Below are 132,506 nucleotides of genomic sequence, written 5' to 3'. Positions count from 1 at the left end.
ATCGCCCCGCCCCTTTTAAAGAGGGTCGCTGCCTAGCCGTGCCAACCTCTGCAGTGTGTGCCTGCGGTTCCTCCTCATGGCAGACGCACTTCTAAATAGACATGAGGGTGGTGATGCATTAGGGCAGCTGAAGGCTGCGCAGGGACACTTTGGTGTGCGCTGTGGGGGGAGGGGGGGCGGTTGGGCAGCATGTAACCCAGGAGAAGTGTCAGTGGAGAGAGGCGCCGGAATAGTAGCCCCCGGGGATATATATGGAGGCAGCCCATGACAGGGTTAACGGGGAGGCCAGGGTTAATTGAAGGGTGAAGAGGGGGGGGGGTGTAGTATAGGGGGGAGTAGAGGGGGAAGTTAGAGAGAAAGTGCGGGAACAGCAGGGGGAGGAGCATCCCTAGACGGCATCGGAGGAAGAAGAAGCAGAAGGAGAAGACGGAGGCCACGAGGAAGAAGAGGGAAGAGGTAGAGAAGACCCAAGACCCCAGACCGAAGTCCCAAGACCCCAGACCGAAGTCCCAAGACCCCAGACCGAAGTCCCAATACCCCAGACCGAAGTCCCAAGACCCCAGACAGAAGTCCCAAGACCCCAGACCGAAGTCCCAAGACCGAAGTCCGCAGACCGAAGTCCCAAGACCTGTCCGTGAAGAGCCCGAAGGTGATCGTCAGGAAGCGCCCAGAAGAGGACTTACCGGACATGGAGGCCGCCATGGAGAAGATCCGGGGAGCGGTGGAGGAGCGGGGCATCGACTGGCTCATGAGGGTCCTGGACGTCGGGGCCCTGGGCCCATCGGAGGAGGAAGCGGCACCCGCACGGTCAGCAGCGTCGGGGGGAGAGGCGTCCGGAGCCCCTGCAGCAACAGCGGTGAGAGAAAGGGGGCGAAGGAGAGCTGCTGCGGAGAGCCGGAAACCGGAGGCAGCAGCGGGAGCGCTGTCGGGGACTGCTAGTGGCCGGAGGGAGGAGGCAGGAGGGAGCAGGCAGACACCTGCAGCATCGGCGAGAGGGCCGAGTACGAGGAGGGCCCGCGCTCCGGCGTGTCTGAGCCCTGATCAGACTCCACAGCGTCGGCGCCGCACAGAGAATCCCTCACGGGCCCCTCCGGGCCGGCTCCCTGCACCATCCATGCCATCGGGGGAGCGCAGGCCCGGGAGGAATCTCGCCGGGCGGCACGGCGCAGCGTCCGGCACTAGGTCCCGTGCTGCCAGGGGGGCGGGGCTTAGCACCGGGCTGTCGGCGGTGAACAGAGCTACAGCGTGGGGCCGCTCAACAGGAGAGCCAGTGGTAGCAGAGCAGCCCCACAATAACGTCCATGGACTAACTGAAGTGCGGCCCGTGAGAGCCAGGCCGAGCAGCAGGCAGGCGGCTGCGAATCCGGAGGTGCGTATGCAGCCAGAGGAGGACCCCGGTCGTCAGTTCGGACCACATTCTGACGAGGAATCGGATCCGCTGGAGGGAGGATCGGCGGCTGGTGGGACTACAGCCCCTACGCAGCCAGGTGAGCAAACACACGGGGACACTACACTACATGCAGTTAGCCGCGTTGCGCACGCGGGAGATAGCTTTGGGGGGTGGACAGGGGATGGGGGGGCGATGGCAGGCACACGTGGCGCAGCGAGTGATTTTGGGTTATTTCTGGGTGGATTATGGGAGTTGTGGCGCAAGCAAGACGCAAGAGCAGGGCCGTCGCCAGTAGCTGCTTGGACGCTACCGTCCAATGCGTCGATCGCCGACGATAGCGCTAGGGGTGGTAGCACGGCGGGGGCGTCTGTAGGGCAGCAGGTAGCGCCCGTTACGGTAGGGGTCCAGACGGAGAAAGATGGGGAAGGGATTCGCCTGGATGACAGAGCGAAGGGGAAAGTTTATGTGTGTTTCGAGGGCCCCTTAGGTTCACACTTAAAGAAGGAGGTTAGAGAAAAGATTTGGCGCGACGAATACGTCGAGATCTTTTCCCTTCTCCCTTTGGAAAAATTCAATTTAGATAAAGGGAAAAGGACAGAATATAAGAAGGAAGAGGAGGAGAAACGTCGGTGGAGACTGATTCCACAGACGTTCTCTAACTGGATGCAAGCCTTCGCCATTCTGGCCAGCGTTATATGTGAAAAGGCGCCGGAGAATTGCTCCGGCCTTTTTTGCTACCTCGATGCGATAGGTGAGGCGTATAGGGTATACGGGGGCCAAACGTGGCTTAGGTACGACGAACAATTTCGTCAGCGGAAAGCGATCCGACCGTCTATTCGGTGGGATCAGAAAGATATTGGCCTATGGTTGCGGGTAATGGCCCCAGTTAGGTTTGGTCAGCCCTTTCAGGGGGGGGCCGGGACTAGCAGCTCGGCCAGTGGTTCCCAAGGGGGGGGGCAGGGAGGACAGTCAGGGAGTCATAGGCTCGGATTGTGTTGGCAGTTTAACGACGGCCAATGCAAATTCGGGAACTCTTGCAGGTTCAAGCACGTCTGCTCCGTGTGTAACGGCACGTCACATGGAGCAGCAAAGTGCTTTAAAAAAGGAAAAGGAAAGGGTTTCGGGGCACCTGGAAAAAGGGATGACACCAGTGAAACTGGCAAAGATGGTGCCGTTTCTAAATAGGTACCCCGACCGAGATAAGGCGAGTTTATTGTTTGAGGGTTTTAGGGACGGTTTTAGAATTCCCCCCCCAGTTCATAGGGTTCCGGTCACAACCAAGAATTTGCCGTCAGCGATTCGGCAATCGGCTGTGGTGACCAAAAAATTGTTTAAGGAGGTTCAGTTAGGCCGCATGGCGGGACCGTTCCGTTCCCCGCCCGTGGCGGACCTGGTGGTCTCACCGCTGGGGGTTGTTCCTAAGAAGGAACCTAACAAGTTTCGACTCATACACCATCTGTCATACCCAAAGGGGGCGTCAGTAAATGACGGTATAGACCCGGAAATTTGTTCTGTAGTGTATACTTCATTTGACGCCGCAATAAAATGGGTCCGCAGGTATGGGCAGGGAGCGAAGCTGGCAAAGGTGGATATCGAGTCTGCGTTTAGGTTGCTCCCAGTTGCTCCAGAGAGCATTCGTTTGTTAGGGTGTTTTTGGGAGGGAAGTTATTTTGCGGATAGGTGCCTACCCATAGGCTGTTCCATTTCTTGCGCTTATTTTGAAGCGTTCAGTTCCTTTTTAGAATGGGTAGTTAGGGATTGCACGGGGATTAGGTCAGTGATCCATTATTTGGATGACTTCCTATGCATAGGGCCAGCAGGTTCGCCTATTTGTGCAACTTTGCTGGGGTCACTTCAATGGGTTTCCGGTCAATTCGGGGTGCCTTTGGCGCCTGGGAAGACAGAGGGGCCCACTACATGTTTAAAGTTCCTGGGCATTACCATTGACACGGTTGCAATGGAATGCAGATTGCCCGAGGAGAAGTTGACAGAGTTAAAGGCGGAGGTAAAAAGAGCAAGGGTTGTCACCAAGGTCACTTTGAGGGAGCTCCAATCGTTATTGGGCAAGCTTAATTTCGCTTGCCGAATAATGCCGATGGGGCGAATTTTCAGCAGAAGGTTAGCGTCAGCAACGGCGGGGGTTCGGTTACCCCACCATTTTATCCGGCTAGGCAAGCGACTGGTTCTCGTCAGGGTTGGTAAGGAATTTGGTGCTACTCGAGCTCTTCCCCATTATAGTGGCGGTGGAGATATGGGGCGAGCAATTTAGGAACAAGAGAGTACGCTTTCATTGCGACAACCTGGGGGTCGTGCAGGCGATAAATAAATTGTCTGCATCGTCCCCTCCAGTGGTGGCCTTACTGCGCCACCTGGTGCTGAAAGCGTTATCACTGAACGCTTGGATAGGTGCGGTACATGTGCCGGGGGTGAGCAACTCACTAGCGGATGCTCTTTCTCATTGCCAGTGGGAGCGATTCCGACGTTTGGCCCCGGCAGCGGAGAAGGAAGGGGTGTCTTGCCCGAGACACATCTGGAGCGTGGTCAGCGAGCAGTGAGGCACTTGATAGGTACCTCACTGGCTCGGAGTACGTGGACGTCTTATAGGGCAGCCTGGTCGGAATGGGAGGAGTGGCTGCAGCAGTGGGGAATCGTGCGTTCCGACGAGGACAGGGTAGGGGCGTTGTTGGGATGGTTGGGGAAAAGTTCTGAGACAGGGTTGTCAGTCGCGAGAGTTAACAAATTTATGGGAGGAGTGGCGTTTGGCGCTAAGTTGCGGGGTTTGACTGATGTTACAAAGAATTTTGTAGTGAGACAGGCACTAAAGGGGTTTAGAAGGGGGCGGGGGGGCCAGATATGCGTCGGCCAATCTCGTTCGACTTGTTGAAAAGATTGGGGGGCGCATTGAGGGAGATATGCGGGGACGGGTTTGAATACTCGCTTTTTAAGTTGGCTTTTTCATTAGCTTTCTTTGGGGCTCTTCGGCTGGGGGAACTGGTTTCCCCCAGCAAAAAGAAAGGGGGGGGTTTACAAAGCGAGGATACCAAGGTTATAAAAGGGCGGTTGGAATTAGTCATACGTCGTTCCAAGATGGATCAGGAGGGAAGAGGTCGGAGAGTGTCGCTAGGACAAGTGCGGGGAGAGTCCATGTGCCCAGTTAAATGTTGGGAGGAGTACAGTTTGGTAGCAGGAGTCAGGGTAGGGCCTCTTCTGCAGCACCGAGATGGTCGTTTTTTGTCAAGGTTCCAGTTCGAGGCGGTGTTAAGAAGAGCGATAGATACGCTGGGATTAGACAGCTCTAATTTCGGGACACATTCTTTTAGAATAGGCGCGGTAACGGAGGCAGCAGAGAGGGGACTGGATAGTCAGGCGGTGATGGGCATCGGTCGGTGGAAGTCGGGACGGTTTAAACGTTATATCAGGCCGCACTTGCTTTAAGTGGGGGGGGGGAGTTTTTTGCGGCGGGGTTCATTACGACTAGTTGTTTTTTCTTTTTGTTACAGATCATCGAGCCGCGTTGGTGTGGATAATGGGCCACTCTTTTGTGTATTGGGGGGGGAGAGGGCTAAGATCAGGCCTAACGGTAGACAGTTAAGGCTGAGTAAAGAGACGGCGGTAATTCGATGGATTGGAGTGCGGGGCATGGCCTGGTTCCGGGTGTTACAGGACGTTCAGCGCCTAGTCTCCCTAGACAGGCCGCCTAACATCCTCGTACTGCACGTCGGGGGTAACGATTTGGGGCGGAGACCCTTTAGGGACCTAGGTAGGGACATCCGGTACGATATGCTTCGTATGTTGCAGATGTACCGGGGCTTGATCTTGGTCTGGTCAGAGATGGGCCCTCGCAAGGTGTGGCGCGACGCGCGCTCAGTGCGGGGGATAGACAAGGCCAGGATCAAGGTTAACCGGGAGGTTTCATGCTTCGTTGCGCGTAATGGAGGAGTGGCCGTTCGGCACATAGATCTTGAGAAGGGAGTAGGAAACTATTGGAGGAGCGATGGCGTGCATCTCAACGAGATTGGGACGGATCTGTGGTTAGAGGGGGTTCAGGAGGGAATAGAACGCGCGTTAGTTCTGTGGGGTGCTGCGCAGGCATGAGGTGGTCATGCCATGCTGGCGGTGGCGTTCGGAAGAGGGGGGGGAGTTCTTGGAGCCAGATGATGTGCGGGGCGGGGGGGGGGGGAAACGGGGGGCTGAGGGCCGCCTCCCCCCCCCCTCCCCCTTTTTGGTATAGTGTGTGTGGTCAGCCTGTCGCCTCCCGGCTCTGTCAGGCCGTAGTCCCTGCAGAGAAACGTGGCTAGCCGAGGAACGGCTCGCGCCTCTCTGAGTCGGGAGGAGGAGGGCGACTAGGGGCAACCGGTTGTGTGTTGCCTCCCGAGTCGGCTGTCTTGCGACGGGAGGGTTTTAGCGGGAAGGATTTCAGTCTCCCGAGTCGGATAGAGGGAGAGAGCGGCGGGAGGCAGGACAGAAATCCTTTTCCCTGTTGGGGAGGCGACAGAGGGGGTTGGATGCTCCAGGGACTTCCCCTTTTTCAGTGGGTTGTTTTATTTGATGTTTTTTACCCAATTGTTAATAAGAATTTTAATAAACGGCCGCTGTGGCCAAAATTTATCCAAGCTAGAAGTTGCAGTGTTTTAATTGAAGAAAGGGGGAGGTTGGGTTAGGTCACAGAGGTCACATCCGATATACCCGCGTCAAGAGGCGCCGGAATAGTAGCCCCCGGGGATATATATGGAGGCAGCCCATGACAGGGTTAACGGGGAGGCCAGGGTTAATTGAAGGGTGAAGGGGGGGGGGTGTAGTATAGGGGGGAGTAGAGGGGGAAGTTAGAGAGAAAGTGCGGGAACAGCAGGGGGAGGAGCATCCCTAGACGGCATCGGAGGAAGAAGAAGCAGAAGGAGAAGACGGAGGCCACGAGGAACAGGGAAAACAAACATTCTTGGCAAATGCCTTTGCATTGGTTCGTCTGGTGGCAGTCCAAGAATTTCACCTTTACCGACACTACAAGAGAGACCCCCCACCATCCCCCCGCCACGGCCCACTTAATCCTGGCCACATTCCGAAAACCAACAAAATAAAACTGCGCTACTAGGTCCGCAGTCACCACCACATTACCACCAACGCGGTTACTGTTAAGGTACATATTACCAGTCTGACTGGGGCATGCAGAGACACCTTGACAGAATGAATAGTGTGTGACACATAGGTTCCCCATTGCTATGCCCACGTGTGCAGCTCCTGATGGCGGTGGCACAGGATTCTATTTCTCATTGCTTCTGTACAGCATTGTGGGCTATCGCCCCGCCCCTTTTAAAGAGGGTCGCTGCCTAGCCGTGCCAACCTCTGCAGTGTGTGCCTGCGGTTCCTCCTCATGGCAGACGCACTTCTAAATAGACATGAGGGTGGTGAGGCATTAGGGCAGCTGAAGGCTGCGCAGGGACACTTTGGTGTGCGCTGTGGGGGGAGGGGGGGCGGTTGGGCAGCATGTAACCCAGGAGAAGTGTCAGTGGAGTGTCATGCAGGCAGTGATTGTGCTTTGTTGGAGGTAGTGTGGTGCTTAGCAAAGGTATGCCATGCTAATGAGGGCTTTTCAGAAGTAAAAGTTGTTGGGAGGGGGGGGCCCCACTCTTGCCGCTATTGTGGCTTAATAGTGGGACCTGTGAACTTGAGATGCAGCCCAACATGTAGCCCCTCGCCTGCCCTATCCGTTGCTGTGTCGTTCCCATCACTTTCTTGAATTGCCCAGATTTTCACACAAGGAAACCTTAGTGAGCATTGGCGAAATACAAAAATGCTCGGGTCGCCCATTGACTTCAATGGGGTTCGTTACTCGAAACGAACCCTCGAGCATCGCGAAAAGTTCGTCCCGAGTAACGAGCACCCGAGCATTTTGGTGCTCGCTCATCTCTAATAATTTTGTATCATTTGCAAATATTGATATTTTCCTGCACTAGTAACTGACCCAATCAGTGTATGGTGGCGCTCACACAACCGTATGTTGACCGCGTAGTACGCCGGCTCTGTACACCCGTATGATGCACGGTAACTCACAGCCAATCAATTACATTGCCTTACGCAGTTCCGATCATATTAGCATGTTGGAATTTTGCCGCCATATGTGGCAGTGCGCAGGGTCACAGCTGTAATATGCTGCAAGACCCCCACAGTGATTTAACACTTACGGCCGTGTGAGCCCAGCCTTACTCGCAGGACACAAATATATATATAGAAATAACATACTTTGTAACATAGAAAAATATGCTTTAAAATGCGCCTCGCTAGCAATTTAAAAATGCTTTTATAGTTAAATAAAAGGTGGACTTACCCGGTGCCAGAAGGGTTAATCCGATGGTAAAGGAATCAACCCCTCTGCACCTGTTGTCCACGTATGCCTTCAGCAGGTTTCTTGCTTCTCCATGTTTCCTTTTTGGAGCGGCGTCCGGGGATATCCTTTCACCGTGTTTGTGAGCACGGTCTGGCTGGATAACGGAGTATAAAAATAGAAATAAAAACTATCCCGCGCCTTGGCAGAAAACCAATCTTTTTTATTCTTGTAAAACAACGCGTTTCGACACAATTTGTGTCTTTTTCAAGTTCATACAGACATTGTCATATATGCTGCCTTATATAGTGTGGGATAACATGTATGTGGGGCTCACTTCCCAATCAACCATGGGCGTGGGTTTTTTTTTGGGTTGATTGGGAAGTGAGCCCCACATACATGTTATCCCACACTATATAAGGCAGCATATATGACAATGTCTGTATGAACTTGAAAAAGACACAAATTGTGTCGAAACGCGTTGTTTTACAAGAATAAAAAAGATTGGTTTTCTGCCAAGGCGCGGGATAGTTTTTATTTCTATTTTTATACTCCGATACTTTGTAACATATAATTATAAAAAAACATACAGAAAAAAGAGAGACCGTGTCCATACCATTGGCTACACATGGGTAAAGGTATCTATAATCACAAGAGGTACATGGAAAGATATAACTACCATAAATAGCATAGACTACTACGGGTATATATACTGGGTAAACCATGTGTGCAGTGTCTATAGATTTCATTCTATACTATTTATGATAGGAACTGTGTAAGGCAATGGGATTGATTGCCTGCGACTTACCACATATCACACGGTGTATATAGCCCGCATTATATGCAATAACGTTACGGTTGTGTGAGCGCAGCCTTAGCGCAGTTTCAGATGAACATGCATTTCTCCCCTTACGTGGCAGTGATTATCATGGCTGCACAGGGGGACAAAACGAAATCATTGATTTCAATTGATTTCAGTGGTTTTGTTTTCACTATCGGGATTCCTGCCCCATTAACCCTTTCCAATCCACTGTCTGACGTCTAAAGACATTCTGATTGAAGACTGCACAGCTTCCGATGTCGGAAGACGTCCAGCAGGGTATTCTTACTGTATATTACTAGCGGCTCTGCTGTCGGGGGCCTCTCCAACATGTCCAATACCGCAGTACTGGCTCTAGCCAGCAGGTGCGCCATTGTATAATGGCAGGAAGAGAAAACTCCCTAGGACACCCTGAATCTAAAATTGGATTGCAAAGGGTTAATTGTAGCACGAGAAAAGATATGACTTACCCTGTCTTCCCGCGTTTTTTTTTCCAAACTCCTGCACTATGGCGCAGAGTTTGATCAGCTGGCAAAGTTAAAAAAAAACTTGTTCAGGTGCGAATACACTCCGTACCTCCTTGTGCCATTTGTGGTGCCATGCGGGGAAACATCGCTCATGTGTATGACCCCATTCAAAAGAATGCGGTTCATGTGTGATTTTTTGGCCCATGTGAAGGCAGCCTAAGGCCTCCTTCCCACGGATGGATTTCCGCCAAATCCGCCGCGTTGCCCGCAGCTATAAGGTCTATTGAACCTAATAGCTCAATGCTTACGGTGCGGAATTCTACCGCGGAATTCCGCACCGTAAAATCTCCCGTCCTCACCCGCGGCATGCTCTATTTGCTGTGGGTGTACACGCGGACGGCTTCTATTGCAGTCAATGGAAGCCGTCCGTTCACGCTATCTTCCGCTGTAGCGTCATGTGACGCTGTGGGCGTGTCATATGACGCGGCCGGTGTGTCATGCGCTCCGAAGCGTCATGCGGGACCTGGGACACCGGATCCGCAGGTAAGTATTGGGGTCTCTGGTGGGCGCCGTGACGGGCTCCGCCGAGGAATTCCGTGGCGGAGCCCGTCACGGCCATGTGCAGCTGGCCTAATTGTACGGTTTATAAGCCTCTGCTTACTCCAGCACCACAGTGGAATAGTTCTGGAGTGTATAGAGGCGGACGCTCTTCACTTCAGCTTCTTCTCCTTGTGGCTAACAGCTGTCGGTTCGCGGGGTGATGCAACACGGCAACAAATGTACAAAGAATGTGAAAAATGTTATACTCCAAAAATGTTGGCCGGCATATGTAGGGCCTGATTAGTCATACATGTACGGGTTTTCTAAGGCCGGCTTTACACAAGCAGAAGCACATTTGCATGCTCCTTAGTATAGCAGTTTTGCAGAGCGAACTATGCTTTTCTGCGCCTGCATTGGCGTATTTTACTGCAATTTTTCGGAAAATGAGTACCACACATGCGGTTGAACCGTTCCTGCGCACAAAAAGTACAGTAATAAGCACTGGCACACGCGCAACCCCCTGATTACCCGGCCCCTCAAACATTGTTCATGCACGAATATGCTGTGGTGAGCGTATTTGCGCTAACACTCATCTGAAGCCGCCCTCAATGCATTCAAGAATAATTATTTTTCCTGCGCAATTACGCAGTGTTTCACGCATCTCCTTACGTATTGCACGCCCTCCATTGACTTCTATGAGGATCCTTGGTGCGCAAATAAGCAGAATAATAAAACCTGTTCTATTTTTTTTTTTTTTGCACGCAAAACACGGAAATGTGAAAGAACCAAATGAAATCAATGGGTTCTGTTCTCTGCATATTGTGCACACAAATACGTACGTGAGAAGCCAGCCTTAAGGCCGCCTGCAGATGGCCGGGTTGGATCCGGCTGCGAGAATTCTCGCCCCGCACAGAAATAGAGCATGCCGCGATTTGTTTGCCGCGCGAGATTTTACGCGGACAAATCGCGGCTGTCTGCCTAGGATTGCGTTTGTTAACGCAATCCTATGGCAGCTTCCACGGGGGGAAATTCTGCGGGAAATCCCGCCGCGGAATTTCCGCCCGTCTGCAGGCGGCCTAAGGGTGATACGCGTGTTTTTAAGCACTAGTGTCATTTTGCCAACATAATAGTGCAATCTTTACACAATGTGCTCCAATTCATAAAATTAGATCAATTTCACGTGTAACTGTGCCATATTTGCTGGGGGAGAATTGTCAAATATAGACGTTTTTGAAATCCACAGTCATATAATAATCTTCATATATTGCCAATATATTCCGCAGCTCTTTACATCATACGCGTTTAATAATATGGATTATTATGAATTAATTTAAATGTATTATTGTAATTTTGAGATAAAACTGACTAGCGGACCAAACAAGCAGAGAGTTATGGGGGGGTCTAACAGGGGCGGATTTTAATTGCGGATTCCGTCATTGCTGTCCACGCAGAAGATTTGCGGTAAAATGCGGGCATTGAAAGGCACGTATTTTCACATTTTCCTTCACACTCGCAGGTACGAATTGCAGCATGCTCTATTTGAGCGCGGATTCCATGCAGACGGCCTTAATAGATGTCTATGGATGCGAGCGATCCGCAGCCCATACACAAATAACATTGCGGAAACGCGCAACTTTGTAGGAAAATACATAGAAAAGTCAGAATGCCGGCTAGAGGGAAGAGAGGGATCTTTCTTCGGCATGGCCGATACGCTGTGCATATACGTACATCCGCGCAGAAAAAATGATCGCATCCGCGATCTTCTGTGATTATCCACAATTACTTTCAGCGATGTATCGCAGGTCTTCCGCTTCGGAAATCTGCTTGCAGAATCCAACCCGCTTGTGTGAGCCCGGCCTGTATCACACAAATTTGCGTACGCAATACGCAGTGAATAGAACCATTGATTTCAATGAGTTCATTCACATAAGCGTATTTTATGCGCACATTTCGTTTGCGTAAAAAGAAAATGGAGTATGCTCTATTTTCCTGCGCAAAACACAATGGCTTTAAATAGCCATTCTATTCCATGGAAAGGAAGAAACACGTCTGCGTGTGAGCTGGCATATAGGGCGTACAAATGACATTACTATACGCTGGCACGCGCATATCTGCCTGTTTAGGACCATCTCCAGACCTAGTTCATGCACAAATATGCTCCATTGCGGCGAATGTATTTGGACATACGTTGGGCTGTAGAAGCCCTCAGAGACTTATTACAGCAGTAGACCCCTCTGTCCCCTCGGTATCGGTAGACCCCCGTATGGTATTGATTTGCAGGGTGTTTACTGCGCTCCGGATCACATGCCCAGAAGCAATCTGCAGATTAACCCGGAATTCTTGTTTCTTAAAACAAATATCATTTGGTTACAAGAGGCCCCATTGTTTTTGCTGAGACGATAGACTCAGGATCACCTCACCGCAGGGTAAACATTCATAATCTTGGAATAATCTAATTTTAGGAAGGATTTGAATGTAATGTTTTTTTCCAGATTTGCACCATCCAGCCTTAACATTAAAACCTAATAATTGTGTAGGTCCCCCTCGTGACGCCAAACCGCTCTGATCCAGCGAGGCATGGGCTACACAAGCCCTCTGATGGGGATCTGCGGTATGTGGCACAGAGACACTAGCAGCAGATCCTTTAAAGGGGTGGTCTCGCGAAAGCAAGTGGGTCTATACACTTCTGTATGGCCATATTAATGCACTTTGTAATATACATCGTGCATTAAATATGAGCCATACAGAAGTTATTCACTTACCTGCTCCGTTGCTAGCGTCCCCGTTGCCATGGTTCCGTCTAACTTCGGTGTCTTCTTGCTTTTTTAGACGCGCTTGCGCAGATGCATCTTCTCCCTTCGGCTGGTCTTGGAAGCATCGGAGTTTTGGCTCCGCCCCCTTTTCGCGTCATCGCGTAGCTCCGCCCCCGTCATGTGCCGATTCCAGCCAATCAGGAGGCTGGAACCGGCACACGTCATGGGGCGGAGCTACGCGATGATGCGTACAAGGGGGCGGAGCCAAAATGCCGATGCTGCCGAGCGGAGCCGAAGGGAGAAGAAGGGAGAAGACGGATCTGCGCAAGCGCGTCTAAAAAGGCAAGAAGACACCGAAGTTAGACGGAACCATGGCAACGGGGACGCTAGCAACGGAGCAGGTAAGTGAATAACTTCTGTATGGCTCATATTTAATGCACGATGTATATTACAAAGTGCATTAATATGGCCATACAGAAGTGTATAGACCCACTTGCTTTCGCGAGACCACCCCTTTAAGTCCTGTAAAGGCCCATTTAGACACAACGATAATCGTTTAAAAGATGTCGCTCAAGTGACTTTTGAGCGATAATCGTTGTGTCATTTACAGCGCAAGATGATCGCTCAAGATGAGTGATGATCACCTTGCGCTGCCAGCAGAGGATGCAGGTCAAGCTATAAGCTAAGCTTGGCTAAAATGTAATACATATACACTCAGTGCCATTCGCACCGTTATTGGGGTACAGTATACGGGGTGGATAAAGAATAATCCTAGTATTAATGGCAAATATATATACGTAATATTCATTAACAGAATATTGTTTAGAATCCACAAGGATTTTATAGATATTTCGGATGGACAAGTTTAGGCCAGACTACATATGAGAGATGGGTTTTATCTAGTAGGATGGAGATTGTGCGGCTGTGAGGAGTGTTCACATCCTGGAAACCCCATTTCCATGTAGTCTGGTACATACACAGGAAAATGCTGCAATCACAAAGTGTTGTTGTTGCCAGTCTGATAACAATCAGTGCTTAAAACAATAGACTTTAATTCACTAGTCAGCGACTAATGGTCACTGTTTACATTGCTGGTAACATGTTTTACGATAAGTGAAGACAAATCTATATAGCCTGTGTTCCCGATTAAAGGGATGCCAAAACTAGGATGGTGATCACCTCCATAATGGAATCAATACCAGTGACTGGATCAGGTCAGATGACAATATATGTCACACATCATTATGTCAGTGCAACCCAATGGCGGATTATAATAGGGGCAATAGGGTCGGCTCCCCCATGCCCAAGGCTTTAGGAGAGCCCACGGCTGCACAAATTGACCCTATTAATATAATTTGCCACTAATGAAATGTAAAAAAAAAAATTACTCTCACCTGTGCCATACCTCCCACTCCCGGCCTCTGAAGTCGATGCTGCCTGTACTGCTTACCCACTGAGTTTTTGGTAGAGCGATCATGTGACATGCACATGTGATTGCTGCAGCTGGGAATTGACCTCAGCGATCACATGATCACTTTACAATGAGCTTCCAGGAGCTGCTTGCAGAGAACAGCAGGTGGTCTGTTTTCTGCATACAGCTGCTTTGTTCTCGCAGAATGGAAGCACCTTGGCACTTCCACAAGCACTGGAGCAGATTTATGGTTTGCCCAGGTACAGCAGTTTGTCCATACGTTTGTTTGTGCCTAGCACTAGAGCTCATTTCACAGCATATATGTTAAAGGGGTTCTTCCAGGACTTAATCATTGATGGTCTATCACTATGTGTGATCAGTGGGATGCCAACCCCTTAAACCTCTGCTTATCGTCAGAATACTAAAGACCGGCTTTAGGATAGGTCAGCAGTATGTTAACAATAGTATGCTTGAAATCTGGGACCCCCATTACTCAACAAAAAAGAAGGGGCTGTGGCAAATCAATCTGTCCCATACAAGTGAATGGGATCAAGCTGCAATAACAGACGCCACGGCTACAAAATGTACATTGCTGTGTCTGGTATGCAATGAACAAGCCACAATGGTCACCTGAAAGCTGCGGCCTCTTCAAAAAGCTGATTAGATGTGAGAGCCCCAGCCAACCGGAAACTAATTACCTATCCTGAGGACAGGCCATCAATATTTTCGACTCAGAAGACCCTTTTAAGGCAAAATGCTATACAGGGTATAGTCAAAAAGACATATCTAGCTATGTATTTCAATACTGGTGTCCTATATTGAAATAACAATAGTGTACTTGTATAGGAAGGAATGGATGAGCTACACAATGCTATGGGGCATGGGTTCGTTGGGGCCCCGGAACGTGGATTTCAATTCTGTGTTGTGGCCCGTGTAAGAGATAGAGAGGAAAACACAATTACAAAGTAGCATATGAGAAGCAGAAATCCCGCTCTCAGCGTCTCTTAAGGATTTGCATTGTGGAATCCAGAGCGGGCGTCCGCCTCCGGGTTCCGCAGCAAATACTGCCCGTAGCATGCTATGGAAAAGGACTTTTTCCTGCACATGAGCGGAAAACAAAAATCGCAGAATGCTCTAGTTTTGAGCATTTTTCGTGCGGACGGCTTCCATTGAAGTCAATGGAAGCTGTCCTATCCGTGGCCCTTCCGCAACTGACATTACAGAAAAGCCGCAAGTTCAGGAAAAGTGGGAGTTCAAAAAAAATCTGTACTGCACATGCCCAACAACGAGCCGTCGGGTCCATCCGCAGTACAGAAGAAGAAACAAAATGACAGGAATGCGCAGCTAGGAACAGGGTCAGATTTCGTGGTGGGCTCCTGCATCTGGAATTCGTCCCATTTGTGTGTACTTGGCCTAAGTCCCATGGGACTGCTGCAAAGACTAATTAAGCGTACTTGAAGTGGCCTCCTGATTCGATACATGCATGGATCCGTTGTATCCATGTTCATTGCAAGGGGACTCAACGTGGTGAATGACATCTTGGATGGTCTGCCCCTACTGTAGTGGAAGGAAGCCACTTCAAGTACACTTTCTTTACCTCAGTCATAGCAGCGGTCCCACAGGACTTAGAGAGACGCAGAAAGCAGATTTCTACAACTCTACAACCTTGCAAATGGGGTTTGCTCTCTCACTTTCTTATAGGGTCACAACACAAAATTGAAATCCATGTTCCGGGACTCCGAAGAGCCCACGCACCATACCATCATGTAGCACATCTGCAGCGTCCGAGGAGCAAGCACTAGCCTAGGAGACAGCGGGGTAGAGTTTGGGAATTGTCACAGGGTTCTACCGTCTCCCACCCTGAGGGTAACCAGGGACACGTCCAAGCGGCAAAGGACAGGCTATTAAAAAGGGGTAACCCAACTGCAGTTTGCCTTAGTCTCTTGTCATGTGTGACGCCACCGTTTCATCCTCTGCGGTGAATTCCAGAAGATGTAATAGAGTCCACACAAGCAAAGTTGACTTTTAAAGGCTGAATCGGGAACGGTCGGTAAAGCCGTTTACTTAAAGAAGAAACTTGAACAAACTTGATAACAGTCCATAGCAATTTGCATCCACTAGTAGGACACTGGTGCAGGAGAACTCGTGGTGTGACAGGGAGGAATCACAGGGGGACAGAGGAGTTCCACAGGCCCAGTTATCTGTCGTTCTCTGTTCTGGCCACTCTTCATCTTGCACTCTCCAACTCTCTACCAGTACACACTCACGGACTAGGTTCTGCACGATGGGCTCTTGTGGCTTCTCTCTTGCTCCTTAACAAGGAGGCCTTGGTAGAAGTGACCCAGGACACACACATGCCATTCTCTTCGCTTCCTCCATCTTCCCTACTCACAGACTAAAGGTGTCTGTTTGCAGACAGGCTCCTGCCTTAAGTCTCCCAAGTAGAAGACTGCTCAAAAGACAGACAGGGAAGACTCACTCATGCACCTTGCAAACACATATATAAAATAAGGTCACATGACATAAAAAAGATACATTTCCAGACATAACCCAGACAGTAACCTTTTTAGTGCTGCAGCTATGCAATACACACCATATTCACTCACATAGAAGACACTGACAATACACGTAGATCATTCAGAAATGTCTAGAAAGTTCCGTCCATTAACTTCTGTACACTACACATCCATGTCTTCCTATACAAGTATGCTATTGTTATTTCAATATACAACACCAGTATTGAGATATAGCGCTGGATCCAGCTTTTTGACTACACCCTGATTAGACACACAGATATGTGCAGCAACTCTGTTCTTCCTTCTCTATATGACATTGGGGGAGGTGAACTATTGCTTGGCATATCACTATCACTGGCTGATAAAGGAGGCAGATAAAGGTCCAGAGGAGACTTTGCACTTAGCGCAGAGTGTAAGCTGAGAACACTTTTCTAGGAAACAACATGTGTACAATGTACAGAGTGTCCCAAGTAAGCTTCCTCTCCACTACATGGCGCTTTCAACAAGTGCCACTTAATACAAGGTAAACAGAAGGAAATGTGCTTCTACGCATCACAGATAAGTGTGTACCTGCTGCAGCAGGTATATACTATTAGATAACATTCATAGTCACTTTCTGAGAAATCACTCAAATGTAATAAATAACACCCTCTAAGTTTCAATAAATGGGAAGCTGGAAAATTCAGTTTTCTTTATGACTACAGAGAAACAATTTATACAATAGAAAGAAGTAAGAAGAGCTGATTGATGCAAAAATTAAGTCTAGAGCAGCACATTTTCTTGCAGCGCTGACAGATGTGACCTCACGCACAGGAAGACGGTGCCACCTCAATTTTTTCTTTAGCACTTTACTGCCACCTAGTGGAAACATCAGAAAGGTGCATCTAAAATAAAAAAAGATGTGCTCATCTGTAGCTTTTCATTTCTGTAAGCAAGCAAATCTGAAATGATATATAAGGAAACTACTATTTATTTAAGGGTGGATGCACAGGGCAACAGTAAGTTGCACCCAACGTTCTCAGGCATGACTGGCATCGCACAGCACACGGACACACAAATCTGCATGCTCTATTCTGAGTACAGCCCTTAGCAATCTCCAGCAGCCCCATAGTAATGAATAGAGTGGAGATGCTCATGGTTAACCAACGCTCTGTTAATGGTGGTGCTCCCAGGAGACAGACCCCCATCAGATACTGATCCCTTATCCTTTGGATGAGGAATAAAGGCCCATTTACATGCAACGATTATCGCTGAAAATTCATTCAAACAAGCGCAAATGAGCGATAAATGTTACATGTAAATGCAGCCCTTGTGCACTTTTCATCTAAACGATGATTTTAAGGTGAGCTTTAAATCCATCGTTCACCCATAGAGAGATACAGAAACTTTCGATAGACCGCATGCTGTGTTCTCAGCGGGAGTTGAGAGATTACATTGTATTCTTCCTGCAGAACCATGCAGCTGTGTACAGAGCCCAGCACAAAAGCTGGGCTTTGCGAACAGCTCCTGGAGGCCCTTTTACATGCAATTGAAGATGATAAAGTGTTAATGGACATTAACACTTTATGCAAAATGATTGCTTTCAGTCATTTGAAAGATTATCTTTGCGTGTAAATGGACCTTAAGTTTACATCTTGGGTCAATCCCTTTGAGGGTAATTCAAAGCTTTTCATGTTGGATATCTGAGGGTAACCTATCATTCAGTGCTTCTGATTATGTATCTAATTCTACTGTTGCTCTCTTTAGAGTTACGTTTGATTGTTTCACTCTTGTGTAGCTCAGTAGATGCTTGACCAGCTGTGTGAGACCGGAGACCACTCAGGCCCTGTAACGCAACAGCTCTGCAGTACATACCAGTCCATGCACCAGTGATTGGGAACCAGTGGTGTTTGTCCACCCATGCAGAGTGTATCAAGTGCTTGTGAGTGGTGGGTTTCTGGTTTGGGAGCAGAGGGCACAAGGTGCTCACTCGCCACACTGCTTTGCATTTCATTGCCAGAACTAGAAGTCATTTTGCAGTTCTTGGCATGACAGTCACCTGACAAAGTTTGTTCCAGCCGTTTGCCATCTCCTATGATATAACTTGGACCTAAACAAAGGCTATGTTCACATTATGCCTTGGGGCTACTTTCCACACATACATCAGGGAAATCTCCTGATGTATGCAAGGAATGCGATATCATCACACCGCACAATTTAAAGGGGTATTCTGGTTGAACAAAGTTTCTGTCAAATGAATAATAATTAACAGTTCTAAAAGTTTACAATGTGGTCCTGCTGTGGCTTTTGTGTCTGTAACTCTATAAACCATCAGCTTCTCCTGCCACTTCAGAAGTGTTTATTCCCAGGTCACCCTGGATACGTCCTGTAGGCACTCTAGCACTACAGGTTGGGCATGCTCAGTAGGAACAACTAGTGCTAGTTTTTTCTCTTTAGCTCACGGGATTGGAATGCTGACCAATAACAGAGCGGCACTTAGTGGGGATGTGCCAAAGAATTAAGTACAGAATGGGGAATTGTGCAAAATGTAGTTTCAAGCTGCATATCAGCAGGGATGTGGTGGCCATCTTGGAAAATAGTAATGTGGGTAATCATCAGAAATAAAGGACAGAATAAGAAGGCAATGGCTGCTCAATTTATACCCATAATCAGCTGTCCATAAACATGGCTCAAACTTCACAGCTGTAATATCCCTTTAAAATTATCGCTCTTCACCATAAAGCTCGACACATTGCTGAACCGTCCTAGATTTCTTCACTCCTCTCTGTCTACTATCCTTCCTCTACTACCCATTCTGCTACTGATCTCAGACTAACATCCTCCATCATCCAAAGCTCTTACTCCTATCTCAAAGACTTTTCATGAACTGCACCAGTTCTCTGGAATGAGCTTCTCCAGATGATTAGGTTAATAATCACTTTTAAGCGTCCCCTAAAAACACTTCTTGTTTAGACCTACCACATTCCCTAATGTAACTCTTCTACGTTAACCCTCTTTTATATTATTTCTCACAACATCGTCAATTCACTCAAATTGGTGTATGGATTTCTGGCTTGCTTTTCAATTCTCAATCATTGTTTTAAAGACTTGTATAAAGGGTCTGACATTGATTTGCAGGAATGCTGCCATCCAATAGGTGGTGCTGCAGAGGTATTGTTCCATCTTCCTTATTTGCAATTCACTCAAAGGCACCTTCTGTCTGTACATATACATTAACTGGCTGGTGAGCGGCTCATACAGCTTTAGGGCGGCTTCAGACAGCTGTAGGCACAACTACGCTCGTCGGTACGGAGGGTAGACACGCCTGAACGAGGGTTTTCTTTTTCCCTTGCCTGTGTTCAAACTCCGCACCATAGCGAAGGAGTTTGAAATTAACAGTGGGAAGATAGGTGCTGCCCTATCTTTGTGGCACTTAGTTAATACTATGTGCCATAGAGTTAACGGGTGAGAATCCAAATGGTGAAAATGAAACCATTGAAATCAGTGGTTTCGTTTTGTCCCATTATGCAGATGTGATTTGCAAAATGCAAGAAAATAGGGCCAGTCCTACTTTTTTCCGCGCGTGTGTAAAGCACACGCAAAACACGCTCCTGCGAGCAAATTCCATGAAATCAATGTATATTTTGCGCAAGCAAAAACATGCGCAAACAATTGTGAAGAATCCCTTATGTACCCTACATAGTATAAAAGGTGGCTGCACCATTGTACAGAACAAGTAATGATACCTTGTATATAATGTCTGATTTTGTCTGTACATGTATCCCTGAATTGTAAAGTGCTGTGAAATATGTTGGCGCTATATAAAAATTATTGTCGTTGAATGTAAAGTCCATACGCATTCCACTGTACTATATACTATACAGTGACATATGTCATCCATAGGCTCCATGGAAATAAAATATACACAGTATGCCTTTGGTGATGGCCAACCATATAGGAAAGCTTGGCAGGCTGCTCGATCCTATGACAAATCTCCAGTTAATGCCCAACGCACACAGGTGTATTTGCACTGCGGGATCCAGTGGAAGCGATCGCCTCCGGATCCAGCAGCAAATACTGCCCATAGGACATGCTAAGCGAAACGCTTTTGTATGCCCATGAGCAAAAATTAACTGTGGGGGAAAATCGCAGCATATCCTATTCTGGTGCCAGTCAATGGAAGCCGTCTGTCCAGCGACGAGCTGTGGCGGATCCGCGTCATTGCCGGCGTGACCCTCTACACTGTGCATGTGCAGCAGTGCACCAGCCGACACATCCGCAGAGCAGAGAGACAAGACAGGTACGCGGGGGTCAATGCCAGGGACAGGGTCTGATTCCGCTGCGAGATCTCTGTGTGCATTCGGCCTAACAAAGATGTTGTAAACTTTTTAACTTGATTTAAGTGTCCATGTTTTAACATTTGTGTGTTTTGTAGAAGTAGGACTATTGGGGGTATAGAAGGGGGGTTGCACATCTGCACTCAGGGTTCTACTTTCCTGCTTTGGACGGATCCAAACAGCACCAAATGCAGCCTATTGATCATAATGGGGTCAGTCTGCTTTCTGTCCAGGCTTTTGGACGCTATATGCAGCGTTTTTTCCCCGGTATTCTTAGCCGGATCTGAGACGGAACCTTTAACAATGCAGATGTGAAGCAGACCTAACACCCCATGCCCTATACATTTGTTTTCAGTTATGCCATCATAAAATTGGTCTCAGCAAACACGTTCGTCAGGCTTCTGTCACCATAAACACCTTGCTTCACCCCTATGTCAGTCCTGAGGAAAAACAAAGATATATCTCCAACTTGATCTCGTGGGGCAGCAATCTGTCCTCCTATTCTCCTTTCTTAACCCCTGAGTGACAAAGCCTGAACAACACATTCTTCATTTTTTTAATTGTTTTTTTTCATTGTTGTATTCCTAGAGCCTTTTTAATTTTTCAGTTGACATAGCCATATGATGGTTTGTTTTTTGCGGGACAAGTTGAATTTTTTACCCCTTTCCAATCCAATTTGTATCCTGGTTTTCCTATGGGGCTTACTCTTTTTCTGCCGTTATACAACGGCGCTATCTGCTGGCTAAAGCCAGTACTGCATGAGGTGACACATTAGATAGGCTCCGACAGCACAGGCTGGAAATATACAGTAAGGGAACCCTGACGGACGTCTTCCAACATCGGAGCTGTACAGCCTGAAATCATAATGTCCTCAGAGGTCAGACAGTGGATTGGAAAGGGTTAATAGCTAGAGATGAGCGAACGTACTCGGATAGGCACTACTCGTCCGAGTAATGTGCCTTATCCGAGTACCGCTGTGTTCGTGCTGAAAGATTCGGGCGCTCCGCTGCTGACAGGTGAGTCGCAGCAGGGAGCGGGGCAGAGCGGCCGGGAGAGAAGGAGAGAAAGATCTCCCCTCCGTTCCTCCCCGCTCTCCCCTGCAGCTCCCCGCTCCGCAGCGCGTGCCGAATCTTTCAGCACGAGTACAGCGGTACTCGGATAAGGCACATTACTCGGACGAGTAGTGCTTATCCGAGTACGTTCGCTCATCTCTATTAATAGCATCATTTTTTTTTGGTACAGGTAATGTATTGTATTACCTTTTTTACTCTTTTTTCTTAGGGAAATGGGAGGGAGAGGATACTGCCATTTGCTTTTTGGATTTAATTTTTTACAGCGTTCAGCATGCAGAATTAATAATGCGATAATACTATTCTCCTGGTCAACACTATTCCAGTAATACCAAGTTTATACCGCTTTTTTATGTTTTGCTATTTTTGTGCACAAAAAAGATTTGTTTAAAGATTTACTTTTGTGTCACAAGAACATTTTTATATTTCCATCGACGGAGTTCTATGAGGGCTTTTTTTTCGCTGGATGAACTCTATTCTTCATTTACCCAATTTTTTGGGAACATATAACATTTTAATCACTTTTTATTACATTTTTTCTTGAGGCAAGATTAGCAGAATCTACAATTCTGACAAGTTTTTTAAAATGTTTAATGGTATTCACCGTGCAGCATAAGGGCGCATTCAGACGACCGTATATCGGCCGGGTATCACACCGGCCGATATACGGCGTCTCTCTCTGCAAGGGGAGGAGGCTGGAAGAGTCGGGAGCAGTGCTCTGAGCTCCCGCCCCCTCTCTGCCTCCTCTCCGCCCCTCTGCACTATTTGCAATGAGAGGAGGCGGGACAGGGGTGGGACTAAGTTACAGGAATTAGTTCCACCCCCGTCCTGCCTCTCCTCATTGAAAATAGTGCAGGGGGGTGGAGAGGAGGCAGAGAGGGGGCGGGAGCTCAGAGCACTTCTCTCAGCCAGATGCGTAACTTAAAGCTTCCTGCCTCGGTGCAAAATCTGTAACAGGGCCCCCAACTATAGTGATTTTTTCATAGTACTGGGCTCCCAATATGGAGAAGAGAGGCCTTATGGGCCCCCTAAGGCTCCTGGGCCCAGGTGCAACCGCATCCCCTGCACCCCCTATAGTTACGCCCCTGCTCCCGTCTCTTCCAGCCTCCTCCCCCTGCAGAGAGGGACGCCGTATATCGGCCGGCGTGAATATGCGGCCGATATACGGTCGTCTGAATGCGCCCTTAGTAATATGTTACATTTATTTTGCAGGTCAGTACAATATGTCAATACCAAATTATTTTTTTTTTTTTACACTTTTTAAAAAAAAGTATTTTTCGTTTATCGCTACATTCAAAGACGCTTGACATTTTTCTTTTTTTTGTCAATAGTGCTGTGTAAGGGTATTTTTTCCAGGATGAGATGTACTTTTTAATTGTACCATTTGTTGATCCATGCAACATTATGATCACTTTCTATTGCGTTTTTTTGTAAGGCAAGATAGGCAAAATTAGCTATTTTCGCTATGGTTTTTTTGTATTTTTTTCAGGACGTGCACTGTGCAGGTTAAATAATGTGCTAACTTTTTTCTCTGGATCATTACGAATGCAGTGATACTGCATGTGTGATTTTTTTTTTACATAGTAATGGGAGGAAAAGTGGGGTTTTGACGTTTTTTTATTTTTATCATTTTTTTACTATTTTTTCTTTTATACTTTTTAACTTTTTATTTTTGTCCCACTAGGGGACTTGATTATCACCATATTTTATCATTCTTCTAATACACTACTACGAGTATACTTCATTATAGCTGTGTATTAGAAAGCCTATGAAGCTCAGCCAGAGGCAAAGCCTCATAGGCCATCGTAGCTGGCAGACCTGGAGGCCATATTCAATCCTCTGGGTGCCATAGAAACCCATTGGGAACCCACAATCACATCACGGGGAGTCCGATGATCCCTCTCTTACATGCTGTGGTCACACTGACCGCGTCATGTAAAGGGTTAAACAGCGGGGATCCATGGTTTCTTCTGCTCTCGCTGTCAGAGTATATCCCAGTCTGTCATCCAACAGCTGAGCACCAGCTCTCTCTGGCATGGGAGATCGTGCCAGACATCTGATGCAGTGCCGTCAAAAGGCGGCACATCAGAATAAAGCCTCTTAATGGCTGCATTGAAAAGACATAAGGGCGGGTTTTAAGTGGTTAGCTCGTTCAGGATCAGAGATTTTATTTCATTTTAGTTTTTTCGTCCCCGCCTGCCAAGAAGAATAACGTTTTAATTTTTTAATTGAGATAGCCACATGAGGTCTTGATTGTGCGGGACAAGTTGTATTATTTAATGGTACCATTTAATGTACTTTATAATGTACAGAAAAAGTTTTCAAAACTTTTAAGTCAGGAAAAATTTTTAAAAATGTAATTGCGCCATTTTTTTGTGTTATGGGGGTAGTAGAGATGAGCGAACGTGCTCGGCCACGCCCCTTTTTCACCCGAATACCGCGATTTTTGAGTACTTCCGTACTCGGGCGAAAAAATTCGGGGGTCGCCGTGGCGGCGCGGGGGGTTGCAGCGGGGAGTGGGGGGGAGAGGGAGAGAGAGAGGGCTCCCCCCTGTTCCCCGCTGCTACCCCCCACGCCGCCACACCTCTCCCCGACCCCGGCGCACCCGAGTACTTTTCACCCGAGTAGTGAAGTACTCGAAAATCGCGGTATTCGGGCGAAAAAGGGGCGGGGCCGAGCACGTTCGCTCATCTCTAGGGGGTAGTCATCTCCGTGCAGTAAAAATGACATATGAACTTTGTTCTATAGATCTGTAGGACTGAAGTGACACCAAATTTATAAAGTTTTATTCAATGATTTCTATTTTTAAAAACGTAAATAACATTTTTCCTTAAACAAAAATTGCTTTTCATCACCCTATTTTGAGACATGTAACCTTTATATTTTTCATCCATTGGGTTGTGTAAAGGCACTATGTGAGAGCAAATATGTTGTGTATTTTAATTAATTACATTTTTTATGGGAAAAATGAGAAAAGGTTTTTTTTTTAACTTTTAATTTTTTTTATTGTTGAAAAAAACTTTATTAAATCTTTTTTATACACTTTTATTTAGTCCCCAAAGGGGACTTGAACTTGTGATCATTTGATTGCTTGTACTATATATATTGCAATCTTCAGTATTACAGTATGTAGTAATTTTTAGTGTTGCCAATGAAGCCATGCCATGGGCAGGGCTTGATATGCATCTATACATGCCAGTCCTGGGAGTCTTCAGTAGGCTCTGGGTTGCCATGTGAACCCATCAGCAGCCCTCAATCATGTTGCAGGGACTGCCAAAGGGGCGTGAGAAGGGGTTCCCCTCCTCCTGCTGACTGTTCAGATGTGCAGGTAGCTTTGATCATGATTTAGCTAACTGTAATTCTGGCAGCTACCGGCGGCTCTCAGCTGTCAGTCGCTGGGTATGGAGCAGACTCGGCTCCCGAGCCTGCCCCATACACCCTTCACAATCACATGACGTAAATTTATGTTACTTTGGACTGTTTTTGCCTACTTCCAACACACTAAAGTCTGACTTATTCTCACTTCTGACGGTGCTATTCTGCGTCCCCTCCCAACCAACTGCCATCCACATACATGATAGCAGTTGGCGGGGAACCAACATCCAGGTATGCTTTTGAAATAAAAATTGTCCGGACAGTAACAACGCCAATTCCAAGTTTTGCCACTGAAGCTACTTTATAACATTTTCAACACCATGACTGTTATATGAGGAACATAAACGTGCCTATATTGGAGGAGGATTGATCTCTAATTGGTTATTTTGCAATAATTGAGTTCTATTGACAGATATATTATGTCTGCTGACACATTAGGACTTCTTCACATGTCTTTTAGTCCCGTTATGTGTCTGTGACAAAAATGGCCGAATAACGGGATGAAACGAAACCAATGATTTCAATGGTTTCGTTTTCATTGAGGGTATTTTCAGTTGTTAATAGTACAAGTGAGAAAAGACAGGTAAGGTGCCCTGGCACAAGCAATGAGTCATGACTGACTCCTAGGGTGACATCACATTACAACGTTTTTTTGGCAGACTGCTGGGCGGTTTGCCATTGCCTTGCCCGGTCATCTTTACCCCCCAGCTGGCTGGGTACTCATTTTACTGACCTCAGAAGGTTGGGAGGCTGAGTCAACCTTGAGCCGGCTACCTGAACCATGCAGGGATTGAACCCGCAACCTTCAGGTCGTGAGTGAGAGCTTAGAACTGCATTTCTGCTGCCCTAACACTCTGCAGCACACAAGAAAAGATAATACTATCTTTCTTAATACTACATTCGAGAAGGCAGGGCAGGAATATTCTTCCAACAGTTTTTTTCAAACTCATGCTCTATAGTGCCTGGTAATGCGCAAATACGCTCTGTAGCGGTAAGCATAGTTGTACATACGGCCATGTGAAGAAGCCCTTAGGTAAAGCCAAACACTGGTGTAAATAATGCCTTGAATTGGAAGTAGCCGCTGTATCTGGCATCTCTTTGTATATAAACTTTACTGCTAACTTTAGACTCCTGTTATTAGGGCTTGAAGTTGCTGACATTCTAACATCAATCACAACAACTTCATGTTAATTTGTCTTTGAGTGTCTGCCAGAGTACATCAGCATGTTTATGCTCTAGTGAAAGCCAATGTGTCTGCATGCAATGAACTCTCCTGACTCTCTCTAGCTGTTTTAATATTGAGAAGTAGACATGGCATACTAAATAGAAATATATGTATATATGCAATCATATAAATACAATTACTATTAGGGCTTAAGCAATTGGACGTGTGCGCAATTACGGTCGCCGCTACGGAGCGTAGTTGTATCAGGAACAAGGTAAAAATCTTTTTTTTTACCTTTCAAACTCCACACTATTCTGCACGAGTTTGGGGAAAAAAAAGTGGGACGATAACTCCTGGCCTGTAGTAGTAACTACGTTCGAGAAAGATAGGGTAGGTCTCCACTCTGTACAAATACGTCTTCATTGTGGGGAGGGGGCGAATGAGGAGGAGAGAGAACACAAGGCCCCTATCTTGGGATCAGATTTTTATCACCTATCCTGTACATCTATATATATATAAAGGCAAAAGCCCTCACTGACTCATTCATTCACTCACTCACTGACTTGCCACTAATTCTCTAGCTTCACGGTGTTGTACAAATGTGAAATTTGGCACAACCATTCTTTAGGTTGTAAATAGGAAAAGTAAAGGGGTCACAAGTTCATTATTCAATTCTAAGCACCAAAGTAAGTGACCCCCCTATGTAATGTAACTAATAACACACATCTGTGCTGCACAAACATGAAATTTGGCACAGACATTCTTTAGGTACTAAATAGGAAAAGTAAAAGGGTCACACTTTAATATTTAGTTCTAAGCATGAAAAACTGTGATATATAGCTCTTTTCTCAGAAACCATAAAGCCTAGGGAAATGATTTGTATACTGAGGAGAATCTACCTCACCTCTATGTGTATATGCTGGGGAGAATCTACCTCACCTCTATCTGTATATACTGAGGAGAATCTACCTCACCTCTATGTGTATATACTGAGGAGAATCTACCTCACCTCTATGTGTATATGCTGGGGAGAATCTACTTCACCTCTATGTGTATATACTGAGGAGAATCTACCTCACCTCTATGTGTATATACTGAGGAGAATATACCTCACCTCTCTGTGTATATACTGAGGAGAATCTAACTTACCTCTATATGTATATACTGAGGTAAACCTACCTAACGTCTGTGTATATACTGAGGGGAATCTACCTCCCCACTGTATATATACTGAGGAGAATTTACCTCCCCTTCTGTATATATACACTCAGGAGACTCTACCTCACCTCTATGTGTATTTACTGAGGAGAATATACCTCACCTCTATGTGTATATACTGAGGAGAATATAACTGACCTCTGTGTGCATATACTGAGGAGAATCTACCTTACCTCTATATGTATATACTGAGGTAAACGTACCTAACGTCTGTGTATATACTGAGGGGAATCTACCTCCCCACTGTATATATACTGAGGAGAATGTACCTCCCCTTCTGTATATATATACTCAGGAGACTCTACCTCACCTCTATGTGTATTTACTGAGGAGAATATATCTGACCTATAAGTGCATATTCTGAAAGTCTGAAAAAGTACATAAGGAAGTTGCCATGGACTACAGGGAGCATGCCTTTAAGGGCAAGAAAGGGCTGCAAGCTCCAGTCAGGGGGTAAATTTGAATAAAAAAGGGGTGTAACCCTTAAGGATAAAAAGTGAGGAGAGTGGGAGTGGTGGCACATTCTGCAGAGGGACATTGGTACATGCAATCTGAGGAGAATCTAACGCTCCTCTATGTGTATACATATTTTATTCCTCGGTTCCTCTGAAGTAACCATGACTTCATAAAAATTTGAGTGCGAACAACAGGTAAACATCTGTGACAATTTAACTCGGTCAACGTCGGGTATATCACCTACGGTAGTAGATGATAAAAGTTGATTGTTAAATAGCCCCTTTAAAGGGGTATTTCGGTTATGCAGAGTTGCTGTCAAATTAATGCTAATCAAATGATATTGAAGTTTACAATGTGGTTCTGCTTTGGATTTTGTGTCTGTAGCTCTATAAACCATCATCTTCTCCTGGCACTTCAGACGTGTTTATTCGGATGCTGCCCTGATACGACCTGTAGGCATTGCACACGGGAGTATTGGGGCTGCATATTAGGGCAGTTTCAGACGACTGTGCTTTTTCCCACAGGACAAAAGGAAACCATTGATTTCAATGGTTTCATTTGCACTATTGGAATTCTTGCCTGTTAATTGTAGGGCTGAGAAAAGATAGGACTTGCCCTATCTTTTCCACATTTAGTATAAACTATGTGCCAGAAAGATAGGGCAGCACGTTATTTTTTTCAAACTCCTATGCCATGGCGTTTACTCTCCCATTGAACTCTCTCCTCCCCCTCTGGCTGTTTTCAATGGGAGTGGACAGGACAGGGGCGGGGCTAAGATCCTTGTCCACAGCCAGCAATGGGAGTGGGTGGGACAGAGCGGAGCTTAGCTCCGCCCCCATACTGGCACCTCCCATTGCAAACAGCAGAGTGAAGGAGAGAGGCAGAGAGCCGGTGAGTGGGAGGGAAGGGGGGGAACTGCTCAGATGGAAGCGTATATCGGCTGGCCGTGAAAATGACGGCCGATATACGCTCATGTAAATAAGCCCTTATGCACATGAAAAAATACCTGTGTAACATGCAGCCCCATATGCTGTGTGAGTCCTAAGAACAACTAATAACAGCTTTTTTGGTATTCAGCTCTTGTGACTGGACTGCTGACCAATTACAGAGCAGCGCTAAATAGGGGTACACACAGGAAGGACGTACAGAGTGGGATGTTGGGAAAAATGTAGTTTGAAACTTCATGTCAGCAGCGGTGTGGTGGCCATCTTGGAAAATAGTGATATGGGGAAACATCAGGAATATGGGCCAGGTAAAGAAGGTAATGGCTGTGTGATTTATACCCATAACTAGCTGTACATAAAAATGGCGCAAACAACTTTTATATCTGGAATTTGTGAAAATTTGCTTCACAACCAGAATATACCCTTTAACTTAGGCTTTGGGAACTCTAGTAATCCATAGTTCGTGGAGTTTATAGTTTTTGTCCACTCTTTTTACATAATTTTTTCACCTTTGGCTCAGAAAATTAGGCATTGACTTCATATGGAGCCATGTAAATCTTTAGCGGGTGAGACACCCCAAGTGATGGCTGCAGACCGCCAGAGTTTATCATGTAACCCTATGAATGGCTGTGCGAAGGGAAAGAGGGGATTGGATGTAGATAAACTATCTATCTTAGGTACTCTGACTAGTTCGTTAGTGGGTTACAAAGTGTGCATCCGGGATCTTTGTTCCCTGCTCCCCTCACCTCTCCTCTTTGGTTCTGCAAGAGAAGGGACGAGGTGCTGCTGCAGGTGCACACACTTTCGCCTGCCGGCAGCAGCGCTCCGAAGAGCATTGGTGCTGTGAAGACCAGAAAGAGGTAAGTATGTGGATCTTAGGTTGAGCACTAATACTATTACAATACTCTAGAAATGCTGCGGAATTTGCTCCCTGTCTTTTTTTGAAACGGCCCTGTACTTTTTATAACAACGGAGGTAAAATCAAAGGTTGTGATAAGCCCCGCCCCTGACCACACCCTTTGTCCTGCTTTGACCCTGAGAAAATCTGGTCACCTTAGGTAAAGTCTGTGTTTTTTACAAGCTGCTAGATCTGAGCAGGATTTATCCAGACTGGCAGTAATGAACCCCTTCCCCTTGTTTCACTGTACACGTCCAAGGTGTGTCTCCAAAAGACTATAAAGAAGTGCACATAGAAATATAGAAAACTGATGGCAGAAAAACACCCACCGGTCCATCTAGTATGCCCTTATGTTATATCTTTTTATTTCTCTCTTAGGATAGATAGATGATATGAGATAGATAGATAGATAGATAGATAGATAGATAGATAGATAGATAGATAGATAGATAGATAGATAGATAGATAGATAGATATGAGAGAGAGATAGATGAGAGATAGATATGAGATAAATAGATAGATATGAGATAGATGATAGATAGATAGATATGAGAGAGAGAGAGATAGATAGATATGAGAGAGAGAGATAGATGAGAGATAGATATGAGATAAATAGATAGATATGAGATAGATGGATAGATAGATATGAGATAGATGGATAGATAGATATGAGAGAGAGAGAGATGGATAGATAGATAGATAGATATGAGAGAGAGATAGATGAGAGATAGATATGAGATAAATAGATAGATATGAGATAGATGGATGGATAGATAGATAGATAGATATGAGAGAGAGATAGATGAGAGATAGATAGATATGAGATAGATAGATAGATAGACACAAGAGAGATAGATGAGAGATAGATATGAGATAGATTTGAGACAGATAGATATAAGATAGACAGATGGATAGATACACGAGAGAGAGAGATATGAGATAGATATGAGACAGATAGATATAACATAGAGAGATAGATATGAGACAGACAGACAGACAGACAGACAGACAGGTAGATAGATAGATAGATAGATAGATAGATAGATAGATAGATAGATAGATAGATAGATATTCCAGGCAGCTTGAATTCATTCATTATTGATTTTCCAGCCAAGACTGATGTCAATTTGTTCCAAGCATATACTACTTTTTCAGTAAAATATATTCAGACATTGCTTCTGGCCTTTCACCCAACTAATCTCAGATTTGTCCCCTTATTCCAGTGTTTAGCTTCCTAAGTAAAAACACGTTCCTCCTGAATCTTAGGGTCCTTTCACAAAGGACAGTTATTGGACACTTATGTGCCCGACAGTCATTCCAGCGATTACCGCTCCAGTGCTTTCACGGAGTGAGGATCACTCAGTGAATAGAGGTGTGGTGGGCCAGAGATCTCTTCTGCCTGCGTCTATTCATAATGAACAGGCAGTCATTCATAGATGGTCACTGGTCAGACCACACATGGAATATGGACAGTTTTGGGCACCAGTAAGGACATATCAGAGCTTGAGCTGGTACAAAGGCAGCAACTAAAGTAATAAATGAAATGGGTCGACTACAATACCCAGAGAGGTTATCAAAATTGGGGTTATTTAGTTTAGAAAAAAATAAAAAAATATCTAGTTTAGAAAAAAAAGACGTATGAGGGGCAACCTAATAACTAGAGATGAGCGAACGTACTCGAACGTACAGTACCACTGTACTCGTGCTGAAAGATTCGGGACGCGCTGCGGAGCGGGGAGCTGCAGGGGAGAGCGGGGAGGAACGGAGGGGAGATCTTTCTCTCCTACTCTCCCGCCCGCTCTGCCCCGCTCCCCGCTGCGACTCACCTGTCAGCAGCGGAGCGCCCCGAATCTTTCAGCACGAGTACAGCGGTACTCGGATAAGGCACATTACTCGGACGAGTAGTGCTTATCCGAGTAGGTTCGCTCATCTCTACTAATAACTATGTATAGATATATCAGAGGACAATACAGAGATCTCTCCCATCATCCGTTTATACCCAGGACTGTGACTCTAACAAGGGGGATCAACATTGGGTGGTAATAGGCTGGACTAGATGGACATATGTCTTGTTTCGGCCTTATATACTAGGTTACCTGTTTACACAGGACAATCGTCATTTGATTTTTATGTCTGCACAAACTGAACAATGAACGATAAACCAACGAATTATGGTTCAACGATCAGTCACTGGCAGTGTTTTACTGCTTTGGAGCCGGCAGTGATCCGGCATATTATAACATATGGCAGCAAAATTGTACTGCGCATGGCAGTGTATCTCACGCATGCTGTCCTGCGCAGTCCACCTATTTCTTTTTTGTTTATATTTCCTGCGCTGTTGCTTCCCAATGTAATTGGACATGGGCATGCGTATATATATGCCCATAGAGAAGAAAGGGCTCTATGACCCATATACACGCAGTATTATTGTATCTTGTCACCACCAGAAGTGTGGGTGGTGACAAGATACAGGCTGCTTGACAGCCTGGCCACGGCCCCCAGTTTGTTATTGGCTACAAGGCTGCCTCCCCCTGCTTGCGCTCTCAGGTCCTGGCAGTAAGAGCGGCTTCTTCTTTTTAGCTGGCAGCAACATCAGCTTCCCTGCCGGCCTCCCTGCACTGCGAGCACACGTGGGACCAGACAGCAGCGGCGGACAGTGAGAAAGCGGCATCGGCTAGTCTTAGGAGTGTCCCGCCTCCCCTCCAGCCTGGCCCACAGTTTCCTGGTCCCCCTTCCTCACAATTACCCTGTGCTGTGGTGTACATTGGGCGATGTGGCTCCCTCACTGTCCGCCGCGACTTCCCCGCTGGCACCGCGACTTCGTATACGGTCATGACAGTGTGTTCCCTGCCGCCCTCCCTGCACTCGCAGCATACGTCAGAGCAGAAAGCCGTGGGGGACACTCTTACTTCAGTGTCCCCACTCCACTCCAGCGTTCCCCACAGCTTCCCTGTCCCCCTTCCTCACTGTCACGCAGTGGTGTGGTGTACAGTGCCCGATGCTGCGCCGCCGCTCCCTCAGTGTCTGCTGCTGCTTTCCCGCCGGCACCCCAGCTTCATATCCGGCCGTGACAGGGCCTTCCCTGCCAGTCTTTTAGTGACTGCCAGGACCTGAGAGCCCAAGCAGGGGGAGGCAGCCCTGCAGCCAATTACAAACTGGAGGTGTGGCCAGGCTGTCAAGCAGCCTGTATCTTGTCACCACCCAGACTTCTGGTGGTGACAAGATACCATAAGGCTGGGCTCACAAACGCCAAAATCCCAGCGAAAATCTCGCGGTTTGGCCGCAGCGAAAAACAGTGAGATTTCCACCAGGAAAAGCACTGCTTCAAATCCCGCGGCACTTAGCTGTGGGTTTTGAAGTGGCCTGGCCACATGCTCTTCTGCTCCGGCCAGCGCTTCCATAGAGGAGAGCGCGGCCGCAGCGGAAGAAGAAAAAAAATGAACATACTGCGGCCGGCGAATCCACGCCGCAGAGCCGTCTTCTGTGAAATCTCGTCCACATGGCTGGCTAATCCCAGGATTAACGGCCGCAGGCGGATTTGCTGCGTCGAAGTTCTGGACAGATTTTCCGTGGCAAATCCGCCCAGTGTGAACCCAGCCTAATACCCATACACGCATTCTTGTTTGCTCTTGCATATTACTCAATTCCAACACTAAAGGCTCTTTTACATGAGCTGACAGTCTGTGAAGCAACTGCATGAGCGTTGACGTCACCGCTTAGGTCGTCAGCGCTCGTGCAGAGCATTCAAGCAGAAAGTCCGGCTGGCGGATCTCTGGCCTTTCGTCCACTTCTCGCTCCTCGCTCAGCAAGCCAGCGAGCTAACAAGGTTAAGCTTAAACAACTGCGAACAGCAAGTGAGCGATATTTTCACTTCACACTGAACGATTATCGCTCACTTTCGCTCATTTGAATGAATTTTGAGTGATAATTGTTGCGTGTAAAAAGGCCTTAATGTGAAAGGAACTGTGTAAGGCGATGTAATTGATTGCTTGTGCATTTCTGTGTATCACATGGGCATGCAGCGCATGTGTAATACACTGTAATCATATGCCTACTGGCATAACGATAGGGGATGCGGTTGCACCCGGGCCCAGGAGCCTTGGGGGGCCCATAAGGCCTCTCTTCTCCATATAGGGAGCCCAGTACTATGAATAAAGCATTATAGTTGGGGACCCCGTTACAGGTTTTGCATAGGGGCCCAGAAGCTTCAAGTTATGCCTCTGCTTACGCCTGTGTGGGGCTTCTCAGACGAGCGTATTAGCGCTGAGTTCCTAACGCATGCTAAATCATACGCTGTATGTTCTATTTTTCGACGTTGCAGCCCTTTTTAACGCACCACATCACCCACTGCAATAATGATGTGTGTTAAAAACGTTGTTGGACACGTTTAAAAGCGCCGTTCAAAAACGCTGTAAAACGCCGCTTTTATGTTTAATAAATTTTATTGATTTTACAAAACTGTTAACATCATGTCCAGTTTCTTGACAGTATTAATGACAATATATCAATGGCAATACAATAACTTTAACTGAATAGCAATATGAGCCTGATGCCCGGGCTGAAAATATAAAGTCTGGTACCGTCCTGTATCCATCTGGAGAAAACATAGGTGTTCCGAATGTCTGCCCACACCGCCCACGTGCGGTAAAAGCCCTCGCCATCTGCCTCGGAGTCCTCAAGTCTGAGCCCTTCCAGGTGTTTGATCTCATCTATCGCCTCCACCTATGCACTCCTGGGAACCTCCATAGCCTGCTTCCAAATCTTGGGTATCACCTATCTCATGGCCATGATGAAAAATCTCAATAAGCCTGTTTTGAGTGATGGGGCGGTGCTAGAGGAGATGGACAGCAACGCCAATTCTGGGGTCAGGACCACCGTCTCTCTGCTCATCCTCCTAAATAGGTGCATCACATCCTGCCATAAGGATGTTACCAGGGGGCAGTCTCACCACATGTGGTGCATTGAGCCCACCCAATACCGGCACCGCCAGCAGACATCTGAGGTTGAAGGGAAAAGCCCATGCAGCCTCTCCGAGGTCATGTACCATTGTGAGATGATTTTGAAACTTTGCTCCTGGAGCTTGCTAGAAATTGACATTTTATGTGTTAACTGGAAGGCCCTGCCCCCTGTCCTCGGGCGATGCGAAGTTGGGAGCCGCCGCCGATTCTCTGCCGGTCAGCCCTATCTGTGAATTGCCCGCCGCGAGCGGAGAATCGCAAAGATTCTCCGCTCGTGGACAGGTGCAGGTGCTTTCACGCCCGTGGACAGGCACCCTTAGAACATTTGTTACTGCTTTTTTAAAGCAGTCTGCAGTGCAACATGTTGACCACTAGATGTCAGCAAAAGCAAACATAAGAACTATTCATAATTAATTTTTACATAAACAGACATTAAAAAAAACACTAAAATGAACAATTCTCCACATCTTTTTTAATGTCGTTTTCTAATTGTAGGGTTCCTTTACAGAACAAAGTCACCCAACAAGCATATTACGTATATGACGCAACATCTCAACTTAAATTGCATGATTTATTGCAACGCCTAGAACAAAATGACGACAAAAAGCATAAGATTATGTTAGTCTATCAAATGGCAGATTTCAACACAGCACTGCAGATTAGTGGCTGCTCAAAGGATCGTGCACCCATAGGTCAGGTACAGAGACAGCCAGGAACCCAGAGAGGTGAGCACTGTGCATACAATAGAAGCGGTTACTGCACCGCTGCCTCTATTAGTCCCTATTGGGAAATGTCACATCACCAGGGCTGTTTTTTCCTTGCAACTTTAGCTGCTTTGAGTCTTATGGGGAAATATGTAGTAATAAAAAATAAATAAATAAATAAGGAAACGTTTACATGGTGTTTTTTGTTTTTTTTTAAGGAACTTTTATTGGGCATTTTATACATTACAATACAAAAAGAGCATGAAGGAAGAGTCATCATCAGTAATATTTCAGTGTTGGATCGACAACCTTTCATCAACCCCTTAACATTTATGATACCCTCTTTTTTCATTAAAATAAATTACAAAACAAGAAGAGAAAAAACTAAAATAAGATACAAACATATTAGAACTCTAACTTTACCCACAGCATGATCCGCAGAACAGGGGACATTCAGTCTTTACGCAAGTCTTAAAAGTCAAGAAGAAGAGGGGAAAAAAAACTTAAATTCCCCTAGAGGAATCAGTGAGACATATTTGATGCAGTGTTAGGGCGTTCAATCCACCGGTCATATATCTTATGAAACTTGGCAGGGCAACCTCTAGCCATGTATGTCAGTTCATATAGAGGGGTGACAGTATTTATCTCACACAGCCAGGCAGCCCCAGTGTTTTTTTTAGGGTGCTTCCAGTTGAGCAATATTACTTTTTTAGAAAAGCACTAATTTGTACAGCGTGCGCGTTGCTGTGTCATAAATTCAAGAATATCTCGCCCGTCAGTCTAAAGGACGTGACACTCCCAGAACATATGCATGATTGTGCCCATATCCATCAGGCATCTTGGACAGACCGCCTCAAGGGACAGGCACATAGTATGCAAACGTGTAGGGGGTGCAGTAGAATCTATGCCAAAACATAACCTGTATGAGTCTCTCTAGCAGTAATCAGGGGGACCACTCCAGTGGTCAGTGTCCAGCTCCAGTATAGCTGAGCCCCATTTCTCAAGATCCTTATCCTTCAGTGGAGTAAGACTTATGTGTCATCTGCCTATAAAAACTGGAGAGCGGCTTCGGGAGATTAGCCATCTGTTTCAGATTTTCCAATGTGGTCAAGGCAAGGGGGATGCTCATACCCCAAAATTGGGCTCTAAGGATGTGTTGGATCTGGAAGTATCTAAAGAGGGAACTATTGGCAAGGCCAAAACATATGTGCAGTTATAGGTACAGAGCTCTCCCCACTCCACCACATCTGAGAGAGTAGTGATTCCATGTTGCCTCCAGAAGACGGTGTCTGGCATGCACTGGGAATGCGGAAGATTGGGATTGTTCCAAAGGGGAGTGTGGAGGTGACCATTTGGCTACTTCATCGGATATTAGATGGAGGTTGATATTCCAGACTGAGAGTCACCCACATAGGTGCAGGTAGAGTACTTACAGAGGAGGTTGGGCCCCTAAGCAGTAAGCCTCTCAGGCTCTGCTCAGGACCTACTATCCTAAAAATTCAATACCTGATAGGCTGGAGCCTATCAGGTATTGCATTTTTTTGCTTTTTCAGTGAATGTCTTTTTTTTCCTCTCACCTCTCCTATGCTCAAGTCCTATCACTGGATTATAGTGAGTGGATGACAGCCACCAGCCTGCACACACCAACTGGCTAGCTAAGAAGTAACAACGAATGTGGGGAAGTGCCAGCAAAGTTTAATTCTCGGAGTGGAGCCACGCCACAGTATGCAAAGGAGTATTCTGCGCAGTGTTGTGAAGAAACCTTTAAGAATGAAGATGGGGGTATTTGGAAATACATACAAGAACTTGGGCAGTAGCTTGATTTTAATTAGATTTATACGGCCCACTAGTGTCAATGGGAGTGAAGCCCATCGTGTTGCCATGTCTCTTGCTCATCATGGTTGTCTGCGTAAAAATAGTCAGGGGACCTCCGTATCCTTATGCCCAAGTAGGTGACATTGTATGTCCATCTTAGGGGGGCAGGGAGAACTATGGAGGCCGCAGGGTTATCAACTGCCAGCAGTCCCGTCTTGTCCAAACTGACCTTCACTCAGGAGTATACTCCAAAGGTATCAAAAATAGAAAAGACTGAGGTCAAGGATGACTCCGGGACTTGTAGGAATAGCAGAGTATCGTCCGCATATTAATTGATGGATTTTTAATGCAGATCCAATCTGGAATCCACGCGGATGCTGAATCGAATCCGATGCAAATATGTCATCTAAGTTTCCCATTCATTTGAATAGGAATCCACGCAATAGCCTACATGGCATGAATTTTATCTACTTGCAGATTTGAAATCCGCATGCAGAAAAAAGCGGTCACTTCTTGATGCAGATTCTGTGCCGAATCCACTGCGAAGGCTAAATCCACATGTGAGTCGGAGGCGAGCTGAAGTGCAACTCTGTAGTAGCACTGTTCCTTCCGGCTAAAAGCTCAGGAAGCTGAGAAGAAATTGAATGGACCCCATTATAGTCAATGGGGTCCATTTAGCGCTGTTCAGTTCCGTCCTGAGACTGAGCTGTTCGGCCAAGGAGATTCACCCTTTCCTGCTCCCCGAGTGGGGCAAGCAAGCAGAACCCCCAAAGCAGGTATGAAACCATTTCTAATCATAGGCGTAGCGTCAGGGGGTGCTGGGGTCGACATGGCGACCCGGCCCGTGAGCTCAGGGGGCCCCGGGGCTGCCCTCCACCATACCCCCATGCACATTCAGTGCATTAATGGCTGGCCGTTCTTTCCCCCGCATGATGCGGCATTTAGAACAGCCAGCCTGAGAGGAAAAGCAGGGAGGTAACTCACATGGGCCGGCAGGGGAGGAGGTCACATGGGCCGGCAGGGGAGGAGGTCACATGGGACGGCAGGGGAGAAGGTCACATGGGACGGCAGGGCACAGTGATCATGTGTTCCCCCGCCTGCTTCCTGCTGAACGGGGAAGCTTCTGAGTTTACCTCTCCTGCTGCTGCTGTCACATGGAGGAGAAGTGGACCGGGCCCTGGGGTAAGTGTATATGTGTGTGTGTATCTGTCTGTCTCCCTCCTCTATCTATCTCATATCTACCTATCTCATATCTACCTATCTATCTATCTATCTATCTATCTATCTATCTATCTATCTATCTATCTATCTATCTATCTATCTCATATCTATCTATCTCATATCTATCTATCTATCTCATAATCTCATATCTATCTATCTAGCTCTCTCTTTGGTATAAGTTATACATCTCCCTGGATTTACTGTATTTATTTGCACCCTTTACACGCAATTAAAAAACGCATCAAAACCGCATGAGGTTATTAATAGTCTGCAGCTCCTTTAGGGTGACTACCCACTACATTTTTTTTTTTCACAGTGAAATTCGCAGCGTTTTTTTTTCTTCTGCAGGGGTCTATGGGACCTGTAATGTTAAAATAGCAATCGCGCAAAATTGCAATTTACCGCGAAAAAACGCTGCGAATTTCGCCGTGAAAAAAAACTCTAGTGGGCAGTCACCCTAATACCGTACGCGGTCTTTAAATACTGCATGCAGGTTTTTTATGTGTCTTAATTGTGGTTCTAAAGTGCAACAAAAACATGACCCCCCTGAGGCCGTTCTCACACAATGTTCAGAAAATGCAGCTCAAAATCGTGGCATTTTTACCAGAATTTCGAGCTGCGTTTTTGAACACCGGTTACAGCGTTTGACAGCACTTTTTAATGCACCCCATCATTGTGATGGGTGATGAGGTGTGTTAAAAACCACGAAAATGCAAAAATAGAACAGACAGCTCTCGAAAATCACAGTGTTAGAAACACCACGTTCGAGCACAAATTTGAGTAACCTCATTAAAATCTCTGGGAGTGTTGTACCGCGGTTAGTACGGCACTCGGGGCGCTGTGCTAATAGCGGTAAAGAGCGGTGTGTGTGTGTGAGAGCGGCCTGCGGGGCTACAAACAAATGTTCATGTTCAGGAAATGCGTCATGTTTGGAAAGATTACGCCAAGGGACAGATCATGTATGCAGCACGATCTAGGTATGGGTACGGGGGAGTGTGGGGTGGAGGCCCAAGGGGGGCCCCGAGCTGAACTTTTGCACCCGGGCCCCTGAGCCTTTAGGTACGCCCCTGTTTCTAATGTTAAAAACGCATCGCACAAAAATTGCAAAGCACCAACTTCCGATGCGTTCTTAACATTAGAAAGTCCCATTGACAATTGCATTTTAAAAAAGCAGCGATATCGCGTGAAAAAAACGCGCAAGAAAAACACAAGTGGATATTCACCCTAAATGTTGTGCCAATTTTCAGGGGGGACCGCTCTGGATCATGAGAGCGGGTGAGTATCAAAAATGCATCACCTAGCTCCCTATCACGTCCCCAAATAGCACAATAACGTAATTTATAGTCTGCAGGGACGTGACAGGTTCTCTTTAACCCGCACAAGTACAAAATGGTTAAAAGTGAACTCATCATGTGGGGTATAAGGCCTCTTTCACATGGGTGACAGCGATATCGCCACGAGAAAATCGCAGCTGTGTTCTGTGCAATATTGCTGCGTTTTCTCAGGGCGATATCGTGATTTTGTGGCACTACAAAGTCGCTAAAATTTGTAGTGCTCTTTTTCAGGGATTTTTTTTGGGGGGTGGGTGTTGAAATATAAGCCCTAGCCCAAAAATAAGTCCTAGCTGCATTAAAAAAAACCTAAAACAATACAACACCTAACAGGCGCTGTCCTGTCTGCTGCACTTCTTGTCCAAAGCCTGCCACACTTGTCTGCAGTCTTCAGCCAGCGCTTCCTTGTCAGGGGGTTCAAAATCCCGCCTCTGTCTCTGATTGGTTCTTAAACACCGCGGTTCAGCCAATCACTGCTGCGCTAGATGAACCAATCAATGCAATAGCTGTGATTGGTTCGTTGAGCGCCGGAGTGATTGGCTGAGCCGCATAAACAGGCAGGTGCATGCACCGCTACGGAGTGTATTAGTGCATGAACCAGTGATTTTTTTTTTTGATTATTCAAACTCCACATTCTCGAGCGCGAGATGGAAAAAAAACAGCGGGTCCGGCCCTATCTTTCTTGCACTTAGAAAGACTACGTCGGAGAAAGATAGGACAAGTCCTATCTTTTTTCGCGTGTAGTATTAAGAATCCCCCTAGTCATAATGAAACTATTGAATTCAATGGTTTTGTGTTGTCCCATTATGTGTGCATGATTTTCACGGCTTCTGGTCCCCAATGCAAAACTTGTACCAGGGCCCCCAACTATAATGCTTTATTCATGGTACTAAGCTCCTTATATGGAGAAGAGAGGCCTTATGGGCCCTCCAAGGCTTCTGGGCCCGGGTGCAATCACATCCACTACAGTTATGCCAGTGGGGAGGAGGGACATGCAGCTGCAGTGACTGGCTCACAATGCACAGAACAGCTCTTATATCACACCTATACTTAGCTGCTGACTCAGGAAGGGTGGAAAGAAAATACATATTTACCAAAACCAGAAGAAAGGAAAGAAACCCATAAGGGTGCATTCACACGGGCGTATGCGTATTTCGGCCCATGAATACAAAGAATATTCATGGGCTGAAATACGCTGTTGCCTTGCTTTTTTCTTCCTATCAGCAGTCTTTTTACTCATGTATATACGCCCCATATTTACACGCGTAAAAAAGAACGGACAAAATCAAATTGATTTTGTGCATAAATGTCCAGTAAATATGCAGGTTTACTGCATATTTTGTGTATATTTATGCACGCCCCTTGATTTAAATGAACTTTTAGGACTTATTCACATGTCCGTATATCGGCCGGGTATTCATGCCCGGCCTATATACGGTGTCCCTTTCTGCAGGGGGAGAAGGCAGGCGGAGCAGTGCACTGAGCTCCCGCCCCTCACCACTGTTTACAATGGTGGGGCGGGACAGGGGTGGAGCTCAGTTCCACCCCATCCTGCCCCCTCCCATTGTATATAGTGTCAAAGGGCAGAGAGGGGGCAGGAGCTCAGTGCTCCATCCGCCTTCTCCCCCTGCAGAAAGGGACACCATATATCGTCCGGGCGTGAAAACCCGGCCGATATACGGATGTGTGAATAAGCCCTTATGGTGCGTAATACACACCAAATAGCACATGCTATGTGTTTGCTCATGCGATCTCTATTCCCAAAGGTGTGTATTTATAATTTTTTTAATGATGGAATAAACACCAGTAGTTATTTTTGGGAAATTTGGTTTTGAATAGTGGATTTCTTATATGTGATCCTCCTCCGGAGGAAAAGAAACCTTGCTGAGCTTTCCTGGACTTGGAGGTGCAGGCACGTTCTGGGTGGAGCGTGCCTAGCACCGGGTGAGTGTTATTTTTGGATACATTTATACATGCTTTTGAAGCTGGGCACTCTCCGTGATTACCTCTTTTAACATCTCCTTCTTGGTGCATTACTTTTTGTAAACACTGGTGTTTCGGTGATATCTACAAGGGGATCCCTGTCACATCCAATAGCCAGTAGAGACTTCAGAATATAATACAGTATACAGTGGAGCCTTGACATACGAGTTTAATCCGTTCTGAGACGGAGCTCTTAAGCCAAAAAACATGTATGTCAAAGCACTTTTCCCCATTGAAATGCATTAAAACACCATTAATGCGATACAATGCATTTCAATGGGGAAAGTAGCTACAAGTAAAAAAAAAAAAGAATCAATACTCACCTACCGCCGTTGTTCCACGATGATCTGCGGCACTGCTGCAGGTTGTTGCTACCTCTTCCACGCCGACAGAACATTGCTTCCTGGATGATTGATGATGCGCTTGAATGTCCACCTCCAGCAAGCTAATGCTCTGATTGGTTAACTCAGCGCCACGTCAGCCAATGAAAGCCGGCGCTGGGTCAACCAATCACAGCCATCCAATGATGTCATCGCAAGGACGAAACGCTAGTGATAGGTGAGTATAGACTCCCCCTGAGCCTCAGCTTGCAAGTTTTTTGATTTGTAAGCAGGCTCGAACCCCGAGTTTTTGCTCGTAAATCAGAGCAAAAATTCGGGAGCCTGCTCCCAAGCTGGGGTATAGTGGGGTATAGTACCACCACTATACCCCATCCGATCTAGATGCAGTGGCCCAGAATGTATATTTGTGGCCCCTCAATAAATGTCATACATGTAATGTCTTTTGTGTGGATGCACTGTGCATACTGTCTAGTCTCTTGTTATGTGTATTGCACAGCTGCAGCAAATGAGAGGTTAATGTTTGCACGAGACTGGGAGATGCCTGCAAATGTGTCAGCATTTGTCTAGTCACGTGATTTGTGTAGTCTATAAGTATGAGTGTTTTGGGTGTGGTGGAGAGCCTGTCATCTTCTACGGTTGGGAGTGGTGTGCGGTCCACATGGGGCTACTTTCAACCCTCATGTCGTAAAGAGATGGAAAAAGAGGAGCTGTTCCTGAGGGTCCATATACTGGGAACCGTGGAAGAAAGAAAGTGAGAGAAGTAAATGAGAGAGTTTGAGAGTGAGCTTGAAGTGAGAAGGCTGAGATCACCGTGCAGATGTACTATACCCAAGAGTTTCTGTGGGATAACCCTACCCCAATCCTTCTCTGGAGAGTTACCCTTCCCAGAGTGGTTCCTATCAGATAACTTTGCCTGCAGGACCAATGTCATTCTGTGTTTTCTCCCTTACCTCAAATCTGCTGTTTTTCCTGCACGGTCGTCTTTTCCATTTGTGCCTTGTAACGCGTTTATCAAGTAAAGAGAAGAAGGTGGGTCAAGGAAACTACAGGCCTGTGAGCCTGACTTCTATACTGGGAAAGATCTTTGAACAAATTATTAAACATCATGTATGCAAGTACTTGGATGAAAATGGAGTAATTACCCAGAGCCAGCATGGGTTTATAACAAACAAGTCATGCCAGACGAATCTAAATTCCTTCTATGATAGTATCACTGACTGGGTTGATCAGGGAAATGCTGTGGATATAGTTTTTCTTGACCTTAGTAAAGCATGTCACAAAGTATCTCATACTATACTGATTGAAAAAAATTACCAAATGTGGGATTGACAAGGCAACTGTTAGGTGGATTCAGAACTGCCTGAGTGATCGTACTCAAAGAGTGGACATAAATCGCTGCACATCCAAGTGGAAGAATGTATTAAGTGGGGTACCATAAGGCTCTGTCCTAGGCCCAGTGTTGTTCAACATTTTTATAAATGATCTGAAGAAGGGAATTGATGGAAACTGATCAAATTTGCTGATGACACAAAGCTAAGAGGGATAGCTAACACTAGGGAAGAAAGAGAGAGAGTATTCAAAAAGATCTAGAAAAGCTTGAACAGTGGGCAGCGACTAACTGAATGGTATTTAACAAGGAGAAATTAAAAGTCCTACATCTGGGCAAGAAAAATGAAAAAAGCACATACAGAATGGGAGGAATTGAGCTAAGCAGCAGCACATGTGAAAAAGACTTGGGTATACTAATAGATCATAGACTGAACATGAGTCAACAATGTGATGCAGCAGCCAAAAAGGCAAACACAATTCTGGGATGTATTAAGAGAAGCATAGAGTCTAGATCATGTGAGGTCATTATCCCCCTCTACTCTTCCTTAGTCAGACCTCATCTGGAATACTGTGTCCAGTTCTGGGCACCCCACTTTAAAAAAGACATCAACAAACTGGAGCAAGTTCAGAGAAGAGTTATGAAGATGGTAAGTGGTCTGCAAATCATGTCCTGTGAAGAACGGTTAAAGGATCTGGGAATGTTTAGCTTGCAAAAAAGAAGGCTGAGAGGAGACTTAATAGCGGTCTACAAATATCTGAAGGGCTGTCACAGTGCAGAGGGATCAGCCCTATTCTCATTTGCACAAGGAAAGACTAGAAGCAATGGGATGAAACTGAAAGGGAGGAGACACAGATTAGATATTAGAAAAATCTTTCTGACAGTGAGCGCGATCAATGAGTGGAACAGGTTACCACAGGAGGTGGTGAGTTCTCCTTCAATGGAAGTTTTCAAACAAAGGCTGGACAAATATCTGTCTGGGATGATTTAGTAAATCCTGCACTGAGCAGGGGGTCGGACCAGATGACCCTGGAGGTCCCTTCCAACTCTACCACTCTATGATTCTAAAGGTTTGCCGGACATGACCATCCCCAGGGAGCTAAGGTACATTACACAGTCTGTGGCTCCTTTATTTACCTCCGAGGGTCATTCCGGTGGGTAACGGAAATGGTGGCGTCACCCGTGACAACCCTATCTCTTGTTCTTATGTTTATTGGCCATCCCTCTCTGAGGGGTGTCTGGAAGAGGCCCAGCGCTGCTCTGGCCGAGGCTACGTGTGTCTCTCCAGGAGTGAGTCTGGTAAGTGCAACCGTGACAAGTGACCACTCTACCCTCCCAGCTCCTCAGCGTATGCCCTGTGTCACCCTACAGGACGCTGCATAGACATTCAAACTGGAGGGTTCTAGTCTATCCCCAAGAGACCCCAGAGGTCTTAGTGTATAAGTGTAGCAGAAAATAAAAAATATCAATGTTCAGGGATGTATTTAGTTAAACAACAATGAGCCTTGTGTGGCTTGGTTCAGGTAGCTCAAGGTTGACTCATCCTTCTGAGTTTGATAAAATGAGTATCCAGCTTGGTGGGGGGGTAATAAATAAATTACCTGAAAGTGCTGCAGAATAAGTTGGCGCTATACAAAATAACAAGAGTTATTTATTTTTATTTTATTTTAGCTAATACACAAGAAGGAGAAAACTTACTTTGGTAAGAAGGTAGTAGAACGGTCCTTGGAGTTATGATTGGTGATTTGGAGGATCCGTGTACATTATCATCAAGACCCTAGATGATGGGCATCAAAAAAAGTTAAAGGTGCTGCAATTATCTGCTACTTGGAGGAATGAAATACTAAAAATGGTTCAAGACCTATTAAAATATTTATTATCTTATCAGCCATTAAAACGGCATTCTATTGTGTCAGACATCTTCTCTCTGGATAAAACTGCAATTCCATATATGCAGTATATTATAAATTTTCATCGAAGTGTTTTGTATCTTGACCACAGTTTCTCACCCGTGATTTTAATCTACCAGTTTGTAACATTTCATTAGGCTTAGTAATTATTTTATGCTTTATTGATTTATTGCCAGTTTGTAGAATGTTCTTCCTGTTCTTACAGGAGGTTGAGGTCAATGAGAGCTTCATTTATCAAGAGATAATTATCTCTAGTGGTAATTTATATACACTCCTTTGTATTAAAGGAGTATTCTGGTCTAACTGATGACCTATTCTCTGGATAGGTCACAGGAGTTGATGGATGGTGGCCACCACTCAGGACCCCCGTCCATCAGCTGCATTCTACAATGGGCTGGATGTAATCATCAATGTTCAGAGCTATCACTGAATTGACTCCTAGAACATAACCTTTAATTCTATCCTAAAACTGGTAGGCTCCAAAAACACAAACAAAACATAAATCAAATTTGGATTTATCAATGGAGTGGATTCACTAGTGTCTGTTGAAGCAAAGGCGTTTTATTTAAGACCAGCGAATAACGCGTTTCAAGGTGCACAGACCTCTTCATCAGATAGCTGGGTGAACATGTATAATGATATGTTCAACATCTTCATCCATGAGGAAGTAATGTAATAAAGACCATGCCCGAGGTCATCAGAACCCCCTGAAGCCGATCATGGTTTTCAGTATGGTACTTCTTCATGGACCAAGTTGTTGAACATATCATATGTTCACCCAGCTGTCTGATGAAGAAGGCCTTACTGATGATCACACAGTTCCTGACACACAGTTATAAGAGAGGAGATCACAGAACATCCTACAGACTTATGGGCTGTAGTTTATTTAGGGGAATATAAAAGGTAATGATAATTACATTGGCCCCACCTGCAGGCAAAAATGGTATAGCCTTAACTAATGCTGGGCTGATGCATTATAGGATTGATTGAAAGTGAAACAAAACAACTCATCATCAAGAGGGGCGTCTGATAGACATCAGACAGGGGGCTGCGTGGCATGGAAGTAACTAAAATACACAGAGGAGACCTCCAGAGTGAGGCAGGCATGGAAAAATGTGTTTTTACTAGAGAGGCCCTTTTTGAGGCTGACATGAACAATACAAATCACTGGCATACCACTAGGGGTCGCAATTATGAACTGGCCCCTAAGCTTGGGAGTGGGGCCTCACTACAGACCACACACAACTTTGGCACAGGCTGCAGGCAGGGAGCAGTAAGTGAAATCCAAGCAGGAAGACCTTACTAATTAATCAACGATTCCTTCATCCGACCCAAAGGAAACACTCGTTGGTTGTTTCACTGATCAATCAGAGCTACTATCACTGATTGGTCAGTGAAACCTGGCTGAGAGGCTGTGGTTACAGCTCTGCTGCATGCGTCCCCTGCTCCCGTCCTGACACAGCAGCTCAGCTGTCGGAATGGAGAGGAGGAGGAGGAGGCTGAAGAGACAGACAGCAGGGCTGGAGGACCGCCACATCCTGCTATGCTCACCCCTCCAGCTGCCCACAGAACACATGGCTCTTGTGCTGCTGTCCTGCTAGAAGACACGGAGGTCCATCTGCAGAAACGGTACGTCTGTGTACTGTTGTGTCTGTATACCAGATGTGTGGAAGGCCACCCGCCACCTTTTACAGTGTTTACGCTGTGTTTCAAACGTTGTGCTAAACGCTGTAAAAGGCCTCTATTGATTTCAATGTGGCTTCTGAGACTAGTGTTTGAACGCAGCGTTTCTAGGTCCTAGAGATAGGTGTAGGTCCCACAGAGATGGAACTTGCATCTAAAGGACTTATATTCTGTGCCATAAATGTCCAAGTGGTCTCACCACTCCATGGATTGTAATCACAGTCCTTGGGCGGGGACACCTCCTGTTGTGCCCTCAAAGCGCTTTAGTCAGCCTCCAATACAGACCAGTGGAGTTTTACTGGCCACTTTGCCACTGGACACCCGTACATACATAAGTCCATTTGTAGACAGCCCCAGCATGGCTCTTTTTGGTTGCCTCCTGCAACGGCTGCCATCTGGACTACACAGTCCACCATGAGCAAATAAAGCAACAAGTTCACCAACTTGCTTCGTAGACGTCCTCAGTCTGGTTCGTTGCTGCTCCCACAGCCACCACAATTTTTCGGCCTCCTGGCCCTTTACATGCTGCTCCAGCAGCAACTGTACACTCGGCCTCCTGGCCCTTTAAATTGCCTCCAGCAGACGTTTGTCAACCCTTAGGCAACCGCAAATTCAGCCTCCTAGCTCTTTAAATGCTGCTTTGTGCGCCACTCCACTTGTGCCAGCGCATCCTCCACCATATGTAAGCAAGCGGGGTGCACTTGCCTGCGGATCCCCAACTCTCAGACCACAATGGGCACTGACCACGTAGAAGTACTCTCTGGAGATGCGGATTTCCTTTAAACATGGCTCCTGCCAGTCTTTATTCACAGTACAACCAACGTAAACAGAGTCCATATAACATTCTTCAACAAAACATAGAAGTGCACATACACACCCCATCTGGGTGTCAAGGTTAGGGTGGTCATCCCTGTCGGACTCTGGCCTTTCCTAAGCCACCAGCCTACCGCAGCTTAGCTCTGCAGCACAGGTCCTCTCTGGCTCTCTCAGCCAACATCTCCCTGGGTGTAGCAGGAATGTACTCTTATATCCAACTTCCTGACTACACCTATGGGTGTTTTTCCTTTTCTCAGGCACCAGAATGCCTGTCTGTTGCTCCCTACAGGCCATTCTCTGTAGTGCACCTCTACAACCTTTAATAACTTTTAATACCCCTTAATTTCTAATGTATTGAGCAAATTAGCATGTAAGGCTGCCTGTCCACGGTTGAGGTGGAATATCGCTAGTGATATTCTGATGCCGAGGAGCAGGGGGAAGAAATGACAGGTCTCCGCGGTGAGCCTATCTGATAGAAAGACTCACCACGGAGAATCACGGCAAATCGCAGCATGCCGCTATTTGAACCCCGCGAGTGGAGAATCGCTATGATTCTCTGCTCGTGGATGTCGGGCTGCGCTTTACATATGTAAGTCTACGGAAAGCGTTCACTACGTTACCTGCGGACGGATTATCGCCGTGGATAGCGCAGTGACATATCGTCCGTGGAGAGAAGGCCTAAGGGTGCATTCACATAGAGCTGACTTGGTGTGGATTTTGGTGCACATCTGCAACAGATTTCGCCCCTTCAATTTGAATTCAATTGAAAGGGTGAAATCTGCAGCAGATACTCACCAAAATCCATGACAAAATACGCACCAAATCAGCAATGTGTCAAGAGTACATTAAACAGGCTTGAACGCATTTTTGGGGTGATTTTATCACCGTTTTCATGAAGTTTTTAAGGTGATTTTTTTTTTATAACAGTGAAATGGCATTACAAGAGAGAAGAAGTGAACACAACCTGTATCAAAATCAAATCAATATTTGGTGTGACCACCCTTTGCCTTCGAAACGGCATCAATTTTCTAGGTACACTCACACAAAAGGTGGATTCACACAAACGTATATCGGCTCGGTTTTCACGCCGAGTCGATATACGTCGTCTCTCTCTGCAGGGGGGGAGGCTGGAAGAGCCAGGAGCAGTGCTCTGAGCTCCCGCCCCCTCTCTGCCTCCTCTCCGCCCCTCTGCACTATTTGCAATGGAGAGAGGAAGGATGGGGGCGGGGCAAATTATCGCAACGTAGCCCTGCCCCCATCCCACCTCCTTTCATTGCAAATAGTGCAGAGGGGCGGAGAGGAGGCAGAGAGGGGGCGGGAGCTCAGAGCACTGCTCCTGGCTCTTCCATCCTCCCTCCCCACCCCTGCAGACGAGGACGACTTATATCGGCCCGGCGTGAAAACCAAGCTGATATATGTTCGTGTGAATCCAGCCAAAGTCAGGAATTTTGTAGGATTCTAGTCTGGCGTCTGATTAACCAATTATACCGAACAGATAATAATGGTCATTATTTTCATATGTAGGTTAAAATACAGTCATTACCTGAAAGAGAAACAGCTGTAGGAGGCTTTAAACTGGGTGAAGAACAGCCAAACTTTGCTACAAAGGTGAGGTTGTGGAAGACCAATTCATGTCACAAGTCATACACTATGGCAAGACTGAGCAAAATAACTAGACACAAAGTAGTTATTCTGCATCAACAAGGTCTCTACCAGGCAAAGATTTCTAAGCAAACTGGGGTTTCAAGATGTGCTGTTCAAGAGCTTTTGAAGACGTACAAAGAAGCGAACAATGTTGAGGACAGTACATGCAGTGGTAGGCCCAGGAAACAATGCAGAAGATTAAAGAAACATCTTGCTTACTTCTCTTTGAAATCAGAAGATGTCCAGCAGTGCCATCAGCTCAGTACTGGCAGAAAGCAGTGGGACTCAGGCACACCCATCTGCTTATAGACTTCTGGCCAGAAATGGTCTTCATGGAAGAACTGTAGCCAAAAAGCCATATCCTTCACTGTAGAAACAAGGCCAAGAGGCTCAACTATGCATGAAAACATAGGAACTGGGGTGCAGAAAATTAGCAGAAGGTGCGCCGGACTGATGAGTCAAAATGTGAAATATTCGGCTGTAACAGAAGGCAGGTTATTCGCTGAAGCACTGGAGAGCGGAACAATAATGAGTGTCTGCAGGCAACAGTGAAGCATGATGGAGGTTCCCTGCAAGTTTCGGGCTGTATCTCAGCAAATGGAGTTGGGGCTTTAGTCAGGAGTAATGGTGTCGCCAATGCTGAGAAATACAGGTAGATACTTATCCATCATGCAACACCATCAGGGAAGCGTCTGATTGGCTCCACATTTATTCTGCAGCAGAACAACAACCCCAAATATCCAGCCAATGTCATTAACAACTATCTTCAGTGTAAACAGCATGGAGTCCTGGAAGTGATGATTTGGCCCTACAGAGTCCCAATCTCATCATGATCCAGTTTGTCTGGGATTACATGAAGAGACAGAAGGATTTGAGCAAGTCTACATCCACAGACATCCCTGCTGAGTTCCTTCAAAAACTGTGCAAGTGTCCCTAGAAGAATTGATGCTGTTTTGAAGGTAAAGGGCGGTCACACCAAATATTGATTTGACTTACATTTCTCTTTTGCTCATTCCCTCTGCATTTTGTTAATTAACAAAAATAAACTATTAACACTTCTATTTTTGAAAGCATTCTTACTTTGCAGCAGTTTTTTCACAACTGCACTGTATTGTATCCTAACATCCCAATTTAATCAGTACAATCCGTCCTTATTAATGGGAAAGCTAATAATTTCCCCAGAATTAGCAGCCCTTAAGAAGAAACTAATGATGCGGTTTCATTTGCCAACCAGGCTAGATTTTTCTAGAATAATGATTAAATTTAAGACCAACGTGCAGCAGATCAGCGGCTATTAATGGAAGCTGCACAGCATAAAGCAACAGGGGATGCAGGTAGGTGTGTGCATAATGAGGCAGATGTTACATCAACTTCTAGGGGAGCAACCTGTTTATCCAAAGATTAAGGCCTCCTTCATACGGGAGTCAAAATCGCTTTATTTTGTCGCATTGCTACAAATCGCATGTATATGAAGCCTATTCTTTCCTATGGGTTCCTTCACACATACGATGTTTTGTAGCATGCTACAACCCGACACAAAAACCTCACAGGTCCGGTGATATGCCCGCGACAGGCAAGGTTTTGTAGCCCATTATTCCCTATGGAGCCTTCCTCTCTGTTGCATCGCATCGCACGAAAAAGCAATTTTTGTGCGGTGCAATTCAACATTGACAGTAGGAAATCCTACTGTCAAAGCCCTACTCTAAGCCCCGGCTGCCGGAAAAAAACCACATACATCACCTCCTCGGCGATGTCAGCCTGCATCTTCTCTCCGGGTCCCCAGCACTATTCTCCTTCATCTCTTCTGGCCAGGAATTAAAAAATTCCCGCCTCTTGGAAGCGCTGGCTGTGATTGGCTGACGCTTAACCAATCACAGCCATCCCTCGATGAACCAATTACAGCCATTCATCGAGTGCTGGCTCTGATTGGCTAAGCATCAGCCAATCACAGTTAGCGCTTCCAGAAGGCAGGAATTTTCAATTCTCAGCCAGAAGAGATAAAGAAGACAAGCGCCGGGGACCGGGGAGAAGCTGCAGCAGAGCCCCGGATAGCGCGTCTAGGTGATGTATACTTTTTTAAAACATTTTCTGCAGTTAGGGTATATTTTCAGGGTAGGCCTTATATTTTAAGACCCCCTCAAAAAAATCCTCACATGTGGTGCTAAAAGTCACGCGACTTTGTAGCACCAAATGCGACCTTGTAGCGCTACTAAATCGCAGTATTGCCGCAAGAAAACGCAGTGCTATCGCAACAGAAATCTCAGCGACTGTCCCATACATATCAATGGGGTGTGCAAAGATGGTGGATCTGCAGGAACAAGCACATTTAGGTCAGTTTCTTATGAACATAACATAGGTGTATTTGTGCATTTGACGATCTGGGTCAGTAGACCCGCACTTGGGCCAGGACTTGCAGCTGTAATAGAGGCGCCCAAATGTGTCCGTACTATGCTTGTGTGAAACTGGCCTTAGATGTAAGGAATATCAAGTTTTACAGACATTTCTTGAACAAATCTGCCCTTCACTCACAACATTTGGCGGCATTTTTCATTTCCTGTGTATTTAAAGTCTAAAGCCCAATGCACACGGGTGTACTCGCACTGCGGGAGTCGGAGCACCGGATCCCACAGCAAATACAGCCCATAGGACATGCATTGAAAAATGCATTTCCATGCCCAAGAGCGGAAATCAACTGCGATATTCAGCTTGCGGGGTGGAAATCGCAGCATGTCCCATTCTAGTGCGAGCCGACCAGATGGCTCTGCACTGTGCATGTGTGGCTGTGCGCTAGCCAGCACATCCACAGAGCAGAGAGAAGATGCCGGATGGGTAAGCCAGAGGTCACTGCAGCGGCACGAGTTGCATCCTGCTGCGGGAATCTCACACTCGGAATCTCACAGTCGGAATGCAACATCGCTACAAATCGCATATATTTGAAGCCCATGGTTTCCAATGGGATCTTTCAGGCTACAAAACATGGTTGCTATTTGACTGCACTACAGTCAGGGGTGGACTGTGCCAGGGGGCATGTACCCCTCCCCCCAGACCCGATCACATGGGGCCACCGGGTGAAATAAAAATTTTTGGTATTTAAGGTCGCTTGGGTGCTGCGACAGTCAGTGCAACTTGCCGTAGTATCTCTGACCCAGCACATCAGCGTTGCGCACAAACCGCAGCTACTCCCGTCTCGTTTCTTTCTCTCTGTACCCTGATGTGTCACGCTGGAAATAGGAACGAGGAGGTTGAGATTTGCGCGCAGCGCCAACATACCGTGCCAGCAATAGTATGGCAAGGTGCACTGATGGGCTTAGATGGAACACCTGGACCGCCCTGAGTACCCAAAACTTTTGCTTCCCTGGGGTGGTCCTGCTGTGTGATAGGGAGGCAAGTTGTAGTTGGAGGCCAACAGCTCTGGAGAGGGGGGATGCTGAGGGGTCCTGCTTACATTGGATGCGCAAAGAGTGAATCCAGTTGTGGGTGCATTGGCAGGTAAGTATTCCTTACTGGGTGTCAGGGCAATTCGGTACACAATATAGGTACCAGTAGTTAACCTGACTCTGCAATTGCCCTCTTTACTGTGCTTGTTTCTGGTGCTGTACTTATGTTATGGGCTTGGTTCTGGTGCTGTATTTATGTACTCAGATTAGTTTTGTGCTGTATTTATGTTATGGGCTTGGTTTTGATGCTGTCTTTATGTTATGGGCTTGGTTCTGGTGCTGTATTTATGTACTCAGATTAGTTTTGTGCTGCATTTATGTTATGGGCTTGGTTTTGGTGCTGTATTTATGTTATGGGCTTGGTTCTGGTGCTGTATTTATGTTATGGGCTTGGTTCTGGTGCTGTATTTATGTACTCAGATTAGTTTTGTGCTGTATTTATGTTATGGGCTTGGTTTTGATGCTGTCTTTATGTTATGGGCTTGGTTCTGGTGCTGTATTTATGTACTCAGATTAGTTTTGTGCTGTATTTATGTTATGGGCTTGGTTCCGGTGCTGTATTTATGTTATGGACTTGATTCTGGTGCTGTGGTTTGATATGGGCTTGGTTCTGGTGCCACATTAACATCCTTAGGTTAGTTTTGATCATGTAAGTTGTAGAAGGCGTTGGTAAAAGGTTACACTCGGCCCCTGCTCATGGCAGGTGCTGACTGCTGGCCTTCAGGCTCAAATCTCCAAGCCAACCCTGCCTACGGCGTAGCTGTCACTCTTGGCTACCTCTGGCAGTCCCATTGAAAATGAATGGAGGGGCACTGACTGCGCACGTACAACCGCCACTCTATTCAGTCTCCTCCTTACTGTGGGGGGATGGGGGAAATGGGACCACCGTTCTCTGGGCTGCGAGCCTCTCTTACAATGCGGGTGCTGACTGTTTCTTACGATGAGATCAGAGGGTGCCGTTCAGTTGCCATGGCACCTGGGGGCCTTCTTGATAGAATGCCTGTCAGATTGCGGTATAATGTAATGCTATGATTGCAAGTTCAAGTCCCCCTATGGGACTAAAGAAATGTAAAAATAAGTTTTATTATTAAAAAAATAAAAAAGGTAAAAGTTTAAAAAAAAACAATTTTCCCATCTTTATAATAAAAACACAAAAGCATATTTGGCCTCGCTGCCTGATCGATCGAAGGAACGCATTATTTATCAAGCATGGCGAACGGCGTCAGAAAAAAAATACACAATGCCAGAATTGGACTTTTTTGGTCCCGCCGTCTTCTTCCATAGACTTGTGTAGGTGAGCGATGGCAACGGATCGCGGGAGTATAAAAAAAAAAATTAATCACCCGACTTAAAAGTGTTGAACTACAAAACTTTATTAGCAGAATAGACTGTACACTGACAACCTGTATGTGCATGTTTATACCGCAGGTTATCCAGGTAACTTCTGGCATCCACCTGTGAGGTAGGTGGCCGCGCAGTGTGGACGGGCTCTCAGCACTCCTGGCTTTCACCCGCCGCCGGCCCGGGGCTCCCCATCACCGGCGGAGCTGCCTCCATTCCCCGGGGATCTCGGGCTCCGGCGGATGATCAGGCAGGGCTGCAGGTAACGGGCCCTTCGCTCGTCGCGCACCATTTTCGACGAATCCTGTGACGTAACAGTTGCTGCAGCAACGCCCCGCCCCCAGCGCGGTGCGGAGTAGGAAGTGGCCGGTAACCTTCACTCGGGGCCGGGATCAGCGGAGGAGAAGCTTGGGAGGCGCCATGGTGCTGTTAAAGGAGTTGTAAGGACCGGGATGGGGCAGCGGGGAATGAATGAGAGGAGAGATGCGGCCGGGGTGTGTGTGCTGCTGGGACAGAGCACTAGTGAGGATGGGGACTGTGGACCGGAGCACGGAGGGGTATGGGAGAGCCGGCTGTATGTATATACTGTGCATGCATGATAGAGGATGGGGGGACTATGGATCAGAGCACATGGATATATAGGAGAGCCGACTGTATAGTAGTATATATTATATACTGTGCATGCATGATAGAGGATGGGAACTATAGATCAGAGCACATAGATATATAGGAGAGCCGACTGTATAGTAGTATATATTATATACTGTGCATGCATGATAGAGGATGGGGGACTATGGATCAGAGCACATGGATATATAGGAGAGCCGGCTGTATGTATATACCGTGCATGCATAGAGGATGGGGACTATAGATCAGAGCACATGGATATATAGGAGAGCCGGCTGTATGTATATACTGTGCATGCATGATAGAGGATGGGGACTATGGATCAGAGCACATGGATATATAGGAGAGCCGGCTGTATAGTAGTATATATTATATACTGTGCATGCATGATAGAGGATGGGGGACTATAGATCAGAGCACATGGATATATAGGAGAGCCGACTGTATAGTAGTATATATTATATACTGTGCATGCATGATAGAGGATGGGGACTATAGATCAGAGCACATGGATATATAGGAGAGCCGACTGTATAGTAGTATATATTATATACTGTGCAGGCATTATACAGGATGGGGGACTATAGATCAGAGAACATAGATATATAGGAGAGCTGGCTGTATAGTAGTATATATTCTATACTGTGCATGCATGATAGAGGATGGGGTCTATAGATCAGAGAACATAGATATATAGGAGAGCTGGCTGTATGTATATACTGTGCAGACATTATAGAGGATGGGGAGGATAGATCAGAGAACATAGATATAGGAGAGCCGGCTGTATGTATATACTGTGCATGCATGATAGAGGATGGGAACTATAGATCAGAGAACATAGATATATAGGAGAGCTGGATGTATGTATATACTGTGCAGGCATTATAGAGGATGGGAACTATAGATCAGATAACATAGATATATAGGAGAGCTGCATGGTAGAGGATGGGGGACTATAGATCACCTACACATAGATATATAGGAGAGCTGACTGTATGTATAGTAATGTATATTATATACTGTGCATGTATGATAAAGGATGGGGGCTATAGATCAGAGCACATAAATATATAGGAGAGCTGTATGTACAGTAATGTATACTGTGCATCTTTATAGAGGATGGGAATATAGATCAGAGCACATAGATATATAGGAGAGCTGGGCAAATCAAAGTGTGAGTGTATGTATAGTAATATCTGCTGTGCACGCATGATACCATCTATAGGACGGAGGACTATAGATCAGTGAATCTGGATGCCTAATGTACAGGATAGCTGAGGATATGTAGTGTGAATGTATGTCTAGTAATATATAATGTATTGTGCAACATGATGATATCTGCAGGCTGCTCCACCTGTTCAGGATGCTACTGCCCACCTGTTGTAGATGTGCCACTGGCTGGATAGCGATCTGTGCGCCGACACCTGACACCCGCTGAACTACTTGTGACACTACTCACATTCAGTCTGCAGTTTCTTGGTTGTACACGGCGCCGGTGAACTCTAGGGCCGCCTTCACACGGGCCGTGAGCGCTGCAGAATCGCTGTGGGCATTCTGCAGCGTTTACATTACAAGGCGAGTGAAATCCTCTCCAAATTAGTTTCACAGGTCGCAGAATTTTTCTGTAACCTCAAATGTGAAGAACGCTGCGGTTTACACGTCTATTTATGTTGCGAAAACTGCACTCATCTTCAGTAGTTTTTCACCATAAAGACCAATGGCCAACCTAAAAAACGTACCAAAATCCGCAAATAGGGAAAGGTAGCTTTTTTGTTGTTGCCTTTCCACGGCGAAAAAGGGCTGAATTTGCTTGAAAATCCAAGTTTTAATGTTTAATAAACTTTACCAGCCTGACTTCCGAAGTGAGGAACTAACACTTCACAAAAACGCGACACGATCCGCAATGGAAAATCCGCCATAAAAATGTTATTATATATACATTTTTTTAGGAAAAAAATGGAAGCAGCCAGTTAACTTTGGTCATCTGCAGTAACGTAACATCATTTCTGCAGCAGATTTCCCGCAGCTAATAGCCCCTGTGAGAAGGCAGCCGCAGTTGTAATATGTATCCATTTGTGTTTACTTCCATACAATGTTGCTTCTACAAGTGTCTGTTTTGACCTTGGACTGTTACACTTGCTAGGAGAATTTCTATATAAGGCCGACTTCAAATATATGTGCAGAGAATAGAACCCATTGAGTTCAATGTGTTCATTCATGTTTCGGTCATACAAAAACTCCCAACAGAATTCGTTCTCTTTTTCTGTGTATTTGCGCAACATAGCTCCCCATAGAAGTCAATGGGGGGGGGGGGGGTCTTGAGGTTTTCTTTTTCGCAAGGTGTTAAATCTATTCTGCTATTTCTTTTTCTTCCCAGGGTGTTGGCATTGTATCTTCTTTGGGTGTTGTCACCTACTCTCTCAGACTCAGATCTGATTAGTAATGTGGTGATGCAAAGTATGGCTTTGTTAGGGCACTTTTACACGGGACGGTAATCATTCAGATTCCTGAGATCCAGTGAGAATTACAACTTAGTGTAAATGCATGCACCGACTCAACGGCGAATGAGAATTTGTTCACTTATCGTTCGTTGTTCAGTTTTTGAATGCATAAAAACTGAACAATGATCGGCCTGTGTAAATAGGCAATCGCTCATCTACGAAGGACTGCCTGTTTACTGTGAATGGAGGTGGATGGGCTGGAAAGATCTCAGACTCCACTCCATCTCCATTCACTGTGTCGGAAGCTTTGCGTGTAAGAGGGCCTAGGTTCACATCTACGTCAGTGGATCTTTGGCAAAGATTCAGTACAAAGCGCTGGGCAAAATGCACTATTCTAGCAAACATAATTGGACACCTGAGCAAGAATCAAAAGTATTTATGTACATTTGTTAATACTTAGCGTGGCTTTTTTTGGCCCTGATGACATCGGATACTCTCAGTGTCGTATGTTTTGGTAACATCTGATACACTTTAATTGGTATTTCCCTCCATTCATCCTGCAAATATCTGGCGAATTCTCGTAAAGGCGATGCATTGGCGCATCTACAGTGGTGCATGCAGCGTTGTCATTGGACAGTTAAGCAATGCAAGAATGTTCTATGGAGTGACAAATCGCGCTACTCCACCTTCATATCAGATGGACATACCTGGGTATGGAGGATGCCTGGGGAACGACTTTTGCCTTAATGTGTTGTGCCAACAATTAAGTACGGCGAAGGTCCTGTTATGGTGTGAGAATCTTTTACGTGGCAAGGTCCCAGTCCGTTAGTTGTAGTAGCAAGAATTGACAATAATGTGCCGCTGACAATGTGGGAATACACTAGGAATGGTCAGCCATACTTCCAACAAGGCAACGCGCCTTGTCACAAATCCAATGCTGTATTATATTGATTTGAGGATATGGATGTTCCACGATTGGACAGGCTGCACAGAGTCCTGACCTGAACCCTATTGAACATCTTTAGGACAAACTGGAATGTCAGGTCAGGAAATATGAATAGCAGCCATCTTCTTTGAGAGAACTCTTCAGACGTTTGCAGGATGAATGGAGGGAAAGTGTATCAGACTTTAGAAGGTACACCCTGGAGAGCATTCAATGTCATTGGGACTGAAGGAGGCCCCACAAAGTACTAACATGTGTTAATACTAATTTTGATTTTTGTTCAGGTGTCCAATTATTTTTAGTATAATAGTGTAGTTCGGTAGTGGTGCATTTTGTCTCCAACGGAAGTCCTGTTAGGCCTCATGTCCACAGGGAAAATCAGATCCGCTGCAGATTCTCAATGGAGAATCTGCAGCGGGTCCCTCCTGCCCCGCGGACATGAGCGCCGAAAATAGCAATTTAAAAGCATTTACCTATCCAGCGCGGGCGGGGAAGGTCAGCTGTTCCTCACGGCCGGATCTTCATTTTCGGCCGGCGGATGAATTCCTGACGCCGGCCGGGCATATCCGCCGAGCCGAAGCAAGGGAGATGCGGCCGTGAGGAAGAGCAGAGCTTCGCGGTCCGCTGCGGGTGAGTAAATGCTTTAAATTCCTATTTTAGGTCTCCCGCGGATCCGGACGGCTTCCATAGGCTTCAATAGAAGCCCGCGGGAGCCGTCCCCGCGGGAGACCCGCATGAAAATGGAGCATGGTCCAGATTTTTTCATGCTCCATTTTTTTAAAAATCACTTTTATTGACGATCCGCGGGTATTTATGTACCCGCGGGTGGTCAATGCATCCCTATGGGATGCGGATCCGCATGCGGGAGATCCGCTGCGGATCCTAAATCATATTTTCCCCGTGGACATGAGCCCTTAGAGTTATACGGAACGCCCACAGCTGCCGATTGGCTACCTTCATGGCGGCTGAAGACAGCGCCTGACACCTGGCGGGGGATGGGCTGACAGAGTGGGGTTGGCTTCAGCGGCGATTGCCTACCTTGACGCTGGCTGAAGACAGCGCCAGACACCCAGCGGGGGACAGGCTGACAGAGAGCGGGTCTGGTTTCAGTGGCCGTGGGGGATGAGAGGAGAAATTTCAGTGCTGATGGGAGTCCGGCGGGGGGAGAGACAGCGGGGACGGGAGGAGAGCTGATCGCTGCTTACCTACACGCAGGTGACTTTGATGCCGACTTCCATCCATCCACCCATGTGACAGGGGTGCCGGCTTCAGTGGCAGAGGAGGAGTACAGTAGCACTGATTCCAGCGGAGATGGGGGTGGGGGGGAAGACTGGCAGCGCTGAACCCGGGATGGTAGGAGGGAAAGCGCCGGGGATAGTGACAGGAGCCGGGAGGGGAGATCATGGTAGACTGGCGTGGAAAGCGACATGGGGATCTGGGGAGAAGAATGACAGCGGGGCCAGGAGCAGAGCTGGGAGGCTGGCGCGTGCACAGGGAAGGTAGCCAATCGGCAGCTGTGGGCATTCCTTATAACTCCACCAGGACAAACCCATAACTCCACCCATAGTTCCGGTGGAGACCAGATGCACCAGTACCGTGTAGTTCAACATGCTGCACTAATTTGTCCAGGAAAATGTTTGAGGACAGGGCAAAAGCCAGACAGAGCTCATTATAGATGTTGGGGTATATCTGGTCCTGTTTTACTGAGATAGGACAGATCGAGCATTTTGTTTTCTTGCTCCCTTGGCTGAAGGCTAGTGTGAACCCAGCCGAACTAGGAAGCATGCTGATCCTGACCCAAGCATCGTAGCAGTCTATGACTCTTGAGTTTAGGTCAGGAGACCCATGGTCAGCCCAGTACACTAGTCCGTGTTATGGATGCATAAATGTGGCCAAAGTGTGCTCGTCTGTCACTGACCTAATAGAGGATAACTGCTATTAGTACATGATGCAGTGGATGACTGTGTAGGTCACATATATTACAGAGAACGTGGCCCTATTTCCCAAGACTTGGAGTGAGCCTACTTGTGACAGATAATAGCATGACATCATCTACATTACAACATAACTAATTCGTTGTGTACAGTTGGTGCCATTGTTTAATTGAGGCATAACCTGGCATTGTCCTTGATGTTTGGTTGGTCTTGGGCACACCCCTCTCTGTTCTACGTATTACTCTTGGAGGATGTACTAAAATCGCTTGTCCTCATAATTAGAATCTGAAAAATATAATGCACTAATGATGATGATGTAAAACAACCATCAAGAACAAGAAATGTAGCGGTAGTGGAAACGTGGTAATGTAGTAGTAAGGTTCCGTCACAGATCCGGCTCAAAATACTGGAAGAAAAAGCCTTGCATGCAGTGCTTTCTCTTTCGTCCAAATGCCAGGCTGCTGGGTGGAAAGCTGATGCACCTCATTGGGTTAATGGGTTCTGTCTAGAGACGGCGCCGTTGGGCTCCAGGGATTCCCTTTTCCTATTCCCTGAACAGAGCAGCAAAGTGGAACCCCGAGCGCAGATGTGAAACCACCTTAAGGCGAGAGATGTTGCTTGGCTTTCCCCCACCCTGGGTAAAAAAAATTGAGTTCATCTCCCTAGCCTAGGCAGAGTGGCATTTTGGTGCCCTCCTGGTACCATGGCACATGCTGAGCCAGTTCTCCCTAACTCCAGGTGTGTAGAACCTACCAAATTGAGGACTTGAGAACTTTCTGGTGGCTCAGATTCTGATATAATAATGCGGCTGAAGCTATAGGAGATTACTTATTGCGAGGGGTTTTCACTGCCCTGAGCTGTTTGATGTATATTCTGTTACTACTTAGCAATGTATATGTGTTAATAATATGCAACATGAAGAGTATTTCCATTTTTATGCTATTAGCACTAATGTTAAGAAACACCACTTTCTTAGACCGGCTTCACATCTACGCTGGAACCTCCTTTCGGAGGTTCAATCAAAGATCTGGCACAAAACACCAGAAGAAATAGTCTGCATGAAATGCCAGGCAGCTGAGCGGAAAGCAAACGGACCCCATTATAGTCAATGGGGTCTGTTCGATGCTGTTCAGTTCCGTCGTGGATCCGTTTGGCCAGGGGATTCCCCTTTCCTGCTTCCCCAATGCAAATGTGAAAGCAGCCAAATATACTTGATTTCAATTCCTTATAATTTTCAAGCTCTATTTGCAATCAGTGATTGAAGCATTTGTTTATATCCTGGGGCTGAAAACTCAAATAGACCTAATAGATCTCCCATTTAAGCAATTGCTACAATTGTATCCAGTCTATGCAATCCATGAGCAGCACAAATCTCTTGTACTGATCATTACAATATATCAGTCTAGATAACGTACATTATCCTACCAAAAGTAGCTGGACACCTGAGCAAGAATCAAAAGTAGTATTTATTTCCATATATTAATACTTAGTGGGGTGTCCTACAGCCCTAATAACATAGGATACTCTCCATGGCATACTTTCTACATTACAGCTGGTATTTCCCTCCATTCATCCTGCAGATGTCTGGCAACTTTTCTCAAGTAAGATGGACGCAGTTCATATTTCCTGACCCGACATTCCAGTTCGTCCCAGAGATGTCCAGGTCAGGACTCTGTGCAGCCAGTCCAATCGTTGAACATCCATAACCTCAAACCAACGTAAAACAGCATTGGATTTGTGACAAGGCGCGTTGCCTTGTTGGAAGTAGGGTTGACCACTTCCAGAGTATCGTCACATTGTCTGCAGCACATTATTGTCTAGGATGTCGAGGTACACCTTCGTATTCATGGTTCTTATCACCATTACCAACGGACTGAGTCCGTGCCATCTGAAACATCCCCAGACCATAACAGAACTTTCACCGTACTTAACTGTTGGCACAACACACTTGGACAAAAGGCGTTCCCCAGGCGCCCTCCACACCCAGGTACATCCATCTGATTTGAAGATTGAGTTGCGCGATTTGTCACTCTATAGAACATTTTTGCTCAACTGTCTAATGATGACACTTCCTGCACTGTTGTAGATGAGCATCACCTTTGAGAGAACTTGCCAAATATTTGCAGGGTGAATGGAGGGAAATAGCAGCTGAAGTGTATCAGAAATTAATAGAAAGTATGCCACAGAGAGTATCCAATGTCATCTGGGCCAAAGATGCTCCACTTAGTGTTAACCTATGAAAATAAATGCTACTTGTGATTCTTGCTCAGATGTACAATTACTTTTGGTAGGATAGTACACAGTAGTGCAAAGTTCCTTGATTTTTTTTATTTTATTTTTTTATTCTTCTTTAATAATTAATCTACATTTACATAAAATAGGACACTACCTTCTGTAAGCATCCTATACACTAGCTGGATTATGGGTCTCCAACCCATTCCTTTGCTTGAGCCCAGGTACCCCAGTCCAATAACCTTATGAGTCCTGATCTGATATACAATGGGGTCACAGATCTCTGCAGCTTTTCCTCTCTCTCCTCACATGCTCCGTATGGGTTAAGCAGGAGTTAGACGGATTTATTTTGTTCTTGTTTGAATGATTCTTAGCATTTGTGCCATCGCCAATACTTGGGTATTGTAAGAAGTTCCCCGTGACCAAGGTTACATCTTGCTACATTTGTGTTGATTTCTTCTTAATGATTTAACCTTTGTAATGAATTTTATGATTAGTTTCCTCACTTTTCGTGATGTGTTAGAAATAATAGGTTAGTTTAGTAGTCTGGACCGCCATCATGGATACTAGCAGGGACTACCCAGTGTCCGATTATTTTTATTCATTTTCCAGGTTTGGCTGGCTCCTTAAAGAAATCAGTTGTTGTAGAAATCCGCTCCAGTTTTGGGAGAAATGGCAATATCGATGTTAATATTAGTGGGGGCATCCATTGTCTGGGACACCTGTGGTCCTTGAGATGTGCCTGATAGGGCTTTAGAGAGAAGCAATAGAGTGGTTCTAAACTTCAGCCTCCATATGGATCAATCTTGAGATCATAGGTCTTAGGACAAGTGGTGAGAATGAAAAAAAATCTGTTATCTGGAAACCCCACTCATCAGTTGTTCACCAGGCAGATGTGCTCATGTACTGATCTGATTTCTGCAGGAAGCAGACAGCTCTGTTCTCTCTGCAGTGGCTAGGCTTGGTATTACACGCAAAGATCCCACTTCAATGGGAATTTTGCCTGTAATACCAAAACTGGCCACTGCAGTGGGAACGGAGCTGTCTGCTTCCTGCAGAAATAAGTTCAGCACACAAGTGCATCAGCTGAATGAACAGCTGATTGTCAGAGATCCAGGGCGGCAGACCCTTACTATCTACTATTGATAATGTATCCTGAGTATAGGTCATCAATATTTGCAACTGGACAACCCCTTTAAAGCACACTAAATCAGGTGCTCTGTATTGTTCTGCAACGACTAATTGGCTTTCTATATTTGTAAGAAAACCTGGAGAGATCAAGGTTACCTTGAGTCTTCTGAGAATTCTTTATCGATTAGGGGAAAGTATTACATATCACTGTGCGGTGTGTGTCACAGACTTTGTATCATCATGAGATCAATAACCTCAGTGAGGAGTGTTCTATATGGTTTATTGGTATGTTACTGGTTTATACTATCTTATAGCTACCTGCCATTGCAGCTATTAAGTCATCAGGTGTTCTGAAAATGTACTCTATAACCTAAGAATAAACCAGATTGTATGAAATGCACCACATCTTCCCATTTTGACCTTCAAGGCCGGTTTCACATTTGCGTTGGATCCCTCAGCCGGAGGTTCTATCGCAGATCCGACAGAATATTCTGTAAGAAAAAGCACTGGGCAGCTGGGTAGAAAGCAGGCAGACCCTATCATAGTCAGTGGGTTCCGCCTGGCACTGTTCGGTATATACACACTGCTGCGAAGCGACAATGCAGGAAATTTGAACGAAACCGGGAGACTGCGCATGATAGCGTGCATGAGATACGCTGGCATGCGCAGTACAATATCGCTGCCATATGCGGCGATAGGCCGACACACTGCCAGGTCCAAAACTTTGCGTGACTCCCACTGGATTTTACGTGTACGGTCGTGGGAGCCCGATCTTAACGCTTCTTTTCATTGGTTTGTGATTTGTTGATCATGATTGAATACAAATTGCCTGTAAATATAACGCCTTAACCCCTTCAAGACCAGAGATTTTTATTTTTTCCTCCGTTATTTTTATCCCTGCCTTCTAAGAGCCATAACTTTTTAGTTTTTTGTTTTCAAATAAACTGCTCTCATGCAGCTAGGTTTTCTTTTTTGGGGGGCGATTTTTTTAAATATATGCTTTTTTTTTTTCTTTTTAAACATGGTATTCACCATGCAGGGTAAATCCGATAGTTTATTAGTTCAAACTTTTATGAACACAATGATACCTACTATGTATGTGTGTGTTCAATTTTGGTAATTTTTAAGCCCCTTTTAACTCCCCCCCCCCCCCCCCCCCCCCCTTTTTAACGGTTTCAGGGGAAACCCCCTTTCAAGAGGTTTTCTGACACTTGGAAAAGTGGATGAGCGAGGCAGAGAAAGATAAACACCAGATAAACCAAGGTGTACTTGCTGGTCAGGACTTGTCTGGGTCTGTTGCAGCAGCTCCGGTCCAGGAAGTTGGTGCTCTTTATACACCTGACCGCTGCAGAAACTTTCTGAACTGGAGTAGCTGTGCTCTGCCCAGCTGTCAGGCACGTTTTTCCGAATCTCTGAGAAATCCCTATAAGTTGGCCTTTTCTGTCTAGTTGTTGCATTCTATTATCTTTTGACATTGTTACATGATTTTCTGGGATAACGGAAGTGACCAACAGCAGGGATGCTATTGCCTCACAAAGGAACTCGGTGCAAACTTCTGCCTAGTCTTAAGTGGCAATAATTGCTGAGATGACTCAGCCAATCAGAGCCAGCGCTCGATGAACCAATAGCAGCCATTCATTGAAAGCTGCCCATTCATTTCAATGGGCGACGCACAGCATTTAAAAGCACTGAAACACCACCAAATAAAACATGCATCGCTTGAAAATCAAGCAGCTGTCAGCACCAGTGTGAGCTGTCCCATTGAAAACAATGGGAGCGTTGCTAAAAGCGCCGCGCTAATTGCGGTAAAAAGCGCCTGTGTGGGGGAGGCTTAAAGGGGTTGTCCCGCGCCGAAACGGGTTTTTTTTTTTTTCAACCCCCCCCCCGTTCGGCGCGAGACAACCCCGATGCAGGGAGGTAAAGAAAGCTCACCGGAGCGCTTACCTGAATCCCCGCGCTCCGGTGACTTCTCTACTCACCGCTGAAGATGGCCTCTTCCTCCGTGGACCGCAGCTCTTCTGTGCGGTCCATTGCCGATTCCAGCCTCCTGATTGGCTGGAATCGGCACGTGACGGGGCGGAGCTACACGGAGCTACACGGAGCCCCATAGAAGACTGCAGAAGACCCGGACTGCGCAAGCGCGGCTAATTTGGCCATCGGAGGGCGAAAATTAGTCGGCACCATGGAGACGAGGACGCCAGCAACGGAACAGGTAAGTATAAAACTTTTTATAACTTCTGCATGGCTCATAATTAATGCACAATGTACATTACAAAGTGCATTATTATGGCCATGCAGAAGTGTACAGACCCACTTGCTGCCTCGGGACAACCCCTTTAAGACCTTGTACTGAAAAAAAGCTGCAGGATGTGTTTTGCTTCCTTCCATTAGCACACTTTTTCTTACTGGTCACAAGTTCTAAAGGAAAGGGTACGGACAGAACTCTCTGTAACCTTGCAGTAGTCTGAAAATAGATTTCAACGTGATTTCCTAGAAGTTAGTACAAGGACAGAAGTTTATCTTTGCTATCCCATATGTTTACATCTAACTTTTTTTTCTTTTCTCTTGCAGCCGAGTTGTGTTGCCCGTGTCCGTGGAGGAGGTAAGAAGAACGTCTCCTACTATATACTAAATTATACATGAATAAAATAATTCCCTCTCCCCTCTACCATGCTGTGAAATGGTAATCTTAGCTGAAGTGGTATTGCTTGGCCGAAGACCTTGAACTGATCTCCAATTTAAAGGGGTATGCTGGGACTCTTCATATTCTCTATCGATGACTGCCAGGACCGGTGAGGATCTGCAGATCGAATCACTGCCGATCAGCTAATTCCTGAGTCCGCTGTTAGCGCAGGAATCTGAAAACACTGATCATAGCTCAGCAGCATAAGTTGGTACGGTAGGCAGCTCCCATTGAGTTCAATGGGAACTGCATTTGCAATACCAGCCCGGGCAGCTGCGCTACTGTTAGAGCTTTCTTCTTTCAGTGCTGCCTGCCTTGTACAGCGGCCCTGGGAATCAGCTGATTGGCAGGGACCCAACCAGTGGTCTGTCAGTCATCAAGAAAAAAAAGTCTTTTAATACCCCTTTAAAGATGGAGGTTGCCAGGAGAAGTTGATGTTAAAGTATTTATTTTTGCAAGACTGATCTTTAGGCTGGATTCACACGAACGTATATCAGCTCGGCTTTCACGCCGAGCCGATATACGTCGTCCTCATCTGCAGAGGTGGTGGGGGGGGGAGGATGGAAGAGCCAGGAGCAGGGACTGAGCTCCCCATACCCCCCTCCACCCCTCTGCACTATTTGCAATGAAAGGAGGTGGGACAGGGGCGGGGCTAAGTTCTGAGAATTAGCCCCACCCCTGTCCCGCCTCTCCCCATTGCAAATAATGCATAGGGGTGGAGAGGGGTGGAGAGGAGGCAGAGAGGGGGCGGGAGCTCAGTTCCTGCTCCTGGCTTTTCCATCCCCCCCCCCTCGTGTGAATCCAGCCTTAGAAAGTAATTGTCCAGAATGAAAATGGAATTTGATGCTTTCAGTTCTATTTATGATGAAAGTCTCTTTAGCTATCTGCTCCATGTAGACCTAGTGGAGTCCTTTTTATAGGGAGTGATTAATCCCTTACCTGTCTGACAGTCATCACACCCAGCACTTATATTTATTGCTCTGGTGTTTGCTGTAAATACAGGTGCTTACCTCCAGAGCGCTGACTGTACGGTATCTGTGGCTCGCTGTCCTGTAGTCTTCATCTAGAAAGATAGTAGGTTCTAGAACAAAAGTCCAGTGAAGTGAAGCATGAAGTGTGCAGTGTAATTGTAAATCATTGATTAGTTGGCCATTGCCATGGATACTGATTGTTAAGGGCGTCGCAGCGGTCAGTGACGAAAGCCCTCATACCTGGTAATCTTTCACTGACCATTCAGAACAAAGTTTGCCGAGAGATTTGTATTATTTCTGTACATAAGCTGTAGTAGATTAGCTGCAAATTAGGTTTGGATTTTTTAAAAGGCTTTGCAAATAATGTGTTTGTTTTTCCCCCCCCCCCCCAGTTTTTTTAAAGGAACCAGTCACCGGGTTAATGTAGTCTGAACCACGGGCAGTATGAACAGATATGCACATGACCCCTTTGAATGTGGTGGTCTGAAATGCCGAAACCTTTTAGAATTTAGACTTTAAAGTTTGACTCTGAGTCAGAGGTGGGCCGCGCCAACTTTTCCCCGACCTCAACGTGTTGACAGACAGCTGCTCTCCGTGCTTGTCTATAGTTCATCGGCAGAACCCCTAGCGATCACCTAATCTCAGACCCCACATTTGCGTTGAGATACAGGCCGGATGTGCTATAAAAGCTATACCTCCCATTGATTTCAGTGGAAGTAAAGCTTTCTTTTAAACTTCCAGTACCGATCTGGTTGACAGATCATCCGCATTGGGGGTCAACGCTGGATGGCTAGGTCATTATAACTGCAAGGGGTTAAATGCCCAGAATACCTCATTAACGTGTGTTTATTAGGTCAAGTAAATATAATCAAACATGTTTAACATTTCATAAGAAACAAATCAAACAATATAAGGACCAGATGGACAAACAATTGCACAATCAAAACCGATAATGTCATAGCAAAACGTACTCCGGTTTAAATGGATGAGGAGGAAATCGGGTAATTAAAGTCTTTATCTTGGCTAATCTTGGCTTTAAAAGCAGTACTCCTCTAAGCAAAGCAAAGTGTTTACCAATTTAATAAGTGCAAACCATAAAAGTCATGTTAACAACAATGTCAACTTCCCCAACACGGGGTACACAAAAAAGGGAAAAGTAAAGGAATGAGAACAGGAGGAAGAGAGGAAAAGAAGAGGCGGGTGGGGGTGGGGGTGGTAAGGGGTATGGTACAACGTCATCACAGTGAAGCACAATGTACTTGTCGGATTTGTCATGGAATTCACAGTCTAACTGATCCAATTTGATTGAGAAACTAATGATCAATTAACAACTTTTTGTATCAGTCTTTCAGCCCATTACCAATTCTTTCAGTGCCTAAGGAAAAACGGTCATGGTGGTTCCTTTAAAGAGGACCTAGCGTGTCCTTATGCCAGCGGGGTAAGCTGCCTGGCTTTGCAGCCACGTCCCCACTGACTTCAACAGTGTCTTTCGTTTGTACAGTATATACTCACCTCCCATTCCTTTGTGCTTGCGCATTTTCGATTTGGTTATTGGCACTGTAAATGTGTCAAGTGGGATGGTCCCCACCGCTCACTGTTAATAGGGGATGTCGGACTTGATTGATAGTCTGATGTCATCAATTGACAGTAAGTGATGCGGAGAACCCCACTTGGCAGATTCACAGTGCCAGGAGCCAGATGTAAGAAGGGCCCATATGGACAAATAGGGATTAGCATGAAAAATGGAAAAGACAGTGATAAATTTAGGGAAGCCCCTGGCTGCAAAACTGCTGACCAGGGGAGTAACTATAGAGGATGCAGGGGATACGGTTGTACCCGGGCCCCGGAGCCTTGGGGGCCCATAAGGCCTCACTTCTCCATATAGGGAGCCCAGTACTATGAATAAAGCATTATAGTTGGGGGCCCCATTCTAGGTTTGGCATTGGGGCCCAGGAGCTTCAAGTTACACCTCTGCTGCTGACTTTTACAATATGTAAGATCTCCTTTAAAGGGATTCTGTTTTCACATTTTTCGATCTTAAGCCCCCACCATGTCATTTCGGGACTCCTTTATCACACTCTGGACATATGTGTAAAAATCAGTAGAATATGTTTCAACGCGAAAGCCTATTTCATGGTGTCCTGTATACAAATTAACCCGGCTTATGTCACGGAGGCTGGCCGCTGGAGTCATGCTGTCCTCTAACTATGAACGCCCCTGCACTTGCATTTTTTTCCCCATGTTTTCCCCTCTGCAGGCTCTTTACAAAATTCTCAGTTCTCTCAGAACTGATGGGAAGAGCTTGCTGTTAAACTGTTTGCTATACACTTGGGCACAGAGAACTGTGGATTGTGGTGTCTGTAACACACAAACATAACATCACCATGAAAAGCAACAGGAGTGTGCCACAAGGTGAATTTTGAGATTCTTGGCCACATATATTCAATTCCTTGGAGTTAGGGAGAGCTGCAGAATATCTAGAGGGCTTCTCTTAATAAAGCAAGCCCCCCGATTTAAAGAGAACACAGATAATGCACTGTTAAAAAAATTGTTCCTGCGCTTTGCAATAATGTGGTACAAGAATAGATGTATTCAAAACCCAAAGTTGCAATGAAACCACGCTTACTGGACAGGAGGGGGGGTATGATGATCAGAGGTCCCATCCTTGAAGTGTCAATTCCGCCACCAGAGAGAGATGCATCGAAATCCACAGGAATATGATCCAGAACTTTAATACATACAGCAACGCATTTCGGTGCTTAAACCATCGCACCTTTTTCTAGCCAACATGAAGCCACTTCAAGGAGGGGACTTCTGATCATCATACCCCCCTCCTTCCCAGTAAGTGTTGTTTCATTGCAACTTTGGGTTTTGAATACATCTATTCTTGTACCACATTATTGCGAAGCGCAGGAACAATTTTTTTCTAACAGTGCATTATCTGTGTTCTCCATAACATCACCATGTAAGACAATGTACAACAGTAGTGAGCAGTGTAGATGTGAATAAATAGCAGCAAATCACTCACCATTAGCTATAACACATCTGTGTGTGTCTCCTCTCCCCCTCCCTTTTCCTGCTCTCATAGACTTCCATTAACATGGTGATTCCTTCCCCTTTTGCACTTCTTGTTGTGCATCTAGCCGACTGAAGTAACATATAACGTGCTGTTTACTGCCTATTGTCAACTGATGTTAGGAGGAAGGGAAACTCCTAGCAGCTTGCTTTTTTTTTTTGAAGCACAAAAATGTAATTTTAGGTAAATAAAGTTATTTGCACTTCTGCTTTGTTGTCACCATGACTACCATGAAAGCGCAAGTTGTTCGAAAAATTAGTGAGCATTGACGTTTCAGAACCTGGCTTATGATATGTAAGGGCTCATTCACAACGGAGGTGGAGTCCAGAGCTTCCCTCTCCGATTTCTTTTAAAATATTAGACAAAATGGCATAGAAGCTGCGCTATTTCTTCCAAGAAAATGCTGGCGGGCATCAAAATCCACGTTATTGGGGCAGATTTTTACATGGTTTTTGATTCACAGCAGATTTCACCTTTTCAATTGAAGACTTAAAATATGTTCTGGGTCTCCATCTAAAAGCACTTCAATGGCAGCCGTGCCAGCAATACCAACGCACACTGTGCAATGTGGACAACGTTGTTTGCTTACTGCGCAGACAAGCAAACAGCTTATCACTGGGGGGCCCAAGTGGTGAGCTCCTATCAATCAACTATTGGTGATGAGTCCTGAAGATATGTCATCAGTAGGGAAGTCCCAGGAAACCCCTGTAACAACTCTGTAACTTAGCCTTAACCCCGTAACGTCTAGTGTGTGTATATATAATGTGTCCTAATTCTTAATGCACTGCGCAGATAAGGGATATATAATATATATCCTCCAATTTAGTGGCACATTTCATTCTATAGCGTTCTGCCAGTAAGGAGATTTGTAAGCTCTATCCTAATGCAGTAACCAAGAGTTGTAATAATCTTACCGATGAACATAGAGGCCAAGACGAAAAATAAAAAGGGGGACCTTTTCTTCCCATGTCTTCCACTGTGATAAGTTCATCGGAGTGCACCTATTTTTGCTGCTATTATGTACAGGACCGTAAGGCCTCATGTCCACGGGGAAAATCAGGCCCGCCGCGGATTCTTCATGCAGAATCCCGCAGCAGGTCCCTCCTTTCCTGCGGACATGAGGCCTAAAAAGATGATTTACTGACCTGTCCGGACCCTGCGGATCTTCCCTCTGTCGTGGCCGGCTCTTTTTTTCTTCGGCCCGGCGGATGTGCTCGGCACTCTGGCAGCGCCGTGCACTTTTTTTTTTTTTTTTTTTTAAACTCCTGCTTTCCCGCGCCAGAGAGCAGAAATTCAGCTGCGGGTGTGCCCCGGATCCGGCCGGCTTCCATAGGCTCCAATAGAAGCCTGCGGGAGAGCCGCACTAAAAGGGATCATGCCGCGGGTGGTTTCCTGCACACGCAATCCGCGCCTCAAGGGAAAATGACATCCGCAGGTATTTAACTACCTGTGGGTGTCCAATGCATCCCTAAGGGGCGCGGATCACGTGTGCGGGACACCCGCTGAGGATCTGTCCCCGTGGACATGAGGCCTTAGAAGATAAACATTTTTTTTGTAGAAATTTGCTTGATCAAATTTTCTTACTAAATTAGAAATAAAAAGCAATGAAGTAATTTGAATTCTTTACTATTTCTGCCCATTCTTTACCATTCAAAAAGTAAAATTAAAAGATGCAGACGCTGTCCAGGTACCATAAGAAAGCGCAATCTATGGCGCAAGAAACTGAAAAAGTAGCAAATAAATGAAGCTTTAGAATGTATTATTTTGAAAATCTGGAATTTTGACGTGGCTGTGCGTCAAAGTCTTGGTCACCGAGGGGTAAAATAATGATTTTATAACCTGGACAGATTATTTTCTGTACTTCTGTGTTATAGGGAACCTGTTACTTCCTTACAGACTATAAACGAAGTAATGATGCTGTTAGGGGACGTGGCAGGAAGCCGGGTGATGTATTTTTTCATACTCACCCGTAGAGATGAGCGAACCTACTCGGATAAGCACTACTCGTCCGAGTAATGTGCCTTATCCGAGTACCGCTGTACTCGTGCTGAAAGATTCGGGGCGCTCCGCTGCTGACAGGTGAGTCGCAGCGGGGAGCGGGGCAGAGCGGGCGGGAGAGAAGGAGAGAAAGATCTCCCCTCCGTTCCTCCCCGCTCTCCCCTGCAGCTCCCCGCTCCGCAGCGCGTGCCGAATCTTTCAGCACGAGTACAGCGGTACTCGGATAAGGCACATTACTCGGACGAGTAGTGCTTATCCGAGTACGTTCGCTCATCTCTACTCACCCGCGATCCAGCAGTATTTCCCTCTGAAGTCAGCGTGCAACACAAAAGTCTGACCCTTTTCAAAGTCCTGTGTTCTCACAGAGACTTGTATTGGAGAGGGACCGCACAGGACTCGGAAAAGAGCCAGATTTTCGTGCTGCGCTCAGACTTCAGAGGGGAATAGCGCTGCATCGTGGGAGCAGGTAAGTATGAGCAATACATAACCTGGCTCCCTACCACATCCCCTAACAGCACCGTAACTTAGTTTAGATTCTGTGGGGAAGTGAAGAATTTCTTTTTAATCGAATTGTTAATGCAAAAAAAACCTTCCCTGATAACTTGTTAGGCGTTGGTATACTCGGACCCAATGGTAAGGTGAATGAACTTTTATCAGTTCTGTTTGGCTTGGCGCAGAGTGTTGGGCAGCAGAATGCAGTCGTAAGCTCTCACTCACGACCTGAAGGTTGCAGGTTCAATCCCTGCTTGGTTCAGGTAGCCGGCTCAACGTTGACTCAGCCTTCCCAGGTCTGTAAAATGAGTACCCAGCTTGCTGAGTGGTAAATATGACTAGGGAAGGCAATGGAAAACTACCCTGCAAAAACAGTCTGCCATGAAAACGTCCCGATGTGACGTCAACCTAGAAATCGGTCACGACTTGGTCCTTGAATCGGGGGGGATTTTACCTTTTACCTTACTTGGCTTTTACCATCTTCTACATCCATATAGTTTTAGTTTGAGTTATACGGGGCATTTCTGTTTATTTAGTGACGTTCTGTATCCTCATTTTTCTGCAGACTAGCCTTGTAAATAGGCGCTGCTGTGCAAGAAATGTTTCTGAATCCTTACTTTAATAGCTCTCCATAATTAGCCTCCTCGGTATCTCGCGCACTACCCAATGACTAATACAAAGCTGCAAAGTCCAAAAGTACAAATGGTTATTCACCATGACTGTTATTTAACACTTTAAGTCCTTTCCTCCCTCATGATTTTGAAGCTGATTACTGTTGTCTTAATTACCTCTGTAAAAGATTCTTTTATTCTTTTGGAATTTTTTTTTTCACTGATTCACAATATTTGATCCCTTGATTGTAATTTCAGACGTATGAAAGAGCCTAATACATTATTTTTTTTGTTTTGTTGTCCCTCCCCCCCCTTCCTTTCCCTCAGGATACAATTGATTGTTTTTTTTTGTTTTTTTTGTTTTTTTAAAGGAGTATTCCAGGTAAACTTTTTTTTTTTTTTCTTTTTTTTTAACTTGTGCTGTTCATACCCAAAACAATGAAAACAAAGATCTGGTACCGTGTTAGCCAGTAGAGCAAAATGTGATTGTTCTCAGCAAGAGAAACAACGTAATCTTGTAGATATGATACCTTTTAATGGCTAACAAAAATACATGATGTAATAATAGCGAGCTTTCGTACCAACGCAGGGTACTTCTTCCGGCTTAAATGGATTGGATCTGAAGAGGCATGCATATTTATACACACTTATAACATACATACTTATGACAAGGCACAGATATGGATGTGATTGGTTCGCACTTAAAAGGAATTCTGCAAACCAGAAAACAAACTTTTTTTGTCTAGGCACTGATAGCGGAGTGAAAGTTTTATGGTCTCTAAATTACTGTTGGAGGGGGGGGAAAAGGTCAACAGGCTCGAATTGTTATAAGAGATACACAAACATTTTTAGCTAAATACTGATAAGGGAGTGAAAGTTTATGGTCCCTGAATTACTGTTGATGGGGGTCTTATTTGTGCAATCAAGTCTCACACTTCCCATTCACGCATAAATCCTGGGGAATAATTTAACCCAGTATTCAGCGTGTCAAGTCACAAAACCACAGAAGAATTTGGGAATATAAATTGATAACAACCTTTGACACGCTGAATACTGGGTTAAATTATTCCCCAGGATTTATGCGTGAATGGGAAGTGTGAGACTTGATTGCACAGATAAGACCCCCATCAACAGTAATTCAGGGACCATAAACTTTCACTCCCTTATCAGTATTTAGCTAAAAATGTTTGTGTATCTCTTATAACAATTCGAGCCTGTTGACCTTCCCCCCCCCCCCCTCCAACAGTAATTTAGGGACCATAAAACTTTCACTCCGCTATCAGTGCCTAGACAAAAAAAGTTTGTTTTCTGGTTTGCAGAATTCCTTTTAAGTGCGAACCAATCACATCCATATCTGTGCCTTGTCATAAGTATGTATGTTATAAGTGTGTATAAATATGCATGCCTCTTCAGATCCAATCCATTTAAGCCGGAAGAAGTACCCTGCGTTGGTACGAAAGCTCGCTATTATTACATCATGTATTTTTGTTAGCCATTAAAAGGTATCATATCTACAAGATTACGTCGTTTCTCTTGCTGAGAACAATCACATTTTACCCAAAACAATAAACTAGACTTGACTCTCACCCATGTTACGTGCCCATGGCTTCAGCGGAGCACTTTCGTTCTATCTGTCGGTGCTCTGTTTACGAGCTGCAGTTGTCCCGTTTACGGTACATGACAAGCTGCCGCAGCCAACCCTCCGGAGTGTGTAATTGGCTGCAGCAATCAGACATTCCTTTTACAGACTGACCCTGCAGCTTGTGAATGGGGGTGCAGGAATGGAGCTGTGGGGATCTCTGTCTGATATACACACACCCTTCACATTCACATGCATCTCCTATTTCTTGTCCATGAAATGGAGAGGATTAGGTAATGCCATGAGTTTTTTTTCATCTAGAGAATGTGTCCTTGTGAAAAAATGTCCATGTATATAGCCTTGTAGGCATTAATGGGGCTATGTGTACTCCATGGAATTCTACAGACAGCACATAGCTTCAGAATATGCTAGTGTGCGTCCAGGATACTTCTGCGTCACTAGCTCTCCTGCATCAGCACACCTTCATTCCCCCAAAAATGTGCCCTTTTATAGCCCATGGGAGGTTGTTTCTCCCTTGTGCTAACAGACTGATTCTGAGAAATTTGTGATTCTCCTCCCATTTGCACAATCCACCATGAGTGTTCTATCTACACTTGCACATAGCCTTTGTGATTCACCATTCTACTCCTTCATAATGACGTGTGTGCTTTCCACCCTATCTCCAGACTGTGTGATCTACCTTCCCTGATAACTTGGATGCTACCCCCCCCCCCCTCCTTCCTCTCCACTCTTCTATTCTCCGGGTACAGCTTTCTTTCCCTGACTCCTGTTATCTGTAACAGTGTGAGAAGGAAGGGTGGAGCGGAGAGAGCAGTGTAATGTGGGGAACTATGTCAGATTTTAGCAGGACAGCTAGCTATGTGAAGGACTTTCACCAGAGTTCTACAACCTGCAGCCTGTGATGCCATTCTGTGTGGCCCACGACTATCTGGCTGCTCACTTGTACTTTCCATATAAGAGAGAAAAGCAGTTGGAAACCGGTCAGGAGCAAGGAAAGGCAAGCACTAAGGCTGTATTGTGTTGTCCTCTCTGGTTCCCCCATGAATCAGGGAAATTCGGTCCTTTGACCCTTGTTAGGCCCTCCAGAAAGGAGTATGTAAGTTAGACTTCATCATCTATGCACGTGGTTCTTTTCTTTGTAGTTTATGGCAGATATCCAAAATCTACAATGGAGAGCCACATGTTTGTATGGTCCACTCCTCTCTGGAGTGCTGATTAGGATAACAGCCATGGTTCCTGTCTACCTTGTTCATTTAATTACTTGTAGGAAGTGCTGACGGAATTAGTTTTTTGTTGCATTTGTGGAGGAAGTAAATGAACAAACAATAGTAATAATAATAGTAATAATAATGGTCTTTTAGCCTTTTTTTTACCTATTTCAAAAAAGGTGTCAATGGGTAAATTTAGAGAGATTTGTGTTTTTATACTCCAGTATATGGTATTTGAGTGTTTGTTTATATAGGTTTTGTATGATAGTATATATTTTGTTTTGTATGTGGGTTAAGAATATAGCATTAAACTATATACACTTTTCCTGGCACCATTTTATATCCACAATTAATATAATCGGGGTGCTTAATTGAAGCTCACATTATCATACCTTATACAGAACAGAAAAACAAATGTGTGAGAGCCTAGCACTCCACAACAGGATAGCCAAAATCTCAATGACAAAACGGTCATGCTGTATAATGGCATTGCCTGCCAAACCTTGCTTTATAATAATATTGCTGTATTCACAATAGTATGTTCACATTCTACATGAGACAGGAAAGAGAACCAACGTATAGGTATTATGTGCAATCACAGACCATACTCGACTCACAAGTACCAATAGATCATTTCAACCTACGGTCTGTTTACATATCAGAGCAATAAAAGCTCTATTCTCCCTATCAAAAATTAGGTATAAGGATTTGGCTAAAACATGCCCAGGCTAACACCGAATACCCGAATACCAACGCATATTGCCAGTAGGGTCCCATGTTACCACGGTATACCCCTATGCATATCGGTCAATGTGTATCACCACTAGAGATCAGGGTTACCACTATACCCCTATGCGGATCGGCACTAGGGTCCCAGGTTACCGCGGTATACCCCTATGCGGATCGGCACTAAGGTCCCAGGTTACCGCGGTATACCCCTATGCGTATCGGCACTAGGGTCCTAGGTTACCGGGGTATACCCCTATGCGGATCGGCACTAGGGTCCTAGGTTACCGGGGTATACCCCTATGCGGATCGGCACTAGGGTCCTAGGTTACCGCGGTATACCCCTATGCGGATCGGCACTAGGGTCCTAGGTTACCGCAGTATACCCCTATGCGGATCGGCACTAGGGTCCTAGGTTACCGGGGTATACCCCTATGCGGATCGGCACTAGGGTCCTAGGTTACCGCTGTATACCCCTATGCGGATCGGCACTAGGGTCCTAGGTTACCGGGGTATACCCCTATGCGGATCGGCACTAGGGTCCTAGGTTACCGCGGTATACCCCTATGCGGATCGGCACTAGGGTCCTAGGTTACCGTGGTATACCCCTATGCGGATCGGCACTAGGGTCCTAGGTTACCGCAGTATACCCCTATGCGGATCGGCACTAGGGTCCTAGGTTACCGCTGTATACCCCTATGCGGATCGGCACTAGGGTCCTAGGTTACCGCTGTATACCCCTATGCGGATCGGTCAACGTGTATCACCACTAGAGATCAGGGTTACCACTATACCCCTATGCGTATCGGCACTAGGGTCCTAGGTTACCGGGGTATACCCCTATGCGGATCGGCACTAGGGTCCTAGGTTACCGCGGTATACCCCTATGCGGATCGGCACTAGGGTCCTAGGTTACCGCAGTATACCCCTATGCGGATCGGCACTAGGGTCCTAGGTTACCGCTGTATACCCCTATGCGGATCGGCACTAGGGTTCCAGGTTACCGTGGTATACCCCTATGCGGATCGGCACTAGGGTCCCAGGTTACCGCGGTATACCCCTATGCGGATCGGCACTAGGGTCCCAGGTTACCGCGGTATACCCCTATGCGGATCGGCACTAGGGTTCCAGGTTACCGCGGTATACCCCTATGCGGATTGGCACTAGGGCCCAGGTTACCATGGTATACCCCTATGGGTATCAGCACTATGGTGGCTGCTTTAGGGAAAGAGTAGTTTTCCACAGTGGAATTTAATCTTGTAAAGATAGGGATTTTAACAGATGTGGAATTGGAGTTCCACAGAGATAACCTTGTGGCACACAAATATCTGTGCAGACTCATTATATCCTGCCTGAAAGCACCCTAATCCCTGGACAATCAATGTGTTTGGTTCTAAATGACCAGATAGTTTTTAAGCAATGTTTGCGCATCTGGTGGTTTAACTAACTTTTTTATGGGTGTACCAGGATATTTTTGTGATATAGAGCGGTTTTAATATCCTATTTGAAGAAGTATTTCTTATTGCTTCTATATTTTTCAGTAGAAATAATTGTGGACCTCTTGCTTAGGCAGACATCTAGAAATAGGCAGTCGTTCACTCGATGTTCCAGCCCGTTTGTCTAGCCATTGGAAGGTGGCCTTTGTCAGAGTCGCTCACATCTTTATGCTTGCCTGTTTTTCCTGCTTCTAAGGGTGGTTTCACATGCAACATTTTTTGGGAAAATGCACTTGCAGTTTTTGATGTGTGGGTTTTTTTTCTTTTTAGCCAAAGCCAGAAGCTCTTCTTTTGTAGTTTTCATTCTTTTTTTTTTTTTTAATCTACTTCTGGCTTTGGCTCAAAAAACCATCAAAAACTGCAAGTGTATTCTCCCCAAAATGTGTGTAAAGCCAGCCTAACACATCAGCTTCAAGAACTTGGTACCTAAAATATCCCCCCTCTTGAAACATGCCATTGTCACCAGATAATCAATGTTCTACACCTCTGTCAGTGGTTTTAATGTTATGACTGATCGGTGTACGTTCTATCTATAAAATGGTTTTTTTTTCATAAGGCAATTTTTCTCTCGCGTCGATGCTGTGATACAGAAAAATCCCAGCATGTTCTACTTTTGTGTGAGCCTCGCACGAGACTAGAACATGCAGATGTGACTCTCGGGTGCAACTAGCTCTCGCCCGTGTAAATGCACCCTAAATATGATGTGAAGAAAACAAAAGCTGAGCAACTAGACAGACATCAAGGCCCTAAAGACTTAAGATTTCAAGATGTAAGCCTCGTATTGGTTGTATCTCAGAATGTGCATTACTAGTTAGGAAGCAAAATAATTTTGTTCAGTTTTTCGGATAGTCTCATTGACACACTAAGGACTAGAGTTGGACGAATGTACTCTGCCGAGCTTGATGCTCGTTCGAGTATTAGCGTACTCGATGGTGCTCGTTACTCAAACGAGCATCACGCTGTGTTCGACCCCCGCCCAAGTTTTTGGCTCCTTCCCGCTGTGACGTGCCTGTTTCGGCCCCTCCCCGCCGCAACGCAGCGCGCATGTCAATGGCAAATTTTTGGGCAGGGGGGAGAGAAAGAGGGGGAGGGGGAAAGCACACGAATAGAGATGAGCAAACCTACTCGTTTCGAGTAATTACTCGATCGAGCGCCACGATTTTTGAGTACTTCCGTACTCGGGTGAAAAGATTCGGGGGGCGCCGGTGGGCGGGGGGAGGCGTGGCGGAGTGGGGGGGTAGCAGCGGGGAACAGGGGGGAGCCCTCTCTCTCCCTCCCTCTCCCCCACTCCCTGCTGCAACCCCCCCACTCACCCACAGCGCCCCCCGAATCTTTTCGCCCGAGTACGGAAGTACTCGAAAATCGCGGTGCTCGGGCGAAAAAGGGGCGTGGCCGAGTAGGTTCGCTCATCTCTACACACGAACCAAGAAAAAAAAAAAAGCGCTCGGGACCCAGCGTCCCACAAAAATGCTCGAGTCTCCTATTCTAGTCAATGGGGTTCGTTACTCGAGTAGAGCTCTCAAATTTTACAAAAAGCTCGACTTGAATAAAGTGGACTCGAGCATTTGGGTGCTCGCTCATCTCTACTAATGACATGTTCATTATTTAGCATAGGAATTGATACATATCACTATTAAATGGGTCCCACATTATACTATTTCTCCATGTGTGTTAGACTGACTGTGGCCCTATATACCCGGTGGACCAGCTCTTTTTTTTTTTATTTATTTATTCCCCCCCCCCCCACGTTGCAGTGAAGCGACAAGAAAAGCTAATGCCAGAACTGGTGTCATAATTCTCTATGGGACAATTCATAGCAACCAGCATATTAGTTTTGATGCCAGACACCAGGCAGAAAAATTCTGCATGCAGTGCTTTTTATACGCCTATAGATCCTAGACTGGTGCAATAAGTGCACCAAAATGGCATCTTTTCTGTTCAGCTCTGGCATTAAAGCGCAACGAATGAACCCAGCCTCAGGAATTAGAATCTGCTAGTTTCTCTGTGCAGATTATATAGAACACAGTATAACCACAGTCTCCTTCTACCTTCCCAGAGAGAACTGAAAATCTGAGATGCAGCCTGCAGAGGGGAAAACTGATGATAAATACCATATACAAAATGATTTAATGGCCAGAAATAGTGTTACTCCTCATGTACACAGCTTACTCTGAAAAGTTAGTTTTTGCAGTGAAAATCGTCTGTTCTCAAGCATGTTTCTTCTGGTTCCTCATTGTCCATGCACTTGTGAACTCTGTTAAGCAGCAGGTCTGATGTCACTAAGTGGCGTCCGTCAGTAATACACCTCAGAGAGTGAGTCATGCTGGATTAGTGACTGTGGAGCTTGGAACCCGCTCTTCAATGAACACTACGCCACGTCTTGAGCACAGTTGGATTAGTACTGTGCAGGACTGCACTCCTCACCATTCAATCGGACATGAGGTGCTTTTAGATGGAACGATTACACTGGGCAACAACTTTTTTTTTTTCATAACAAAGTAATTGATACATTTCTGTAAAATTAAAACCTGCTGATTCCACTGGTAAAATTGAATAGCAGCACGTCTCACTTTCATATTAAGAACCATTTTCTTCATTTAACCCCTTCGTAACCGCTGATATGCTTTTTAATCAAACAAAAATACATATTTGGTATTTCTGCGTCCGTAAAAGTCGAGCTATTATTTACCCCACACAGTGAACGTCCGAAGGGGGGGGGGGGGGGGGGGAACGCCAGAAACGCACTTTTCTTGATCACTTTGTCTCCAAGAAAAATGCAATAAAAAGCGATCAAAAAGTTGTGTGTATTCCAAAATGGTACCAATGGAAACTACAGGAGGCCCCGCAAAAAATGAGTCCTCGCACAACTATGTCGATGGAAAAATAAAAAAGTTATTGCGCGCCGAAGATGGCGGCAGAACATAACTTTAAGAAATTAAATATCTTTGAAAAAAAAAATACAAATAGTACAGCAAAAAAAAAAACTATGAATTTGGTATTTTAATAATTCTGTTGACCCATAGAACAAAGTTATGTCATTTTTGCTGCAGTTTGTGCGCCGTAGAAAGAAGACGCAGCCAAAAGATGGCGGAATTAAAAATTTTTTTTTTTACCATTCTCTCTACTTACCCAGAGTTTTAAAAAAGTTTTTCAGTACATTAAATAGTACCATTAAAAAAAAAAATGCCCTCTTACAGCTACGTCGATGGATGAATAAAGGAGTTACGATTTGTGTGGAAGCTTTTGGAGCTTCAACTCCGTATACAGTGTCCATCCGACTGGGACTATAAGGAACTGGAACAATTGGCTACTGGATAAGCCATTCATTATATCTATAGCTTTGTTTCAATGCAAGAAAACATTGCTTCCAAGGATGGATTTATATTTACATCAGCAAATGTAGCTTTTTTAGTGGTTAAAAATTCTGAATTCAAGAATTCCGAACTTTTCTTTTTTCTTTTTAAACAAAAGCTTTACACAATAAGGGAAAAACTACATCTGTTGAAACCAACTTTTTCCCTAGAAGCCATGAATCAGAACTGTTTCAACACAGTCTTGTAGAGTAAGCAACACTACAGCAAGCAGGATGCACACAGTGGTCACAAGACAACGTCCTTCCCAAGTTGTTGGTCCACAATGGTAAAATGAAAAACTTCCTATAATGAAATATAGGCTATTCAAGTGTCCAATACAGATAAGGTGTTACTGGTTAAAGCCATCTGTTTCATGGCAGCAGATCTCAAGTCCTTATGCTTCTTCAATCCTTCAGGTACATTACAGATACTTAGACAAAGTGCCAAAAATCTACCACAAGCTCAATGTCGGGAACACCTGATGGTGAGTTTGTGGTAGGTTTCTATAGTAGCCGCACAGCTTTTAAGCCACTGCTGATCCTATTTAGTTGGAGCGATTTCGTGAACTTTATGGTTTGCGCACTGGTAGGCTCTTGAGGTGTTGAGTCCTTGATAACAATTTAAGAAGTTTTTTTTTTTTTCTTTACTTCATTCGATTGCCTTCACTTACTGCCAGCCATGATTTTGAGATACTGCAGTGCGTTGTGTGCAGCATTTCCCCGCGCCGCTTCTTTTGTGGTATCAGAACCGTGACATAGAGTGGTGGGCTGTGTTGAAAGCTCCACGAGGCATTGGTACAGGCCACTCAGACTGCGCTCATCAATATCAAGATAGCTTATCTGAAAGCTTTGCTCCTCAGAGAGGTCTTGCAGGAGAGTGCTGAAGCCAGAATTAAGGATGGTGAGTGGTTGACTTCTAAGATGAAGGATCTTTTCTCCAGCAGAACTGCGCAATGAGTCCCAAGTACAGGCTACACCTCGGCCTCTGCTTCCATCAGTTCTTCCCCCTCCTGTATTCATAGAAAATTGATCTTCTTCAGGCTCTGGCTCTCCATTTTTGTGATGTTCTGAGGGTACCCTGTGAATCTGCAGAAGCATCTTGGCCACAGCGCTCCTTTTCGCCAACTTCTTGGATGTGCCGCTGCCGATCTCAAGAAACCGCTCCACCCGGCAGTTCATGGTGAACTCTTTCCTGTGTGCCGGACCCGACTCCTGTGTTACTCCTTTTTGCACCACCAGCTCGTGTAGCGCCCCCACGGGATTACACTCTGCTGGGCAGACAAAGGCTGCTTCATGTCAGTACAGTCATTCCTTGCGGTTGGTGGAGGCAGGGAAGCAGACTCAGTCTTTAGGATTACTTCTTCAGGGTTTTCTGCCATGCATGTGGTACGGTTTTCCTCAATAATGGCTGCAAACATATCTCCACCCTTCAGTAGGGCGAGTGCCTCTTCTGCTGCCTTCTTTCTAGTTCCTTGACCTGTACAGTTGATTTCTCCAACAGACACATGAAATGTGAAGTTGGTTTGATAGGCTTGTCCTTCAGCTTTGAGTAGATCATACATGTGGGTCTTTCCTATCCGAGTCCCATACTCTTGCAGTAAGCTGATGGGAGTCTTCCTAGGACTCGACGCTAGCATCTGACTTCTCGTTCCCACAGTCCTCGGTCTCGCTCATTCCCTCCTGCTCTACATTCACCAGCAACAATGGCCAGGGCAGGAAGTCTTATTTATTTATTATTTTTTTTACACTGTCGTAAACGACGTAATTCGCTCGCTCAAATGAGAATCGACTCGTCTAAAAGGACCCCAACCAGCTGGACCCAATGGACTAGTAGTAGCACACTGCAAACATTCGGTAATGTCACCGCTTCATGTTCAGCCTCCCACACAGCAAATAGTCATTTTGTGGCTTCACTAACTTGTTGGAGTAATAAATTAGGATTTCCTACTACTCGCTCTATAACCGCGCCTCGAAGGCTGGGCCGCTGTGGACTGTATAATTTCACTGCACTGTAATTATGTGTTAATATGGTGGATCTGTCCTACACTATTGTTATCCAGTCAGATTAATGGGACCGGTTTACTGGGTGACGCCTGACTTATTGAAGCATATATTTGCTCATATAATAAATACTGTAGGAAGTTGTAAGCAAACGCCAGGTAAGCCAAGTTCTAGACCTGCATAAAGTCATACACCTTTGCACTCTGCCGCTTGGTTATATTGCTCAGGGTGCCTTGTATGTGCACTTAGACAAGTACGAAAGTGAAAGGCACTCCTACACTATAGCGACGCAGGACAGCCCATATGTGGATTTTGCCAGTGACGGGGCAAAGGATCTGTGCAAAAAGCGGCATCAAAAAGACGTGGATTTAAGAGGTGGAATTTTCCCACTGTGAATTCCATTCTGTGAACGTACCCCAAGCACCAGAGTAGAACTCCAAGTCATTTACACTTCATGGATATCGGTCTGTCCAGTTAGGAAGCAGAAACGATTGGGAATCAATTTCACCTGTTTTGGTGCTAATGAAATTAACAAAGGTGCGCTGGAGGGGCAACAGCAAGACCCACCCTGCCTGCCTAGGGAATGGCAGGTCGCACATGAACAGGTTTGAATTATGGAATTCTGCAATCATCACCGTCTGCACAGAAGATCTCTATGGGCCACTCACGACCCTTTTTTTTTTTTTTTTTTTTCACGCACGTGAACCCCCCGCCCCCACACACACACAGCATGTCTTACTTCGGTGTATATTATGCATCAATATAGGCATATAGTTTTCTAGTTTATTTTGTCTGATCAAAATGCACACATGAAAATACGGAAATGTGTACGAATCCACTGACATCAATGGGTTCTATTCACTGCGCATTGCGCACACAAGTACGTCCATGTAAAGACAGCCTTAAAGCAAGTGTCTGGTTTTGTTTTTGTTTTAATAGTATTAGTTTCACCCGTGTCCACGGATTGTTTGTGGTTTTGCAGTCCGGCCCTTATCTCTTGCATTTTATCGTTGCGTGCTTCTGGCGCACTGTGGTTCGCCCTGGTTCACGGCGCTGTTTTATATCTGAACACGAGTAGTAAATGTCTCACTGATGGCAACCGTGTTTTCATCTGCATTCGATACTCTCGTGTTTTCATGTCTTCCGTAGCAACCGAACAACAAGTGTCAAGTGAGCTGGGTTGACAATCCCGTAATCCTCGTACCTTGAAATAATAGTCATAGAATAGTCGGCTAAAACCATATTCATTCCTTCAAAGCCTGAGTCTTAGTAGCGGTGACACGTTGCTGATTACTAACCTTATTGGGAGTCGAGTATGGTTTCTTTAAATACTGTAACAGCCTAAGTTCTAATAACAAAAGACATGACTTGCGACATCGGTAAAACTGATGGGCGCACGGATGTCCTCTGAATAAGCACTTGTAGAACCGGAATAAGGAGTTAGTCGCTCAGTAATGATAGCCCTGCTGTAGGCCGAGAGACGAGCGCTGCTGTAATTCCCTTGCCTCTTTCTCGCTTGTTTTCCAGCAAGATCAACACATGGCAACATCAAAATAATACCAACCTACTTAACGGCGCATTAATGCCACAGGACCCAGAAGTAGTCGCTCTGCAGAGTCACAGATGGGTCTGTGTCCTACCTGTCTGCATGGACCATTTGTGGTGTTCTAGATGGCGTTGCATACATGTGGGCATCTGTTTGATTTTCAGCCCAGTCTGATAACAGTTGAAGTAGCCAATGCTTTTGCATCAGAATTGACAGTGAGGGTGATCAATAAGTGGAACAGGTTACCATGGGAGGTGGTGAGTTCTCCTTCAGTGGAAGTCTTCAAACAAAGGCTGGACAAATATCTGTCTGGGATGATTTAGTGATCCTGCACTGAGCAGGGGGTTGGATCCGATGACCCTGGAGGTCCCTTCCAACTCTACCAGTCTGAACAGAACAGTTGCTAACCAAGCATAGTGCTGACCATCAGTCACTACGTACTATTGCTATATAAGCGTATTTAACTTAAACACTATGTATAAATTGCACAAAAACCATATATAGAATAAAGGCAATCTTACCAGACATTAGGGGTAACCATATCCCTTATGTTATCCACAAGGCTTGAGGGGGAAAGGGGGTTTTCTGTAAAACCTGTTCCTTATGTTTTAACATAACAAACCCTAATATACACGCCTCTCCCCATTCCCGCTGTGTCTCATGCTACCGCTTCAGATCTTCGCTCTGATGTCACTATTTACCGGCTGCCCCAGTCTGTTTATGGGACATCACAAGCGGTACAGCCAGTAACTGAGCTCAACGATCAATCGCTGAGCTCTGTTATTGGCCACAGCATCTGTTCTGTTCCGTAAACAAAGCAGTGGAGGACCGAACAGTGGAGCGGAGACTGCTGCAGACAGAGACAAAGGAGACTGCTGAATCGGCACTGTTGGCCCGTTTGAACAGGCAGTCATTGATCTATTAATGACTGCCTGTTTACTCTGAATGAAGGTGGACACCCTGAAGAGCTATCCACACTATGCCACCGTTCAGTGAGTAATTATCGCTCCTGCATGAAAGCACAGGAGCGATAATTGTTGGGATGGCTGTCGGGCACTTTAAGTGCTCAAACACAAATGCCTGTTTCTGTATGACCACACTGAACGTCAGAGCAAAGAGGAGTCCTGTAGCAAAGTTCTTTGTAGTGTTGACTTCTTCAGAAGCCTTGTAATGGGAGCCTCACCAACTTCTTGGGTGGGGGGGACAAAAAAAAGGGTGCAAAGGGTATCTTACAGATATTGTAATCTAAAGAGATCTTGCCCTCTTGATAAGACATTGTAGCACTGTTCTGGTCTCTAGAATACTTGGCTTCACGCTTCAGTACCCGGCCACCTTGCAGCTCTTAACCTCTCTTCATCTGCTTCTAGGGAAAGAAAACACTAAGGATCAGCATGACACATTGTAAACCGGCTGACTAAGCCGGGCGGATATTTGCTTAGTATTTACTTAAACATCCAGCCTTCCCAAGAACGCGGCACACTGTAGTGAGCAATAGCCGATCTGCTCTGTTTCCGTGCGGCGCGGTCAGTGCGGCTATGCATACTGTTTAATACTCATTCCTATATTTGAAGTAACCCGATTTCTGGTTTTCTTTTTAAGATGATCCCTTTGAGATAATCCTCTCTATTTAAAAGGCACTGGGATTTTCAAGAACTCACATCTATTACTGGAATCAGTACCTGGCAGAGCGGCGGCAGAGAAATCGCATTTCCTGTGGCTTTACTTCCTCTGTCACCAGCACAATCTGTACACAGAGAACAGAGACGGGGGTTGTAGTGGCAATTGGTACATTGCAAACGTCTCTCTGCTGCTTCTGTTCACACAATACAGGCGCTGCTGCGCAACCATGTGGGGGACTTCTTGTATTATTGACCAGCGAAATATAACTATGGCCGAATCTTCCTTCTAGAAATCGATGACCATATGTGATGTTTGGGAAGGACTTTGGTCTTCATGATGATTTTAATCTCTGACCTGTTCAGACCGCCAATTTTTCCCATCTGAGTGCTGTCATGGACAGCACTCCACTATAGACAGTTAGGCTATTAACATGAGCGTTTTTTCACGTGGACCGATCATCTCGTTGAAAAACGTGCACGTCCTATTCTGGTCCGATTCATAGATCAGAATGGTAGAGTTGGAAGGCACCTCCAGGTTCATCGAGTCCAACCCCCTGCTCAGTGGGAGGATCCACTAAATCATCCCAGACAGATATTTGTCCAGCCTTTGGGTGAATGCACATAGGCGGAAATTCCGGGGCAAGACTTCCCGCAGAATTTCCGCCCATGCACGGTGCCATGGGATTGCATTGGTTTATGCAATCCTATGCAGACAGCCGTGATTTGACCGTGTGAGAACTCGTGCGGTAAACAAATCGCGGCATATCCTATTTCGGTGCGATCCTTGCAGAGGCCCGCACAGAAACGTCATTGATGACACACTGGCTCTGCTCTGCGACAGCCAGCACATCGCAAAGCAGAGAGAAGACGCAGGAGGAAGTGAGCCATGGGTCACTGCAGGGGCATGGGTCGCATTCAGCTGTGAGAATTCTCGCAGCGGGATCCGACCTGGCCGTCTGCATTCACCCTTTGTTTGAAGACTTCCATTGAAGGAGAACTCGCCACCTCCCATGGTAACCTGTTCCACTCATTGATCACCCTTGGTGTCAGAAAGTTTTTTCTAATATCTAATCTGTGTCTCTTTCAGTTTCATCCCATTGCTTCTAGTCTTTCCTTGTGCAGATGAGAATAGGGCTGATCCCTCTGCACTGTGACAGCCCTTCAGATATTTGTAGACAGCTATTAAGTCTCTCAGTCTTCTTTTTTGCAACCTAAACATTCACAGATCCTTTAACCGTTCCTCATAGGACATGATTTGCAGGCCGCTCACCATCTTGGTAACTCTTCTTTAAACTTGCTGCAGTTTGTCTGTGTCTTTGTTAAAGTGGTGTGCCCAGAACTAGACACAGTAGTCCAGATGAGGTCTGACCAAGGAAGAGCTCCTCTCTCTCTTCTCTAGTGTCAGCTATCCCTAATAGCTTTGTCTTATTGATAATTTCCCTTCAATTCCCTCATTTAGATTATTTTAAAAAATGTTGGACAACACTGGGCCCAGGACATGGCTTTGTAGTACCCCACTTGAGATATTTCCTCCAACTGGACATGCAACATCCACTGTCTGATGCAAATTGTGCTAGATAACATCAGGTGCAACACGCACTCTGCCGTCTGAATACAGCCCGAGGCCCCTGCGCAGGGGCGGGGCAGATTCCACATGCGGAATCCGGCGCCTGCAGCAGTGGCGTCCACGCGTACCTGATTTCTTTTTCCTTCATTTGTACTGCGGATGGTCCGCATGGCTCGCAATCAGACATGCGCAGTACAGTTCTTGTTTTTTTTGGTGTTTTTTTTTTTTTTTAAACTCCTGCTTTTCCCACATCATTGCCTAGCTATGATGCGGAATCCCCGACCTTCCTGAAATGCCATTGGGGAAGTGCCGCGGATTGGACTGTTTCCATTGATTTCAATTGAAGCTATCCACGCGAAATCCACGCAAAAATAGAACAATTGATTTCTGCTCGTGTGGAGGAGAAAGCATTCTTCAATAGCATGTTATGGTCAGTCTTTGCTGCGGACGCCGACTCCAGATTCCACAACGCAAATCCACCCTTGTGCAGGCGGCCTTAGGCTGAGTTCACACTAGCATTTTTTTTTTGATGACCCTGCATTGCAAAACATGAAACTGTACAAAACAGAAGTGAAACAGGTCCATTTTTGTCAGTCTCTCGTTGACTACAATGTAAAAATAAAAAGGTAACTTTTTTTTTTTTAAATAGAAACAAAAGTGCGGTTTGTGCTCTTGTTCCAGTCTAAGGAACTGAGTGGATACAGTAAATTGAGATCGGGATTGAAAATGAAGGGTTGGAGAGGATAAGCTACCAGGTTTACTTAGACATCTGCATACTTCTTTGTGGCTCCAGACCCTGAGAGTCAAAGAATACTACTGATCTGTTGTGTGCGTGCGTGCGTGCGTGCGCGCGCGCATTACAGGCTGAAACTGAGAATTCATTACACATCATATTTTGAGTTTTAAGGTAATCAGTCATGTCGTTTTTTAAAGGGTTGCAAATAAGAGAGATGGAATAATGCCTCCACAGTGCCACCTATTGGAAGGCAGCATTCCTTCAAGCCAAAGTTAGACTCTTTATACAAGCCTTGTAACAATGACTGGGAATTAGGTGAGGTTCACACGGGACAGAATTGCTGCGGCATGTCCGTGCTCACCCTCAGCATGGAAATTCCGCAGCATTTATAGTAGCAGCAAAGTGAACAGAAATTAACTTGCATTGCAGAATTTCAATTCGCGGCAAGTCAATTTTAGCGCCGTCTCTACTGCGGAATTCACCCTTCTCAAAGAGGGGGCAAATTCCGCACAGGAATTTGTGATGAAACCCACTTCAAAACCTGCACTAAATGGTGCGGGTTTGGAGGCAAGCATTCTGCAGCTGATCTGCAACAGAATGCCTTCTGCTGACATTCTGCTGGAAGTCAGCATCGTGTGGACCCGGCCTTAAGGGGTAAAGCGCAGTGATGTTTGTTAGGAACTTGCTGCTTTTTCCTGCATATCCCAGTGGAGATGAGACTTATTGTAATAAGTTATACCTATTCACTAGCCCCACCTGCCATGATTGACAGTTTTCTAGCTGTTAAACTACATACTAAGAACTATCAATCATGGCGGGTGAATAAGTGTGACTCCTCTCCCTCCAGTAGCTGCAGAAACCAGCTTTAAGTTCCTAAAAACCACAACACTTTACCTCTTTAAGGGGTTTTCTCGTTACTTAAAATTGCTTCACAGCCACTCTGAACTTCCTGGTTGCTGTTGACCAGGACATGTGATCACTGTAGCCAATCACTGACTATATGGAATGCCACTGCTGTGGCCAATGATTGGTTGCGGTGGTCACGTGTCCTGCTCAGTAGAATCCAGGAAGTACAGAAAGGCTGTGAATCAATTTTAAGCAGTGGGAAAAACCCCTTAAAGTAACAGATCACTGAAATCAGTAGTTCTGTGATTACTTTATGCTGCCCTCAGTGAGAGTAGTAGAAAGGACATGAAATGTTCACTTTAATGGGAGCTATGTTTCACATATATTCCCCCACACAATATAGTAGGTCCTTGTGAGTCCGCAGGGAGACCCCTGTGATCAGGTGATTATCTGGGAAATCGTCCAACAAGAAAGCATTGTCCAAAGCGGGTTACCCCTTGGTCACCAGTCAGGAGGTCATCGATGATTTTAGTATTGCATTATTAGATTTCTTCTTTATGTAAAGGCTCATTCAGATTTGGGTCAGCGTGCCATCTGGGTGCAGAATTGTCCTAAAATCCCTGAAGAAATAGCACAGCATGCAGCACTATTTCATCCAGGAGAATGCCGGCAGACAGGACAGAAACCAGGCAGACCTCTTTATAGTCAATGGGGTCAGTCCAGTGATGTTCGGTTCCATTCTTTGTTCTCATGAGAGAACAAAAAGCAAAGCTGCCGTGTAAATGAGCCCTTAGAAGTGAATGTATGTTTACCTATGCTTATTTCTGATGGATCTTGTGGGATCCTCCGAGATATTTCTCATCCATTTCATTTTTTTTCCATTCTAAATGAGATTAAAGGATCAGAAATAACAGGAAGGATTAAATGAGCCTTGCGATTGCTGCTGCGATCAGCTGATCCTCTTAAAACGTGTTTTATGTGACCTGTATAGCAGAGATCAGCACCTCTACAGTAGCAGTAGGGCAATATTGGTGACATTAGAACGCGCATTGGGGAAGGGTGATTAGAATATAGTAAGATGATAAATTCAAACCCTGGGGAATAATGGAAATAAGTTATCTCTGCTTAGTCTTCCACATGATAATACATTACCTCCTGATGTAATGTGTTTCCGCAAAAGTAAGACCTACCCTGATAATATGCCCTACCCTGATTTTCAGAGGGAGGACGGTGGTGGTCGAAATATAAGCCCTACCACAGAAATAAACCCTAACTATACTACATGAATAAAAAAAAAAATTAAAAAAGAAAGTAATACATTACCTAGAAGGCTTGTCTAGGTCCCTCCCGTTATTCTCTGCAGGTCCACATGTTTCCTGTAGTCCTCGGAGCTCATAGAACATCACTTTCTGGTGATGGGATTCATAAATCCCTCCTCCAGGAAGCAGTGGCTGTAATTGGTTCTTCGAGCGATGGCTGTGATTGGTTGAGCGGCGGTGAGTGATGGCTACGGCTCAGCTAATTAAAAAAAAAAAAAAAAAATTTATATATATATAATAATTTTTTTTTTTTTTGTAATTTAGCAGATTTCATAAATTTTTACTTGTTTATGATAACAATTTTAATAGTGACCTAAGCCTTGACGTTTCTGTTTTGATGTAATCTCGGCGTCGCCTGTACCTGAATGACCTAGTCTATTAGCTGCAGGTAGCTGCAACACTACCAAGTGCAAATCTAGCACAATGCATCTAGATACTTGGCATTGACAGCTGTGGGTTCACATCGCTTTTTAATGTTATCTATAAAAGGTTTTTGGGTTTTGTTTGTTTTTTAATTGCTGTACCATTGACAAACTCCACTCGGCTTATGGAAGGGTTCAACTAGCTCCGAATAGCAAGAAAAAGGCACTGCTGCGGAGGGGCACAGATAGGATTCCAATGCTTATGTGTAAGCTATATAGAAAAATCCGGCATCTGTGGGGATGTATTTTTTATTAAAAATCCAAAGTGGGGTCACAGATTAAATTGTGACGACTCAGTCCTGCCAGGACCTTCTTCAAACAGTATGTTAATAGAAATATAGTAAACCTAATACAATACATAGTCATATATAGGGTCTTGAGATGTCATGACTAGAGACAATGTTACAACACTTGTGAGCTCGCCCAGAGGGTGATTTATAAAGACTCGGCGTAATGAGTAACTCCTTATATAGTGGGCCACTCGATAGTCAAAAATATTCACGTCTTTCACTTCACTTTGGATTGTTCTACAGATTTTCATCTACTTTTAGCCCTAAAAGCTAAGCTTATGGACTGAAAGTAGATGACCCGTGGAGTCCAGGGATGTGTTATACTCATCTTTTCTGTGATTTTCCCCTGGTGTCAGCGCTAAAAGCCACCGCTGAATGCATTGAGTGGTGCTGCTAGGTAGTCCGCACATTATAAAATCAGAACGGGCGGACTACTTAGCAGCTCTGCTCAATGCACAGCAGCAGCAGCTTTCACTGCCGACACCAGGGGAACAATGGGGGAGGTAAGTATAACGCTTACATCACCAGACTCAGCGGATCACCTACTTTCAGCCCATATGCTTAGCTTATAGGGCTAAAAGCAGGTGACTGATTCCTTTTTAAAGTCCCCTTCTGGGCCTGGAGAGGCAACGATGGCTGCACCAGCTTCTCTAGCTACCTGATGTAGACTGTGCATTAGTATCAATCATTAGTCTAACACACTGTACCTGCTTTGATTGGCCGGTGCTGTGCACATGAGCAATGCTGGCCAGTCAGAGCAGCATGTAGTGTCTACCGATGCATACTAATACACAGTGTGCATCAGGTAGCCAGAGAAGCCGTTCGGACACATTTGTTTCTCCAAGCCCAGAGGGTCACGTTACTCTAATTGTCATGAAAATATGTATTTTGTTATCAAACTTTTCTATACTGCTACTTTCCAGTGAGAAACTCAAAATTGATATGCAAGTCAGTACCTATGAAAAATGATTACCTGCTATTTATTTTTCCTCCACTCTTGCTCCTTAGCTACTTTTTGGCTCAGCTCAATTAGAACAGACCTGTGTTCTGTGAGTATAGTTTGGCTACAGTGACTAATCTGAAGTAGTCAGAGACGCAACCTTTTCTCATCATTGGTTCAGACAGAGACTTCCCCCTACCTCCTCTGCCACCTGAACCAATGACTAGACAGGGGTGTGTCCCAGACTGCTTCACATTAGGCACTGTAGCTAAACTGTAGTCCCAGAACAATTCTGGCGAGCTAAAGGGAAGCAAAGGAGCAAGATCTGAGGAAAAATAAATAGCAGGTAGGTACAGACTTGCATATCAACTTTGAGCTCCTGACTGGAGGGTCACTTTAACTAGCTCCGAATATCTCCCGTGTTTTGTCCATTCCTGCCCTCAAAGTGTGTGTATATGCTGAACTAACTGGTTTTGTCAATTCTTTTAGTACCAAGTGGGCCAGCTCTACTCAGTAGCAGAAGCCAGTAAGAATGAAACGGGAGGAGGTGAAGGTGTGGAAGTACTTGTAAATGAGCCTTATGAGAAGGAGGGGGAAAAAGGACAATACACACACAAGATTTACCATTTACAAAGGTAATTTATAGATCTATTTTTTAAATTGTCTGAAAAAGTCAAATTTAAAGGAGTTACTTAAAGGGGCATAGCCATTCCCAACTTCTGGCTACATGGTGCACACATCCTAGGTGACCATGTTGCAGGAGTTCAGAACTGCGCCGTTGTGGCCTCTGATTGTAAACAGCGGCCACCTGACTTCAGGCAGCAGAGAACCCCGGGGCAGTGGGAGGCGGTAAGCTGTGTCCCCACGGGGCGAATACAGTTGGGTATGCTTTATGTATTTTAACTCATACCCAGCCCTTAAATTTTTTTTTATCTTGAAACCACAAAATCCCTTTAAGATTAGACAAATATGGCTACTTTCCTGCAAAAACAGCACCACACCTCCTGACAGATTATTTGTGGTATTGCGGTTTAGCCTCCTTTGCTTTAGAAGAATATGAGCTGTAGTACTAGATGATATTCACATTCAGGAATGGTGCTGTTATAGGAAGTAAAGAGCCATGTATTTCTAATCCTGGAAACCCCTTTAAGGATGAAGCACAGTAATCTCCTTTTTGATCGACCAGTGCTTTTTTGACTCTATATGTATTGCATATGTTACAGTTTCTCTGATATAGTAAATGGAGGCCACAGACCTCTTTTAAACCAAAGTCTTGGTGTGGCATAGGACTGTTGAAAACTTTTCCAACTGTACCATTGGTAAACTTGTTAGGTTAGCGGTCTCTTCAGTATATATTTTTCTGTGCAATTATTTTACAAGGTCATTTAATGAATATTTTAGAAAGGATGGGGCCCAGTACTAACCTTGGTGGTACCCCACTAGTAACAGTGCCCTAATTGATGTGTGTATCATTAATAACCACCCTTTGCTTTCGATCACTGAGCCGGTTCGAAGATAGGTCATGAATAGATGATCTACTTCAGTCTGTACCAGGCACAGTGCTGTACTTTGTATAGGGGCTGTGTCTGGTATTGCAGCTCAATCCTATTCACTTGAGTGGGACTGAGCTGCTCTCAGGCCATGCAACCAATAAGCGTGACATGACATGCCTGAGTAGAGGTGGCAGCATTCGCTCGAGCAGCACAGCTTCTTCAGTCCACTGATCGTCTGGGATGCCGAGTGGTGTACATTGCCGATCAACTCTTCATGACCGATCCTGAGGATAGGTCGTGAGTAGTTTAGTTCCAGAAAACCCTTTTAATTAAAATGAGTAAGTGGGTGTCAGTGTGTGTCCTATGTATATTTAAGGGGGTTCTTGTCAAACGGATTATTTAGCTGAGGAAAGCCGCAGAGGCTATATGGAGTGAGTCTTCTGTCCTGGTTCATGGAGAAGTGGAATGACTAGAGATGAGCGAGTATACTCGGTAAGGCACATTACTCAAGCGAGTAGTGCCTTATCCGAGTATCTCCCCGCTCGTCTCTAAAGATTCGGGGGCCGGCGCGGGTGACAGGTGAGTTGCGGGGGGGAGAGAGGGAGAGAGAGATCTCCCCTCCGTTCCTCCCCTCTCTCCCCGCTGACCCCCCGAATCTTTAGAGACGAGCGGGGAGATACTCGGATAAGGCACTACTCGCTCGAATAATGTGCCTTAGCGAGTATACTCGCTCATCTCTAGGAATGACCCCTTTGTTTAATGTCCTAATAGGGCATATAGGCACAGGTTGTCTTCATTGGCCAATTTATGAAGTTGTTGCCTATTAACGGGTTAAAGGGTAACTTTGTGATCCGTGGGGTCCAACTGCTGGGGACACAACGATCCCATGAACTGGGGTCAGGCTGGTGAATGGAGCGGAGATGCTTAGGCCGGTCGCTGCTCCATTCTCTTCAGTAACGACGCTGGAGATTGCTGAAGCACTTGAACTCTGTAATCTAAGTGAATGAAGTGGGGGTGCACCGGTGTGATCTCTGCTCCATTCACTTGAGGACCAACCGGACCCACTATTGGTGGGATCAGTGGGGGTCCTAGCAGTTGTACCCCCACTGATCATAAAGTTATCTCTCATTCTGTGGCTATCGAATAACTTTATAACTTGGCAAACCCCTTTAAACATAAGCTCCAGCAGGGAGACAAAAAAAAATCTGCTGCGAGACACTGACATCTGTGAATAGCACCCACTCTGCAGTCTTTCAGATTGCTGCACATTGCCTCCACTCATCCACTGAATTGGTCGAGTAGGTGGTGCATTGTGCAGCATCCTTGTTTCCCTCTATACTGTCAGCGAATGTTATCGTCAGCAGAGATTCGCCGCTGGTTTAACCCTTTTATCTTCATCAAGTGTAATCTTTACTGTAATTGATCCTTTATTTGCAAGAACAAGAACATTCATTAAAGGAGGATCAGGATGCAGTCTAGTCATTTCAGTATACACATTCTGCCTAGTTGGAGTTCTGGACTATTTTCTCTGCCTAATGTGTAACAAAGACCAGAAACAACAATTTCTATATGAAAAGGGATATTTGTTCTTTAATGATCATTTCTGCCGTGTACAACAAGATAATACTTGACGACCATTTTGAACATGTGTGACGACCCAACTAGATACTGGCTTTTACGTCAGATTCAATAATCAGGCTTTCATAATTGCTGTAATATCTTACTGATGCTTACAGATTTCTAGGTACAGTTGTATTTTAGGATTAGCTTGTGTAGATATATGGCATTACAGGGATGATCCAATGTAAACGGCTCCTCTTCATATAAAAACCTCCCATCGCGTGCTGCAGTCCAGCTACGGAAACCTTTGGTGGTCAGCTGTTAGGTAGTTGCACAAAACACCAATTCGGACAAGTTGGCTACCATGTAATATAAGTTAGCACACAGTCCACCAAAGTGAGGGCCTATTTCCTATCCATGTACCCTAGTAAGAGATATGGTCTGGGGTTGTCCTGTTTTATACAGGCCTGAACTGTATTTAGGCTCTGTTCATATGTTTATGGTCTCTGTTTAAAATACAAAAAAAGTTTTGGTATGAGAAAAAGTTTTTACAATGTAATTCCTTTCAAAAATAAGAGTTTACATTTTGTGAATTGATTGAACAGCTATTAAAGTGAATGAACAAAACAGAATTCAGTATTTGGAGTGACTATTTTGTCTTCAAAACAGCATCAGCTCTTCTAGGTACACTCGCACAAAGTTAGGGATTTTGTATGATTTTAGACAGGTGTATGATGAACCAATTATAACAAACAGGTGATAATGATCATCTTTTTTTTATATGTAGGTTGAAACACAGTCATTAACTGAAATAGAAAGTCTAGGTAGGGGGCTTAAAAGTGGGTGACTAACAGCCAAACTCAGCTAAAAGGGTGGTGTTGTGGAAGACAGTTTCATGTCATAGGTTATATACCATTGCAAGACTGAACACAGCAAGAAGGGATAAGGTAGTTGTTCTGCATCCTCAAGGTTTCTCCCAGGCAAAAATTTCAAAGCAGACTGGGGTTTCAAGGTGTGCTGTTCAAGCTCTTTTGAAGAACCACAAAGAAATGGACAACGTTGAGGACCGTTGGTTGGCCAAGGAAACTTAGTGCTGTAGATGGACACATCATGATTACTTCCCTTCGAAGTCAGAAGATATCCAGCAGTGCCATCAGTTAGAAATTGGCAGAACCCAGTGGGGCCAGGTGCATCCATCTACTGCTTGGAGATGTCTGGTGAGGAGTGGTCTTCATGAAAAAGCCATACCTTCGAAGTAGAAACAAGGCCAAGCAACTTAACTATGCAGGGAAACAGGAACTGGGATGCAGAACAATAGCAGCAGTCTGATCTGGACTGAGGAGTCAAAATGTCTGTAACCGAAAGCAGGTTGTTCACCGAAGGGCTGTAGAACGGTACAATAATGAATGTCTACAGGCAGCAGTGAAACATGCTTGGAGGTTCCTTGCAAGTTTCGGGTTGTATTTCAGCAAATGCAGTTGTGGATTTGGTCAGGATTAATTGTCTGCTCAATGCTGAGAAATGCAAGCAGATATTCCTGTCCAGCTGCTACTCGGACGCCTCTGCCCTGTGCCGGTCACTGCACTGGCTGCCCGTTAAATACAGAATTCAATTTAAACTTACTACCTTCATCCAGAAAGCCGTCCACAGCGCAGCGCCCCCTAATTCGAACTTCTTACTCCCGCCTCCAAGACTACTACAGAGCAGCACCAGTCCTCTGGAACGCACTGCCAAAGGCTACCCAGGCAATCCAGGATTCGAAAAACTTCAGGCGTGCCCTAAAAACACACCTCTTCAGGGAGGCATACCGCATTCCCTAAACAAACCCCTCTGTACTCCCCCTGATAACATGCTCCCTGACCTACTGACTGCAATCCCTGCTAGCCATCATAAACCGCCCCCTGCAGTCATACCGATTCTGCCGTCACATGGCTAAATGTCTGACCATTGTCTGTGTATATCATCCCTCACTTTCCACCTCGCCATACTGTGCACATCTCCAGCCCCTTTACCTTCTGTATCACCCCATTACTTGTAGTATGTAAGCTCGTTAGAGCAGGACCCTCACCCCTATTGTTTCCATCAACTGATTATTATGTAACCGTGGTTCTGTAATTTTTGTACTTTTGTCTTTCTGTATTCCCCCCTGTCTATGTAAGCGCTGCCGAATATGTTGGCGCTATACAAATAAAGATTATTATTATATTATCCATCATGCAATAACATCAGGGAGGCATCTGATTGGCTCCACATTTATTCTGCAGCAGGACAACAACCCAAAACATAGTCAATGTCATTAAGAACTACCTTCAACATAAAGAACAAGGAGTCCTGGAAGTAATGATATGGTCCCCACAGGGCACTGATCTCAATATCTAGTTTGCATTCTTTCCACACCTGCCTAAAAGTTTTGCACATTAATGTATAACTGTTAAACAGATACCATGCTGTACAGTGATATCCACAACCCACAGGATTCCATTCTTACGAACAATGCACTTAACATATACATTTGGTTATTGGATCTTCTGTTTTCACTAGACAACCTAGACAGAGGCTAAAAGGCATACTTCTAATATGATCTGATAGAGATGTTTAGTGTGTCCCATAGTAGCCTGTTGTACACACTAAACAAGCAGCACAAATACAATGTAAACTTAGCTATACAGGGGTTATCTGGACAGCTCAGAGTGGTGGTAAAACATAAAAGCCATACTTGTATCACCTGAACACCCGCTGCTTCTGTTCTGCCCGTGCCCAGTCCTCTGCCAGCATCCGCTTCTTGCTGCTGCAGTGATGCCGCAGACACCAGGGGCATGTAACCGCTGTAGTTAATCTCCACCTGAAGTGGACTGATGATTGGCTGCAGTGGTCACATGTCCCTGGTGTTGGTCACTACATTGCTGCAGCAAAAAGTGGATTGCAACAGGGAAATGGGAATGATTGGGTAATCCCTTTTTAATATTGCTTGCTTTTCACCTAGGCCGGGTCGTATTCCGCATGCAGGATCCCGCAGCGGAATCTGAACCAGTGCCCAGCTGGGGACCCATGCAGATCCCTGCGTCCCCTTCCGGATCCGTCTTGCAGATGTGCTGTCGCTAGACTATTTCACTTATCCCATGGCCCGTCCGCAGTGACAGCTGTGGATGGGCCGCGGATCGTACGGCTTCAATGGAAGCCATCCGCACCGAAATACAACATGCTGCAAATTTTTTTTTTCCTCCGTGAGCAGAAAAACTCAATTGATTTCCGCTCGTGTACAGGGAAAAGCTTTTTTTTTTTTTTTTTTTGTAGCATGTCTGTGGGCAGTATTTGCTGCAGAATCCAGAGGCGGACATTCGCTCCGGATTTCGCAATGCAAATACGCCCGTGTGCATTGGGCTTATTCAGAGACACTTTATTGAAGGCTTTTTTTTTTGTTTTTGTTTTTGTTGACAAGGGATACAGAGGAAAAAAAAGGGCTAAATATTGAGCATCAGGAAACCTCTTTGATACATCTGGTTAGCGATAACCTGGCACTACAGGTAGTAAATGCTGTAGAAAAAAAGTTCAGTTGTTTGATAAAATAAAAGTAAAATAGATACTTTCTTTGAGTTGTATTTTTTGTTTCGCATGTACCATTTTGTGTACATAAGAGAATTGATGGCATATAGCACATTTTAGGAACACTTGTTTGTTTGTTTTTTAAATCTACACTTTGTTGCAGTCTGCATCTACAGAATGTTTTTCACTATGTATCTTGTCTACAGCAAAGTCCCAGCATATGTTAGGATGCTGGCGCCTGAAGGAGCACTAAATATACACGAGAAGGCCTGGAATGCTTACCCCTACTGTAGGACCAGTGAGTATTACTGCCGGCTGATGAATAGCAGTACTGTCTCTTCTTAACAATATACTGTATAGTCTCTTACAAGCTTGCATATTGGCTTTTTGCTGTGCAGACTCATTGCTCCAGTTGTGACATTGTTACCTAATCTGCATGTGCATCTCACTTGCTCTGGTCTTCTACATGAATAATGCAGACCATTCTGACAAGCATCTTGTTACCTAGGTTGGGGGACGGCAAGAGAACTAAAAAGATGCTAAGTTGGCACCAGTTTTCTGTGTTTGTCTCTCTCAGGATATCTCCTTGCATGGTATCCCCTGACCTATTCACTGTAAAATGGAACAGTTTGCAGTGCAACTCTTCTTGGAAACTAGGTTTAGAGCTAGGGACAATGACCTGTACGGATTAAAGGCCTTTTCTCATTATTCATGTGTACCTCATATCAAAGGAAACATTCCAGTAGTGAATTCTATGCTGGATTTTTTTCCAGACCGCCACCACCACCACCACCAATATCTTACCTCTGTTTCTGATTATGCGTCATTTACAGTGCTTGTATTCTCTGAATGCTCTGAGCAGAGAGGCTGTCGTTTATACCCATGAGCACATTGTGATGCCTTTGTGCTCAAGCCTGCATTATGCTGATAATGCCAACAGGCAGCCTAGAATTTGCTTTCCCTGCCTTTGCTTTTTTCTATTACCAGGTTTACTCCTGCTTGTCAGGGATGCGGCTCCAGTAGTCTATGTAATGAAATACAATTAGTTAAATTTTTTTTTTTGGCCCTTAATCTTTCAAGCATACCTTCACCCCTACCCCTCACAGGATCAGATGGACAATACAATAATTGCATTTTCTTTTGCTTTATTTTTTTTTCGGTGGGGAGGTCACTCAGTGCATGTTACATTGTTTAAAGGGGTATTCCGGGCCTTCTGAACTCATGACCAGTCCTCTGAATAGGCCTTCAGTAGTTGATGGGTGGGGGTCCATCACTCAGGAACCCCGTCCATCAGCTGATCATCAGGCCCGCTGTCCAGTGCAATGGAGTAGACATCATCCTAAGTGGTCATGGCAGAAAGTGGGAGCGCCGGCTTCACTCCCATTGAAATCAGTGGGAGAGCCGCACTATTACACTTCCTGCTTTTCTTCCTGCTGTTTCCTTTTTTTTTTCTTCCTACTATTAAAGAAGGTATAATAAGCCTCCTGTCTTTCTTTTTATTTCTCTTATAGCACTGAAATTAAGTTTTCAATAATTGATGAATTTTAGACATTTTATAATAAAATTATAGTATTTTTTATATTAGATGGACCTAAATCTATATCATATACTAACTTTTTTCCCCCTTGTTTTCCTCCCATGTTTCATCGCGCAGTAATTACAGTAAGTACATTACGACTTGGAATACTATGTTACTGTAGTGCAAAATTTCCAGTTTCACGTTTCCTCTAAGGGTAATAGCAGTAGATATAAAGTTATTGCTTAGTTGCAGACATTTAATATGTATGTATGATGTGTCACATAGGAATGTGCATATACTAATGGTTACTGTTCATCTAGTTATCTGAGAGAAATTTTAGGTTGACTTTCTGTGTGTCTTGCCATCTAGGGCTGTCAATGGATGACATCCATGGTCATCTATGGTCTGGAAACGCCAAACATTAGGGGACTACCATGCTATATAGAAGGCCCTAGAGATTTACATTACGTCATGCTTCTCCTTATAAAGGCTGTTGTACACTGGCCGATGACCGGCCATAAACATTAATTTGCCTGATCATTGATATGCGGAAAACATAGCCGGTGTCTTGGCAAGACTCTCCAATAAAGGTCGTGAGACAACAGGATGAAATCTAAAACTTCTCTTTTATTTAGTGAATTAAAACCCAGCAAAAGATACGCATTTCAGGGTAAACCCTTCATCAGTCATGCCGGGAGAGACTAATATATAGAAGGGTAGATGCAACATAGCATGTGGGGATGTATCCAGTCAGCCGACCAATGAGCAAACTGTTACTCATCAGCTGATCAAATCCTTTGGCAGTCGGAAAAAAAAATCATAGTTGGCAACACATCCACCCGTATAAACACGGAGTTCATCCCTGATACATTCTGAATTGGCCTGTGCGAAGGTCAGTTGAACTAGCGCTGATCCGTGCCTTTTATTGGGCTTGAGCTGTGCAAAAAAAATCTAAAATTGACTCTCCAGTCTAGAAATCAAGTTCTGTCCAAGGACTGGAGAAAAAGGGGGAAACTTTATTTGCACTTGTTCTTCTCTGCTGGCCCTCCAGTTCGCTGGTTATGGACCCTGTTTTCGGCTATCCAATATAGCCACCCCAATTTTTTAACTACCTAATGTACATTGTACACTGCTGTCTGATAGGCCAGCACTGATCATGTGAGCAGCCCTGTCCAAGCAAGTATAGTGCATTAGTAGTCTAACACAGTTTCCTGACTCCAGTCCTCGGGGACCGCCAACAGGTCATGTTTTCAGGATTTCCCCAGTGTTGCACAGGTGATGTAATTTATTGTCAGTGCCTCAGACATTGCCACAGGTGTTCTTACCATAGGATATCCTGAAAACATGACCTGTTGGTGGTCGCTAAGGACTGGAGTTGGGGACCTCTGGTCTAACACTACCAATGCACTGTGGGGATTAGATAGTCTGAAGATTACTTTCACCATTTTGGATGGCCAAAAACAGGACCCAGAATTGTTGGATAAGGGGGCCAGCAGAGAAGAACTGCAGATAATATTCTCCCTCTGATGCTGATACAGAATTTCGGCCCTAAATCGGAGGGTCACTTTAAGAAACGGCATCAAATAGAGTGAGCACATGTCTTTAGTAGAGCATCACTCATCTCGAGTAACTGCATACTCGTCTGAGAAAATTCGGGGGTGGGGGTGGGAAGGAGAGGGGGGAGAGAGAGAGTGAGGAGGGGAGAAATATCTCTTCTTCTCCCCCCCCCCCCCCCACCTCCCCCCACAATCCACCGCCACCCCCTCGAACTTTCTCGGATGAGTATGCAGTTACTCGAGAGGAGCGATGCCCGCTCGAGTAACTGCAGTAACCGAGCGTGCTCGCTCATCTCTAGTCTTTAGTTTTTATCAAGTCTTTCATCAGACGTTTTGCAGATTCTATCACTGTCTTGGCCAAAACCGTGACCTTTTTCACCTTACGCAATGCAATCCGCTGTTTAGGCAATGTATCCAGAGCAGTTCAGTTATATTTTAGTACTTTTACTGTCTTTTTTTTTTTTTTCCTCTGGCTGAAAAAAAATAAAAACTTTTTCCCCAGGGACCGTTTTGCTGGTGGCTCCTTGGGGAATGTGTTTTGTATTAATAGTGTTACAGCTCATTGTAATTATCCACATGAATTGCTGTCTGCGCTATTACCAATCATGTTCTCAGGGCCCGCCACTTCACTTCAGGACTGTAAACCATACCAGAGATTAGAATGGTATAAAGAAGAGTAAATAGCAATTATTCACTAAAACGAGAGGCATTAAATATACATTATTCTGGCCCATTAACAATTGCATCCCACTGCTTTCACTCCTAGTCAGAATGCATTTATTAAATGTTCCCAGGCAGCATTTAATATTTTACTAGTAAATCTTAAGTAGCTAATGATCTTGGCATAGTATTATACTATTTTTAGAGATGATGGACACTTGGGACTTGTGCTTACATTGCAGAATGAATACATGAAGGAAGACTTTATGATTAAGATTGAAACATGGCACAAACCAGATATGGGCACTCAAGAAAATGTAAGTGGCAAACACAGAGAACGTCTCTATTGCTATGGGAATCCTTGCAGTCATTATGTACTAGATGCATTTCAGCCTCTCTGAGCATTGGAGGCACAGCCTGCAGTTATATGCTTTTAACATATTTTTCAGGGATGGCTTTATTTTCCAAATATTTTTGGGCTATAGGCATATTTGTTCTGCTAGACACGCTACATAATGAGATTAGAAGTGATGTTGGAGGGAGGGGCGGCACAAGCAAGACAGATTTTTTTTTTTTTTTTTTTTTTATGTATTACTAAGCATTGATAGAACCTTCCTATCCCACCGAAAATAAAAAAAGGAAAGCTGATTTTTCTTAAAGCAAACCTCCACTAAAAAGTGGAGTATGTATTTTGTAATAAACAAGGCGAGGCAAAAGTCTGGACACACCCTTTTAACTAGTGTAATAATGAGCAAATTGATTTCTAATGTGTGAAAATACTAATTGGAAGGGAGGCTGCATCTATTCATTTCTTTTTTTGGCAGAGGAGAGGTTTTTAGTGGCCATTTTGAAATCGACCATGAATTTGGCTCAGGTTTTTCAAATGCGAAGGGGTCAGGGGATATATCAGTCTTGGCTAGAATTTACTTTGGGCAAAACTGACACTTTACAGTGTGTTACCATCTTTAATTGTTTAGGAGTTAAGCAAGGGCAAAATTACAGAAGTTAGATGGGTGTGTCCAGACTTCTGTCTCGCCCTGTACATGTAATATGGTAGCTATCATCTTTGTATCAGTATTTAGCTGGGCTGAGAACAGGAAAATGCTGGCATTAAGTTAAATAACATTTCTAAGCATTTCTCCTGACCTTGAAGAGAGCTGTTGGCTTCTGGTCACACCAGTATGGATACTTTATGGCCCCAGTTTGGAGAGACATTCTGTCTATCTTTTGAAAGAATATTATTTTACTGAAAGAGTAGTAGAGGCTTGGAACCAACTTCCAGCAGGTTGGAAAACTCAACAGTAAGAAAATGTAAAGGGGTTGTTCATGATACTAACTTATCCACAGAATAGGAGATAAGGAGTTAATTGGTGCGGATTGAAGTGGTTGAACCTCCACCAATCACAAGAACTGGTGTCTGCATACCCCTGAATGAATGGAGGGATGGTCATTCCTTTATATCTCTTCTAGTTCTGATTTCAGTTGTCCAATGGGTGGTCCGATCAGTGATTGACTGTTATCTGTGTATGACTGTCCATACAGGGGTAGCTGACAGTCACTGATAGGACCACCCATTGGATTCAGAACAAGCAGCGATATCCAGTGACTTAATAAAGCAAAAGTTATATTGAATCTTTCCCCATAAAACTATATTTTGATCTGCTCAGCTCCTCCTGCTCTATCACATGATACTTAGAATTTAGACAGCATGTTCCAGCTGACAGATTCCCTATAAAGTAAACCGAGGTTGTACACCATGATATTTCATATATGTAGATTGGATTAGTGGCACAATTGTATCAGACTCATATATGTAATCTTTTTCATGCATTTCTACTAGTAAGGGGGTATTTCTATAACAGAAAATATAGCATATACCCTCAATGAGGGGTCAACCGCCAAGACCCCCGCAATGTTGAGATTGAAGGAGCCCTTTGCAGTTTCTCCACAGCTGCATTCTCATTAATCCGGTGGGACTGCTGGGGTTCTCTACATTGGTGTCCAGGAAAAAGCTTTGAAGGGGTTGCATTGCTAGATCAAACCACCGCTAATAATGGCCTAACCAAGCAATATGCTATAGTTTCCTGTGATGAGAATGCCTCTTTAATAATGCATCTTATGTGTATAGACCATGTGAACAGTTAGATCTTATAAGGCATGCAATTGTGTTAAACAATAGAACATCTTTTGAACTCCTAGGTACTCCTATTCACCACCTATTCTCTATCTTGGCAGGTGCATAAATTAGATCCAGATGTCTGGAAGGATGTGGAAGTGGTGTATATTGATATTGCAGATAGAAGTCAGGTTCTCCATAAGGTTGGTACAAGAACTTTACTAATGTCTAGAGATGACCGAGCCTCTAATATGTTATGTCACCTTAATATTAGAAACAGCCACCCTGACAAACTAGCTATAGCTTCTATGGCAGACGTCAATGACACCGTGGGAGTCGTCAACCTTCATCTAGCTCATTGACATCCCCTTATCTTTCAGTGTGTTGTTGACTTTTTTATTGTAGAGCTGATGGATGCATTATCACATCTTTAATTATCCATACAGGTACAATAAAACTTCATTAGTCAGGCATCATGTTATATATTCAGGTTGGCGTTTTACTTTGGTGGTGGAATCGGGTTGTTTGGTGCATCATCATAACCTAGTCCTAAGGAAGCTAATGTGTACCATTGCTCCAGGCTGCACTCTGTAACCCTTTCCAATCCAATTTGTTTCCTGATTTTCCTAGGGGGCTTACTCTTTTTCTGCTGTTATACAACGGTGCTATCTGCTGGCTAAAGCCAGTACTGCATGAGGTGACACAGTGGATAGGCTTTGACAGCAGAGAGGCTGGCAATATACAGTAAGAGAACCCTGACGGACGTCTTCCAACATCGGAGCTGGACAGCCCTAAATAATAAGGTCTTCAGACAGTGGATTGGAAAAGGTTAAGGGTACTGTTAGACAATCCGATTTATAGTTTGAACTAGCCAATGACGTGAGAGTTAAAATCATTCGGTCATGCAGCCTGTTTAGTCAGGTAGATACATTGTTGGCTATTTCAAACGAGGAATCATTCAGTCTTTCACATTCGCTGTATAAGTGAATGAGAAGGACTGAACGAGCGCTGTTTAAACTGAATGAGAAGTGAACGAGCCAACTATTTTTATGTTTGCGTAAAATGAACGACGAGCAAAAAGATTATCGTTAGTCATTCAGTCGTTGGCTGGTGTTAAAGGAGATGTCCCGAGGCAGCAAGTGGGTCTATACACTTCTGTATGGCCATAATAATGCACTTTGTAATGTACATTGTGCATTAATTATGAGCCATACAGAAGTTATAAAAAGTTTTATACTTACCTGCTCCGTTGCTGGCGTCCTCGTCTCCATGGTGCCGACTAATTTTCGCCCTCCGATGGCCAAATTAGCCGCGCTTGCGCAGTCCGGGTCTTCTCCTCTTCTCTATGGGGCTCCGTGTAGCTCCGCCCCGTCACGTGCCGATTCCAGCCAATCAGGAGGCTGGAATCGGCAATGGACCGCACAGAAGCCCTGCGGTCCATGAAGACAGAGGATCCCGGCGGCCATCTTCAGCAGGTGAGTATGAAGACGCCGGACCGCCGGGATTCAGGTAAGCGCTGTGCGGGTGGTTTTTTTAACCCCTGCATCGGGGTTGTCTCGCGCCGAACGGGGGGGGGGGGTTTAAAAAAAAAAAAACCCGTTTCGGCGCGGGACATCTCCTTTAATACTGAAGTTACTCGGTTTTGCTCGTTTGAGTGATTTGTTTTTGACTGATAATCGTTCCATCTAGAAGCAGCCTTAATGGCAGTCGTGTTGCAGTTCCATTGCACTGTGGATGTTGTGTGTCTTTGTGTAACGAAGGTCTAAATGTTTGACAATTCATATACCTGTATATCTTTAGTTTATATTTTAATCGTTTTTTAAAATTTTAATTATGTTTAAAAATATTTTCTTGGAATTCTAGGATTATAAACCAGAGGAGGATCCAGCAAAATTTAAGTCTGTCAAGACCGGGCGCGGACCCCTGTGTCCTGATTGGAAGGTAATTCTTTGCCTGCTCTTTTGTAACTTGATTCTCATGGTTGATTTATATTCAGTGTTGTCATAAAATGCTCCTAGTCATGGGTGTATTGAGGAGTTTGCTTGAAGAGTATCTTTTCCTAAGTGTTACTATTGGTTAGTAGAGGAAATTACAAAATTTCACTCATCCACTGTATGGGTGAAAAGTGATCAGTGGGGGTCCAGACGCTGGAACCCCACCCATCCACAATACAGGGGATCCATGTCTCCCCCTTCACACCCCCTTCCTCTCCCACAACCCCGCACCACCACTATTTTGCAACGCAAGATCCCTTTTCCCTAGTTACGTAATGTAGTAGCAACTGAACCACTGGTCACAGATGTGTGACCGTGGCGCCATTCATTTCAGTGTGGCTGACAGATAGCAGAGTTCTATGCCTGGCTATTTTCGTCAGCCCTATTAAAATGAATGGAGCGGTACCGATCCGTTCATTTCGCTGGGACTGATAGAAATGGCCGAGCACTATGCTCAGCTATCTCTGTCTACCCCATTGAAATTAATCGATCTACAGCCGCACATGTGCAACCAGCAGTGAACGGGTGAAAACTTGTAATTTCCTCCACTAATGGGAATACCCCTTTAAAGGGAACCTTTTAGATAATGTCCTTTTACACACAAAGATAATCTTTCAAACGACTGAAAGATTTAGTGATTTTTTTTTTATTTTTTTACTTAAAGTGTTGATGGTTTTAATGGCCATTAACACTTTATCATCTTCATTTGCATGTAAAAGGACCTCCAGGAGTTGTTTGCAGACCCCAGCTTGTGTTTAAACACCCGCCCCGCTGTGCAAACAGCTGCCAACACATTCCTCTGTTCTCCTCTTGGCTGCCACACATTTCATTGTTCTCCTCCCGGCTAGTGTAAACATGCCTTGGGGAGAATATCCTGCAGCCTTTTGAACAATGAGTGAAATAGATTCAAATGGAATGCGCTTGCTCAGTCTTTCAGCGGCTGAACGATGGATTTTATGTCAAGTAAAATCCATCGTTCAAACAAAAAGTGCACGATGCCAGCGTTTACATGTAGCGATTATTGCTAATTTTTGACTGTTTGGACAAATTTTGAGCGATAATGGTTGCGTGTAAAAGAGCCTTAACTCACACTTCCCTCTCTGAGAGCGGCATGCATGCTGTTTTGAACAGAGTGTCTGTTATTTATGATCACAGTGTCTTTTGGTTAAATTCACAGCTCAGTCCTTGCGACCAGTGGCCTGCACTGTGAAAGAAGAGTCTAAGCTATGCAGGCTCCTCTTGCCCACCAGATGCTGATTGGCAGTTTTCTCCCAATTCTTCTGCAAATGGAGAAGTCTGTCAATCAGCAGTATGGTGGCAGGGGAGAGCCTGCATTATCATGAATTTATCACACTCTACCTTCACAGCACTGTGGATTTAACTGCAAATTTAGCCAAGGGAAATTCTAATCCTAGTGCAGACATATTGTTGAAAACGGTGTGCGTGTTCTGCTGCATGAACCAGGACCCTTGTCCGTATTATGGACACATATAAATGCACCCGTAATGCACACCAAGTGAAACCAGCCTAAAAGACCATTTTAAAATGGTCTAGAAAAGCGAGTGTGGCTAAGTGGAGTTCACCATTATTTTATGGCAAAATATTGGTGTAGAGTAAGTCCGCCTAGAGGTGGTATAAGGAAAAGTGATACATTTGGCATGGTTCTCACCTGTCTTGTTTCCTTTTATGCTGACAAAGTTTAGGACAGTATTAGTAAATCTGCCTCAATATGTCAGACATGGGGGTCACCTAAAGGAAAAGAAGCTTGTGCTATCTTAATTTTAGGACACTTAAGCCCCATTTACACGCAAAGATGATTGCTCAAAAGACAGTTTGAGTGACAGTTTTGAGCAATCATTTTGCATAGCTACTGCTGGCCTATTAGTAGCTTACTAGCTTCATTTGCATTAGAATGAAGGTACCTTCCTTGTATGCAGATAACAGTGGGTGGTCTGTTATCTGCATACAGCTCCATTGTTCTCCCACGGGACAGAATCTCAGCCTGTGGTCCCTGCTATTAGCTGGCCGGCCGAATGATGGTTTTTATGCTGAACTAAAAATCATCGTTCGGCCGAAAAGCTAACGAAGGTAGCATTTACACGTAACGATTAATTATCGCTTAAAAGAAATCGTTTGAACACTTTTTGCGTGATTAATCGTTGTGTGTAAATGTGCCTTTAGAGTTGTTCTTATCTCACTTGTTGACGTTCTTCTTGCATAAATTTGACTTGAAATATTATTAAAGAATATATAAAGTTATATTAAAGAATATTTTCTGTGGCCATAATTAGTGGTCTTATTATCTGATATTAAAAATCAGCAGTCCACCTTGTTAGAATCCAAAGGCGACATGAAGACTATGTGTAAAGCGAAAAGACGTTGTTCAATGAACGATGTTAACATACGACAAGACAGCAGAACTCGCATGAATATGCACAATGTTTCGACCCCCCCATCCAAAGTCTTTTCTTAAGCTTCGAGTCACAACATTGTGCATTTGTTTGTAAATTGCAGTACTGCACTCTCTCCTTACATGGGTTTGACTATTAATACTAAATGGCACGTGGTTCTAGTTCTCCTACTAATTACCATTATTTGTACATTTACAAGCCTGTCTGTCTTGTAGAAAACCCTGGCACAACGAAAAGACATGCCTCATATGTGTGCATACAAGCTAGTGACTGTCAAGTTCAAATGGTGGGGCTTGCAAAACAAAGTGCAAAGCTTCATTCAAAAGGTGAGTGATGGGGTGCAGTTTTCTAATTCCCTTCAGTCTTGAGAACCTGACAAATATTTGTACTGGAAAGTGCCATTTTTGTAGATTGCAGCCCAACCCCTTCACTTTGTGAATGCACTGAAAATCTACTGATCCTCCTTTTACTGCTGCTTTTCTAATGTAGCACTTACCTGACCAGGTATACTTATTCTATGCTTGCTGTGATGGAAGTTGTTGTTCTGGGCATGACTTTGTAAAGCCTATGGAACTACAGCCTAACTTCCTTCAATTGAGTGGAGCTGTGCTGCAATTCTCTGCACAGCGCTGGGTATTCTCCTGCTGGAAAATGCCTCTTGGAAGCCATCATGAGAGGAACACATGTGTCTGCAGGATGTCCTGAACATATTGCGGAGCTGTCGTTGTCCCTCGTACCACTACTAGGAGTGACCAACTGTTGTATGCCATGGCCCTCCCAGACCATCACACTAGCAGGGGGCAGTGTGCCACTACACAGCAAAAGCAGGATTGAAGCGCTCACATCTAGGTCTCCAGACATGAACATGACCGTATTCAGTGCGAAACCAAACCTGGATTCATCACTGAAGCCAACGCGGTTCAACTCCTTAGTAGTCCAGTTTAATCTTTCACAACACCACTACAAACGGAGGTGACGTTGGGTGTATGTCAAAGACTGTACATGTAATGGGTGCTGTGATACCAAATGTCCTTCAGGCAAGCCTGGAAATGGTTATGACTGACACAGAGGCCTGTAATGATGGTGCTACCGGTCTCTGGATGGTATACAACAAAACTGTTGGAGCTGCTCTTGCTTGTCCGATGATTAGAAAATCCTCTCTAATGGTGGTCTGTCAGATACATCCTGAGCTTGTGTCTTAGATGTATGCTCTCACACATTCAGTGGTCCCAACACCTCCTAACAATCTGGTCAGGATGGTCCAGGTGGAGGAAAATTCGTTAATATGACCATACAACTTCTCCCATTCCAATAATGAGCCCCTCTCCGCAGAGACGTAACTTAAAGCTCCTGGGCCTCCATGCAAAATCTGTAACAGGGCCCCCGAATATAATGCTTTATTCATAGAACTCAGCTTCCTATATGGAGAAGAGAGGCCTTATGGGCCCCCTAAGGCTCCTGGGCCCGGGTGCAACCACATCCCTGCATCCCCTATAGTTAGGTCCCTGCTTCTCAGACTCTGTTAACTGGACAAAATCTCCGATTTGCATAGAGGCGTCTAGTGGTCAACAAGCTCAAGAGGAAAAAGAGGTCACTGCACACAAGGAGCCTCTGAGAGCCTTTTTATAGGCCAAGGGTAGAACCACCCTTAGGGCCTCAGATGGCAAAACCGGTTAATTACGCCACAACTTTGCAGCAAAATGACAACTCTTCCTGGGTGTTTGATGTTTTTTGTACTGTGTTCTTGTATATATAATAGTCCTAATCATTGCTGGAAATTGAAATCTAGGCTCTATAATCCCTGCTATATTTCAACCATATGCCATTATGGCCGACATCCATTACTTAATGTTGAGTTATATACCGCCCTCTGTGGAAAGGATGGATCACTACAAGGGTTACCCTTCCAGTAGATGTGGTGGAGTTGTACAGTCATTAAAATGTGTATGAATTCCATAATGTTATCGGAACATATGTCTAATGAGGTGGGCTGCACTGTTTCTGGTGTATATCGTATGTAGTTTATTTTTAGGCCTGAATGACAAAGGATTGCAAGTGCTTTCTCTCCTTGTACCGATTCGTATTTTTCTTTTATATCATTTTCTTACATTGTAATTTCCCAATAAATAATAGAACCCGTTTCTGCGCTGGTCTAGCTCCCAAGGTATTGCTCATGTGTTTGGTTTTGTTTTCCAGCAAGAGAGGCGGTTGTTTACAAATTTCCATCGGCAGCTTTTCTGCTGGCTGGACAAGTGGGTGGAGTTGACAATGGAAGACATTCGCAGGATGGAGGAAGAAACTAAGAGAGAACTTGATGAGGTTGGTGTTTTTTTTGTATTCAATGGGATGAAAGCATTTGGCTTTTCTCTGCCGAATACTAGTTTCTCATTTTATCACAAAATACTTGCATAGTATTACCTGCATTAATCCCTGTAAAGAGGGGGTTCTAGGGTTCCAATTAACCCTTTCACTGCCAGAATAATTTTTCATACTTTTGACTTCCACGACACTTTGATGTCAAATGGCATGAAGACACTCATGACAGTAAAGCGTAGCGTCACGGAAGAAAATACATAAATATTCTGGCCCAGCCAGTCACTTAGATGCACAGCTCCTCCTAGGAATAAAAGTTCAAGATATGCAAGTTCATACATGCCACTTATGCCTATGTCTGCTTGCAGAAATCTTCATAGAGTGTACTATGAACTGAATATACTAAAAACATCTGCAACTCTGATACCTGTATACCTCCAGTTCACAGAGTAGAAAATGGTTTGATGAGGTGCAGAGGATGATTAGAGGGGTCATTACTAATCTTTTCACCCCTGTAAGAGTAATCTAGCAGTTGTTTCTGCACATTATTCCCCGGGGTTAGTAAAATTCACTTGACTTCTGGACACTATTCCCCAAGGTTAATATAGTTCACTTAAAAGACTTATAAAAACGGTCAAAAGCAGAACAGGCTGGATAGAAACCGTTTGTAGGGGAAGGCATGTCCAATGAACTAATATGCAAATGCCATAGAAGACCTTGTTTGTGATTGGCAACAAAATATTGCACTTAAAATAGTTGGAGAATTATTATTACTGCTTTGCATTTCTGTATGTAGACTATGTGAATAATAAAATGCTTCAGAAGAGCTTGGAAGCATCACTTCAGTGTTTCTCATTGTGTTCTTCTCCAATGCATCGAATAATAATTAGGCATACCTCATTGATAAGGCTATGATACCTGTTGAGCATTGCCTAAATTAAATGTATACTCTTAGTACCCTTAGGCTGGATTCACACGAACGTATATCAGCTCGGTTTTCACGCTGAGCCGATATACGTCGTCCTCATCTGCAGGGGAGGGAGGATGGAAGAGCCAGGAGCAGGAACTGAGCTCCCGCCCCCTCTCTGCTGCCTCTCCGCCCCACTGCACTATTTGTAATGGGGAAAGGCGGGGTGGGGGTGGGGCCAATTCTCGGAACTTAGCCCTGCCCCCGTCCCGCCTTCTTTCATTGCAAATAGTGCAGAGGGGCGGAGAGGGGGTGGAGAGGAGGCAGAGAGGCAGCGGGAGCTCAGTTCCTGCTCCTGGCTCTCCCATCCCCACCCCCCCGCAGATGAGGACGACGTATATCGGCTCGGCGTGAAAACAGAGCCGATATAAATTCATGTGAATCCAGCCTTAGGCCTTATGTCCACGGGCGGTTCGGATTCCGCATGCAGATTTCTGCAGCGGATGGCCTGCGGAAACTATTTTTAAATGCTTGTGGGAGATCACGAATGCAATGGTTTTTCTGCGCGGAAAAAAATCCACAAGCCACCTCCCAGCCTTTTCTCCACCTCCCTAATTGATTTTAACCTTCAAATCCGCAATGCATCGGCAATTGTATTTGCGGATGCACTGCGGATCGTCCGCACCGCATGGAATCCGCACTGAAACGGAGCATGCTGCGATTTGTTTTCCGCACCAAACGGTCCTCAAATCAAATCTGCATTTTCAGTGGTGGTTCAATATTTCTTGTTCTAGCAATATTCATTGATGTAGAGGAAAATGATGCACTTATCAAAAAGCGAATTTTGCAAAGTGAAGGCAACATAATGCCGTACAACTTTCTGATAAATGTCAAAAAAGATTAACTTCACATCCAAAATCTATCATCCTGTATATTACTACAGTTAACCAGAACTTTTTTTTATTTTATTTTATTTTTTTAGACTTTTCTAGACTTATTTTACAAACTAAATAAGTAATCTGATGTTTCAATTTTAGATGAGACAGAAAGATCCGGTGAAGGGTATGATGGCAGCAGATGAGTAGCATTAAAGTATTGCGTTCAGTAAGTATATTAAAGCGTACCTAACTCTTCAGAATGAGCTGCAATGTATGAACATCCGGAATAACAATATTTCTGGCTATTATCATGTATCCTGTATTTTTTCCCCTGTGCAGGGTGTACATCCAATTCTCAGTCCTTTCAGAGCTGGTAGGAGGAGTCTAGCTGCTGTGATGTGTTTTATGGATTGTACACACACAACTGCAGATTCGGCTTTGTGATGCCACTCTCACACAGGCGTTTTTCTTCTTCTGCATTCAAATGCATGTCAAAACAGCTGAAATGCAGTGTTTTTACAAGCGCATATGTGAGAGTGGCCTAAATGTTTGTAACACACACAATCCTGTTTCAGGACCGTGTACAGCAAGAATGAACAGTGGAGATGTGATTTCTGTACCTAAAACGCAGTAGACAGTGATTTGCTATTAGCTTGTAGACAGTGTTTGTGTGAGTCTCTCCTTCCCTCCATCCCTCTGCTCAGTCTGGTCTAATGTGAAACACCTTTCCTGTTCACAATCTGTCTAATCCATACATTAATTATAGTAGGTAAGCATACACTATATTTTATAGTTATGACTGGTTAGGCATCCGTAAGGATATGCAATCAAAGTCCATTGAGCTTTCTGCCAACTGCTTGAACAAAGTGGCTGTGCCACTAGCAAAACACTATGCTTTTTCGGATCCCCTTAGCATGTTTCAGGGCCTGCATGGTCTGCCTATTATAGTCGATAGCTGACCTGTGGTGTCCCAGTAAAAAATGTTTATGCTGCCACTTTGTTTAAGCGATCATCATGATCATATGTAATCAGACCATGGGGAGAGTGTCTTAAATGATAGAATTTGAAGGGTTAAGGATAACTTCTAAATATCAGATCGGTGGGGGTCCTCCACTTGGGAACCTTATCAATTAGCTGCTCTCAGGTCATATGACTGATGAACAAATCGTCACACTGCATAAGAAGCAGCCATGGTCTCTTCAATCAGCTAAGTCCCATTAATGTGAATGAGACTGAGCTGCAGTACCAGGCACAGCCACTATGAAATGTGCAACACTGTGCCTGGTATGCAGTGAAGTGACAGCTGCAGACCCCAAATGGCATACCGTCCCCCAACTTGTCAGATATTGATACTGATGTCCCAGAAAACCCCTAAAACCCCTTTAAAGTATTCTAGATAAAGTTATGGATTTGAAGTAAGCTCATGCATTGCATACAGCAGGTTGTCTTCAAAGCAGAATTCCTTGCCAAATGACTAGACCAAATAAAAATCTCTTCCGTTTCTCAGTTAAATTGGTGTTCCCATCCATATTTTCCAAAATATTTGGTTTTCATCCATTATCTCATTGTTTTAAAGAGAACTTTTGTCAAGTTTTCTCATTGATTTAGAATGGAACTACTAGAGTCACTTACATAGAAATGTTTCTAAGGTGCTCTGTAAACTATAGGTCCTTAAAGTGGTATTCCAGTTGTAGTAGAGTTATCCCCTATTCACAGGATAGGGAATAACTAGTTGATCGGTGGAGGACTAACCACTGGGAACCCCACCAATCTCAAAAGCAGGGGTCCGGTTGGTCCCTAGATAATTGGAGCATAGGAGAAGGAACTGTCAGTTTGCAACTTCTGCCGTAGAGCCCAGTAACAAGTAGCCATGTTGTTATTTCCTGTGATGTTAAAGACCTGTAGGGTAGTGAGCACGGGGGGGGGGGGGAGAGACAGAGGACATTTGAATAGACAACATATATCCCATTAAAGCGAACCTGTCAGTTCCTATAAACACCATAACTGGTGCTTTTTATACTCTCCTACCACATTCCCTCATTGCCCTTCACTCCATGAGCGCATGTGCACACGTACTGAATGAATAGATGAGTCCAAAGTGTCGGCTTCCCAGGAGGGCAACAGGAAGATGGGGAGGCGGCCAAGTATAAAAGGCACGTCCATGGATTTGGCGGCCCGTGTCCTATGAGCCCATAAACTTAGTTTATGGTGCTGAAACCACTTGGCAGATTCCTTTTAGGTGATTTTTTTATAGTCTGTTTCTGACCACCTTTTGATGTCAAGATGAGAGAATTAAACCTAAACTGCAGTAAGTGTCTGCAATCTTATTATTCAGCAATACATTCACTCCTCGCTGCATCAGTTCTTAACCCCTTAAGGACCAGACACTTTTTAGGGATTTTACCCATGTGGTGGTTTTACTACCCTATTTTCTTTTCCTTTAGCCATCAAAATTATTTGTACTGCGGGTTTTTTTTCCGTGACATATAGGGCGATTTTTTTTTTTTTTTTAATATCTTTTTCACTACCTTTTTTTCCGTTTTTTAGTTTTAGGCCTTAGTCAGACGGGCGTTTTTTCGCGCGATTTGCGCATGCGTCCGGCGATTTTTTAAAAACCATTGCTTTGCAATGGTATCGGACACATGAGCGCTTTTTATGCGCTCATCCGATAAATTATAGAACAGAAATCGCAGATCGCACCTATCTGCGATCTGCGATTCCTCTTCTCTTCTCTATATGCGCTCAATGGGGCCGGCGGCAGCAGCGCCGACCCCATTGAGAACATATAGAAGACAAATCATTCTTCTCTGCCACAGCTGTAACAGCTGTGGCAGGGAAGAACGATGTTTGCCCATTGAATTCAATGGAGCCGGCAATACAGCCAGCTCCATTTAAAGCAATGGGCTGGCGGCGGTGCGCGGGATGAATTGTCGGGAAGGGCTTAAATATATAAGCCCTTCCCTGCAATTCATCCAGAAAAGTGTTAAAATAAAAAATATATATATACTCACCTGCTCCCGGCAGCCGGAGTTCCGCGCGGCCGGCCTACAGTGGGTGTGAAGGGGGTGTGAGTCAGACCTGCCCCCTGATTGGCTCAGCACTCAATCCGTCATGCGATCCGCAAATCGCGCGAAAAAACGCCCGTCTGACTAAGGCCTTAGAGAGTAAAATGCTAAAAAAATGATTTATTTTTTTTTAACATTTATAGTTATTTTTTTTTATTTAATGTATTTATGCTAAAATAAAGTATGCGAATGGGTTTCCTCTATTTATTTCGGACGTTTTGATATATAGTATGTAAGGTTTTGGTTTACAGGGCGCATACAGCAACGGTTTTTGTTGGCGTCTGCTTTGTGTTATTTTTTTTCTTATGTATATATTGTTGTTTTATTCTGTAATTTTGTTTTACTTATTTATGTAATTATGTTTTTTACTATCTGTGTCCCCCATGACGTCATATAAGACCTCTGGGGAACATTTTTATTTTTTTTTTTATTTGACACTTTCCCACTGTAGCTGGGGCATCCATAGGAGCCCCAGTCACAGGGGAAAACAGTCCCTGCACTGAGCATACTCAGGCGATTTACTTGAGAGAGCATCGCCTTTTTCGAGTAACTGCTGGCTCGTTCCTGAAGATTCAGGGGGGCCGCGGGGGTGAGCGGAGGGTTGCAGAGGGGATCGAGAGGGAGAGAGCGAGATCTCTCTCTCTCACTCTCCGCCCCCCCCCCCCCCCCCCCCGCGGCCCCCCCAAATCTTCAGGGACGAGTCAGCAGTTACACGAAAAAGGCGATGCTCTCTCTCGTAAATTGCCTTACCGAGTATGCTAGTTCATCTCTATTAAAAACCCTCCTGCCTTCTTCTCTGGGTTATCGGCTGTTAGTAACAGCTGATAACCCGTTCCTGCCTCTGACTGATTGCATACGGCGGGCTTTAAGCCCAAGACCAGGCGTCGTGTATTTACAGTGCCTGGTCCTAAACGGGTTAAATTTGCTGTTCAAAATTCTAGTAAAACAGGATGACACCCCCTGTAAGTTCTGTAATGTTGGCAGTATTAGGTGTCACATGACTGTAACTTTTATAAACAATTCAGTTGTTGAAATAATATGGTTCATTCAGACCACTTATTTAATTTCACATATTTATGATACAACGGGACATATTAGTCCAGCATTTCATTCACCGGTCTAAGTAAAGTTAGCGCTGCCGTAAAGTTTGCCAAATATATTAACCCCTTCCCGCTCCAGGACGTACCGGTACGTCCTGGGAGCCTGGTACTTCCCACAACAGGACGTACCGGTACGTCCTGGGGATAGCGCGAGATCACATAAGATCCCGTGCTATCCCGCAGCGGAAGCCGGCTGTCAGTCACAGCCGGCGTCCCGCTGCAACAGCGGGGGGGCATCGGAGATGCGCCTCCCCCCCCCCCCCCCCCCTGCTGTTAACCCCTTCCCTGTGTCTCCGGCCGGCTCTCGTGATGTCATCGCGAGAGCCCGGCCTGTCACCATGGCAACAGGACGCCAGACACTGGCGTCCTGTATTGCCTGTGCCTATAATCGCTGTACAAGCGATAAGGCATGGCAGAGCAGTAGCTCTGCCATGCCTTATCACAGCGATCATCAGTACAGTGATGTAAGTCCCTCAGAGGGACTCAAATAGTGTAAAAAAAAAAAAAAGAAAAATGTAAAAAAAATGTAAAAAACCCCTTTTTTTTAATGCTTTTTCTAATATTAGCATAAAAAAAGGGGAAAAAAATTAAAACCCCACATATTGGGTATTGACACGTCCGTAACGACGTGTACAAAAAGTTGAACACGCTTTTTATTTTGTACGACAAAAAGCGTAAAAAAAACACTAAAAAACAGAGGCAAAATGCTAATTTTTAGCATTTTGCCTCCCAAAAAATGCAATAAAAGTGATCAAAAAAGCCGTACATTCCCCAAAATGGTACCAATAAAAACTACAGCTCGTCTCGCAAAAAATAAGCCATCATAGAGCTCCGTACATAGAAAAATAAAAAGGTTACAGGACTTTGAATGCAGCTATAGAGAAAAAAAAAGATTTCCAAAAAAAGGGGGTTTTATTGCAAAAAAGTGTAAAAACCTAAAAAAAAATAACAATTTTGGTGTTGTTGTAACCGTACCGACCCGCAGAAAAAATTTAGTGTGTCCTTTATGCTGCATGATTAACGCTGTAAAAAAAAGAAATCTATGGCAGAATTGATGAGTTTTCTCTCCCTGTTATCATAAAAAAAAAAATTTACGATGTAGTCTATGTACCCAAATGTGGCACAGATAAAAACTACAGCTCGCCACGCAAAAAACAAGCCCTTATACGGCCGCGTCCATGGAAAAATAAAAAAGTTATGGCTTTTGAAAAATGGAGATGGAAAAATACCAAAAAATCGCTTGGTCCTCAACACCAAAATAGACCATGTCATTAAGGGGTTAAAGAGGTTCCTTTTAACTTAAAATTGCTTCACATACACTCTGTCCTTCCTGGTTGCTTCTGATCAGGACATGTGACTGCTGCAGCCAATCTCTGCCTATAGAAGGTCACTGATGTCACCAGTGATTGGCTGTAGCAATCACATGCCGGGCCAGCAGTATCCAGGAAAGACAAAGTGGTTGTGAAGCAATTTTAAGTTTTGGGAAAACCCTTTAAGATAGCTTTATATTATTTTGTATAGTCTTAAAAATAGTAAGAATTAATGCTCTGAAGTGGCACAAGCTGGCATGGGTTTCAGGTATAATTTGTCAGTTTTTGGTAAATTATAGTATATGTGACAGGCTGTAAGTAGCCCTGCCTGCCAGTACTAAACCCACCCTTTTGTATTTTTAAGGTGGAGGTTGGTATAAATATTTATAACTTTTTTGCACTACCACCAAATGTCTGACTTTGATCCCGCAATTATGGTGCAAGCCAAATAATTAATGTGCCCCAATGTTTCATTACATGTAAATTCCTGTAGTAAATGCTTTTACACTGTAGACAATCAATGTCCAAGCAAAATCAAGCACCGAGAAGTTGTCAGAATCGAATGAAACTTTCTTTGTGATTGTAATGTTGATATAAGTAAGTGATTACAATATCAGAGCAAAAGGAGAATTTATTGTAGAAAACTGGACACTTAAAGGGAGGCTCTAGTACCCTGTTGTACCTCCTCTAGCTTGGATACAAGATGTGATACGGGTGGGCATGGAGGCTCTAGTACCCTGTTGTACCGCCTCTAGCTTGGATACAAGATGTGATACAGGCAGGCATGGAGGCTCTAGTACCCTGTTGTACCTCCTCTAATTTGGATACAAGTTGTGATACAGACAGGCATGGATGCTGTAGTACCCTGTTGTACCACCTCTAACTTGCATATAAGACGTGATACGGGGGGCATGGAGGCTCTAGTACCCTGTTGTACCGCCTCTAGCTTGGACACAAGATGTGATACGGGGGGCATGGAGGCTCTAGTACCCTGTTGGGCCGCCTCTAGCTTGGACACAAGATGTGATATGGGCGGGTAAGGAGGCTCTAGTACCCTGTTGGGCCGCCTCCAGCTTGGATGCAAGATGTTAAGTGGGTGGGTATGGAGGTATACAGGTTCTGTATGGTATCCTAAGCCATATATGTCCACTTTTGCTGTAACTTAGCCTCTAGATTGCGCAACCTTCTATGCTGTTGAAGTTGGCGTTCCATACATGTTCTATTGGCAATAAATCTGGCCACCAATCTGAGGCGCTCAGTCCCAGGTCTCCACACACAAAAACAGCTGTCGTCCGTGCCCAAACCAAACCTGGATTTATCACTGATTACAACCCTGGGTTTCATATCCGTAGCAGTCCTGTTTTGCCGTTCATGAAAGCACTACAATGGGAATCGACGGTGGGTGGGTGTCAAAGGCAGTACACATAATGGACACTTTGAGACCAAATGTCTTTCAGCCAAGTGCCTAGAAATGATTCCCACATACAAAGTGGTCTGTAACAATGGTGCAACCTGTCTCTGAATGGCGGACGAGAAAACAGTTGGAACTGCTCATGCTTTTTGGACGATCAGACAATCCTCTCTACTGGTGGTCTGTCGAGGGCATCCTGAGCCCAATTGCCTTGTTTGCCTGTCCTCACACATCTACTGGTCCCAACACCTTTTAACAGTGTGGTCAGAATGGCCCAAGTGATGAGCAAATTGTCATTACGACTCATTCCAATAATGCTCCTTCTCTCAAACTCTGTTAACCGGGCGAAATCTCCTCTACTGTGTCATAGAGCCATGTCTAGTGGTCAACAAGTTCTACACAAGCAGGACAAGGCGTCCACTACACACAAGTAGCCTCTGAGAGCCTTTTGATAAGCCTCGGGTGGCCAAACTGTTCATCTAATCACACCACAACTCTAATCATTGGCATATCTGCCTGAGATGTGACTGCATGCCGAATTGCAGCAGCAAATCATCAACTCCATCTTTGTGCTTGATTCTTTTTTTTTGTTTTTTGCTTTTTTTTTTTAGTTTGTTTTTTTGTTTTTTACAAAGAGTCTACCAAATATTATCCGTTTCAACTGCTGTCTAATTCATGTTTTTTTTCTGTTTCTCTTCCAGTTTTGAACTGAAGCGATGGACAGGAATGTCCTGTACTCCTGTCCTGACGGATAGCTCACTTATAAATCAAGTCCACTACCTGTTTTTGCAAAAGATTTTAACCCCCCTGTAGTTTACTCTAGGCACCCTGTAATATTGTGAGCTAAGTAGTCCTATAACGAGCAAACGCTACGATTCTCATACCTGCGTGACGAAGGAGCTCACTCCTCAGGTGCATTGTGTATATACTGTATTAACAAAGCCCACTGCTCTTATATTTTCATTGTCCCAAGAGAGTGTACTGAGTTTCTCTTTCATTTAAATGTCACTTTTAGGAAGAGAAGAGAAAAAAAACTAATGTCTTGTGATAATTGTGAATTGCAAATAGTTCTGTTTTACTTATTTGACACATGAATTGTTATTTGAAACCGTGATCTTACTTTGTGGCATGTACCAGTAATATTGGTACCACAATCCCATTCTACTCGCAGGACATCTAAAGCTCTGTATGAAATCCAGACCTCCATAGTAGAAGTATCCTATCTGTTTTGTATTCTTAGATTCTGTTGGTTTATGTCACAATTTCCAATGATGTAAATAATTCCAAACCTGATGGTTTATGTTCTAGTATGACAATCGAATTTCCCAAATTGACATTCCAAGTGTTCCTGTGTTGTAAGCGTGCTGCCCAACTATCGGCAAATCCCAACATGCTCCCCAAAATGGATTCTATGTAATTACGATATATATGTCGAAACCTATTTTCCTATAATGTAATCATGTATATATGTAGACAGACGTCTACCTACTTCTAGCTACTACTTCGGAAAGCTAGCAGAACATGCTGGGATTTGTAGTTGGACAAAAGGTATACAGCCGCAGGCTTATGTTTTTTAAGCAACCAACTGTTGTGCAATAACCCAGGTTTATGTTGTATTTTATGAAGCTCGACTGTTTAAAGGGATTCTGTCATCTGGTTCATGCCGCCCGAACTATGGCAGCGTAACCCAGGACAGGTATGCCGGTTGCCCTGTGAATGTGGGGGGTCTGAAACGCTGCTTTGAAGTCTAACTCGGGAATGGAGCTCACAGTCGGAGATGGGCTGTGCTAGTCTCTCGCCACCCACAGCACGTTGGCTGATGGCTCTCTCCCCTTTTGAGTATAGGGGGCACTCTACGGGTGGGGAGAGGCTGGCGCGGCTGGTTCCGTGACTCGAAGCTGTATTCCTGATTTAAATATCAAAGTATGTTTCTAAAATGCCTCAACCTTTCAGAATGAAACCTACACAAGGCAATAGACATACCCATCTGTATTTCGGGCAGCATGAGCCTGAGGACAATCCCTTTTAAGTTTCTATTCCCTCCCACAATTATGTCTGTTATATATTTTTTTTTTCAAATTTCTTATTGAGGTAAATGTTAGATTGGGTGCAAATCCGTTCCTGAGGAATTCACAAAATGCTTTAAACTAATATATATATATATATATATATATATGAGAGAGAGGGCAAATATTTCTAAGCCATTCACAGAGGTAATTTCTCTAAGACATAACACCTTGCTCTAGCCATTACTTTTTATTTGTGAACTCGTAAATAGTGAATTGACCCATTGGGTTCATGTAATATTATCATTTGAACACTACAAATTGGGAAGATCTATGAAAAAATTGTACAGGGAATAATCTCCATAGCAACCAATCACAACGCAGCTTTCATTTTTTTTTAGCGCAGATTATGAAAGGAAAGCTTTAGGATTGGTTGCTATAAGCAAAAGACTCTAACAAAAAAAAACTAACTTTCTTGTTCATAGCAACCAATCAGAGCCCAGCTTTCATTTTTTTAAACTGCTCTAGAAAATGAAACAAACTGCGATTGGTTGCTATGGGCAACAAGCCAGTTTTGATAAACGAGAAAAGTAAATGACACAATACATAGGAAAAATGTGATGATCAAAAATGGCATGTTTTTATATGTGTATTTACAACGTTTTTCATTGTACACGGATACATGAGCTCCATTGTATCATCCATTGATTTGGCCGATCCCCAGGACAAAGGATGACTGTTGAGCATTTAAGCACCCTGCAGTCTTCCCAACGACCATCGCTCTTGTGCTTTCACACGGGAGTGATCGTTGTTCAATGAATGGAGGCGGAGTACGTCGAAGAGCTTTTCCGGCCACCCGACTCCATTCCAATTGAACAGGCAGTTTATAGATGGAAGACTGCCTGTTTACACGGGCCTATTGGTGGGTTGTTATGGCTCGCTAAACTGAGTAATAGATCAAATAACTGTTCATTCAGTTGATGGCCGCCTTTACACTGAATGGTTATCGTTAGTTTTGCACGATCCAGTGATTAACTGAAAATAATCGTTCCGGGTAACGGCCCAAAGGCTAAAAACTGTGGCTCCAGTCTGTCTTTTAAGGGGCTTCCCTTGATATCACAATTCCTCTGAAGGGCCCAAAAATCAAGAAATATTCAGCTCTTCATTTACTTGCTTGGTTTGTTGACTCTCTCTTGTATCAGGTTGTTCACATAAGGGTGCAATTTGGTATCTTCCTGATGTCACTGTAGGCAACTCATCAGACAGAAGGGTGGTAATTGACCTCCACGCTCACATCATGTCACAAAACAGGGAATTAAACAAGGGCATTCGGGTGACCAAGGAGATTTAGGGGGGGGGGGGGGGCGAAAATTAGGTAAGTGTATTGGAAAGTTTTATTTTTTGGAACAGAAAGCAATTGTTTTATCTTCATTAAAAGTCAATGGCTGACTAGCCATATTTTGAAAAAAAATCCACTTCTTCCCACCACATTTGTCAATTCTTAGAAAACAAGATGGCGGGCCAGACTGTATGGTTTGTAGTAAATGTATGCTTAACGTTGGTTTTAATAACTGTAAATAGAGAAATAATGTATTTCATATGTGTGGATATCATAAGGTACTCGTGGAGATGTGAAACCAAGTCAAGGACAGCTGTAGCCAGACCCGTGCAGCAGGAACAATCCCTTATTTATTTACCAACCAGCACATCCAATTATCAGGTGGAAGATCACCAAATAGAAGGATATATTTTTGTGAAATGTTATTTGTAAACCTCCTATTAGGAATTTTTTTAAAAAATCAACATTTACCTCAGCAGCATTTCTCATTGCCTGGCAGTCAAATCATCATTTTGCTAAATTTTCTTTATATTTTTGGTTGACACGAAAGCAGCTGCTTTTCTGTTATGTGTGGGTAACTAGAGCAAACAGTACCAAAACTAATTTTGATGATGAAAACCTTGTATTTCAGGGTATTGTTTGCAGCTATATAAAATATCTCACCTACTGGCTCCCTCATCCCTGCTTCAAAAATCAGTCAATGACCCTGCTATAAATACACTTACGTTGACTTCAACCTTCCTTGCACATTAGGATATAGCAGTTAGGCTAGGTGCTCCCCCAAAAACTTGGGCACAACTTGGATCGGTCAGCAAACGGACACAATATACATGGGCGCAACACATTCACATGCATTGGCATGTTCTCTTTTTCATTCTTGAAACGGGCAGGAATAGAACATGCCATAAGTTTTTTGTTTTTTTTGTTTTTTGTTTTTTTTTATATGCAGACCATTGGTCTAAATGAAAAAACATCCATGTGTTTAGCCCCATAGACTGTAATGGGGCTGTGTGCTGTTTAATAACCCTTTCCAATCCAATTTTGGATTCAGGGTTTCCTAAAAGGCTTTCTCTTTTTGCTGTTCTACAACGGTGCCATCTACTGGCTAACGCCAGTGTGTGTGCACTATAGAGGTTCCGACAGCAGAGTGGCTGGCAATAGACGGTAAGAATACCCTGTCGGGCGTCTTCTGACATTGGAGCTGTACAACTTCAATTTAGAATGTAGGAAGATGTCAGACAGTGGATTGTAAAGGGTTAATCTCGATTTGTATAGCGCCAACTTATTCCGCAGGGATTATTACACTGACAGCACATGGCCCCAAAATACGCTAGTGTGCTGGAGGCCTTGAAGGGCAACTTTTTTTAAAAAATTTTCATGGTGTAGCTATCCCCTTAGTATATATAAGTGGGCTAGTGTTACCTTGGTTAGTTATTTCTTTCATCAGATTGTCATGTGATCTCAGTTCTGACCAGCTCAGATCAGCTTTGAGGTGTTCATTTCTAAGCCAGTTTCTCAGTCTGTGTGATGCTGTTAAGCGCCATTTACATGTAACGATTGTCGCGCAAAATTCGTTCAAACAAACGAAAATGCACAATAATTAAGTCTAAATGCAAAGCCATCATACACTATTCGTTTACTTTTTGTTTTTCGCTGAGTTTCAGCTCGCATAAAAATCATCGCTGGTTCGCTCATTTGTCGCTGCGTCTAAATGCTACCTTCTCAGTGTTTCACATAGAATGTGCAGCATTGAGCGAAAAGTTTGTAATACTCAGCGATCTGCCTGGCTAAACATTCTACACGAGTGCGGACAACTAGCGGTAAAGTCACCCGCTCGTGCAGATGGTTTAGCCAGCAGTCGTCCCGTGTAAATGGGATATTACAAGGGACCTGCCTGCAGGGGAGCACAGAAATTCCTGATGATCACACTGCTCCTGTCACACAGTTATAATAGAGATCATCACAGCTCATACTCCTGACTGTATACTTGGGGTCGGTAGCTTATTTAGAAGACTATAGGAGCCTAATAATAGCTGCAGAAAGAAACTGTATAGCTGTACTGATGCATCATGGGATAGATATGAAAGTGCAATAAATGTCTTTCAGTATCCAGATGGTGGCTTATAAGTAGGCTCACTGCAAGGAAGTGGCTGGAGTACACAGAGCAGACCTTCAGAGTGTGAAAGGCAATCAGGTGATTGGGGCAGAGATAGAAAAAATGTGTTTTGCCGGATTGGCTTTATAAGGTGATTGTACACCTTCCATAGCTTTCGGCCAAATACATGTGAACGTTTAGTTCAACCAAGTGTTTGTGTGTTTTAATTGGAGAACGGTGGAAAAAGCTGCAGCCAGAACGCTCAGGTGGTGAAAACATAGGGATCGGGTGTTGAAATTCAACATGGCCGATCCTTCTTTTCTCTGACATCATTGGTGATAGGAAAGTCCGAAGGCCCTGATACACATCTGAGAAGTCATCTGGTCCTGCTAATATTGGCAGGCTTGGATGACGTTTTGTCTGTGTTTAAGGCTTTCGTTGTCACGATTGTCCAAAGATCTTGAATAAGGAGGCTGCCTGTCATCCCAGAACATCCCCTGCTAAGTTAGCTTAGGAGATTGGGGTAATTAGTTTAGCCAGGTTTTATTTTGCAAACTAATTCCATTTTTCCCACTTGAGATGTTGTGAGCGGCTCTAGTGCCATCTTCCACTTACCCTTCTCAGTTCCAGCAGTTCACCCTTCAACATATTTTCTGTAGTTATATCTTATATCAGTTATAGGCAATTCTAATTTTTTGCCCATTCAGCTCTACTGAAACAATAAACCTATATGGCCTTCCCACAAACTGTAACCTGGCAGGGGAATCACAGGTATGCTTGGAGCAGGGAGAGGTGGCTCAATTCATGGTGACTGGCTGCATGACGGCAATGAGGAACTAGTTGTTTGTCCTACAGATCATTCGCTTTTAGGAATTGAGATAGATATAAATGGCTTGCTTCCTGTATATATGGCAGCAAATACAATTTTTAGCTTAGTTTCTTCATATGGCAATGGTTCACAATTCATACCTACATACAGTTCATATGGCCATTTTGTGACCAAAGTTCAAGACAATGCAGCCTATTAATTCACTTAGCCAAACCCCATGGCTGTTGATTCAGCCCATGATCTCTGGGAAGAGGTTATCTAGTTTATTTCGCTGGTCTGACCTTAGGATTTGCCACTATTCAATGCTGCTCTTGTTTTACGAGAATCGGTTCCTACCTTTCCTGACCGTGGAAGTGGATGAAAACCTCACACTTGATGTTCTCCATTAAAACTGCTGCTTTCTTGTCCTGTTATACTTTGAGTAAATCCTCAGCTGATCTTCAGACAGATTCTGATTGTTTGATAACATTCTTCCTTTTGAAATACGTACGATTTGTAGATTTGCCTAGACTATTGTTGTTTCTTTTATGTGAGTCTGTGCCTTTTTTGTCTAATATTCCAATGCAGGTATATTGGAAATAAATATTCTAGAAGACCTTTGATGTTTGACTGTTTTGTTTTTACTACATGGAAAAATATAGCATGTATATAGTAATGACGTTAGTGCACATAGAAGATATTTCCTATAGTGACTGGACTATAGCTGCTGTATTACAAAGAAAAGCACACTTAGTGGTTGCATGGAGCTGTAATATGGCCATACGAATGAGGCCGGAGTCCGATATATAGATATGTTCCAACTTGGCTTCTTGGACATATAGACTCTAACACTATTAATGTAGTCCACGTTGAATCAAATCAAAAGGCAATTCGATGCTAGGCCTGTTGAAGTGAAACCAGACATCACCAAGGGGCCTTTCACGTAGGCAGAACTATTTTGAATTCTGCACCAAAATTCACGTCTCCATGTGGTTTTTGATCTGGAATTGAAATGGCTGAAATAAGCAATTCTGCATCAAAATCTAGCGGAATAAACTGTGGATATGGGTGTGGAATGCAGAATAACTTCACACGAGCTAAATGTTTTCACAAGACACCCCACGGCTTAGGCCGGCTTCACACGAGCGTGACGGGCTCCGCAGCGGAATATTCCGCAGTGAAGCCCGTCACGGCGCCCCCCAGAGACCCCATATTTACCAGCGGAAGATAGCGTGAAGACGCTTCACCGCCGTCGCGTCATGTGACATGCCCACCGCGTCACATGACGCAGCCGGCCGCGTCATATGACGCGGCGGCGGTAGGTGGGAAAGCGGTTTTTTACGCTATCTTCCGCTGTGTTACAGCGGGAGATAGCGTGAACGGACGGCTTCCATTGACTGCAATGGAAGCCGTCAGCGCGTACACCCGCGGCAAATAGAACATGCTGCGGGTGAGGACAGGAGATTTCACGGTGCGAAATTCCGCGGTGGAATTCCGCATCGTGAGCATTGAGCTATTAGGTTTAATAGAACCTAATAGCAGGGGGCAACGCAGTGGATTTTTGCCGCGAATTTACGCGGCGTAAATCCGTTCGTGGGAAGGAGGCCTTAATCTGACGTTACAGAATATTACATCAAAACCCATGTGTCAACATGCAGATTTTAATGCGGAACAGACAGTTGAGTTAAGGCTCATATCCAGTTATTTCACCATGTGATACGCAGTGAATGGAGTCGTGGAAAGTCAATGAACTTTCATTGATACATGTGCGTGTAGAATCATAGAATGGTAGAGTTGGATGGGACCTCCAGGTTCATCTAGTCCAAACCCCTGCTCAGTGCAGGATTCACTAAATCACGGGTCCCCAACTCCAGTCCTCAGGGACCACCAACAGGTCATGTTTTTAGAATTTCCTCAGTGTTGCGCAGGTGATGTAATTATTGTCAGCGCCTCAGACATTGGCACATGTGTTCTTACCATAGGATATCCTGAAAACATGATCTGTGGCAATGTCTGAGGCACCAACAATAATTATATCACCTGTGTAACACTGAGGAAATCCTGACCTGTGGGGTGTCCCTGAGGACTGGAGTTGGGAAACACTGCACTAAATTATCCCAGACAGATATTTGTCCAGCCTTTGTTTGAAGACTTCCATTGAAGGAGAACTCGCCACCTCCCGTGGTAACCTGTTCCACTCATTGATCACCCTCACTTGCTAATATCTAATCTGTGTCTCCTCCCTTTCAGTTTTATCCCATTGCTTCTAGTCTTTCCTTGTACAAATGAGAATAGGGCTGATCCCTCTGCACTGTGACAGCCCTTCAGATATTTGTAGATCGGTATTAAGTCTCCTCTCAGCCTTCTTGTTTGCAAGCTAAACATTCCCAGATCCTTTCACCGTTCCTCATAGGACATGATTTACAGACCGCTCACCATCTTGTACCTCTTCTCTGAACTTGCTCCAGTTTGTCTATGTCTTTTTTAAAGTGGGGTGCCCAGAACTGGACACAGTATTCCAGATGAGGTCTGACCAAGGAAGAGTAGAGGGGGATAATGACCTCACGTGATCTAGGTGACTCTATGCTTCTCTTAATACATCCCAGAATTGTGTTTTGCCTTTTTGGCTGCTGCATCACATTGTTGACTCATGTTCAGTCTATGATCTACGTCAGTGTTCCCCAACTCCAGTCCTCAGGGACCACCAACAGGTCATGTTTTCAGGATTTCCTTAGTATTGCACAGGTGATGTAATTATTGTCGGTGCCTCAGACATTGCCACAAGTGTGCTTACCATAGGATATCCTGAAAACATGACCTGTTGGTGGTCCCTGAGGACTGGAGTTGGGGACCCCTGATCTACGTCATATTGAGTAATGGCCACAGTGCAGGGAGAAAAGTAAGTGAACCTCTGTATTAATGACTTCTTCAAGAGGTAATTGGCAAAAGGTATTTTATTGAAATAGATTAGATTAGAAATGCGGGGTTTACAGGTGCTTTGCCTATTAACTAAAGACACACAAAGCTTGGTTAATGACTGGCTTTTCTCAAGAACAATTGGTTAATATTGTGAACTATGTATCAATGCAAAAAACTTTAATAAGAGGAGTTATACTAATGTATAAAGCTGGAAAAGGCTAAACAAGCATTGCCTACATTAATCTATGGTTAGTTAGATTATCTACAAATGGAGCAAAATCAAGACTGTTACTACCCTATCGAAGAGCGGATATCCTATTAGATTCGCTGCAAGAGCACAACGGGCTCTTCTGGTACAGATGAGAAAGAACACTACAAGCTACAAAAACATCTGTTCACTACTGTAGATCCATACTGTGGATGCTTACAAATATGCTCGTGTGAAAAATAAATTGCAAATTGTAAAATGGGTTTTCGTAGTAAGGTCTTGGTCAGACAAGTGGGGTTTTTTTTGCGCACAAATAGCCGCACAAAACAAACCCGCTGCTCACGTGTGTAAAAATTGTGCTAACGGGCAGCTGCTCCAGAAGCAGAGAGAGAAGAAGCCCCACAGAGCTTCAGCATTTCCCCATAGCAAGGAGAGAGCGAGTGGGGCTACAGTGGATTAACCCAAAGACTGCTCTGTCTCTCCCTGCTGTGAGAGTTAATTCCCCATAGCCCTGCTCTGTCTCCCTACTTTGGGGGATTTAACCCATAGCCTGCTCTGTCTCTCCCTGCTGTGAGAGTTAATTCCCCATAGCCCTGCTCTGTCTCCCTACTTTGGGAGATTTAACCCATAGCCTGCTCTGTCTCTCCCTCCTGTGAGAGTTAATCCCCCATAGCCCTGCTCTGTCTCCCTACTTTGGGAGATTTAACCCATAGCCTGCTCTGTCTCTCCCTGCTATGGGGGTTAATCCCCCATAGCCTCGCTCTGTCTCTGCTTTGGGGGATTTAACCCATACATAGCCAGCTGTTTATGCCTGCTATGGAGATCACCAAGGACTATCCCCATAGTCCAGCGAAAGAGGGGCGGAGCTACATACTATCTCACAGGGATTTCCATAGCAAAAACAGAGGAGGTAGAGCTATCTAGCCCCGCCCTCTTTGCACACACTCTCACTGAAAGTCCTGTAACCCCGCCCCCATGCGGATCTCCACTATAGGGAAATCCCTTAGGGGGGAGAGGTGGAGGGAATCCCCTACTGCCCCCAGCTGCTGGGGAATGGCCTAGCCGCAGGGCTGGAGGAATACCCCACTGCTTACGGCAGGGCATTTAGAAACATGCTGCCCAGAAGCACATTTTCAAGGTCCTGTTGTAAAATTCTGTTACTCCCAGCAGGGATTAAAGGAACCCTCAGGACTTCCCCTCACCCCCTGCGGGAATTAATGAGACATTTACAGTGGGGCATTTAAAATGTGCTTCTGGGCAGCACGTTTCTAAATGTCTCCCCCCACACATAAAAATCATCGTTGGGGCAATCACTAATCGTTCAGTTTAAACTGCGCTCGTTCATTCCCTCTCATTCACTTATACAGCAAATGTGGAAGACCAAACGATTTCTTGTTTGAATGAGCCAACAATGTATCTGCCTGGATAAACAGACGTGACTCCCTTGTTCAAACGATAAATTGGCTTGTCTAAAAGGGCCCTTACTCTCGATGAGTCAAGAATGTCCGTTATACATAGTGTCAGGGATCACATGACCACGGGGGAGTTCAGTAAATGCAGGACTCTGCTGTATTCTGTGGGAGTCTGGATTGAGTGAGTGGAGCTGTGGGATGGATGGATGGATGGATGGATGGATTGAGTGAGTGAGTGGAGCGGAGCTGTGGATGGATGGATGGATGGATCGATCGAGTAAGTGAGTGAGTGGAACTGTTGGGATCAGGATGGATGTAGCGGAGCCATGTGTCTGGGAGTCAGGATGGATGTAGCGGAGCTTTTTGTGTCTGGGAGTCAGGATGGATGTAGCGGAGCTTTTTGTGTCTGGGAGTCAGGATGGATGTAGCGGAGCTTTTTGTGTTGTGTGTGGGAGTCAGGATGGATGTAGCAGAGCTTTGTGTGTTGTGTGTGGGAGTCAGAATCGATGTAGCGGAGCTTTGTGTGTTGTGTGTGGAAGTCAGGATGGATGTAGCGGAGCTTTGTGTGTTGTGTGTGGGAGTCAGGATGAATGTAGCAGAGCTGTGTATGATGTGTGGGGATCAGGATAGTTGTATCGGGGAGTATGCCTGCGGTGTCAGGGGTGCCGCAGCACATTTAAACCTCCAGCGGGGGCAGCACAGCTGAACACTGTAATAGGCGGACTGTAAGTAGCACAAGAGCTCACTACCAGGACTTGTGAGCCTGAAGAACTGGAGCCACCACTGCAGCCAATGACATACAGGGGGCGTCACCTGCCTGTCAAACAGCCTTCCCCTCTGGCACACCCAGCAGTTTCGGTGGTGTCAAGGTACAATAATACCATATGGAGCATGGTGATATAACCTG

The 132,506-nt window shown here is 44.8% G+C and overlaps 1 protein-coding gene and 1 pseudogene across 1 annotated transcript; one reads left to right on the top strand and one right to left on the bottom strand.

The window, feature by feature from the left end:
- Nucleotides 1-54,515: 54,515 nt before the first annotated feature.
- Nucleotides 54,516-127,681, top strand: PITPNA (phosphatidylinositol transfer protein alpha). Its single transcript, XM_066599668.1, has 12 exons — nucleotides 54,516-54,609; nucleotides 66,049-66,079; nucleotides 93,466-93,611; nucleotides 99,779-99,870; nucleotides 101,227-101,234; nucleotides 103,550-103,624; nucleotides 105,543-105,626; nucleotides 107,287-107,364; nucleotides 110,044-110,154; nucleotides 112,025-112,147; nucleotides 114,086-114,152; nucleotides 121,514-127,681. The coding sequence occupies exons 1-11, from the start codon at nucleotides 54,590-54,592 to the stop codon at nucleotides 114,131-114,133; spliced, it is 816 nt and encodes a 271-aa protein (XP_066455765.1). The 5' UTR covers nucleotides 54,516-54,589; the 3' UTR covers nucleotides 114,134-114,152; nucleotides 121,514-127,681.
- Nucleotides 82,354-83,364, bottom strand: LOC136624654 (RISC-loading complex subunit tarbp2 pseudogene; annotated as a pseudogene).
- Nucleotides 127,682-132,506: the final 4,825 nt, after the last annotated feature.

The sequence above is a fragment of the Eleutherodactylus coqui genome, chromosome 4, assembly GCF_035609145.1.
Source record: "Eleutherodactylus coqui strain aEleCoq1 chromosome 4, aEleCoq1.hap1, whole genome shotgun sequence".
Taxonomy (NCBI): domain Eukaryota; kingdom Metazoa; phylum Chordata; class Amphibia; order Anura; family Eleutherodactylidae; genus Eleutherodactylus; species Eleutherodactylus coqui.
The sequence above is the reverse complement of the archived record's forward strand: the minus strand, read 5'-3'. Positions and strand labels throughout refer to the sequence as shown.

Bases quoted from the DNA above. Each gene is read 5' to 3' on its own strand.
- PITPNA (XM_066599668.1), top strand. From the start codon at position 54,590: ATGGTGCTGTTAAAGGAGTT. The intron at 54,610-66,048 runs GTAAGGACCGGG...TTTCTCTTGCAG, and splicing joins ATGGTGCTGTTAAAGGAGTT to CCGAGTTGTGTTGCCCGTGT. The intron at 107,365-110,043 runs GTAATTCTTTGC...TCTGTCTTGTAG, and splicing joins CCCTGTGTCCTGATTGGAAG to AAAACCCTGGCACAACGAAA.